This window comes from Saccostrea cucullata, unplaced genomic scaffold (assembly GCF_032062105.1).
Source record: "Saccostrea cucullata isolate Sc308-1 unplaced genomic scaffold, CSIRO_AGI_Scuc_v1 ctg2416, whole genome shotgun sequence".
Taxonomy (NCBI): domain Eukaryota; kingdom Metazoa; phylum Mollusca; class Bivalvia; order Ostreida; family Ostreidae; genus Saccostrea; species Saccostrea cuccullata.
In genome coordinates this window covers 1-127,474 of record NW_026941000.1, presented here as the reverse complement: position 1 = coordinate 127,474, position 127,474 = coordinate 1, and the positions used below count along the sequence as shown (strand labels likewise).

The following is a 127,474-nucleotide window of genomic DNA, read 5'->3' as shown; positions in this document are numbered from 1 at the left end:
TATTTTTACACCTTTTAATGTATCAATTATCAGCTCTTAATTTAATAATTATTCGGAACTGGTCAAAATTCGGAACCAGACAAATGAATGAAGTGATAAAAACTAAATCCTGGACAAATGTTCTGAATAAACCTTTTTCCCTACATTATTGCGAGTTATACTGTATAATTACAGCTTGTTTACTTATCTATCTGCCTTACACTTTGTCTATTCTAATGTGTAAGTTTGTGTGTCAATCTCTCTCTCTCTCTCTCTCTCTCTCTCTCTCTCTCTCACCCTCTCACAAACGTAATAAATAAACTCTTCAACACAAAAGGGTAAAGTTGTAAATAATTTTTGTCGCAGTTTTCTCAGCAACTTCTTATTACAGATGCTTGATATGTTAGCACACACTTTGTTGAGGCATGCCTTAATGGGATTCCTTTAATAAAATCAACTTTCTATTGATGCATCCACCTGTATTAACTGAACTTAATAGTATATATTAATATGATAGTGTATCCATATGTATACATATATTTACATCAGAGCGGGGATATACCGGGGGGGGGGGGTGGTATCTAGTGAGCATTGGGTCACAGACTTCTTGTTGGTGTTTGTGTTAACATTTTTTGCTCGACTGAGCTGAAAGCCCGTGGGCTTTTCAGATCGCATTTTGTCTGTCATCCTTCTGTAAATTTTTCACATTTTCAGCTTCTTCTTCTTATAAGTAGATCTATTCAATTTCAACCAAACTTGCCACAAATCATCAGTGGATTAAGGGCATCAAGATTGTTCAAATGAAGAGCCGTGCCTTCTTTCTAGGAAAGTAGTTATGAATTACTGAATATTTAGTGACATCTTTTACACATTTTTTGTCTCATGGAAAAAGGATGGGGCTACATTAGGTGATCAAAGTTTTTCATAGAATATATAAGAATTCTTTCAAAATCTATTGCAATTCTGAAATACGCATGGTTTTTTTTTTAAACTTTTATCTAATAACTTACTGTCCGACTATTAAATTTCACTTTCACAGATGTCATGACCCACAATCATATACATGTAGTGTTGTATATAATTCTGATGTCGGCTGCTAGTGAGTGTGAATTAATCGTGCATGCTGATTCGAAGGAAGAAATTCTGTGATTGTGATTTTCTTCGGCATTAGACATGTTAGACTGAACTGAATCGAAGTGCGTGCAATCAACGCTAATCTTTATATTACCCATGGGAGTGGTGCTAAGCAACTATCAATAGTGTCCGCAATTTTGAGGAAAGGGTGCAAAACTGTTTCAAATTACAAATTAAATCTTTAAAACTTTATTCTCAGAGAACAATTTGAGGACTTAATTAATTATTTTCAACATTGTGTGTGTGTGGGGGGGGGGGGGGGGGGGGATTTCAATATCCTATACGTGCTCAATAATACTGATGAGTAAAACTATAAAATGGACATATAGCAGGGAATAAATGAATAAATAATAAATTTATAAATTAAAGTGAATAATCTTTAAGGTGATAAACACAGAGTCTGCGCAGCGAACGTCTCTATAGTTTATAAAAAAAAATAATTAAAGAATGTTTTACTGGTGTCGGAGAAAGTGCTAGATTCTTTGACTATTTTAAGAATCCATATCTCTTTATTAAACATCCTCTTTGGAACAGCCCGATTACACGTTATAATTAAATTTCGATATAGCATTTTATTGCAGCTGCTTCCAGGGGGTAAATAAATGCCAAAATGCTTGAAAAATATTATTTGTCATTTAGTGAACATGCAATCTCATGAAATCTATATATTTGATTCTCGATTTGAATTCGATTTTCGTAGATACTCGCACGTATGATTGATATACACAGAGAAATTTGAATTAATGAAATACAGTAGCTCTACACAGTAGCTTATTAAACTTATTAAATATGCCTACTTAACAAGTTGAATTGCACGTTGATAATATAAACATTTTATTGTGTGTAAGTGTTTGAAAGACTGTGTGTATTTCAAGTTAAAACATTATCCAAAAGAATTATTGTTGAACACAACTAATTCCATATCAGATGTAGCTAGGTTATTTCGGGAGGGTTCAGGCTTCATCAAGAAGCTTCAATGGATAAATTCCCTCTCTGGGAGTATAATCTTTTGATGTGAACTTTGAAGCGACATTTCATATCAGCAAGAAGTCCTATAGAGCATACAGATAACCTAAACGTTTCTGAAGATATTTTTAGGTTTGGAAATCGGATGCACAAACACGATGTACATATTACATGTCAAGATGACAATTTTCTGAAGGTTGAAAATGAAAAACATTCAGTTGCTAATAAAACTAATCTTTAGATTGGAGAAATTCAGAATGTTTGACTGCTTTTGTTCCCAATGATTTGTAGGTAGATATCATTTATATTGATTTTATATGATATTATATAAGATTTATATCCCCAAGCCTAAGCAATTCTTCTTATCATATCTGGCAAAGAAAACACATCTTTAAATGTTATTATCTTGCTTGTAAAACAGCATGTATACCAAATTCTAGAAATTGTAAACCTTTGATATTCAACGAAGTTAAAAATATAACATGTAAATACTATAGTTTTGAAAAATACTTGCTTGCATTTAATATATGGAAGACACCCTGGTCAAGCCTAAGCAATTCTTCTTATCATATCTTTTTGAAATAACAATCAATATTTTACACTGTGTTTTATATTATGAATCCACACTATTTACTTCATCATTTTCATGCAACCCCCCCCCCATTCAACCTCGAGGGTTGTTGGACGTTTTTTTTCACAAATTATATTTATTATGCTTATTCATAATGCGTACCATAAGCAATAATCATGAAAAATCCCCAAATTTTCGTTCCACACACACAAACACTCCATCCATCACCCTAAAGGACCCCATTATAGTTTCCTTTAAAATGTGTAGTGGGGTATTTATTTGTGGTTGAAGATTATTTTGGATTTTTCACAATATTTTCCCTAAGATACACATGATGAATAAGTTTAATAAATATGATTAATGACAAAAATATCCAGCAAGCCCTGGGGTTGAATATCGAAGGGGGGGGGGGTTCTGTCAACATGTACCTGTGGGATAAAGGGGTAAACATGTGATAAAGATTGTTTACCATTTCATAAACAGGTATCCTTAACAATTGATATACGAGTACACAATCGTGACACTGTAAACTTTAGTTTAAATTAAAATGTGATTTGACATATCCAGTACCAAGTGGATTTAACGTACCCTTCTCAACCGCAAAACAAGGGCTGGCAATTGTTACCATACAATCAGTATTAGGGAAAATCTTAAGAAATGTGTTTCATAAAAACAAAACCAAACCGCACTATGCAATACTGGATTTTTTAAAATCTTCAGGCATGATGGGGCGAGGGGTGTGTTTTAGATTTCTCTAATTCTCTGACCTATAGCTATCTGCAGAACTGTAGTTCTCCGAAAAAAAATATATTGGCAGACCGGAGAGCTACAATGCCACCCGTTGAAAAAACTGTATATTTATTGCGCACAAAATATAATAATCATTGCGTATTTTCTATTAAGGATTCATTCACTGAGTCTTTCACCACGCTCATCCATTTCAGTATCACCTATACATGTAATATACAATAAAAGTTTTTTTTTCAATATACACACAAAAATATATATGTCAGGGGCGTAGCAACAGGGGGGGGGGGCAGGGGGGGCTGCCCCCCCCACTTTTTTCCCAACCTTACTTAAACTATAGGAAATGTTAATTGAAAGCCTGGTTGCCCCCCCCCCCATTTTATTTTATTTGCTTGTCAACTTTTTCAGGTAAGTAAATTTTTTTTTCTCTGACTGCCCCCCCCCCCCACTTTAAAAAACGATGCTACGCCACTGTATGTGTATACATATTACATTATGTTTACTATCACTACAAGAAAAAAGAGAAAAAAACAAACAAAAGTGAAAATTACAATGTTTCTTTATGAATGTTATAAAGCTGATTAATATTCAAATAGATTGTTTAACAATAGCCATCTCTTTTTGAACTGGGTGTCTTCCATATATTAAATGCAAGCAAGTATTTTTCAAAACTATAGTATTTACATGTTATATTTTTAACTTCGTTGAATATCAAAGGTTTACAATTTCTAGAATTTTGGTATACATGCTGTTTTACAAGCAAGATAATAACATTTAAAGATGTGTTTTCTTTGCCAGAAATACCTTACAGAACAGAAATATGATCTTAGTTAATATCTTTCCAGTTTTTTTGTAAAATCCATTCTTCTAAACAATTCCGTATTCCCTTTACAGAAAAAACAGTAATAAAAAAGATGTTTCAAAGTTTCCTGCTCTAGATTACAGACAGAGCACAGTGGCTTATCTATGATTTTAGATAAAAACAATAAGCTACAAGTTCTATGAATCCTATGTATGATTTTACAATTGAACTTGTTGAGATTTGAATCTTAACTTAAGTATTTTAAGTTTGAAAAAGGTTTTTTCAGTTAAAGTCATTCTGCAAACCTAAATCTAAGTCCATTTTGTTACTCATACAGGTTGGTTGTAACGCTTAGATAGAAAAAAAATTGTATTATGATTTACAGCCGGAATCATCACGACAGAGAACCTGAATATTTGTAGGAATGTGTATTCCAATTATTTAACTGAAGTTCTACATTGTTTAACTTCGGCCCATTTTTTTTTTCAAAATGGAAATTCTAAGCCCTTCATATTTAGTAAATGGGATTAAAACATCATAATAATTAATAGAAATACAATTAAAGGATAACAAATTACCTTCGGTATCCAATAGATCAGACACAATATGAAAACCATTTGCTTGTAATTGTTCGTAAAAACAGATTTACTTTGTACTCTGATACTACTGTTAAACAATTAAGGTTCTTTCATGACCTGAAGAATATTTTCAGGTTCAAATAAATTAATTGATTCTTTATAGTTAGAAAGAACTTATTTCCAAAACATATCATTTGTTGTTTTATTAAAAAATAAGCCATATTCTGATGCAAACTGTAAATGTTTTTTTTATATAGGTTCAATAAATGTTCTAGGTAGAGACCGTATATATCAACCTCCTGATTTAAGTGAGCTTAAGTGACTTAATAAATGTTGGCAAATGTGGCATTCTAAATCCATCATCATCATAATTTAAAACCATTATATTTCGAGCTATTTTATCATTTTTATTGTGCCATACTAACTTTAAAAAAAATTCGCATGGTTTTTCATTGTTTCATCACATGGTTTTGGCAAAGTTAACAATGAATGTGTAATTTTTTAAAGAAAAAGAGATTTTGTAAAGGTATTTTTACCCAGAGGTGTTATATGTATTTTCCTCAGTGACTCATTACTTTGTTTATATCAATAATTCTATTAATGAAATTTGTCTCTTCAATATTGTCAAGACTGGCATTTAATGTTATTCTCAATATTGTAAGGTTCTCAGATATCCACTCTAAATTATATTCATTGCACAATTTTTCATTACAGTTACTTTTTGAACCAATCCATATGGCTTTTGTCTTACAAAGTTAGGCTTTAAACCTGAAAAATTTAGCAAACTGGAAAAAATCTAGTGCACTCTTAAAACTTCTTTTCAAACCCATCCAAAAATATTACTGTATTATCTGCATATTGCAATAAGCAGACTGTTTCTAAACAGATTTTTACACTCTTTATATTTTTATTTGGTCTAATAAGATGACCCATTATCTCGACACAAAGATTGAAAATGGTGAAAAATGGTGAGACAGGGTGTCATTGACGACACTCTCTACCTATGCAAAAGAATCTGGGAAAAATACCATTCTGCAAAACACATAATGTGGTATTTTTATATAAAACTTAAATCCATCTAATAATCACAGGCAAATTTAAGATATTCTTAAGTCTTGTACAATACATTTTCATATTTTTCAAGGCAAGTGATGCTTCTTCCTTGGTTAACAGACCCTCTAATTTGGAAGCCGACTCCAGTGAATGCCGTCCTTAATTTGTAAATTATTTAAATTTATATCCAGTAAAGTGTTATCACAAGAGTAGTATAGATTAAGATTAAAATTTTCAATTTCTTTAAGAAATTCTTGTTGCGAGTTTATTTTTAAACCGTTTCCATTAATAAATATTGTTACTGTTTTATCGATGTAATTTCTCTAGATCTTTTCTAAACTCAAGAAATAGTTTTTAGATTTCTCACCATATTCTACCCATTTAGCTTTTGTTCTTACAAACAGACCATTTATATGTTTTCTAACTTCTTCAAATTTTGATTTTGCAGTATAAAGTTTTTTCGTCAGTTTCGTAAGAACCACTGAAATTTCTGATGATTTCTAATTCTTGTATTTCTTCTGCTAAAAGATTTCCTTTTCATTTTCTTTCCTATTTCTTTCAATATTGATACTTTAGAGTGTTAATTCTTATCTCAAGAAGTAGCATTTCTAGGAACAATTGGTCATCAATTATAAAATTATTTTGAATTCTGTGTTTTCTATGTCCTTAACCATTACACGATTATATGGTGTTACTGCATACTGAAGTTTAATCCTTATTTATTGTGTCTTTAACTAAACTTATATAGCCTTTATCTTTTTAGAGAGAGCTATTAAACTTCCAGAACCCTTTACCAATCTTAAACTCTGAAAATAAAATATGAAGTCCAATAATTGAGTGATCAGTTCTGTACCTAGACTTTATATCAACCTTTTATCATATCTTTGTATGTTGTTAGATAACCAATATTAGTCCCCTACCAGTGTAATCGAAGGGGACTATAGGTTTCCTCTGCGTCTGTCTGTCCCCGTCTGTCTGTTTGTCAGTCTGTCCTCCTTGGTTTTCCGCACTTTTTTTCTAAACGCTTGCAGATATTGAGCTGAATTTTAGTATGTGAGTGTATCTTGATAAGTTACAGATCATGTTTTATTGAGGTTTTGCTTCATTGATTTTTGACAGAGTTATGGCATTTTTAATTTTTCATAATGGTTTAAAATCGGGTTTGTGCTGCGCTGAATTCCGATGGTCAACATGGTAAATACATGTATATGAAGCGAGAAAAAGACGTTGAAAAAATGATTTGAATTTTTGATTTTGTGTAGATTATTTTATAAGGTTTAAGGCATTCACAGCCTCAAAATTAAGCAGTTTTACCTTGGTCATAACTTTTGCATATTATAAAATGAAAACAACTATAGTTACTATACATGTGGGTAACTGTACATATGAATATACATGTATAATATATTTAAACAATAAAATGCTTTCTTTGTTTGTTATTACTGGAATTAACGGAAGCAGCTGTTGCAGAAAAAATACATAACCCGCGTAAGCAGGTTATGTAATTTTTTTCTGCAAAAGCTGCGACCATTAATTCCAGTAATAACAAACAAAGAAAGACATTTTATTGTTTATATTTATATCTGTTTAAATGATCACTTAAAGTTTGATTAAAAGATTGATTAATGTATTAATAATGCGAACGTCTTTATACGTTTCATTGATGTAACAACCACTCATCAAGAAATCTGTACAGGCGACATGCCGACTGTAGCTCACGCAGTAATTAACGCAATGGGTTTTCTTAAGAAATATAGGAGAAAATATTCAGCGGATGTAAATATTATGGGATAAATAAAGTGAGTTTACATACATACCACTCTGAGATACACTATATTCAAATGCGCATACCGTAGAAACCTATTGTTTGTGGGTCACTATATATATGTATATACTGACCTATGGGATATATATATATATATATATATATATAGTGTATTGCACAAGATTTTAACTAAATAAATTGTTGTTCACTATACATATATTTGTATACATGTACAAGAAATTGTATTATAAATATACTTCGTGTTATTTAAAGTGATTGTGGGTCACTGTATAATTATGCATATGAAGAATTGAAGGGGGTTGGGTTGATGTAGTGACTGTACCAGTTTGTGGGTCCCTGTATATATATGTATTTAATGGCTGTGGGATAAATATATTGTACGTGCTTTTCACTGACTGTTGGTCACTGTATATATGCATTTTATGATGTTTGGAATAATATATTGCACGTGAATAAAACTGGTTGTGAGTTAATGTTTATATATATAAAATGAATTGTGGGATAAATTATCGCACGTAATATATAACTGATTGTGGGTCAATGTTTATATGCTATAAAGAATTGTTGGATAAATAAGTAAGAAAATCGTTTATCATAGTGGCATGTGTTATCATACAATACAATCATATCATAAGCATTTAAAACAAATATTCAAACACTCGGCATTTAGGACCTGTATGTCACTTTTAACAAAAATAAAGGAAATATGTTATACCGCTACACAATAGTATTTTGCATAGCAGTTTTCTGTACAACAAAGCTTGCATTTGCATGTATGATTAATATAAATATTTTAAGATGTGCCTAGGAAAATGCGTTAAAAGTAAAATAAAAGTATTTAAATCAGACATACAAAATGTTAGTTAATAAATTTGATCATATGTATTTCGAGTTTTCTGTACAATTTCATGAAAATTGTTCTCTACTTCTAAATATACTGCACGTGATTATTACTGACTGTGGGTCACTGTTTGTATGTATATATAAAGAAGGGGGGTTAATGTAGTGATTATACCAGTTTGTGGGTCACTGTATACAAGTTTTTAACGGATTATGCGATAAATATATTGCACTTGATTAAAACTGATCGTGGATCACTGTATATATGTACATAATGAATTGTGCGATAAATATATTGCAGGTGGTTAAAATATGCATGTATATAAGAGATGGCAGTTTGTAACTGGTTAACCGATTAATCGGTCGGAACGATGGCAATAGAATAGAAAATATGTAATCGGTTAAGCCCGTGTCACACTGTCACGATATATAGCTACGATTCATTACGAATTCAAAAATCGCAGCAAATCGGGATTTATCGTAGAAGTACTCGTAGGATATCTTCATTAATCCTGTTGGATCGCAGCAAATCGCCAAGTTTGGCGATTGTTTTGAGCATGTTCAAAACAATCGTGGACACAGCACGATTTTTGATTATTCGTAAACAATCGCACAGCATTCGCACTGCACTCGTACTCATATTCGTAGTAAATCTTCGAAGTTGGTGCGACAATCGCGGAACTTCGTAGTACTTCCGACAGTACGAGAGTCCTACGAGTTATTTCGAGTTTCCTTCGAGTATGTGCGAGTGTCTCTCGAGTTACCGCGAGTGTCCTACGAGATACTGCGAGTGTTCTTCGAATTGATAAGAACATAGCACGACTTTCCCGCGAATATGATACGATAAGGGACGAGTGATGGCAAACGCTGTACGAAAACTGTGCGATTGAACTACGAATTAATACGATGTAGGCAGACGGTGTCTGATGTTAACAATGTCAAAATCAAAATACTGCCTAAAATATAAGGAAAGAAGCTTAGAAAAGTGAAATAAACTGAAAATACATGTGTAACAGATTCTATAAACACCGCATACAAAAAACATATGAAGAGATTAAACATAATAAAAAGTTCCACACTGTAGTTTTTACCATGATCAAATAACATAACTATGATGTTTAATAATTTCAGATAAATCTCCTTTACTCCATATATGCATTCCATTACATGTATATTCGTAAGAAATCGCCATTAGTCGTGGGCATATCGTGTATGTAACGTGGCATATCGTGGTCCTTCGTACGGGTATCGTATGTAACCTTCATAATCGTAGAAATATCGTAACCAGTTCGTAGCTGTCGCCTCAGTTCGTACTTAAATCGTACAAACCTCGTAGTCTGTCGCACAGATTTCGTAGACACACCACTCTAACAGCAAAATATTCCACACGCTGTAGAAAAATCGCAAGATAAACCTGGCGATGAATGGCGATTTTCAACTTTTATTAATTCGTGGGTAATCGTAGCATAAATCGTGACAGTGTGACACGACCTTAGTCGGAAAAAAACAAAATATAATGTAAAATTATACACTATTTTCTTAAAATGCAATTGAATTTTTCTGTTTCTGCGCATAGGGATTGCTAATTTAGCGTTTATCCAAATTATTTAAGCTAATTTGGAGGTAATTATGGATCTCCAAATTGAGACACTCTGAACAATTGGTCAGTTTCTGTAGTGTTAATCACTTCGGACTTATATGTCACTTTTAACAAAAATAAAGGAAATATATATATTATACAGCTACACAAAAATATTTTGCATAGCGGTTTTCTGTACAACAAAGCGTGCATTTGCATGTATGATTAATATAAATATTTTGAGGTGTGCCGAGGAAAATGCGTTAAAAGGAAAATAAAGTATTTAGATCCGACATAGGAAATATTATTGGGTTGCAATAAACGCTAGTTAGCGGTAATAAATCTGATCTGTATTTCAAGTATTCTGTACAATTCAATAAAAGTGGCACTCGTTCTCAACTTTATCTTTAGAAAAAAATACATAAATATACTGCACGTGATTATTACTGACTGTGGATAAGAAATGGGGGGGTTCATGTAGTGATTATACCCGTTTGTGGGGCACTGTATTCAAGTTTATAACGGATTGCACGTGATTAAAACCGATTGTGGGTCACTGTATATATGTTATTAATGAATTGTGGGACAAATATATTGCAAGTGGTTAAAACTATGGGTCACTGTATATATGTATATATAACGAATTGTGGGATAAATATACCGCATGAGATTATACATGATTGTGGGACACTCTATGTATAATAAATGTAATGATTATCGCTGTTTGTGGGTCACAATATACATGTATATATATATATATAACATCTTGGGGCATTTTATTGCATAAATAATATTGTGAGAGAGTATATCCCTAGAATATATAGTAAAGATTCTTATAAATAATGTATCGTGTGAATCATTATTTGATATGATCCGAAAGTATTTATAAAGTAATACTGAAAATTTTATGGAATAAATATATTGCATGTGATTAAAACTGGTTGTGAGTTACTGTTTATAAATATAAAATGAATTGTGGGATAAATTATCGCACGTGATTATAACTGACTGTGGGTCAATGTTTATATATTATAGAGAATTGTTGGATAAATAAGTACAGAAATTGTTTATCATAGCGGCATGTGTTATCATACAATACAATCATATCAGAAACATTTAAATTTTATACAAATATTCAAACACCCGACCCATCGGACATATATATCACATTAAACAAAAAATAAAGGAAATAAATAAACCGCCACACAAACATTTTGTGCATAGCGGTTTTCTGTACAACAAAGCTTGCATTTGCATGCATGATTAATATAAATATTTTGAGATGTGCCTTGGAAAATGCGTTAAAAGGACAATAAAAGTATTTAGATCCGACTTAGAAAATGTTGGGTTGCAATAAACGCTAGTTAATAAATCTGATCTCTATTTCGAGTATTCTGTACAATTTAATAAAAAGTGGCAACTCGTTCTCAACTTTATATTTAGAACAAAAAATTCATAAATATATTACTGATTGTGGATCATTGTATGTATGTATATACAAAATGGGGGGAGGGGTGTAATGTAGTGATTATACCAGTTTGTGGTTCACTGCATATATATGTATATACATTGTATGTTAATAATGCATTGTTGGATTAATATATTGCAGGTAGTTAAAACTGTGGGTCACTGTTTATATCATTATATGTATATAATGAATTGTGGGATGAATATACCGCATGTGATTATACATGATTGTGGGACACTCTTTGTATAATAAATGTAGTGATCATCGCTGTTTGTGGGTCACTATATATATAACATTGTTGGGCAGTTCATTGTATGAATTACATTGCGAGAGAGAATATCCATAGAATATCTTGTTAAGATTCTTATAAATAATGTATCGTAGTAAATCATTATTTAATATGAAAATTTTATATTGAAATCAGCGAAACTGTTCTTAATGGTTTATTCTACTTTGTACATAAGTAAATATACATACATGAATATATTTATTGATATTTTATAAAACATTAATTTTAATGTCTTTTCATTGTGAATTACAGCAAATAATATAATTATATAGCATAAAAAAATATTGCGGGTCATAGAATTAATATATGAAGTGCATTGTGCGATGTATATAGTTTATCCCACAATGCTCTATATATATCAATGTTTTGACCCACAATTATATACAATATTTATAATATTAACTCAAAAATTATATTATATATTATATAAGGACCATATATAACGCCTAAATCATGAATATGACATAGCTATGCAATGTAGAAATGCGAGATCCCATAAACCAGGTAAGAAGCCCGGTGCCCACAAACAACCTCATATACCTATATATATATATATATATATATATATATATATATATATATATATATATATATATATATATATATGTATTCACTTTCAGACCAAGGATGCTACAGATTATTGAAGAAGAAATCCTTTCTAGTTATTAATACTACTACAGAAGAGAACAGGATGTATAATGTTTAGTTATAGTGTATTTCAATATAATGCATATTATATTTATATTATAGTTTATAATTTATTTCCAGTAGTTAAATATGCTATATTTTTAACTATGAACGTTAACTCTGAGATACAATTCTTTGTATTATGATGTTGAGCATAGATATATCTGATGCATACCTATACTGATGTCATTTACAATTTATGAAACATGAATACACATGAATGTTTGTAAAGATGTTATTTCTGTTTAAATTGACAGCATAATTATCAAAAATACACAAAAAGAAATCTTAGCATCAGATCTCTTTATTAAAGTAATACTCATTTATGTATCATGGTTTATAAATTGCAGGACATTTGGATACAAGTTATTCACTTTGATATGCCTTTGTACAATTTTAGGTACGAGGATGACAGACCAAGCACAGTTTTAATAGCAATAACAATTTGTTATCTAGCTTGTCTGCTACTAGTACTTGCAGTATTGTATATAAGACGAAGTGGTATGTATTTATACAGAAGCTGAATCTCCTCTAATATTCTCAAAACTGCATTCTTAAATTTTAATTTCAGTTTTAAGAATTATTATAGAAATATATCTGTTTTAAAACCTTTTTTGAATAGAATTATGCATCGATAGAAAAATATATTTACTTTTCAGAAAAAAAAATCAAATGCACAAAGAACTATAAATGAGGAAATCCAAGATGATGAAAAGTGGGTTTATGAGCTACAGAATATATGACGTTTACCGTAGACCTTTTCCTTTGAATTTTTATAAATATTTTATTGTTTCAAACTTTGTTTTTCTTTTTTAAGATATGCGTTTCATAAGCGTTTCAAAAATAGTACATCTTTTATGATGTGAAATCGTTGAATAGATACATATAGATCTGACCAGCTGCTTTTGTACTGAAAATACATGAATTTGATTAAGATTGCTCATCATCTCTATAGACATGTATTACTTTTAATAAACATATTTTGGACATTCCTAAGAAGTTGATAAATAAAAACATTCAATTCGATGCTTTCAAACAAATATTTCAAACATATTAATTTACATTTAATTACGCTAATGATAATGTTTTTATATTTACAGGGGGGGGGTGTAATTTAAAATCTATTTGTCTATATTTTTAAAATCTTAATCTTCAATTTTATTTAAACAACGAAATTAAAATATAAGGAATATGAAAGTCGTCACTACCATTAATCAAAGTTTTGCCTTAGATGATCACAGTATTTTCCCCATGAGTTTCAGAGAGTTGTCTTTCATTTTATATCAAGATGTCTACAAACCATTTTTTTTTTATTTTAAGAATGAAATGCTTTTTGTATATTTACATTTTATTTCAAAATCTTACATAATTGGTATGATTTTATGAACTTAAAAGGCTCTAAAAAAGTTCTAGAGTAAAATTTTATCGGAAACGTTGGTTTTTTGTATACTTACATGTAAGGACAGATGATAAAAACAAACGTTTTCTTTTTAGGAGACTTATTATCATGAGTCAAAGTTTTAGAAAACTGGAATATTCTTTGATATTTTCCAAATATATTTGGGGGAAAGTAAACCAATAAAAGCAGGTGATCTTCCTGAGAAAAAGCAAAATGGTAAAGACGAGCCTAGATCAAATAGGCTTATTTTTACTATTTTGCTTTTAGCTGGCATGGTACATTGTTTAAGACCAAGATAACATTTTCGGAAATTTATTTTCATCTTTAAATCTTTACTAAGTGTGATTCGTCCATATTTGTAATTTTTTTTAAATATCAACTGATATTTTCAAAGCCTCATTTCTTTTATGCACGAAAATACAACAGGTTATTGATTCAAGTTCAAGTTCTTTATTGACTTTGAGCATTAAAGCTCATCAGTATGATTAAATGTGTTATGATTAAATGTAGTATTAGTTCACTCTGTGCTCCTTTAAAAAACTTTTTGAAGAGAAAAGAGGGTTAATTCATGAAAATTGAATGATTCTACTATGATTACTCTAGCTGTGTACCTTTGGGAATGGAAGGTATTTCATTCTCAAGTCTAAAGAGGAAAGAAATAAACAATTTTTTTTTCAAATGACACAATGTTAAGTCTCCTAACAAAGTTTGTGTCATCTGTTCTTAACTATTACGTACCTATTACGTGTTACACACATGTAAAAGAAACATAAAGTTGTGCTGACTGGTCAAATCTAAGACATCTCTTTTCTAGAGGCGCATTAATGAATGTGTTAAGACACTAACATATGTAGCCAGTGATAGATAAGAAGTAAAAATACTCAATAATTATTTTGATATTATAATTTTTATGTCGAAGTAAAGTAAGTTCCGGGGGTATTGAGCTTCTGTCCTGTTCTGTCTGTCTGTCTGTCTTTATGTCTGTCCGAAAAATCTTAAACCTTGATCAAAACTTGGACTAGGTAAGACTATGGCTTTCATATTTCACAGGTGTATTTCTTGTTACAACACTTCTCTCTGGTAACCATCGAATTTAATCTCATCTCTTTACCTTGGAGTTTGACACACTTTTACACCAATCCTAACATTTACTTTAGCAATAACTTTTTTACAGTTGGTGCTTTCATTCTTTAGATATGTATTTTCTGTGACAAAACCATCCATAGAATACATACACCTTTGACCTTTTGTCCTTGCGCATGGAGATAGATCTACTTTTCAAAAACTTTAACATTAGCCATAACTTTTAAATGGTAAGGGCGAGGGCTTTTATACTTCACATATGTGTTCCTTGTGACAAGACCTTACATTTGATACTTACATGTATCAAAAACTGTGATCTTTTGACTTTGCCATTAAAGTTTGTTCTATTTTATTTTTCAAAAGTTTAACATTGGCAAATACTTTTTAACGGTAAGGACTAGTGTTTTGATTCCCCTAATATGTTATCTTTCTTACAAAGCTTTTCCTTAGAGACCAGCAACCTTGACTCTTTGACATTGACCAAGGTGTCATACCTACCTTGAAAATAGTAATCTTGACCATACCCTTTAAACAGGTGGTACTATGGTTTCGTATTTCACATCTGTTTTTCTCGTGAAAAGGTTTATTTCGGAGATCAACATGTTTGAATTCCATTCGAGAAAATGTAACCTTTTCTATGTTACCATATGGGGCATCAGTGCTTAACAACTGCATCTTATTTTTTGCTTATTTTTTGAGAGGGCTTATATAGGCAATGTCTCCTGCCTATCCATTGTTCAATATCAGAAAATAAATAATTATTTAATGATTTTGATTTATTTCATTTGTGTGCCCTTGTATTTAGAGATTTGGAGTACATAGTTTTTTTCCCATATTCACTGTCGGTTTGTCTGTTAATCTGTGTGTCTGTTCAACTTTTGAATAGGTGGTGCTAAGGGCTGCACATATGTATTTCTTGTGACAAGATCTTTCATTCGATACCAACTACTTTGATCTTTGACTTTGACCTAGGAGTTTGAAATACTTTTAAAATAAACTTAACTTTGCATGGCCATGACATTTGAACAGTTAAGGCTAATGTTTTATTTTATACTTCACATATCTTATTCTTGTAACGAGATCATTTAGATATAAACAACTTTGACCCTTTGACCATGACCTTAAAATTTGACCTACTTAAAAAATGTAAACCTGGGCCATAACTTTTGAAAGGTTTTGACTCGGGCTTTTGTACTTTATATACGTTGTCCTTTTGATTGATTAATTGATTGTATATTGTTTAACCTCTCTCTCGAGAATTTTTCACTCATATGGAGATGTCACCGTATGCCGGTGAAGGACTTCAAATTTTGACCTTCACTCGGCACTCAGGGCCATTGAGCAGTAAGGGATCTTTATCGTGCCAACGCTTGCCGCTGACAAGGGGCCTAGGTTTTTTAGGTCTTGTCACAAGGACCAGCAACTTTCACTTCAAAGTGCCAAGCGCATGGCGAAGGAACAGTTGCTACCCATCTTTTATCGACTTAGATCAGTCGCGGCCGAGATTCGAACTCAAGACCTCCCAATCACGGAGCAAGCGCTCTACCGACTGAGCTACCGTGAACGGTTTGTCCTTGTGGAAAGACTTTTATGTTACCAACACTTTTACCTTAAGCTACTTTAAAAAAAATATATGAATAAACACTTTAAATTTGGCCATAACTTCTGAACAGGTTGTTTAAATCTTTGGTATATCACAAGTGTGTATGTATTTCTTGTGAGAAGACCTTATTTTATATATCAATATTTTTGATTTGCATTTGCAAAACTTTAACCTTCGCTATAAGTTGTCATATCGTGGTATCAGTGCCTTATTTTATGATCAAAAGGTTGCAAAACTATTATGATCTTCACATGTAATTTGTTTTTTATCGAAATTTGCCAATGTTAGATAATTTGCTAATGATAGATAGAAAGATAAGTGTTTTTTTTTTTTTTTTGCTAATATATGTTGTTTACATTAATATGCAGTTTTAATTTTCATGTACATTGTGATGATAGAGAATATTCTCCCCAATCATTTTTTCGATTATTAAAAGTTAAAACGTATGTTACGATATCAATTGTTGTTTTTATTTCCGTCTGTGCAAATACACATGCATCATTCTGCTGTCTACGACCAGAGAATAGGATCTCAATCGCATCATCTCTGTTCTTTCCGTCATAGGTTGTATATTAACAACCCTGAATGTATTAACATCACAGTATGTTAAAAAATTATACATTAATTGCCTGTTTATTCAAATATAGGATAGACTGAGTTAGAAGTTCCTACTTTAGTATATTTTAGGTTATAGCATCACATTTGATAAAGCTAAAGTCATATTTCACAGATAAAAGGTCTCCATGCATTTATTTCAAAGATCGTATAAAAGGAGGGTTGTCATGGCGTCTACCATATACATTCAAGGTCGTTTTTCCACCAATCGGAAAGGCCCGAAAAGTTGCGATTGCTTAGGGTCTATGCACCGCGAGCTTTATAAATCAATTTAATATAAGGCTGATAATTTGATCCAAAAATCTCACTTACACGTAGTTATACTAAAAAGGGTTTTTTTTTTTAAGAGGTAAATCACTCTCGTATAGAGATATTGCTTTTAAGAACTCTAAAAAATGAGAGAACGGTAGCAAAATCATAAAAAAAACTTGAAAACTAGGCGATTAATGGACTGTGTCTTATAAAACAAACATTTTATATATTTATCATACATTGTAAGTAACTATACATGTGTTCATGTACCTCTGCCTGAAAAGCGTGGGAAGTATAATGTTAAAGATCGATGCCAATTCTTCCTTTCTTCCTTATAACTTTGGTATACCCACATTTCATCTGCAATTTTTCTTATACAAGATCAATAGATTTACCTCAAAGAAAATAATAATTGACATTAAAATTCTTTCCATAACATGGGTGGTACCATATATCTCCACAAATCTACGTATACCATTGAATAAAATCTCAGAGAATTTTCAGAGAATCTTTCATACCCTCTTTTACCGTCACGTACGGAACCCCACTCAGTTGAACGTTCGCTTCGTGTTTGGAATAAAAATAAAATAATGGAATAAAATAAAAACTTTAAAAAGTACATTACTGCACTGGCAGCTTAAAATTATTCATAAACCCAAATAGGTAATCAACGCGCACGTACAAGAAGAGAGAAAGATTGTGGAACTGGAAGTTATTGAAGAAAGGGTACATTCTCTGAGAAGGGGTCTCAAATAAAATTGAACAGATATATCTCTGACTCCGGTAATAAGGTGTACATGTATGAAGGTTTCCACTGGACAAAGAGCTGCCAATCTCTGTGGTTCATTATTCTAGATGATGCTGAAAGCGCAACCTGAAAAAAAATGGTAGGAGAGTGCATTAAGATCCCTTTGTCAATTTTCAAAATGTAAAACAAGTTAATAATTTCATATACAGAAAAGTATAGAACAGTGTGATTGATATGTCAGGTGCGGTTAAAGGTATAAAATCTCCTTTTTTCTGATATCTCAGTTTTATAATTTTTAACACGTTTTTCTAAGTTTATAATAATTTAGATTTTTAATTCACCTGAACCGAAGCCTCAAGTAAGCTTTTCTGATCGAATTTTGTCCGTTTTTTGACGTTGTTGTCATTGTTGCCGTGGTTGTTGTTGTCGTTGTTGTTGTAAACTTTTCACATTTTTATCTTCTTCTCAAGAGCCACTAGGCCAATTCAACCAAACTTGCCACAAAGTGTCCTTGGGCCAAGTGAATTCAAGATCATTCAAATGAAGGGCCACGTCTTCTCCAAAGGGAGATAACTTTTAATTACTGATAATTTAAAGGTATCATTTAAAAGTCTTCTTTTCAAGAACAAGTGGGCCAGGAAAGATTAAATTTTGGTGGAATCATGGTCTGGTAGTGAAGAATTATATATATTCACATCATTACCCCCGGGGATAGGGTTGGGCCTCTATGAAGTATCAAAGTTTAACATAAGAAATACATGAGAAACTTTTTTGAAAATCTTCTCAAGACCCAGTGGGCCAGGAAAGATGAAATTGAAAGGTAATCGATATGGCCCCGGGCCTCTTATTTTAAAATGATTTTGGTAATTTCATTCTTCAGAGCCGAAAAATACAAAGATATTGTAAACTGCATCTGTGTTTGATGTTTTCATGGTTCAACTCACATTTATGGATCCGGACATGTTTTAGGTTTAAAATGAAGATTTGCTTAAAAATTGTACAGCTACAATTTGAACAGTTTGACATTCTTCCATCTTTAATTAAAAAAAACAAAACAAAGGAGTTCATCGTACGTTTCACAAATTTTTTAGAACATATTGTTTCAATAGAAATGAAAAAGTATTTTGCCACTACAGTGTAGTACCATGCGAATTTATATCAGCAGTTTCCTGTTGGTAAGTTCGGAAAAAGTGTTAATTATAGTTCTTTGTCAGTGGTGCACATTCAAAGATCAATTTAATGTGCAAGGTCATCATTGACCAAAATAAATGGCTTTATTGTCATTTATATCATTTCATCCTGCTCATATAAATTCTTAATTTTCAATTTTGCTGGACATCGTTATCTTTTACACGGAGAGTATTTAATTTTTTTTTTTTTTTGCCTCAAAAAGGTTTTTTTTTGCTTTATAACATTATATTTTCAACTTAAGTGCATAAAAGTCAAAATACAATGCTTATGGTTGGGATATTACCTCATTTATCTTTGAAGAGCCTTAAAAAAATCTTAATATTGTTTAGATAGTCATGATCTATGATTTAATTATTACTGAAAAAAAAAGAATTTATTTGAAGAGACTGGAAATTATGCAAGCAATTGGTACATAAAGATATTGTCATTTGTTCTTGAAAACATTCTTTGTGTGCAATATTATTTTTAAGGAAAATAAGCAATGTAATTTAAACATATAATTAAAATGAAAAAAAAAAAAAACACCAAATCTCAAGAGGGTCATTTTAACTTAACGATAAAAGATGGATTATAATTCTTAATATTATATAGGTAGATTATTTTGTAGTTTTCATTGGTTGAAAGCACGTCACGAGATATTCCTCCTTTTGTGATATCAATGCCAAAGCACGCCCGCAAAAAATAATATGGCACGACACGCCGTTCGGTTGCACTAAAGTTACGTAATATGTTTCCTCATAATATAAGAAGAGTAAATTTAACCATTGTGATGTAATGACGGTAAAGTCTGTTCAGTTATGGCTGTTTCGTAACTATTATGGACTTCAGTTAAGGGTCAATATTATACAATTAATTTTTTGAGGTCAACATGGTGAAGTGAGGACCCGAGACCTTGCCCACGAGGTGACCTGGCTTGACCGAGGCCCTGTAGCGGCCGAAGTCAGGGCAGCTCAACGAGTGGGCCAGGTCGACGGTCCTTATTTCACCATGTTGAACTCACAAGGGGTAATCATCTGTTTTATTACACCGATATTTATTAAAAAGTATAAATCTCTAACCGTAATCAATTCTTTCTTTGATCGGAATCGGGATTCGCTTCACTCCGTATAGTAAAGTTGTTTACATAAACTTTATCAAACGTCTGCAAGTCGTGTATGTTTTTGCATCTTGATTCACTGATTAAAACAATATTTGGTTGATAGCGACATATAGTGTTATAACTAGAGATTACTTTTCCTCTACACAGTCAAAATCTAACACAGAATTCAACTCTTTAAAGAGCCACTTCTACACGTTGAACTAAATTGTAACGGTATTTTGAAATGAGTAAACCGTTTAAGTTAACGAATAAATTAAAGCATATTCTGTATGGTAATGCAAAACAGACCAAGTAAAATTCTGAAATATGTTGTTTTTCTCGAATAATTACTATTTATGCATTAATTTCACTCAAAAAAGAATTTTTGATTAAGAGGTTATTATTTAGCGGTCATTAATTATAATGACCGGGTCATTATATCCCACGTGCAATGATTCCTGGGGTCATTATTCAGGTAAACAGTACCATTTGGAGTCATTGTTGTGTTTTAATTTTTTCTTTCCAGCCAATCAAATTCGAGTTTTATCAATAGAGGTATAATAAGTGGTTATAAAAACTCATAGCAATTGATATTTACCTCAGACACAGAAAATGATAGCGACCTCGAATTCTGTGTCTTTGGTCAATATCAATTTCCATGAGTCCTTATAAGCTCATATCGACCTACACTGAAGTCAATAATTGTATAACATATTTATGAAGTGTACATCCTGGAGTCATATTTACATGATAATTTTAAAATTACTAACATACTAGGATCTCTGCTTTCAGCATCAACGACTCCGATTCCACCGTTCTCAACATCACCGATAACATTATTTCTTTTAATTTCATTACTTTTCTTCCAAATAAAATTATTTAAAAGCTTTTAAACATTTTTGAAAAAGCCGACATTTAATTTGGTTATATTAAATTTGAAGGCATTATATACTAATTTAGAAATAGTTCATGTGTTAATGATGGTGCGTTTTCGGAACAATCTTAAATTTCGTCTTCTGCATACACCAAGTGTAACTTAAAACATTGTCAATTAAGGACACCGCTTGTGTCGCTGATGATAAAGCCGAGAATGATTAAAAAACGATTTGAATGAATTAGAGAAGATTTACAAGTACACAATGTGATAAAGTTGAATTGGATGAAACTGAGATGTCTGATGGATTTGGAATACTATGTATATATAGCAAGTGCAGACATTTAATATGCAGTGTTCTTTTATTGTTCTTGTTTTTTGTGCTTAATTATCTCTGCTGCCAATTTTACATAGTCCACATGGATACCATTTGCAGATGCAGTAGCTTTAATTAGTTTTTCAGTGCTGGATATACTATTTTGGTGCACTTCTTTTCTATTTGGAAGGCTGTTTTGATCTGGGCAGAGATATGACTCCTTTTTGTCCCAAAGTTAAAAGAGAAGGAATGTAGAACACATTAAGGTACTCAGATCCTCAGGTTATGAAAATAAGGCACTGAATAATTGAATATGTTCTCAAAAATGTCTCTGAATTCTCAAAGTAACGTGTTTTTACCCACAATAATTCTTCAAACTTCAGCTTTAAAGTTAATCATTTTAAATAAGGCAAATAAGTGAATCTCAGATAAAGTTTTCGGAAATTCGAATAAAAACACCTACTATGCATTTTTCAATTCAAAGTTGATCAATAAACACATATTTTAAAAATAAAAACCAAAGATTTTCAGGCTTTTGAAGAAATTGCACAATTTTTATACATATAAGGTACTTTAATGTCTGCTATTTACTTCGATGATATAACAATGCATAGTTTAAAAAATAGAGTTTACCTAATATTGCAAAACACCACAAATCATTTCTTATTTTATATCATGTTAATAAACATTGGTATATATGATTAGATTTAAATGAACCCCAATATCTTCAAATATATAATTCTTAAAATACTTTAATGGGGTAAAAATTTCGAATTTTATTGGCCTTTTCTGAGAAATTCAAAAAAAATAAAAAAAACCTTGAAGCGTCTTTAGAGGTTTCGAATGAAAGTTGAGCATGAAAAGATTTATACTAATTTTTTTTAAGCTTCATTTTTTGATTTTTTTTTTGGATAAAATTATGAATCAAAGAGTTATCCTTCCTGACTGAGGATCGGAGGTCGTAAAAACTACATGTATTTGCAGCTAATGTGTAAAATATATCGATTCTTGGATTTCATCTGACAGCCCCTGAAATAAATATTATTTAACTATTCCGTCCAACATAAACTAACTGGTTTACAAACTTCAAAAATTCAAAAATCCTAAATAATAGAAAGATAGCAATGGTAGGTACTTAACAATTAAATAATTTATACGTTGTTTTAGGGATGCAAGTATTGCAAACAAACAGAATTACGGATGCTATAATACGCCACCCGGAAGAGAAGATGTTCCCTACTTTCCATTTTCCAACGAAGATAGACTATAGACAAATTGTGATCAGACAGGCTCACTTGAGCCTTCGACTCAGGTGAGCTTAAAATATTTATTTATATCTCCTTGGCCTCTTCTTTAAAAGATATCAACATGCACTTATGTAGGGAAAATACTTTAGACAGATTTTTGAACTGAATGCCATGAAACTGTCTCATTTTCTACTTACTTTTCTTACCACTGTGAAGGACACAATAAATCAATTATGGCGTTTTAATAGAGCTATCACAAGTTAGAGAGCAATAAATAGATGTAGATCATAAAAAGAGATTGCGCTGCAAATCACTGCTTTAATTCGGAAAATAAATTTAAAAAAAAAACATGGTTGAAAATAGTTCAAAGTATTCATTCTACATGTGAAGGCCTAGGCTTCATGTCAAGTGTTTACGGTAATCTAAAAAAAGACCTGCGATATCGGGATAAAACAAGCATTCATTTAAATAGGTTCTTCTAACAAATTCTAAAGTGTAATAGCATTACATTGCTCGCCTTGCTGAACACGCTTCTTTGTTACCAAAAAAAAAAATTAAAACCTTTTTATTACTAAAAAGGATCGATTTTCTAACAGAGTGCATTTTGCAAAAAAGAAAAGTTACACAAGAAATTTTAGTTATATACTCAAGTCAATCATATCTTATCGTTTGACACTGGCTGCTTGTTTATAGATTGTGCTTCATTAATATATCAAAATTATATGTGGGTAGAACACATGTGGAATGTATTGTGTGTACACTGTGTCTGTTTCATTGTTATCGGCGTCGGAAGTCAGGTGTGATCTGAGTGGTCGAAACAAGAAAGATTAAGTCATTTCAGGCGTACGACTACCCGCGGAAACCCTATCTAGGTAAAAATAGCAGCTTATTTACTGGAATTGATAAAACGAAAGTTGTAAAGGTAGTGTTATTTTATTTTTTGACACTGTAAGAAACAGTTGATGACAATGGATGAGAAAAGGGATCTTATACGTATGTGTAAAATCTCTGCTGGATTTTTCGTGAAAAAAGGAAATTTAAAACAAAATGGAATTGATATACATTCATGTGGTATTAAAAGTTATATTGAATGTGCATTGTGCTTTGGGATGCCTTAGTTTTTTTTTTTTAACACTTCATCTGATATCTAAAACGAAATAACTTGTAAGGCCATATCCTGGATTGTCGACATAAATTTCATGTCTCTACAGGACCAGAAATTAAAGTATAATGATTATTTTGTATTCGATTGGGAATAACCTGTGTATACTGTATGACTTTTTATTATCAACTGCAAGACATAATTTTCCACTCAATGGTACAGTGTATGGAAAACCTTCAATCAAGGTAAGTTTATCATATTATATTGGGTAAAGATAAGAGTGCCATGTATCTATATAGCAATAAAAATACTAATCTCAACATAGGAAACTCGCTTGGGGTACAAATTCATTAGATCCAACGTTAGACCGTCGATCGCAACTTCTCGGGCCTTAATTTCCGACTAGGGGAAAAACGACCTCGAAGTTGTTTTTCCGACCTCTCACGGAAAGACCCGAGATGATGCGATTGGTTAAACCGTATGTGTAAAAAGTTATTTCCGGTTGGATATATTTTTTTGTACTTTTGGTTTCATAGTGCTGGAGAAAGATGTCGTTAAACATAAATGGTTTGATAATTTTTTGCCATAACTTTCTTTTTTCAAAGTAATTTAAAATAATTGCTGCTTTTGTCCCGGTTGGGTTGATTTTTTTAGGGGTGGGGGTAAATTGTTGCTCAATATTTTTTTTTTAATTAGTGTACATGTAGCTAGACTCACACAAAACTTGACATACATGTACATGTTTTCTTTTTTTCATATTTTTGTTATCGCTCTTCTCCCATTAGGCCCATACAGAGTAATTATATATTAGAGGTAAAGTGGGGGGGGGGGGGCACAACCAAACTTGCTAAATTTGATTGCGGCTATTCACTAAAACAATTCTTGATGAAGTCATCAAATGTTTTAATTTAGCACCCTTTTCAATGTCTTATTTCCGCCATACAATTACAATTAGCATTCCTCATAAAAAGCATCTTTACGGTTTCAATGTCATTCAGACAAGATAGATCATACATGTATTAAACAACATGTTTATTGCACTTTCATTGGTTTGAAATATTTTTATTACAATGATATTTTACATTTTGAAAATCTGGAAATTTTAGTTTAATTGCTCTGAATGAAAAGATGCACAATAGTAACTGTCAATTATTTCTACTTTGATTGATAATGTATTTTCTTACAAATTTCACATTTAAGAAAGTGTTAAAAAATAACATTTTCACAAATTTAATAAATTAAACTAGTACTAGTATTTTAGTTCTTCAAAAATCACCAAAGTCTCACACCGTCTTTCTCAAATGCCGAACAGTCTAAACTGATTAAAAATAATCAAGTCCTCAAAATGAGTGGGTTATGAATATGCGAACCCTGTTTTGTATGTTATCATATCATACGGGCCAAATCACATCACTAAATAGTTCTTATTTCTCATGCTTTTAGAAAATTTTGAAATGATTTGATTTTATTTACAGAATTTGTTATTTATGGATTGTTAGCAGTCTCGGTGTTGAGGAAAAAATGGATGCCATTTCTAGTAAGATTATACTGTTACAAATGAAAATGTATATTCACTTGAAGACGAATCTCTAATACATTATTATTGGAAGACTACACTACCTGCATTAAAAAGTTGTTCAATGATCATAGAACACATTTGTTTGATACTTTAGAGACTAGAATAGCATAAGAGTAATTTTGGTACAAAGTATATATAGGATCTCCTATGATCTGTGGTTGGATATGATTTTATCCAACGAGTTGTGTGATGTTTATCCGTATATAAACACACAACGAGTTGGATGAAAATCATATCCAACTACAAATCATGGGAGATTCTTTTTATCCCATGTTTAATGCTTCACAACCGATGTTATACACTGTTTTATACAGCACTCTACTTTATTTTACTTCATCATGCTAACGCAAAACCATTGTGACGTCATTACGGCAATTAACTGTGGGATATAAAAAATTTATCCAATGGGTCATATCCACGGGATAAAGGGGTAAACATGGGATAAAATTCATTATGTCATTTGTAAACCGTAAAGAAGTCTGTGTGGTTTGGTAAATGTAACATGTGGGCAGTACTGACACATCCTTACAGAAAGCGAACCCGGATTGCATCGCAAACCCAAAGCGGACCAGGAACAAAAGCTGAAAGCAAACCCAAAATTGAGCAGATTCCAATGCCCTGTTCACACGACGAGTTTAATTCGAAGTAAATTAATGCGAAGTAAACTAATGCGAATCAAAATAATGCGAATTAAATTGCGTTCACACGACAGGTAATGCGAAGTAAACTAATGCGAATTAAAATTTTACTTCTACAGTCAGGCGTCTGTAAGTCTATTATGACGTCATTTGTAAATCACGTCATGTGTGCAGAGCCATCCTTTGATACATCATGTGGTGGCTACAGGTATTCATTGATTTTAGTGATTAACATACTTTCCCTCAATTTTTGAACCAAATATAGCACAAATACATATATCTAACCACCAACATGTGTCCTGTGACTTAATTCTGGCCTTACGCATGCGTCAAAATTTAATTCGAATTAGCTTCGCTTAGCGTTCACACGGAGCTAATGCGAAGTAATTTAATGCGCAGTAAACTAATTCGAATTAAACTAATTCGCATTAAATTCTCCGTGTGAACGCTAAGCGAAGCTAATTCGCGTTAACTTTACGTTTAATTCGAATTAAACTCTCCGTGTGAACAGGGCACAAGAAAGAGTTTGCGGGTTTGGTATCACATAACAGAGCATTCAATCAAGATTAGCGATTAATCAATCTTCGCGTCGACCAATCAACATGACAAAAAATTGTTAATTGGGATTAAACATCAAATGCATTGACCAGTGGACTTGTTTGTGTTATTCAATGCAATGCTTAACATTGAATATATGCAAACAAAGAGTGTTAAAGTGAGTGTACGTGTAAATCAATTACATTGTACATGTATTAACATTATCTTAAAAAAATATGCATAACTGTAAACGAACTATATATGGTTGCGTTTTCTGTATAGCGAAAATAGAATTCAGTAAATCAAGTACATGTAAAAAGCTTAATGTCTTTTATATTTTACTGGCATATTATCAAATTCAGAAAGCGCTTAATCAAATCCACGCTACGCTTGTAACGTTCTGAGAAATGAATATCATACACGCCAAATATAATACATTTAGTACACAATATTTTAAATTGATATATAGTAATTCTCCGGGCTGCATGCTACATTTACCGTAAATCTGGAAATTTTTACGTCGATTTATTTTTGCGAATTTGGGTCAAAAAGCTGTTGATTAATTTTTACGCTTCAAATTTTTGCGAATTGTCACTGGTGCTAAAAATAAAAATCACTGAAGATTTTCATATCAGGTTATTTTTCAAATAATATGCCCAGTTAGAATTCCACCAATATACTCGCAACGTGGCAAGAAATTGCAAAATCAATCCAAAACAATTTTGATAAAAATACAAAAGGATTTGCACTGAAAATAATTTCTAAATCAATTATAACAAACATTTTAGAGGTTGTGTATGCCTTTATCTAAAGTATAATCCAAATGGAGAAAAAATATAACTAATTTTCTCAACGTTTGGTTTTTTCTCACCTAAAATTTATACGCCGCGTTAACATTTGGAACTTTCTAGTAAATGCACTGATTTTGAGTTATCGCCCGTGTTGATACACGGTTAGATAAAATTACAGTTCTCTCTTTATTGGCAAATTAAATGATGAAATAATTAAAAAGGGGATTAACGCCTCAATGCTTGTCAAATCATCGGACGATATTGCATATAATGAGGGCAATTTACACGCATGGGTAATTAACTTGTAGTTATATCGTAGACTTGTGTAAACAGGTTTCTTTTAAAAATGACCAGTGCTTACTGACGCCCATTCACTGAGTTAAAAAAAGACACGAGTTCTCAGAAAAAAATTCTTCACATGTTGATTTATTTTTAAGAAAAGTATTTTTGCGAATGCAATGCACGCGCAATTTTGCTAAAAATTTATCTACAGTAAAAATTTCCAGATTTACGGTATTTATTTTGTTATACCCGCACTTTGTAATGAAAGTTCGGATATATTGTTGTTACCCATGTTCGTCCGCCCGTCCGTCTGTCAAACAAATCCTCAAACTACTGTTACATTTTAAACAGTATCCTAATCATCGTTTGGGAGATGATTATTAACAAGTCTATTGATTGTGATGATTTTTCAACAGGTATAAATGGTTTTTTTTTTGCCATTCTTTTAAGAATGATTATGTTTTATGGCACAAAATAGCTGACATTATTTCTGCGAGTTTTATACTTTGCGAATCAAAATTGATCACAGAAAAAGCGAAAAATAGATCGTCGCAAAAATAGTCGTATATTTGACCCCCAGGGTGAAATTGAAAATTCCGAAACCTTACTTACTTATTTACTTATTAAAATAATATTATCAATATTATTAACACTTAACTTGTACCTCGTTTAAAAGTGCTTGCAGGGAAAAGGAAACGTCATATTTCTATTATGTGAACAAAAATATGACGTTCACGAAAATTAAGTGTATGTTGCCTTACAGTTCAGTAAGTTGTAGAGAGTTAATCTAACCATTTGCATATATTATAATAATATATATCGGCCTTTGGTGCATAGACATATCTAGCGGAGCCAAAACGAAAACAGAAAGCAAACTCATGATTCTGTTAGGGACGTACATGTATCTATAACATGTAGGTTGTGTATTGTATTGACTGTGTAATTTAGCTCTAGTCTCATTTCTATTGTAATAAATTGTATATATCTTTTTTTCTTGTGCCATTGGAGTAATTCTTAGAATACATATGCATCATATACAGCAACCATGTACTTAGATATCTTGAACTGGGCTTCTTATATTACAGTTTTTGCGAATTTTGGTTTCTGGAGAGAGCTGTGGATTCCCTGAAGCTTCGGAGGAAATTGTTAATTCTTGCCCCAAGAATATTGCAGAATGGAGAAAACAATCCCTTCTAAAGAACTGTACTTACTTGACCACACAACATAACTGTTCTGAACCAAAGCCTTACGTGTATCATTGTCTCTTAAACCATTTTCGTAATACCACGGTGGAAGTATGTGCTCAAGAAAGTAGAATTTTTTCTGGTATATGCCACATTTTACATTATTTATTTTTTTTTAATAATCTCTTTGTTTAACATATGTTCAGTTACATTTTGGTATTTACTAGGATATGGGGGATATTTTTTAAAGATTATAATTGTTTACTGCTAAAAGTTGCTTTTAGCTCTACTTTGCTTATTTTGACTCCATTTTATCATATCTTAAGGTAAGTTTCAAAATAGATTTTAACAAGAATGATAGCTCCAAATAAGATAAATATGCAGAACTCTGTTTTAATATATTTATATGAATCTGAACGTAATCTGTAATCTTCGACAGCTAGTGGTTTTTTTTTATTGTCAATTTTGAACTTATGAGAGATATGTGTTGATCAATGCATTTTAACAATTGCAAACTATGATTTAAAGAATACTCAGGGCGAAAAAAATATTTAATACGAGAATGCATCATTTGATTAAAAAAAAAATAAATTAAGTAAAAGATTGATTCTGGTTTTACTTTATCTAGCCCCATAGTCTTCTATTTCTTTGAATGAATTTCCAACATAGTAGTGTGTAGTATTACATGAAGTGAAGTTTTTTTTTCTTTTATGTGTGTTTAAGAGTTTAGTTGCATGTTCATCCGTTGTCAATGGATTTTGTCTCAGATAAAATATTCCCTTTTCTATTTAATCTTTCTGACTTTTTGCAGCTCCACAAACAATCCCTGAAAATTCGCAGAACACAGTACATGTATATAGTTCAGCTGACATCAAGTTACCGACACACATATACTACAAATGTAGTATAGTAGTCTGCGTGTTGCAGTAGTTAGAGTGTTTGCTCCTCTATGTTTCGAGGTCCTCTAGGGTTCGACCTCTATGTTTTCGTGAAAACTGGTCTTTCGAATGAGAACCTCTAAGACGAGGGTCCGTGTCGCAGTAGGTGCTGACAAGCAAAAAAAAAAACAACATCGCGACTCAATTGTCCTGAGTGTAAGTATAGATCCAAATGTGTGGCCCTTCGACAACAAGTGGTGAAATTTCAATATGGGGTAAAAATTCTCAAATATAAATGCAAACACAGTGTTCATGCAATATTTTTTTTTAATTAAAAAGAATAAATGTTCATGATCAAAAATTTCTTAAATTCATGGTTATGATGCATATTTCAGTTGCTTTTATTTCATGTAAGTATCTCGTCAGAATTTTAAGCAAACTGTCAAGGAAATGATGTACCCTCAAAATGAAAATTTTCATAAAAAAAACTCTTTTGGTAAGACCACCCTCGCTCTAATTACTGCAGGGCATCCGTTACTGTTGGATACCATGTACCCCCGCATAGGAGATTGACCCATCTCCCATCTGCTGCAACACCTACTGCCTACATTTTTCCAAACCGATAAAATTTTGACGAGGGGGGGGGGGGGCTTTTACATTGCTTATAAAAATCCGGGGATATGGCAGTGCATGATCACTCAAATACCTTTTGGTCAATATCCCTTGGGGTTTAGTAAGCAAAGTACAAATTTGTTGATTTTTAGCTCCGTCACGGAACATTGGTTTTCGACTGTAATATTTTAATTTCTTTCAACTATTGTTTGGAAGACTCATTTGTTGTAATAATTTGAAAATATCTACCATTCTATTAAGTAGATAAAGACATATTCATGGAAACGGCAGACTTATGAGTGTTTTTTTTTCAGTTCATAATTGCAAATATTTCTTAGTAGGTGCAGATTTGTTGAATTTGATTTGTTTTCATTTTATATAGGACACTGTGCTGAATACAACTTCCTTGGAAAAATAATCCAAACGAATCATGAAGCAAAGTGTAAGCAATGCCCAAAGATATATAATTCAGGCGATGTTTACAAATGTAAGTTAAAATAAGATGACTGATTTAATTTCTTGAACATCTACGCTATATGCTAAATATCAGACGGCAATCATTTTACATTTTAATCTAAAATGTTAATGAGTTGAGACATGAGTCTTTTAAGAATTTACTTCTAGTAGAAGATGGATGTTTTGTGTTTATAAGTATGCTTGTCAAACCTTGAGTCATATCTTTCTTTAATAGATCAAGAATGTTACAACTTTACCAGACAGCAGAGTGATGAAACAACTGAATCAGGGTGATGAAACATTTTTTTGCATTGTACATCTTCTATTTTACTTTTTCATCTGACACTTATTTTTGGTCTTTAAGAGCAAAACATGGACTTTACCACACGAGAGGCGGGGGTATCATTTAGTAAGCCTAGCGCTCACATTACCTCAATCTTTTTTTTCGCATACACACGAGTCACAGTGATTCAGATGTGATCCAATCTAATAGTATGTCGACTATTTTAGGTACGATATCAAACACAAACTAACATAAATAACGACAAAAAATGGAATCTTCAAATAATTCAAACACTAATAAAAAAGTATTGATACAATCAAATTATATTTACACTTTTAAAGCTATTAATCATCAACTCTTTATTTAACCTTTAATTAATTTTATTTAGAACTGATCAAAATTCGTAACTGGCTAAACGACTGTTTTATGCAATGTGCTAAAACAAAATATAAAATTACTGAACTATATGTACATCTATCTACATGATAGGCTGGTTGTCCTTTTGACTGGCTACGGAAAAAACGTCAAAATGTTCCTTTTGTGAATCATCAGAGCTTTCACATCTGTCACTGTAATTCCAAGATATTTTAAAATTCTTGAAACAAGTGCGCGGTTGAATGAATATTTGAAATATCGGCAGGAAATGACTCTTAACTGTGTTGCTTCAGACACTAGTGTAACGTGCCAATGTCATTTGAAAAATTGAAACATATGAGAGATGAATGTTAAGTTTATTTCGAGTTTATAAACTCATTCCCAAGGTAAGGGTGGGTTAACAATTTCTATGGGATAGCAAATTTAACCCTAACCTAACCCTAGCAGGCTAACCCTAGCCTTAACCCTCACCGTAATGCTAACCCTACATTGGGTTTGGTCTAAAAATGAATAACGATTTCTCACTCTAAAAATAGGAAGATTTTTTAACAGTGCTACTCAGATATTTCAAGATATGGCATGTTAAACTTTGTTCATATTGTTACCATTAAAAGAAGGGAAAAGGCATGACCGCCGAAACCTTGTTTTTTATACCCATTTTTCCAAATATATCAATAACTGTGCAAGAAAAGGGTTTCTTAACAGTCATGTATATTTTATTTACATATGAAAGCATTGCAGTGTTGTTTTTGTGATACCAAAATAATACACTTAACAAAACTTCTGAATTTTCACTTAAAAATGTATCTATTTTTAAACTACTACTAGTATATAGAATGGTATGATATTTTCAAATATTACAACAAACGAGACATCTCAACAATTGTTGAAAGAAAATCAAATATCACCAATAAAAACCAATGTTCCGTGACCAAGCTTAAGAAAATAAAACTGTACAATGTGTCATGAGTTTTGTTAGATTAACATCTTTTTGTAATCATTATCAAATTTTAAAAACTAGTCTCACAAAAAAAAAAAATTGGCAAAATGACAATGAGAAAGAAGGTAGGGGCGTAGGAATGTTGATATCTGCATCGTCCTTGCACCGCATTTTACTCACTTTTATTATGTCGCCCCGAACGAAGTCAGGCGACATATTGCGATTGTACGCATGTTTTTGTTATTTCTCGGAGATGGCTCGAACAATATTCCTTCGAAACTTTCTTCGAAGGGCGACCACCGGTTGTAGTTGTGTTGTGTGGTCATTCAGTTTAAAAATGGCTACCGTTGCCATGGAAACCTGCATAAAGCGACGAATTTTGTCAGCGAATGTTTTCTCTTGTTTCTTGAACATTCATCATGAAACTTTTTGTATAAAAGCCATTTAAACACATTTTTCTTTTTTCTATAGGCTATGCGTCATTTTTATCCCCAATTTATCGCAAATTGAAAGCTTTGGACACAATTTTAACACACCGGAAATGACCTTAATCTTTGCCTGAGACCGCAGCTTCGCGTCACACCAGGTTAAAAAAGTGCAAAATTGTTTTGACATAATCTTAGAAACACAAAAACAAACATTTCAATGGTATGAAAATGATGGTGCTCGTGGCGGTCTAATATCATCTCAAGCAGTCTAAATCATCCTTGAAGCGGTGTACTTACGTACTAAACGTCCAGAGATATTGACCAAAAACCTCTGAATGATGATACACTGTCAAAACCCCGTATCTGGATTCCATTGAACACGTTTTTGATATTCATAAAGATATCACCCCCACACATCCACACAATTTCAACCGTTTTGAAAGATATATGCAATAGGTGTTGCAGCAGATGTTTTAATTTCCTATTCGGGGATACATGGTATCCAACAGGAGAGGATATCTTGCAGTAATTAGGGGGAGTGGTTGTCTTATTCCATAGATCCATCAGGCAAGGCGTGGATCTGAGATTTTTCACAATTTACCAACCTAAATGTTTCCGGAAACCTCCAAACAAATTATTGCATTAAAGGTACTTGGACACAGATTTGATGTTAATATTTTCTCATTTTTTCTGTATAATTTTACGAATTATATATTTTAATAGCATTTCACACAAAAATTAATTAAAAATATTGTTTCATTTAAAAGTTATTAAAACTTTAAATTTTTTTGGCGGGTTTGATTGACACATCCTTGCACTTTCACAAATTTTATCTTTATTCTTAATCCTTAGGAAAAGTGGCAATTTTGATGTGTTTTAATGAGATATATTATAACAGATAAATATTATAACTTTTATCAAGAAAAAAAATTTTCTTCAGAGTAGAAATGTTAGAAAGCAAAACACCTTCACAAGTATCGTCATTCCGAACTAAGAGATGCGTACAGAGTTTAGCAAATCGAGAACACTCGTGTTATGTACACAGTTTTTGTAAACAGGGCTAGAGTTCTGTTATTGTTTATATTTAGAATTCACCGGGTGCGTTTAATCCTCACAGTCTGCTTACCACAACTGCACGGACTGACAATATATTATATGTTTGTTTTGCTTTCGAACGTGCCTACTCTGAATTTTCTGGATTATAGCATTAATATTTTTCATTTATACAAAACGAAATTGCCACTTTTCCTAAGGATTAAGAATAAAATTAAATTTGAACTTTCAGTATCTTTTAAACGAAGTAAGACTTTTAATTAATTTTTGTGTGTAATGCTATAAAAATATATAAGTCGTAATATTTTAGAGAAAATAATAACTTCCAATTTGTGTCCAAGTACCTTTAAATACATAAATACAAATATTATTCTAATAAATATTGTTCTGTAAATTTTCATTTAAGGGTACATAATTTCCATGACACCTTACTTGAAATTCTGACGAGATACTGACATGAAATTTACACAACATCGAACTGAAATATGCGTCATTAACCATGAATTAAAGAAATTATTTTTTGTATGCATTTGTTCTTTAACACTTAGAAAATGTTAGGTGAACACTTAGAAGTTAGGTTCAGTGTACATCTTAAAAGATATACTTGGTAGCGCGGATTCCTCAAATAATGCTACAAATAAGAGTAAGGGTGGATTGAAAATTGATTATATGTATAGATTTATTAAAACAATGCTAGTGAAGATGTGGAATGATTTTGATATGTAGGTAAAAATAAACCTATGGTTAATGTATATGATGAGATTACAAGGAGAAATATTTCACATATTAGGCAGTTGTATTTTTTCAGTCCACAATATTCTTGAGTTTTAATAGTAATGTTCTTGCCTATGTTTTTTTATTATTATAATTCGACTTCTTTTAGAAACAGCAAATGGAATATTACAGCCAACAATACAAAAATGAATTTTCAAGATGCATCACATCCTCAAGACAAATCCACCAATGCAGCAACGATTTTTGTGATTATCCTTGGTGTTTTGTTAGCCTTTTTTGTATTTTTGAGCTTGGCCTTTCTCATTTGGAAAAGAAAAAAGAGACAGAAAAGGAGATCACAAGAACTCAATCCTGGTATGCTTACTATACTGTGTTGTAATAGATATTTCAAATTAACTTTTCATAATGATATGATTGCTATCATAAATTGAAATTGGCTATGCCAAACAGATTGTGGTCTCCTGCTATAACTAGAGATGGGGTGTTAAATTGTGTTTTTTCGTTTGTTTATCTGTCATTCTGTTTTGTTGTAACCATTAAGTTTCCAGACAATATCTAAGATATGTGTTAATGTACAATAGCTTCTTTTGACTAAGACCAGACAACCAATGATTGTGAGTTCAAATTATCTGTTAGTTGCAAAAAATTGTTTCCATGTGATTTCTTTATATTTTTTCTAGCGTTTTACATTAAAATCATATCCTACTTTCCTAAAACACAGGAAATACACTTTGTGATTTTTAAAGGTGTAACAACAAGAAATATGAAATATTGAAATTATTCTTCAGATTACCTCTAGAAAAATGACGTAAATTTATTTTAATATGGTCCTTACTAATTTAAAGTCAAAAATCACAGTTGCTTATTCATAATAATGATTTCTCCTAGTTTGTAAATTTCGATTGTCATCTTCATCCACGAATTTACATTCCCGATTAATTTTTTATTCAACATAATAATTCAATGAATTTGAAACAAATGTTATTTACACACCAAATCATGTTCTTCTAACCTAAGCTTTTCCCATGCTTGTTATGGTAATCACTGTACTGAGTATTTGGCTGTTTGCCCTTCTAATTTTTCGGAATTTTTAGATAAGATCAGCTGAATGCTCAAGTAAGGTTTCAAATCAACCTTTATCAGTTTTATAGATGTACATGTGTATCTTTTCGTCCAAATGATTTGAAGTCTTTCAAATGAAGTAACATGCTATTTTCAGGAATAAATTTCAAATGAGTAAAATATCACGGTAACATCTTCAGCATCTTTTTTCTCAAAACAGCTTGGCCATCAAAGATTACTCCTTGCTGTTGAATATTTACATCCACTTAATATTTTCTCTTTAATTTCTTAAGAAACCCATTGCGTTAATCACTGCATGGACTACATTAGGCATGTCGCCTGTACAGATTTCTTGATCAGTGGCTGTTCCATCAATGAAACGTATAAAGACGTTCGCATCATTATTACAATAATTAATCTTTTCAATCCTACTTTAAATGATTGTTTAAACAGATATAAATATAAACAATAAAATGTCTTTCTTTGTTTGTTTATACTGGAATTAACGGTCGCAGCTATTGCAGAAAAATTTACATAACCCGCGTGTTGCTTTTTTATCTTGACCAGCGTATAAGATTTTGTCACACCATTAAATGTAACATATATATATATATTTTTATTGTTCGTGTCGTTGGTCATTTTTAGTGCTTTATATATATATATATATATATATATATATATATATATATATATATATATATATATATATATATATATATATATATATATATATATATATATATATTTAAAAGTAAAAATCCAAAAATATCACAAAACATTTACTGCAAGCGCTTTCGCCATGTTCGGCTATTCAGGCAGTTATACAAATGTCCAAAAGTTTAAAAGTCATAAGAACAAAGGAAAATGAGAAACAAAAACAACTAGCACTACTACTAAACTACTAAACACTAGATATTTACATACTTAATTACATGTTGAATTGGAAATTTTTAAGAACACCAATAAAGAAAGAAATCCGGACCGCTATGAAATGCGTCCGGTCTATCGGGTATACTCGGGTGAAGTGCGATTTACATAATTGAACGAATTAATTATGCTAATTAATTACAACAATCAGTAAATCGTACATTGTTTCATTCTCTCAAAATGGCGTAACTTTACTTAATAAAGAATAATCAAAGAAAAATAATATAGCAGGGATATTTAAACATAGGAATTATGATCAATTATTAATTTTGAAATATTTAAGGACTTATTACCGGGAAAAAATAATTAACAAAGGCGTAAGCAATACATAGTTATGTGGGTTGTTCGAGAGTTGGTGACGCAAATTAACTGTAGAGTTTACACTGGATTGAGAGAATAATCTTGTTTAGTATCATCAGGAATTGGGTCTAGTTAGACGTAGACGTAGACAGTAGACGTAACTCATTCGAAAAACGTATTCCTAGATACTACATCTACCCTGATTGATGGTGAAATCGAATTCAGTCTCCACACCAAACCCACAGACTCCCACCTATATCTTATGCCCTCTAGCTGTCATCCCCCACACACTTTTAAGAGAGTGCCTAAGGGTCTAGCCACCAGAATTCGACGCATCTGTTCGTCCCCTGCCTTATATCAGGAGCAAAGTGGTCTTCTTAAGTCCCACTTATGCAAAAGAGGATACAATGCCCGCACCGTACAAACAGCTATTGATGAGAAGGCGGGACATGACAGGCAAAACCTATTACGCTACAAGGAGAAGGACAATAGCGGCAGGGTCCCTCTGGTAACCACATACCACCCCGTCCTTAAGAACCTTAGCGGTATCCTTCAAAAGAACCTACCAATTCTCCATTCAAACAAACGAATGGCAGACGTCTTTAAGGACCCCCCATTGGCTGCATACAGACGCCCAAGGAACCTAAAGGACATGGTAGTAAGAACCAGACTTGACAACCCATTACCTAACGGGGGCTTTAAAACTTGCTCTGACAGAAGATGTCTTCTTTGTAAGCACAGCACATACACAGACAGTTTTAACAGCCCTGTTACAAGCCGCAGCTACAAAATACTAGGGAATTTGTCCTGTCATACTGACAACTGCATTTATCTCATCAGTTGCAAAGTTTGCTCCAAACAGTATATTGGTGAAACAGGAGATCTCCGCAGGAGAGTCAATAACCACCGTTCAACCATTAGGACCAAAAAACTCAATGAACTCGTTGGGGAACATTTCAACCTTGAGGGTCACAAATGGGAGGACATGACATTAGTGGTGATTGACCATAACCCAAGATGGACAGATGCTCAGAGAAAAAGCAAAGAAAAGTTCTGGATGCACAGATTGAAGTCATTCCGCCCTAATGGTATTAACAAACTGAATGACTTCACCAGAATGAACGTAAACTAGACCCAATTCCTGATGATACTAAACAAGATTATTCTCTCAATCCAGTGTAAACTCTACAGTTAATTTGCGTCACCAACTCTCGAACAACCCACATAACTATGTATTGCTTACGCCTTTGTTAATTATTTTTTCCCGGTATTAAGTCCTTAAATATTTCAAAATTAATAATTGATCATAATTCCTATGTTTAAATATCCCTGCTATATTATTTTTCTTTGATTATTCTTTATTAAGTAAAGTTACGCCATTTTGAGAGAATGAAACAATGTACGATTTACTGATTGTTGTAATTAATTAGCATAATTAATTCGTTCAATTATGCAAATCGCACTTCACCCGAGTATACCCGATAGACCGGACGCATTTCATAGCGGTCCGGATTTCTTTCTTTATTGGTGTTCTTAAAAATTTCCAATTCAACATGTAATTAAGTATGTAAATATCTAGTGTTTAGTAGTTTAGTAGTAATGCTAGTTGTTTTTGTTTCTCATTTTCCTTTGTTCTTATGACTTTTAAACTTTTTTCTTTGTCCTGAGGAAGGGACAGGGCGTCCCGAAAATTTGACAATTTTTATTGTTCGTGCCTTTGGTCAATTTTAGTGCTTTTTATAAATTTCCATCCGTGACCATTTAATGTATATATATATATATATATATATATATATATATATATATATATATATATATATATATATATATATATATATATATATATATATATATATATATATATATATATATATATATATTGAGGGATCTTTATCGTGCCAACACTTGTCTTTGTACGAAATGAGATCAGTGTAATTGGAAACAAATACAATGTATGCTGCAGAACAGTAGGGCTTTAGATATTCAGATGTGCAATGATTCAAATAAATTTCTTTTTTCTGTTTTGAGCCATTTCAAAAGCTATTTTTTTTGTGCGTATTTGTTCATTTCTTTGCTTTTCTCAGATTTACCTAATACATCAGACCCAGGATGTGATATTGAACTTATTCCAAAAGATGATGGATCCTCTAACTCAAGAGAGGTAAAGATATTTGTAATATTTTTATGATGATTATATTCTTTATTAGCTAATCCGATCCGAAGGCTCAAGTGAGCTTTACTAATCAAAATCTGTCTGTTTTCTGTAGCCCTTGTTGTCGCCATAAATTTTTAACATTTTCGACTTGAACCAATTTTAACCAAACTTGACAAAGATTATCTAAAGATAAAGGGCATTTAAGTTTGCTCAAACGGTGGGTAACAACCCCTTCCAAGGAGATAACTAAGGAATACCGAAAATTTGTTGGGTATATAAAAGAATATAAACTAAGTAGGCTATAAGTGATGAAACCTTTAGGAAAGCCTTATGAAATAATGTAGGTTAAAGTTTGTTCAAATCAGGACCACGCGTATGGGAATAGGTAGAGGCAAATTAGGTTATCAAAGTTTAACCCAGAAATATATATCAGATAAATATCTAATTGGTAATTTTAATATTGACGCATCTTGGGATGATGTATATTTAAGTTTGTTTATGCATGCATCATGAACCCTGCGGATAGGGTGAAACTATAACGGGAAATCAAAGATTTAAGGACATACGCAACGTAGTTTAGACATTTTTGTCTTTTTCTATGGAGTTGAAGAATTCCAATTCTTGAAGGAACTGTGCACTTTTTTTAATGCCTATATATGGTGTTGTAAACTTCTTCTTATACAAATTTAGATAAAAAAAAAAAAACATCTAGAATATATATTTTTAGTAATTTTTGATGTATTTTTCTTTGAATCATCAAAGAACTTTCATCAATGAATATCTTTCAAAAACCCCTGGTAATGCATGCTGACTTTTTGTCTACATGTATGAACATCTGATGACGCTTTAATCTTAATTTAGGAATATCATGAAAAATTATAAGTATTTTAGGTACATTGCCTTTGTCCTTAAAAAGAAAATATTTTGAAAATTCTTTTTTTTTAATCAAAACCATAACTTGTGACATTTATATAGAAGCACTCATAGGAATGGTAGATTCAGGTTAATTCATATCATGATCCCCGGGGGTATATGGGACGGGGCCAAAATGGTTTAACAATAGAAATGTATTCACATTAGAAATTATATTTGAATTTTAGAAATACATAGTAAAATAAAATCTTAATAATTTTTTTTTCACAAGATCTGACACAAGAATATATATTTATAAAGGAAAATCTCTTAAAGAACAGAAACATTATGCTATGTAATATTGACAAAGAAGCATTCTCATGAAGTGAAGATTTAGTTTTGTTCAAATCATGGATCCTTGGATGGGGTGGCGGCGGGAAAGGTCACGATGAGTTGTCAATAATTTTTCGAAGTACAAGTTTTATTTTTCAAGAACAGATTTATATGCTAACAGTTATATGCTACAACAAGAAGGCATCCTTAAGTAGTATAAACAATGCTAAAATGATTTTTTTTCTAGCTCACGTGAGCAATGTGACCCATGGGCCACTTGTAGAGTCAATGTCTATAATTTACATCAATTTATGCATATAAAAAAGTTATTAATTTATTTAGTTAATTAATCCTTTTTAGCTCTACTGGTCAGAGACCAGAAGAGCTTATGCGATAGTAATGCGTCCGGCGTCCGTCCGTCTGTCTGTCTGTCTGTCTGTCTGTCCGTCTGTCTGTAAACAATTTTTAAAAACGCTACTCCTCCTACAATTTTAGTCTGATTTCAATATTACTTGGCACACAAGTAGACAACACTAAGATACATAGAATGATGCATCGGTTTTTAATTTCGATGAACGGTGTTGCCATGGTTACTAAAAATAGAATTTTCTGTGAAATTCCTTTAATACGCTACTCCTTCTACAGTTTTGGTCTGATTTCAATATAACTTGGCATACAAGTAGACTACACTAAGATACATAGAATAGTGCATCGGTTTTTAATTTCGATGAACGGTGTTGCCATGGTTACTAAAAATAGAATTTTCTGTGAAATTCCTTTAAAACGCTACTCCTTCTACAATTTTGGTCTGATTTCAATATAACTTGGCACACAAGTAGACTACACTAAGATACATAGAATAGTGCATCGGTTTTTGATTCGATGAACGGTGTTGCCATGGTGACTAAAAATAGAATTTTCTGTGAAATTCCTTTAAAACACTACTCCTTCCTCAATTTTGGTCTGATTTCAATATAACTTGGCACACAAGTAGACTACACTAACATACATAGAATAGTGTATCGGTTTTTGATTTTGATGAAAGGTGTTACCATAGTTACTAAAAATAGAGTTTTCTGTGAAATTCCTTTAAAACGCTACTCCTTCTACAGTTTTAGTTTGATTTCAAAATAAGTTGGCACACAAGTAGACTACACAAAGATACATAAAATAGTGCAATGGTTTTTGATAAGTACAAACCAGTAGAGCTACAGTCTCGACAGAGACTTCTGGTTTATTTATGATATTTGTTTTAATTTTATATTCTTTTTCCATTATGATAATAACTAAAAACATGCTTTTGTAAGGATTGCATTTGATATGATGGATGACTGTTTTATTAATACTCAAAGAATTGAATATAATTTTAGGAGAATTTGGATGACAGCAAATCATGTAAACAAACTCGCTGCGTCTTAGAAGATTCTGTGATGAAATGTGTTAAATGCTGTGTTTCTTTCGAGACGAGAGATGACAATAAATTCCGTGAGGAAAATAATGATGAAGATGATATAATACACAAAAAACAGTATCTTAAGCCAATGTATACAATATCGGCATCTGAAATCAATTGAATTTTATGGAAGTTATCTGGTTTTCCTTGAATTAGTGTCTAAGAGGAACGTAGGAACGTCACGCCTGGAATGACAAAGAAAATTTATTTGTGTGATAAGTCTCACCGAAAACCATCATTTGTGATTATTTAGTTTTATAATAATTCAAAAGGAAAAAAAAGTGATGTGCGATCTGACTGCTAGGTTGATTAATCTTTTTATAGCTTTTCTCCTTTTCCAGAATCTTTCACTTATTTTGTTACATGTAAACGCCAAGGTCGTGCGAGAATGAGTATTGAACTCAAGTCCGCTAAATACAAGTTATTTTCACAAGTGCGGAAAATAACAAAATCCTATCTCACGATTGAAATAAATTCCTCATTCAATTACAAAGTATTGGTTTTTAAAATACCTAGTAGACAAGTGTATAAGCCCTGAAATACAAGTTTTGGCATAGGCCTGACAGAATCTAGGAAGTATATATAATATAAGGCTGTTTCGCCCTCAGGGGTGAGATATCTCTGTTTCAACCCGTTGTCAAGAAGTCAATTTGCACTCTTATTTCTAAAAATTATTTCTACTAATTTCATAATATTTAATTCCTTTTCTCAGTCACAAATTCTTTATGAAATGCAAGGAGAAAATAAAACATTTTTTACAATTCTCTGTGGTTCTTATGTTATCAGTTCATTATCAGCTGCTTTGATGAATTATATAAGGAGATCCGCCATTCTCTCGTTTGGCATCACATGTCAAGGTATATACAAGTAAATGTGGATGGACCAAGACTTTCTAGCTATAAACTTTATAAAACTTTAAAAGCTCGGATAGAGTCGGACTCTCTACATAAAGAACACCCACTCATACAAGTAACTGTGGCGTCACAAAAGGAATGAGGTAACAATGCCCTGAGCGTTGATCTACTGTACATTTATAACATAAATGTTTTATATTTCAAGCATACATTTTGACAAAAAAATCATAGAAAAAATTTACCAATTTTTTTACACTTCCTTAATTATAATGTATTAATTCAGTATAAACGGTACACAATGTCATGAAAACAATTAAGTTTTGATTATTAGATTCTATGCACCCAACGAGACACTTTTTTATTATTAAAATTTAACCTGTACTGTTACTATATTTATACATAGTATAACAAATATAGTATTTCATGCCCTAAATCCATAGATATATCGACCTCAAAGAATGATATTTTGACTTTGCACTTTGTGCTCGTACATTATTCTTTCCTGTGAAGTTTATATAACTATGAATCGACATCCTGAAATGGCTATATTTGTATGATACAAGTTTCAGCTTTTAAAAAACCTTGCCTGACTAAATAAATCAATATTTACATGAGAAGTGATAAAATTTTTTAGCAATACTTTTGTAGGTTTAAAGTTTGTCCTTTCTTTAAATTTTGAGAACCCTGTATAAATGAAATCTCATGATTTTATTATTTTGTTATGTAGAAGAATCATCTCTACACTGCATACTAAGGAACTGTTATTTTGTGGGGGTTTTCTGCAAGTGGAGTGATCTGCCCTTGGATCTAAATTGAAAGCTTCATTGTACACATACAATGTTTGATAAAATTTGTTATAAAATTAAGGAATAACTGTCTTATTTTTCGATTTCATGATGTGATCAATCGATTAGCTTGCGTGATAATTTGCATAAACGCCGAAGCATAAAATTATCACACAAGCCAATCGATTGATCATCTTCATGAAATTGAAAAATCTGACAGTTATTCCTTATATTTACGTGCTGTGATTCCACCAATCCACGTGCTCCTAGTCCTGCTTCTGACTAGCTGTTCGTCCCGCCCTGCACGTGGGTTTTTTTTTTGGAACCACGCCAATACATTGATGGGGAAATAAATTACATTTACAATTTGTAATTTTATCTCGAACAAAGACACACCGGGAACAAAGACACACCGGTCACGGTAGCCTAGCGGTAGAGCGTTCGCTTCTTGATCGGGAGGCCCGGGTTCGATTCTCGTTCGCGGCGCCGCGTCATACCTAAGACGTAAACAAAGGTAGTGACTGTTCCTTCGCCAAGAGCTCGGCACTAAAAGTGAAAGTCACGGGTCTTTCGGATATGACCTTAAAAACGTAGGTCCCTTGTCACGGTAGGCGCTGGCACGATACAGAACCCTCACTGCTCAATGGCCCTCAGTGCCGAGTAAAGGTCTAAATTTGAAGCCCTTCACCGGCATACGGTGACGTCTCCATATGAGTGAAAAATTCTCAAGAGGGACGTTAAACAATATACAATCAATCAATCAATCGAACAAAGACATTGGAAATGTAAATATTCATGTATGTAAATATTTTTTTAACATGGATATAATTCAACACACATTTGGGGTCTATTTTCTCCACTGCAGTACACACTAGGAACGTGTGTTCATTTCTGTTTTTTTACTTAAAGGGGGGAGGGGCGTAGTGCCACTATCGTAGATTGAGAGTGGAATAAGTAAAATTAAATATAAGGTCTTTTTTGAGAAAACAAGTCCAATTTTTTGCATTAGTTTCTTATTATTGTATGGATCTGAACAGAAACATATAATCGATCATGAATATGAAGACTGAAGACCATGACTTGTTGAAATGCCTATTTTATTATTATTGTACGAGTTCATTTGTTGAATAAATCAATGGTAGGATAGAGAAACAAATTAAAAAAAAACATTTTATTACTTTTGCCTGTCTTTTTACTGATATATTAATAAGTTGTTTTAAAAAATGACATAAATCTTGTAGAAAACTTTTTGAAGCATTAGAAAGAGGTTAAAAGGACAAACTCTATTTAATTCCCTGGAAGTTAGCACAACATTTTAAACAATAGAACAAGAATAAGGATGAAAGAGCGATTCGCCCTTTTTGTAGAATATAGATTGACTGATCCAGTAGTATAAAAATCTAGAAAGAAAGGATACACAACCACGTTAAAGGAATAATTTGTTCCCATGCAAAATAAGTAAAGGAAGAAAACACTGCAATATTTTGCATCAGAACTACATTTTTTTCTTTAAACTGTGTCTTATAATATGCAGCTAAAGAGTTCCAATACAAATCAGCACAAAATATATCTTTCTATCGCACAGTTTATAATTCGGTTTAGTTTCCATGATGCTCTCAGATCGGAAATCAAAGAGCTCGGTTCACTTTATGCATACATGTAAATCATCCCTGTAGATATACCAATTTATTAACAAACTCTTTTTGTTCCATTCTAAACTTTGTAAATTAATTCCTTTCCTATTATTCTTCTTTCCTTTAACTCAAGATCTTGAAACACAGATTAGTTTAAGGCAAGAAAAATTATAGGGAATAATAATAATGTAATCACTAAAGGTCATAATAATATTTAATGTATGTTAATCAAAATAGAGCAGTTTCAGTTTTTCAAATATTCACTGAGCCAAAATAAGCCAAAAATGAACTTTTTTCTTTTATTGTTTTCTTTTATTCGCAAAAAATCTATTACACATGTGTTTTATACATGTAGTAATTTTCTTGGAATATTTCTTATGTAGACGCTTTACCTAGCTGCGTTTCAATTGCTTTCTCTAAATTATTGGCCTAGCTTATTTTGTTTGAGGTTCTCTTAATGGAATGCAAGTGTATATTTCTATTTGATACTTGTCAAATGTAGAGGTTTTCCGATTAAAGACGGAAATATGTTTCATCTTTAAACAAATCAACTCCGCTTTAGCTATGTTCATTTCCAATAAGTGCATTCACTTTACAGTAAATATTGAAACATGAGGCTGTTTACGTTGCGGTTTTTCGTGTTTGTGATCAGAGTCGGACATTCAAACACTATTCGTAAATGTAATGGCCAAGGGTGAGTGTCTAAAATTTTTGCTGAAAATTTTTGTTATCTTTCAAGGAATTAAATTTTCGAGGTTAAAATTTGAAAAAGATTCATGGAAATATGTAAGCACTAGCTAATTTTGAAAGAAATGTATATATCTATTTTGTTAAAAAAAATTCTGATTGAACATAAAACACTCTTAAGTTGAAATCAACAAGATGCTTCCTTTTCTGATTTACAATATTGATGTGGCTTCTGGAATTCAGGTATTGCAATAATCTATTGCATTCCCCATGGGTACCAATTGAAAAGACGAAAATGGTAATTTATCTATGATAAACTTGATAATTAAAAAACTTTACAATTGTCAACTTTCCTTACTTATGCAGCAATATACCTTCATCACCTGCATACGGAGTTTATAAATATCAGATGATCCGGTGTGCAAGAGCATACTCTACGTATGAAACATTTCTAAATTGAGGTAAATTATTGACGAACAAGTTGATGAAACAAGAATATCAGCAGTCTTGTTTAAAGTCTAGTAAGTTCAAATGTCGATGCAGTGACCTTGTAAGAAAATACAATCTATTTTTGAATCAAATGCTGATTGGCATTTTCTGTACTAATTTATAGTCCTCTATACACTGAATTGAGCATGATTTTCCGTTATTTCCCGATCATGACAAGAAACACATGCGGGTGTGAATAGTCGGCAAGTAATGGTTATTCCTTCATTGCACTTGATCCCACTACTGATCTTTTGAGATACAGTTTATTCTGGGTTCCATTTAAATTATTCTGTTCTTTATTTGTGAAAATAAATTGAATTAAACGTTTCTTAAAGAAAATAAAATATACGAGGGCTGTCCATGAATAAGGTGGTCAAAAAAATGAAAAAAAAAAGTCTTTAGAGGATTAAGTCTTAGTGATTTCAATGAAATATTCTTTTTCAATAAAAACACATGTCCGTAAATTTTTTATTCAATTTCTAATTGTTTTTATGTACATATATGTATTTATACTTCAAAATATGAATATCATTTAATTTAATTGTAAAATAAAGTTTAAATTAATGCGATATCTTTTAACCAGATATTAATATGCTTCATAAATACTGATTGTCCTTAAAGTCGTATTTGTTAATACGCTTTTGTTTTCTATCCTTCGTACCGACTGTGGTTTGTTTTTACTAACTGATCAAACATAGTATGTAGTTATACGTGTTGGTAATTTCTTTTTTTAGTCAGTGAAAAGGTAGTTGCTATCATTATCGTGGAGAGATTTTTAAAAAAATAATTACCTTGCCTTTGAAAACAGCTTCGTCCTTTCTATATTTTCATAAGGTGTTTGAATCTTCCGATTCATTGGATTGTAAAAAAAAAGACAGTGCATACATAGATTGTATTGCGATTTTATCCAGGAAGAGAGCTCTAGGTATATTTGGATCAATATTTATATCTGAATCACTTGTATTACATGAATATAAATGCGTGTTCAAACAATGCACCTTTTACCTGAAATCAAATTCAAGTTCACATGGGCTTTTCTGATGAATATTTTAGTAAGTTTTAATAGAACAACAACAAAATCACGCTCTGAAATTTTGCGATGATGATGAGCGCTGACCTGTCATTAGAATGATAAGAAATGAATTAAGTATAAAGAGGGTGTGGCGAACACTTAAAAATCTATCATTCTGTAGTTTGAACAAATGTTAAAGATAAAACAACCATAAACGGGAAGCGTTTTGATTCAATCCGGTGTCACTCTTATCCGCACATTGCATGGTTTTATGTAAGACCAATCTAAATCATTTTTATAAAAGTATTTCCTTAATTCATTCCATTATTTCCTGAAAAGGATTCACACTAGACTCGGTTTCAGACACCAAAAGAGTAATATTAACAGAATTTTAAAATTATTTTATGCTAGTTATTGAAAATATGATTGATGAGTTTTATTTTACGCCTACTTGCGATGGTCACTTGATATCAGATTAGCTTGACTTTTCATAAAATGGCTTTCTATTGGTTATTTTTATATTTGCAATGTGGGCAAACCAGCCTTTTTTGCCCAATAACTTGGCTAGATTTATCTCTGTTTAGGAGGGAAATTGGATAATAGTGATTAATCTTTTGGTACATGTCAAATAAAGAATTTTTTAATTAAAGACGGATATCATTTTGACCTGTAAATATGTACAACAGAGTTTCAGCAATATGTTCAATCCAATATATGATATCATTTCCAAGAAAGTTTCAACCAGGAGACTGTGTGTAATATATTGTTTAATTTTTGCAACTGAAAATTGTCATTCAAATACGTTTCGTAGATGCAATGGCCAAGGGTGAGTCTCTCAGATGTTCAAAGGACTTCTTTTGTTTCGCAAATATATCTTTATTTCTAATTTTTAATTATTGCAGTTTTTGTGTGATGATCAAAGTTTTAGCAGATAGATTTTGAGAGAAAAAATTAGAGAAATATGATATATGCACTAAATTAATATTTTTGATAGGTCTTTACTTATTATTATGTCGCCCCGAACAAAGTCGGGGGCGATATATTGCGATTGTACGTATATTGCGATTGTACGCATGTTTTTGTTTACGGGCTGTTTCTCCGACATGGCTTGGACTATCTTCTTGAAACTTTCCTCAAAGGACGATCACTGGTTGTAGTTGTGTTGTGTGGTCATTCAGTTTCAAAATTGCTACCGTTGGCATGGAAACCTGCAAAAAAGTGACGGCTTTTGTCCGAGAGTCTTCTCTCTTGTCCCTTGGACGTTCGTCATCAAACTTTATTGTTTTAATGATTAGTATCTGTAATTGTGCGTGTTGTTGCATTTAAAAGTTGCATATTGTCCATAGTTGCTATGGAAACAGGGGAAAAGTGAAAATTCTTTAACTTTGATTTTTGAATTAAAGTACTGAAAGGACTGATACGAGTTGATGGTTGCCCAAGCTTAGCTAATGGGTATTGTTTTAGCAATGAAAAAATTAAAGTTTTGTCCAGTTCGGGGCGACATACGCTATTGCTTGCAAACTTTCTAGTTTTTAATCACTTTTAATTCTTCCTTATTACCTTTTCCACTTTATACAGTTTATATACCCTCTCAACTATTCAAACTTTGTGATTTTGAGCAGTTTTCAAGACTCATTCGAAAGACCCAACACCTTCAGTTAAAATTTCTAAGTTCAAAGGAAGCTGTCCTTTGTTGCTTTTATCGATTTGGTCAGCCGCAGCCTGGGTTTGAACAAATGACCTTCTTTTTACAAAGCGAAATCACTACTAATTGAGCTACTATGACGGTCACAGCTGTTGTATAATCAACAAGTTTAAAATTCCACTTCTTCTCAATAACTTTCTCTGCTTTTTTAGTGTAATTCGATTCTGTGAATTATTGTATTTGACAGCTCAATACACATTTTTATGTTTTAATCAACAGATTTTCATTGGGATTATCTTATGATAATTGTTCCAATCTTGGCCCTACGTTATGTCACCTCATCAATTATTTAGTTTGCAGAACAACTATTGTGTCATTGTTGCAACTGCTATTACTTGGTCAACATACTAATACCAACTTTAATAATCCTTTTCAGCAACGGTATACGAAACACTGGGCAACTGTTCCCCCAACGTAATGCTCCTAAATAATCTATATGCGTATTCAACAATGCATTTCTAGGGTCTATTTATTGCCAATATACTTCCTTCCTTCCACTTAGATAAAGAATGCACATGCCAGCCTTTGGTCCATGTATAGGTACCAGATTAATCAAATATTCTTTTTACGGATGCTTTACAAGCACTGGGCAAAGATTGGCCAACAGCAGAAACTTTTCAAAGGAATATTTTGAATAGAAGTTGGCTAATGTTGGACTAACGTTTGGCCAAGTTCGAATCCTAATATGGTCATGTACTAAATAGAAGATTGACCACGTAATTTTTGTTTAATCTTAGACGAAGTTTGTCTACTCAACACCGACCATTCGCCAAGCACAACCATTTACTAACGTTGACCCAACATAGTCTTTCTGTTTTGGATATCTTCTAAGTTTATGCAGGAATAATTTAGCTTTATGATACAGTTTCATGTTTGTATGTACATTGTATAGAGGCTGTTGTGACGGGTACCAGTTCTCTGCAGAGATCAATGATTGCATAAGTACGTATATTTTGACTATATAGTTTTTAAAATTAGTTTCAAAGTAAGTGCAAGTGTTGCATTCATTTATTTCAATTTCATCAGTTCTAGTGTTCAAATCTAAGCAAAATATATTGTGTTGTGTTAACCAAGCATTTTTTTCATCACAGAGTGTGCTGACGGTTATATAGGACCTAATTGCGTGGTTCCTTGTCCATTCCCTGCATACGGATTCCTTTGTCAAAAGGAATGTGAATGTACTGAATATTACTGCAATGTGACAACTGGATGTCCTTTAGATTGTACAAAGTTCAGAGACTGTTCATTTTTTACAACAGGTAAATGGTTGAAAGTCTTTGGACAACCTACATTTCAATGTTATCCAAGTGGTATACAGTACTGAGAATTCATTTTGATACAAAAATCGGCATTAGCCTATATTAATTAAATCAGTGTCCAGCAAGCACAAAAGAAATGGATTGTCAGATTCAGCATTACCATTGAATGCTGAATTTTAATAACTTTTTTCGATTTCTGCTAGCTTGTTGATAATTCCGGTTGCACAACTTTCATTGATCTTGTTTTGAAAAAGCAATGATTTAGCATCAGAATAAAGATAGGATTATTAGTATCAAATCAACAAGGACATCACGCATTTAAATCAGGAAATAAGATTTAATTTCAATACGATTAGCTGTATAAAAAATTGTTCTCTGTTCAGTATCTACTCCTGAATGTATGTTGAGGACAGATTATACTGTAAACCAACTTTTATTCGCGTGCGAGAAATTTTCGCGAGGTTCGCGAGAGCTTCGTCATCGCGAATTTTTCTCGCCGCGAACGGGTCCTTAAAGTCTCTTTTTCTATTAAAACAATTTCAAAAAAGGCTTGGTCGCGAAAATTAATCGTCGCGAACTACTTAACTCCCGGTAAATCGCGAAATAAAGTCGTCGCGAATAAAAGTTGGTTTACAGTACAAACAAAAATGGATGACTGGATTGTTATATATTTTGGTTATAAATGATGCAAATAATAGATCTAATCTGTTTTTCCCACTTAATTATTAGATCATGCTTTAGATTGAATTAATTCTCTTTATATCGTCAATAATAGAAATTAATGATATAAATAAAGATCTACATAATAATATTTGTTTTTAACATACTTTCCTTTATAATTAATCGTGTAACACCAAGGGAGAGATGGGATTGTTTACAAGTTTGACCACTCAGGGAACCTTTACCTTTCTTTATAATTTGTAGTATGTTGATTATGATAATTTTGAGATTATGAACTTAAGATGTAAATCTTTTAGGTAAGGCTAGTTCATCTCCAAACGACTCAAGTAGAACATACATTTTTCGATCACTGGGGCAGGAAACAGAGATGGACAAGAAAGTTTTTGAATCAGGAAAGGATGGATTTTATTTGCCATATTATGGATTCATCATCATGCTTGCTCTGATACCATTAATTGGACTATTACTATTTCTTTTAAAACGACTTTGCAATCAACTGAAAGAAAGATCACCTGATTACTTAGATATCCAGGTTCCATTTTCGACAGAACATTATCAAGGAATAACTATTATAAGCGGGTTACAAAACGAAGTAGAAATGAATGCAGAAATAAATCAATATGATGACTTGTCCAATCCACAGGCGATGACCTAAACGCTTAATTGTGAAATAAGACTTTAAATAGTGAGAGTCACAGTAAATGTACATGTAGAGCGATTTTGTACTTTGCAGATTTTCTGTTTTAAATCTTCAAGAAGATTATGAAAATTAAGCTAGTCCAATAAAGTTCTACGAAAACTTAAAAAATGGAAAATACTTCTGGGTACTGTGGAACTATTGAAACACGTACATGTACTTGTAAAATCACTGAATTATTAAAACAATTATTTTTGAAATGTTATGCTATTGCTTATTGACATGCATAAAGTGTGGACAAATATTATACATTTAGAGTTTATATAAGTTTTTTTTTTTTAGAAATTTTGAATAACACAAAACAAGTATGGGTTTTTACTTTCGTTCTTCCTCGATTCTTATATATGAGTATGACTGATAAAGTTACAAAGGCACACACAGAGAGGTCCAGCATTTGAGTATATACTATTTATGGAAATCATTGCTCGGTTCCCTCGTGATTGACAAGAGGAATTGGAATATACATGTACACATCTCCGAATAAGACAAATAAAAACACCTATGCATTTAAGCCATTACATTGTGTGTGATATGAGGAGCAACAAAGAAGTAGTACATGCATTATGTGCGTCACGAATAAAAGGGAACACTTTCCAGTCCTAATATATTTAAAGTAGAATATCAACGAATATCTCTAGTTAGAGTACTTTAACAAAACATATGCTGGGAAGCTCCAAGTGTAGATGTTTGTAACGATAAAGGAATATCTTTAAAGCATAAAAATGAGAAGGCACTTCAATTATCAATACATTCTTGTTTTTTTATAAGTTTCTTGTCGAAAACGAGGAAGAATACTTTAAAGAGCTGAATACTAGTACATCAAAATAATAATTTCAGAAAACAGCTAATTTATATTTATCTAAGATATTTGAGGGAATTTTTTAAATATTTGCTTATGGTATCACATCAAAGTCATCTGATAACAGCTATATATATATGATGCAATATTTCATTCGGAAGGAAAGATCTATTATATCAAATCTTATTAAATCATTTGAAAGTGATATAATTGTAATGTAAATGGTATCTTCCTGCTTTTATATATTAATTTTTTCAATCGCATTAAAAAAATATTCCTAAAAGAGTTTTGTACTTTTTAAAATCTTTACTCAAAATAGAAGGATTCGAGGACGTGAGTGAGGTAAACATACATGTAATTACTTATTTTAGAATAAATGGTACTAGACTCAGCGATTAAATATAGTGAATGTAGTACTTAATCAATGCATAATACCCTTAAAATCCTGATTATTCTGCTTTCTTCCTGTATAGTAACAATCGTTTCTTCGAATTTTATAGTAATGAGTAATATTGAAAAAAATCATCATTTTTTTTTCCAACAAATGTAATTCAATGAAAACATTTTTGAAGTATGACTATTAATGATAATATATTATAAATAATACTTTTTTTTTACAAAGTAAGTATCATAAAAACATTCTTTTCATAGAATGAAATATATGGAGATAACAAACAGAAAACGAAGAGTATTCAAACTCAAAAGTACATTAAACAATACAAAAAAGAAGCAGCACAAACACATACTCCCGAAAAATCAGGAGTGGGATCAAGTACCATGGAGAAATGAGCATCCCCTGCTGACCCGTGACTCCGCCGTGGTAACGGGAAAATCTATCATCTATTTGGCAGTGTGTTATTTTTGACGACATAGCGGATTTCTTCTTTAGATCAGCAACAGTGTTAGAGCGTCTTATCTCTTACGACAACCTTACTTCCTGTTAAAATGTTTAGATTAGATTATATACAGATCGTTTTCTCACCAATTGTCTTCTTCTGCAGCTGATACAGTCTCAATCCTTCAAAATCCATCAGTGCTAAGTACACACATATTCTTGGCTAGTTTTTGACATACCTTCTTAATCCATCACCTATACATTTACTCTTTTTATTGAGATTTAATGGAGTTCAACAAAATTTTGTCTTTCACTGCTTTTACTTGACGTTCTACGACGTCTTTCTGCCATTTTTCAATTACTGTTTTCATTCTACATTGATTTTTTTTCATGGAAACAATACATGGAACGATAAATCAATTCTTAAACTGAATGCCTATGATTTTTTTTCCGTTTACGGAAGATATGTTCGCAGAATTAATTTAGATAACTGATTTAAATTAAAAAAAACATCTTTGCGATCCATTTTTCATTCATATAAAACCCTGAATACAGTGTAAGTTTTAAATGAATTTCGACTTTTTTAAAACATTTTTCATATGCGCATATATTTGAGTTTATTTTTGAAACATTTTTTGTCAAATAATGCTATGATATGAAGCTAAATAAAGAAAATGTTGAAAGGTTTTTTTCTAATTATAATGCTGTCATGTGATGATTATTTGGTTGATGCAAATGACGTTGTTTTGGCTGAACTCGTAACACATTTTCTTTTCATCCAGCAAGGAACATGTTTAAAAAATATTTATATCTGAAAACATAACCCTCCAATATTGTAATAAACATTGCATTAGCATACTTATTTTGTATTCATATTAAGCAGAATATGTTGAAAATCATTAACATGAAAGGAAGAGAATATTTGCTGTGTCCTTCAACTCGACATTAGGATATATTGACAATATGATGTGAACGTCATTTTTATGTCGACATGATACGAGGGGCGTTCAATAAATAATGTCATCAGCTCCATGACATGCAACATAGAAATCATATGACATTAAACTTGTCTTTTTCTAATTATTGAATCTTTAATGAATTGATAACAGTTGATGTGACCACTTTTCATCGCATAATTTTATTGTGGGAAGCTGGAAAACAAGGGCAACTCAAGACACTGCGTTAGAAATGAATGGTCAAGAAACAGTAAATTAGAGTAAAATTGAACGCGTCATTAGAGTTGCTGTAAAACTTGTTAATTTCCCAACAATATATTAACTGAAATATGTGAAATTTACAGCAACTTATGTCCGTTTCATACACACATGAACAGGTGAATTTCAATTAACAAAAATTATATAATGGTCATCAAAAATGGGTATCCTCCTTGTCAAAAAGGACTTACAACAACCAATGTATATTAGCGATAATTCAACGAATTATCACAGATTTATGTTTTATTGACTTTAAGTTACATAGCAAATTTGATAGACATCATATCGGGGGTAGTTTACACTGTTTTAAAGAAACATTTGATTGTACAAAATTTAAATGCTCAAGTGTCACCCTATATATATTTATAAATATGAGTGAAAACGAGAGCGTGTAGAAAATCTAAACCATTAGTTTTAAAAAAATCAAAAATTGTTCTTATCCACGTTTTTCTGAAATTCAAACAGATCATGAAACTTGAATCCATTTTGCGTTGAACCCTCAGACCAAATTTAGAATAAGAAGTCCTTGACAAAACGGCAAAGGCCTAAGAAGAACAAAAATTTGCAAGAACACAAAAAAAGTTTTGTACGCTATTTTCTTAAATATTAGCGGTCTTGTTGTTCAAATACATATATAGGGAGGTAGTCCAATTTCTGGAGGAGTCTAGTAAGCAAAATATTTGCCAAAAAATTGAAAGGTTTATGAGAGAAAGGAAACAGAATGAAGAATTCACTACATTAAATGTCTTCCTGACAGCGTCCAAACCCCCAGGCCATGAAGAGTAAAGGAGTTTTGGGGTAAACAGAGAGTTAATGTTTTGTCACATCAACAATATTCACCAGATCTTTCAATCTTTGACTTGTTTCATTTCCCAAACTTAGGAAAACACCTTTCAGAAATAAAAAAAAAAAAAAACAAGCACAGTAAATCATAGGATCTGCCATTTCCAGTATACGAGGGGTCATACTCAAAACTGTGTTCTAAAAACAATTAGAAATTGATTAAAAATGTTACGGACATGTCTTTCAATTAAAAGAGAATATTTTAGTTAAATCATTAAGACAAAATCATGGAAAAGCGATTTTTGTTTCTCTCCGAGCCCTGATGACATTATTTATTGAACGCCCCTCGTATATCCTGTTGAGCTTAAGATAAAAGACACTACAGAGTCTGACAAATATTTTAAAATTGGGTTATTTTATAAGAAAAAGGCGTCTAATCTAACAGCAATCTTTATGATAAACTTGATCACTCTAACTTCTTAGTCGTCATCTTTCCTTACTTATGCAGGAATACACCCTAAGGCTTATAATCTGTATACGGTGCTTATATTTCTCAGTTGATTTGACACGCAAGAGCATGATCTATATATAGACAAATTCTAAAAGGAAGTGTGTTATTGACCAACAAATTGTTGAAACAAGAATACCATAAGTTTCGTTTAAAGTCATCATTTCATAAGTTCCATTGTCGATACAATGAATTTGTTAGCGAATATACAATATTACAATATGTCAAATACTGACTGCCCTTTTCCTACTAATTGTTAGGCTTTTATATATACATTGAGTTGTTTATTTCCACATATTTCATACTTCCATGAGCAGATAATGCATTAAGAACTAAAGATAAAATAGCATGTGTCATTTAGATCTTTTATTATTGATGAACAGTTATCTAAATGTGTGTCTTTTGCTCTATTTAATCGTTTTCCCTTTAATTTGCTTATCTCCGTTTCATAATCAACAGGCTGTTCTTATCTTTAAATCGTTAATTGTATTGTGCTGTACTTACATGTACTTTGAAGAAGTGCTTTTATATATAGTTTTTTTAGAACACTCTTGAAACTTATTGATTGATTGATTGTATACTGTTTAACGCAGAGTCGGCAATTTTCCAGCCATGTTTCGGCTGTGAAACTTAATTATTGAGGTTTTGAACACAACGCTAATCTCTACCCATACCTTAATACTGAATACAGTTTACATGTATATACCATATTTAAGGACAGATGATAAAAACTTTTTTAAAAAATTTTGAAAATAGCAACTTGGGTCATGTTTTAATGAATGAAATAAATAGGTTTCACCGTATAGTTTTTAATTTTTTATTCAAAACTGTACAAAAATAGAATTTGATGTGAAAAATATTTGTATAGAATAATAAGGATGGTTTCAGAAGGGTAGGATTTAGAACGTCACAGAAAGTTTACATATTTTTTTCTATTCTAGAAATTTATTATTTTCATCATTTGCAATGAAATAAAGTCAAAAAAATATATACCAATTCAGGCATCCATTTTTATTTTTATCATCTGTCCTTAATTACTGCTTGTAAGTACTTATGCTTAAATACATGCCCCGTCAGCATTTAGTTTACAGAAATCAAAAGAGAAAAAGTAACCTTTAGTGAGCGCTCCGATTAAAGTTCATTTATGTCTTCATAATGAGTTTTATACCTTTCCTCGTGGCTCTTTTTGGCAATACTCTCTTTTTGAGTAAATGAACACAGCAAACAAAATAACAAAAATAACCAATACGCTTGATAACACCCCTATTCCCGTTTGCCTAGATATATTTTTATCTTTGTTTTCATGATTACCATGTGTTAATAAATCAGTGCTATGAAAGCTATTCTGTTGTACTGGATGAAGAGTTGAAAGAGCATCCACACCAATATGATCCGTTATTACTAGCACTTCCGTCTCAGTTTCAGTTCTTCGTCCTAAAGAAAAGATAAACCCGGGTACATTATCTAAATTCTTGGAGTAATTATAGATATTTGTCGTGAGTCCTCATCAAATTAACAATTCTTGAAAGATTTAAGGGGGCGACTGGGTTTTATTGTGTGAAAACTTTAAAAGCAAAACTCTTCATTTTCATACAATATATAACTTACATTAACTTCAGTGTTTATGCAAAGTTTGAGGGAAATCTACAGTCAAGGTATTTTTGAGATACCGTCTCAAAATACAGGTAATTTTACCGTAGGAATGTATAGGAAAATGTCTATTTTAGCACTTTAAAGCTTATATACAAATACTACAATAGACTTTTTGTTGAAACTACATGTATAATATTTGATGCGTAATACTATATTAAACAATATATGTACATTGTAAGATACATAGTTTTAAAATCATATCGCCATGTTCATTGTTGTTACCAGAGGGGACATCTCAAAATGCCAAACAGTTAAGAAAGTTTCCTGTTTTTATAGAGTACTACAAAATATAACGGCCACAAAGGATTCATATGAAGACGTAATGGAGATATTCTGATTTTTTTTATGTTTTAAAGTTCAAGAGAGATTGCTTATTACTTTTTCTTTAATGACATATTACCACATTTTTTAATAACCTCAGTTTATCATAACGTCAAAAAAAAAAAACACACTGTAACGACGTCAACCTACCTATCAATTGCAAAATTGGTAAAAAAAAAAATCAGTAATATAAATTTGTAATTATATTTCTATACCTTTTATTTCTTATTTTTTTTAAATTCTAATATCTAAGGAGAAAAGTTGCTTTAAAACAGTAAATAAGCTTCATTGCACTATAATGCGCGAAATATTGCGCAATTGAAACCACAGTCAGTCCCCGTAAATAAATAATAAATATACTCTTAAGCTGACTGCAAATCCGGAAAACATAGAAGAAAAAAGTACAGAATACAATATAATGAAACTGAAACTGAATTGTCACTATCATAAAAAATTGAACAAAACTGTTGTTGTACTGTATATACATCCGGTAGCAGCATCACATTCCTCTTCAGCACAGCTACAAGTGAGCTGACAAACTTTACCATATCCAGGGAACGGGCAACGTACAGAACAATTCGGTCCAGAGTATCCTTCCGCACAATCTAACATATAGAAGAAGAAGGTCGTATACATATTAATCATAAGGCTTTAATTCTTGCACTTCCTCTTTCTCTTTAACATACCATGCTTTTACGGTTTAAGTACTAGCGGTATTGTCGGCTTTCAATTAGTATTCAACATGTATTAACTTTTAGGTCATATTTGATCAGAACTGGTATTTTCTATTAACCTGAGGGTATTGTAGGAAATTCCAGTTAGTATTTTATTTTCAGATCTCATAATTTTATGCACTCTTTAATGTGTATTTGCTTTAGAAAGAAATTTTCCTTTCTGTTTTCATACAGCATCTTTGAGAGAACCCATATGATTGTGTTTAAATTATATAAAGCTAAAGAAAGTTAGAGTAATGTCTAATATGTGTGTCTTACCTACACAAGTATTGGTTACCATATCATAAATTTCCCCGAATAAACATTGAGAAACTCTGAAAGATGAAAAACATACAATGTAGGAATACACAGAGACATTAAACAATATAATGTATCAAAATTATTTCTGACTTCAACTTACAAAAAGCTTGTTATGCAAGACACACTAAAGAAAAACATAAATGATAAAGCATTCCATCTTCTCATTATATTGTTTGCAAATACTGACAACGTAATTAATTACAAAAGAATCAATAAAATCTGCAGCATGTTAGTATGATTACATTTGAATGTCAAGCGTTTATTCAGATCGCGTGACTGCAATCCATTATTTCCTTCTTCGCTCAAAAATATAAACAATTACAGTTAAAACAAAATTAAGCATGTTTTGTTTACAATTTATAAGTTAGCGTACTTATGATTTTGTTAAATATCCTGCTAGATGTGCATATTTCTTTAAATCTGAATTAGTTTTTATTTGAGAAAAAGTCACAAATAAACAGATCTTTTTTAAGAATTTTTTTTTCTGGGTTAAGAACGAAAGTTATTCTTCAAACAAATTGACTGCAACATTTAAATGGGTTTATCAGTGTGCCTATTTTGGTAGCCGCGTAGTATCAGAGGAGATAGGCCACTTTTTTTCAGGGATAACTTTTTCCTATAAGGAAAGTTATTGAAAGCCTCATTCTCCCCAACCACACACTTTCTGAGTCACTCAGGTGAACTACATGTATTGTTATCCGTTTTCATACGTTGTCGTGGATCGTGTGTCATGTGTCAACATTTGAACTTTTTCAGTTTTTTCTCTGAAACAACTGAACCAATTTCAACCAAATTTGGTACATAGCATCTATAGGTGAAGGGGAAGAAACTTTTGCATCTTATGGTCTCCGCCCCCTTGGGCCTCAGGGGTGCGACCGAAACGAACAAATTTAATTAAATCTTTGAAAATCTTTTTCTTTACTCCTGGACATCAAGCAGCCAAACTGTTGGCATGAATGTAATAATTATTGAGTCCTCTCATTTACTCTACCAAAATTGTGAAATTCATAGCCCCGGGTCAGGGGTTCTAGTGCTAGGTCGGAGCTACATAGATTATATAGTAAAAATGCATTATTTCTTTAGAGTCGTCTTCTCTGCTCCTGGGTATTTTTAAAATAACCTAACTTAGTAAATAGTTATGAAGAGCAAGAGTGCCTCTTCCAAAATTGTGCATTTTATTGCCTCAGGGCCATGGGTTCTAGTGCTTGGACGGAGCTCTATTGACTATATATTGAAACTGCATTATTTCTTTGAATATCCTCTTTACCGTTCCAATATATCAAATAAACAAACTAAGTACATATTTGTAATGAGCAATTGTGTCTCTTCCAAAATTATGAATTTTATGGCCCCAGGGTCAGGGATTCTGGTGTTAGAACGGGGTCTATTGATGATCTAGTGAAAATGCGTTAAATCTTTGAAAATCTTCTCTGCTTTTGGAAATTAAATTAACAAACTACATGTAAGCGCATAGTTATTTTGAGCAAGAGAGCCTTTCTTCAAAATTTTGAATTTCATTGCCCCAGGGTTAGGATTGTTGTGTAAGGAATGGGCTCTATTGATTATAAAGTGAAAATGCATTAAATCTTTGAAAATCTTCTTCTCTGCACTGGGTATTAAATAAACTGACGTAGTTTATGGTTATAATGAGTGTCTCAACCAAAATTGTAAATTTCATGACCCCTGGGTCACGGGTTTTGCCATTTGGTGTTAGGGTGGGGCTCTATTGATTATATAGTTAATGTACATTAATTCTTTGAAAGTTTTTCCTTTGCTCCTTGGTATTATTCCAAAGGATCTAGGTTTATATATTGATGACGATGAAAGGTGCATATAGCCAAATAGTTAATTCCATGCCCCCTGAGTCATGGGTATTAGGTGGGGGTACATAGTCTGAAAATGAATTAATGCTTTTGAAATCTGCTCCTTGGTATTAATCAACCATTTGTGATAATTTTTTTTATTTTGAAAAATGTGGCCCCAGGGTCAGTGGTTCCTGTGGCGTGGGGTGCACTACTGTTTATAAAGTAGAAGTGCATTTTCTCTTTGTTACTCTGATTTACCTCTGGGTATTAAGTAACTAGAGTAAGCATGCTATAATTATGATAAGTAATGATGCCTCTTTCAAAATTGTGAATTGCATGGCCTCTGGTTTAATACACGAACTAAATTCAATTATTGGAAAGTTGTTACATGATGCCCATGGGCCTCTTGTTTATTGAGATAATATCAAAAGCTATTTTTTTCCTATTTTCGGAAGTATTTCAAAGGGTTTTGTATGGTAAAAAGTTCTAGGTCAATATAAGGTTGTCTACAACAATTTGTTTGTACATATTTTTTCAAGCAAAATACCAATCCTCTATGCTCTCTAATTAAGTACATTAATTGACGAAAAGTATGATTTTCTGGAATATATTACCTCATATGACGTTAATCATTGAGACCTGTAGGAGGATCTAAGGACGGATAATACAAACGTTTTAAGAGACTTAATAACATCTTACAGGCTTAAAAAGTTTGATAATTCTTTGAAATTTTTCTTCTAGTCTTGGAAAATGAAATAGATTTGAAAAATATAAGTTAATACTTCAATAAAATAGTAAATATGAAGAAAAAAAATCATATTGATGTAAGGTTTACAGATGAAAGGGAATTTCAGAATATGTTAGCTTTGTGCTAAAAGTGTAATATAAACTTTACAAAAATATACCAAGCCAGTAAATTTTATGAAGAAACGCAAAATTAAAAAAAAAATAACATAGGCTAATTTTTTTTATACCATTTTTGCTTTCCTCATAAAATTTACCTGACTTGGTGAATTTTTTAAAGGATTATATTACATTTTCATCGCAAGCTTTCACATTCTGAAATTTATTTTTATGTGTAAACCTTACTCAGTGTAATTTATCAATATTTTTTATTTCATTGAAGAGCGTGAGATTTTTTTTATATTGTATGACCCTTTTAGATAGGAGATAGGACAGCGCCCTAAATGATCTTAGTTGTTGTAGGTTTGTTATAGGGTTCAACAAAAACGTGTGTTGTTAACAGCTGGTCTGTGACGTTCTTCGGCATCTTTATTTTCTGTTGCAATGAAAAATGTTCCTTTTCTTAATTGATTTCTTTTCAAGCAACAAAGTTTTAAGTAATGAATTGGAATGTGGAACATTTAAACAATTTCTAAAATGAATTTAACTGAAATTCTCTAGAAATTGTAACTCTTTGGATACATCTGGATGCGGAAAATGTTATCATTAAATGGGTCTCCTTTATACATGATATTTTTCAACTGTTTTAAAAATAGCAATTCCTAGTTCATTGAAATTTATAATAACTATGATTAGAGAACATGTAATTATCATACATCTCATTATGATAACTGATTTAGAACACACCATCTCTTTTAAAAATGGCACACGTTTAATGTAAATTACTAGAATGACAAGATTTCCAAAAATCAACAAAGATCAAGCATATGCACTTCATCAGATAATCAAATAATATATAGCATGTATTTATACTTTCTTAAAAGTACTGAAGTTGGTAGTGCATGTTACCTTAATTATATCATAACATATATTATATATTACTTACATAATTTTAATGTTTAATTAGTCTATTTCGGTAGTACGAATAAAAACAGCAGAATCGCACATATGTTTACTGCAAAGAATACACTTTGAAGTTCTCTTCAGAATCTATGTGTTCGTCTTGTCGAAAATAGTTTGTATTCAATAGCAAAGAAGTCATTCTTATATCCAGTATATATGGCCTTAAATGAGTGATAATTGCATTTTTACACTCTATATACAGTTTTATGGTGCTCTACTGCATGTATTTAGTTTTATTAGAACACTTATTAAACTTATTGAGGTTTTGAACACAAAACAACACAATCTAGCTGTCAAAAATAAGAAATCTCTTTTCATTCGTAAATACGGAATGGAGTATATTTACCACATTTAAATACTGCTTGTAAGTACTAATGCTTAAGTGCATACCCTGTCAGGCGTCAGCTTACAGAAACTAAGCAAGAAAAAGTTACTAGTAACCCTATCAAGCGCTCTGATTAAGAATTAAAGTTCATTTATGTCTTCATAATGAGTTTCATACCCTTCCTCGTGGCTCTTTTGGCAATACTTTCTTTTTGAAAAAATGAACACACCAAACAAAATAGCAAGAATAACCAGTACACTTGATAACACCCCTATTCCTATTTCCCTAGATATATTTTTATGTTCGTTTTCTTGATTACCATTTGTTAATAAATCAGTGCTTTGAAAACTATTCAGCTGTGATGGATGAAGAGTTGAAAGAACATCCACACCAATATGATCCGTTATTTCATATATTTTCGTCTCAGTTTCGGTTTTTCGTCCTAGAGAAAAAATTAACCCAGACACAATATCTTAATCCTAGGAGTTTTTACATATATATATTTCGTGAATCCCCATAAAATTAACAATTCTTGATAGATTTAAATAAATAATAGATATACTCTTAAGCTGACTGAAAATCCGGAAACATTGAAAATCCACAAAAAAGTCTAAAATACCATACACAGATAATGAACTGTCATTGTCATGCTAGAAAATAAACAAAACCAATCGTACTTATACCCATTGTACTGTATATGCATCCGGTAGTAGCATCACATTCCTCTTCAGCACAGCTACAAGTAAGTTGACAAGCTTTACCATATCCAGGGAACGGGCAACGGATAGAACAATTTGGTCCAGAATATCCTTCTGCACATACTAACATATACAAGAATGAGTACGCATGCATAATAATCATTATGAGTCTTTTCTTTCCTCTTTCTTGTTAACATTTTACTTTTACTGTGTTTAAGTATTAGTGGTGTTGTTGACTTTAGTATTCAATTACATGTATTTGATTTTAGGTCTTTTTTTTTTTAGAAGTTCTGTTATTTCTAAAATAACCCGAAGGTATTGTAGCAAATTCCAGTAAGTATTTTTTTTTTCAGAATTCATTATTTGATGCTCTTTTTAATGTGCGATTACTTTTATACGGCATCTTTATAATAACTCATATAATTGTTTTTAGATTATTTAAAGATTAAAACAGGTGGGAGTAATGTCTCATACAAATGACTTACCTACACAAGAATTGGTTGCCATATCATAAATTTCCCCAAATAAACATTGGGAAACTCTGAAAGATGAAAAACATACAATGTAGGCATACATATAGTCATTAAACACCTTTATGTATCATAATACTTTTTTTTAGAATTCTACTTACAAAGAGCTTGTTATGTAAGGCAAACAAAAGACAAACATAAATGATGAAACATTCCACCTTCTCATTATAATGCTTGAAATATTGACAATAAAGATAATGGCAAATAAATCAATAAAACCTGCAGCATGTTATTATGAATAAATTGAACAACAAACGCATATTCCGATCACGTGACTGCAATCTATTATTTCCTGCTAAGCTCAAAATATATAGAAAAAATCACAGTCGTTTAAGCATATTTTGCTTTTTATTTTTAAGTCAGTGTAGTTAATGTATCCTGCTAGATGTACATATGTCTTTAAATTCGTACTGTTATTTTTTTCTACTTGAAATAAAATCACAAAAAGCAGATCTTTTTTTCGGAAGTCATCATTCATATTTAAGAACGATAGTTATACTTTATAAAAATTGCAACATTTTAATAGGTTTATTTGTCTGCCTTAATTTTGATAGGACACTTTTTCAGGCATGACATTTTATTTTAATGACATAGGTACTGAATGCACCCCCAACACACATTTCCTTTTACAACATAATGATATAATGGGACAAAAGTACGTTTGAGAAAGAAGATTTGATCATGAGAAAAAAATGCAATGATAGAATCCTACCATAACAACCAACCTCTCCTTCAAACAAAATCCTCCAAATCCCAAGAAAAAGACATTTTCGAGTTTGTGTAATATTATTTAGTAAGTCTACACTTCTAAATTATCCTCATACCTATGACTTTTCTGACAAACATATCACAGATCAGCGTATTCAAGGGGGATTTCCAAGGTCATATATATTTAACAACTTCGCCCTTCCCCCTTAGATATGCGCATTTTTAAGCTTGAATATACATGGACGATCCATTACAGGTAATTATGACTTGCGAATTGATACTACATTTGCTGATTGATTTTTCATCATTATTTTGATAAACCCTTATATCGGAAAAACACTTTGTTTCTTTTATTGAGGAAATATGAAATTTAATGTTTTCACAGTAACGGAAGTATTTCAATGAGTTTTGTATGGTAAATAATTGAAGGTCAAGTAAAGGTCGTCTAGTAGAATTTGTTTGTACAAGCTATTTTTCATAAACGCAAAATACCAATCCTCGATACCCTCTAATTAAGGACATGCTTATCACATGAAGCAAAGTGAGATATTCTGAAATCTAAATCTTCATATGACGTTCATCATCGAGACATCTAGGAGGTTTAAAGGACAAATGATGCAAACAATTCTTTTTTTTGGGGGGGGGGGGGGGTAACAAGCTTAGAAATTGTGGATATAAATAAGCCTTGAAAATGAAATGGATTTGGAAAATATTACATGTACAGTTGTAGTAAATATTTTAATAAAATAGCGAGTATCGACAAATCATACTCAGTAAAATTTACAGATGAAAACAAATTTCAGAATACATTAGCTCAATGCTAGAAGTGTACTTTATAAACAAAAGTCTACAAAGCCAGTTAAATTTTGTAAGGAAACACAAAATGCAGAAAAAATCATGTAGACTGGTTTTTACCATTTTGCTTTTCCTTAATATAAAATTCAACCGAATTGGTATATTTCTATACTTCAGTCCATTTTATTTTCCAAGACGGGGGAGAAAATATTCAAAGAATTATCTATACTTTTCTAATTAAGTCTCTTCCTAGAAAAAAAAAACATTTGTTTCACTTGTCCTTAAATTAATATATTTTTAACATGGTTTATTTATGGAATATTGATCATATTGAATGTCATTATTTGGACGAACTGCAAGATATACATTAAGAACATAAAATAGATTTTGGAAAACATAAAAAAAGAAAGAAAAAAAAATTAAGCAGATTAAAAAAGTATGCTGAACGGTTAAAGCATAATACCTCGAAAAATATCTTACAACACTGCATTAATGCCAATTTTCTGCTTATATTTTTACTGAAGATGTCATGAAAATGATCTGTTATGTCATGTGTATTTTTTTTTAAAGTTTCATCATCTGAGTTTAGAAAACATCAAATACAATAGAAGAAATAAAGTCATGTCCCTATATGAAAGATTTACGTGCAAGAGAAAAAGGGCATATATCTAATCTAAAGGACAAATAAAAAAATGCAAATGTGATTCTTATTATACAAATTTCCTAACTGGAACGAAACAACAGGCTTTTTTGGTAAAAACAAAAACCGATTCCGGCCTTACAGGTCAGATTGATATTTCTTAATGTACCTGGTATAGAAGTGTGTTTTATATTTTTGGATCCTGAAGACTTCAAATAGCAAATTGAGCTACCAAAATCAATTTTTGGATTATTTATTAGTTTTATTCACATGCAGATATACGTGAACTTCAAAGCTATGTATCGTATCGAAGACAACTCATGGACATACGCAATATACATGTACACGAATTCCACAATGCACCTTTCTCACTGATAATTGTCTCAGACAATCTCAATTTTTAATGATATAACTATCACCTTTTCTTACACAAAGAATCAGCAGTCATTACCAGAAATTTTGAAGTGATATAAAATAATGGAAATGTTTTTTTAATGAACATAAATAAATACTAAGGTACCATTTCCAAAATATGATTCAGAAAAGGTGTGCAGTTTTATTAGGCATCATAAAATTCCAAAAGTTCCTTCAATCATTGAAACTTTTCGATTCAAGTTCAAACTTATAAGTGCATTAATGTCAGCAAAAATAATTACAGCTGTTAATTTGTATTGATTCCTTTCGTCAGAAATTAAACATCGTAATAAAAGAAAACAACAACATCTCTCGATTTATAGGTTGATGTTGATTTCAGTATAATGATAATGGAAAATATTTTTCTGTTTGTTAAGAAAAGTAAGAAAGGTAGACTTGTTTTGGATGTGTAATGAGGTTATCTTTCTTGGCATGGAATTGTGGTGAAGTAGGTCACTTTAATGTGTAGTTCCTTTAATTTCAATAAATACGCGTGATTTAATTTATGTGTTTGTATTTTTTTCAGTAAGTGTATATGAAAAAAACTATACATTAAGAAAACAGACTTATACTAATAACATAATTATTCTTTAATTATATATTGAAGTTTTTTTTTATTCTACAAATTTATTTAACTTATTTTATTTAGTAATTAGTACTGCAAAATAATCTTAAATATCAAAAAATAAAATAAAATAAAAAAATAATTACCTTACATTTTCAATGTAAAACAATGTGTTGATACTTAAGACTATTTTGTCTAAATCGAAACTGTTGACGTATGCTTATCGTTATACACTTTGATGACCGGGGAAAAAAGGAAACTCGTATTTTGACCTGATATTTGGCGGCACATATTAGAATTGTGTTTCTTATTTCTCTTATATTTAAGACACAACGATAATTTAACATTTCTGTTTGTTTTTTTACCTCCTTATTAGGTCCACACTTTGTATCTATAACGCATTGATTAATCAATTAAAACAGACTTAGAAGGGAGTTTACTCAAGCATTTCATGTTTGTGACGTAGCAATCAACAAAGCAAATCATGAATCTTTTTTTTTTACATTGCTCAATATGTACTTTCGTTTTACAGTGTAGTATTGGATGGGGTGCCACAAAATAACAACGATGTTGTGCTCTTCGTAAGTTAATTCTTAATTGCGCAAATAATTATACATGTATTAGTCTGTAAAATTCCATCCTCTCGCCATGCATTACAATTTATAATTTTTTAATTATTAAAAATAAAAAAAAAAGGCGTATAATGATAACAAAAAATGTTCATTCAGGCATATCAATTTAAAAAACCTTTTTTTTTCAAAAATTAGATAATAAGGGTAAATTTGATTTAAAAAAAAATAACAGCTGAATTAAAAAAAAAAAAGAAAATAAGTTTCTTTCAAGACTTCGGCTCGTCACTATATCAATAAATATATAGGCACATGGATACCTGAGTCGACACGTGTACAAAAAGGATTGGTAAGAACTATTTAAAGAAAATAATTTTAGAACAGTTTGATAATAATTACAAGTTTACGATTATAAATTCTCTTTTTCAGGCATTGTTTTTCTTTTGAAAAAGTGTATCAAATAATTTCTACTTAAATATTTTGTACTTCGATATCCTTTGTTCCTTTGTCAATATTTTTGAAAAGCTACTCAGAGGCCCATGGGTCACATCGATCACCTAAGTACATTGGCTAGGTAAAAGCAGAACTCAGGTTAAAATTGAAAAGATGATACTAAGTTAGGGTCAGCCTCCATACAAATATTACTAATGATTGACAGCTGCTCTTAAGCAGAAGAATTTTAGAGATTTGTTATTTTTAATAGTGGATTTCTTTATACAACATTTATTGCATATTGTGCCCCAACCCTACCCACAGAAAACTTTAAAATAAAATAAATATATACTTCATATAAAAGAGATTCAAAATGGCTTAGTTGTTCTTTAGAAGAGAATTTTCTTATAAGATATTTCCTACATTAGATTCTTACAAGGATATATAGTTTTTCTTTTACTCTGACTTAGTTAATGTAATTAATGATTGAAATGATTATTAATGCCAGACGACACGTTCCTCCAAAATATATATTCTTTCCCTAAGAATTTGTTTTAAATTCTGCATACATGTACATGTGTATTTGGTTAAATTTGCAGGGTATATTTGTTTGGTTTATTCCCACTTAGCCAAAATTCTGAAATTCTTATTCCCATCAGGCCAAAATTGGGATTTTCACACCTGAGTGGTCACCTTTGTATAGTCTGTTTTATTACTAATGTCCTGTGGTGAATAAGTTCAATATTAAAATACATATCATAAATACTTGATTTTTATTAGAGCATAATTACTAATTAATTAGGATGTACATAATAATTATTAATAATTCTAAAATACATTCCGGTACATTCATATCAATATCATTTTTAAAAGGAAAAACTAGGATCATATTTTATGTAAAGAGAATTAAAAAAAAATGATTCTCTTAGGAAAAAGTTAAAAAAAAAATTAATCCATCCATTTACAGAGAAATTTTTTTGACATTAATCTAAAATTATTGAATGTATTGGATCATTAGTTAATTTTTTCCGATAAAGAGGATACTCAGGATGAAAAGAAAAAGAATTAAGTTTAAGTTATTTTGCAGAAATATTTGTACTAAATAGGAATTACATATATATCTGTACAAAAAAAAAATAATAAATATTGATCGCAAAAATATATTTATAAAATCTGATTTATATAGTTTACTAGAATTACAAAAAAATGTCCATGCTAAACTTATATGTAATTCTTATATCAATAGGTTTTTTCCCTTTTTCTTCCTATGTTTTGACAGTTGTAGCATTTTATGATGAGAACCTAGTAAGTTGTTAGAACTTGTTTTCAAACCATTTGTATTGTATTTATTCAATAAAATAGGTTCAAACTAATTCATGATGCACAAAAAATGTTTGATTGATGAAATAGAATATCTTTTAGAGAATATCTTGCTTTAACATATTATTCAAACAAAAACAGTTTAATATAAGCATTTTTATTTCTAAAAAGTATATTTAAAAATAACCACTTTTACATAATAATTTATCAGTCATCTTATTCATGTTTTTCCATTAATGTGACATTTTATTTTAATAAATTATTTACTAATTAGAATTATTCGCATTTAGTTTATTGATAAACACATGATTACATTACATAGATTCAAGATTTCAAAGACATTCATATAGTACCGTATCTTTCATTCACATGTATTTTTAAAATTTTTAATAAAATAAATAGTAAAAATGGCATTTATTTATTGAAAATTAAAAAAATCAAATATATTAATAATTTCATATATTAATTTCAGTTACCATTTATTGCAATATCATAATTTAATAAGTAAGTTTTACCCTATTTCTTGTGGTTAATCTTAAACAGACTATAGGTCACCTGTAATAAATTTCTTTTGTTCTCTCCCTCCCTTTACCTGTACACCATTCACACCTAGCCAAAACCAGTCACCTGCAACATTTTTTAGAATTTTGGCTACGTGGGAGGACACCATTTGTTTTTTGTCGTATATTTGATAGGTCTTTTTTTTAAACTGATAAAATTGTTCTTTCCTATTTTTAGGGATTCATCATATGATTGCCAGGAGCCAAAGGAGACAGCAAGAAAATTGCCTTGCTTTAGCTGTTTTACTGCTGTGTTTTCTTTCTTACATGGTATATTTTGGTTATGTGATTATGTGATTTATCTACTTGTAGGTTCTTTTTTCAATAAATATTTATTTCGAAATATCGATATTAATCTTAATTATTTCAGCAGTACAAAAATTGCAACTTGAACAATTCCTTAAAAAATTGTATAATTGCTACATATAAGGAAGGTTTTTTCTTTCTTTTTTTATTAATATCTAATTTGTGTTTATAAATCAAAACGTTTTTATGCTACACTAAATAAAAGTTACAAAAAGAATATACTTTTAAATTTGAAATAAGAACATTTCATTTTCAAATTCAAAGTAAAGAATTAATTCTTATTCATTTCTTTATTAATAATATTTTTTCATTAAAATAACTCCCTCCAAAATAATATAAAATTAGAATACATATCTATTCAAATTTGTTTATGGAAGAATATAAATCGCAAAAATATATATATATATTTTGTGGTTTTAGTCATAGGTTCTTTATAAAACGGTCACAGGTCAAGCCTGAAACAGTTATGACTCTTATATGTTTTATAGGGTGAAAGTAGCAGAAATTGCCCACAGTCAAAAATGACGGTCCAATACGTAAAACGTTGTCCAGGAACACGGAATGAGTGGATGGATGCAGCCGTGAGAAAGAATTGCACAAGCATTTCTCAAGATTGCGTTTAACCAGAACACTTTCAATACCATTGTGTGATTAATTCACTCATGAATGCAACAATGGAAGTGTGTATACCAATTTGGTTTTGTATAGGTATGACCTCATATATTTACAATAACCTACTGAATTATTTCATTTTAAGGGGGATTTCTATAAATTTATTTATATTCTATGTAAGTTTGGTCTTTGGACAGGATTTTGTGCAGAATACAACCTACAAGGAGAAAGAATTCAGGACAATTTCAATGCACCATGTACAACATTCTCAAAACCATGCCCTCCAAGATATCTGTCTTCTGATGCATATTTATGTAAGCTATTGGACGCATGTGTTTATGCGCCCGGGTTGATAGATCAGATGCGTAAATTGTTTTTGTCCTGTCTGTCTGTTCGTCTGTTTATATGTATGTCTGTTTGTTGTCAATTTTAATCTTCGCTATGACTTTTGAACCGTGCGAGAAAGAAACTTCATATTTGTTATGCATACCCACTAGTAAAACCCTTTCAAACGACACTAAGTCACAATGACTTAGTGACCTTGACTGTGACCTTTGTCCTAAAATAACTTTTTTTTAAACTTTGTTGCCACTGGGCGCATTGTGTTTCACAAACACATCTTGTTATTACTCAGAACAGACTAGCATAACTTTCTTATAGTTTTGGTGCTTAAAATGTTAATAAAATGTGAGCCATTGGCATTTTGTACTGTTCAAAAACGTTTGTTAAAGATTAATGTTTTTTTTCGTCAAGAAATCATTCCTACTATTGTTAAATGCTATTTACATGAATGAATCCCCTATACTTATTCATGAAATGAAATGAAAGCAGTCCTTAAACGTTTTATATGACCAAATAGAGTCCCTGAAACGTTCTACTTTCCCATTTTTCCGTTCGCTCACCGTTCGTTCACCGTTCGTTCAGCGTTCGTTCACCGTTCGTTCAGCGTGCGTTCACCGTTCGCTCTTCGTTCACAGTATTGCGTTCACCGTTCACCGTGCGCTCGCGTTCACCGTTCACAAAACGTTCACCGTTCGCTCTTCGTTCCGTTTACTTTGCGTTCACCTTGCGTTCACCGTTCACTTATCGTTCAGTCTTCATTGTCATTCGGAACTCCGAAGTGAAAGGACTTATCTTTTTGATGGTAAGGATTTACATTTTTTTTAATTAAATAACTTAGATAATCGTGTTTAAAGAATAATTATTTCATTGCAAAAATTATCCATGATATTTATATTTCTATAATTATAACTCAGCTGTTACTTATTTCATGAATTTTCTCTGGAAAATAATTAATACATTAAGTACCTACGTGTACATGTATGTAGAACGATGCTAAAATATAAACTTCAAAAAGGGCAATGTACAAATGCTTCACGCACGGCATCAATTTGATGTAATTTTAAGAGGACAAATTATATTTATGGATGTATAATAATTAATCCAAGTCTTTTACAGGACAAGAATACATTAAAAAAATTATTTCTATAGTAACACATATTTAAACAACATGTAGATTTGAGAATCATGAACAGTACTGCAAATATTCAGTTAATTAAATATATTTAGAGCTAATTAAGTTGATGGTGTGGTTTTAAATTTTAGAAATGCCCAACTGTTTAAAATAGTCTATTATTAGAGAAGAAAAATTCCTTCCTTCTCCGTACCTAAACATGATTAAAAAATATCTTTTTGCTATTCAGTATAATTACCCCCCCCCCCCCCCCCCCCGGTGCCTTTTCTCCCAAAATAAAATTCTTATTGAGTTTTTTCAGTATATTTTAATTAATATTTAATTTTTATTGTAACACAAGAAAATCAGTCCTAAAACCAACATCAAACAGTCATTAAACAATAGTATTTTAGTATAAACTTGTGCCGACGGTAGTATTTTAAATTGGCAGGAATATGTTTCACATTCAATTTAAAACTTAATCCTTACAGTATATATTCGAATTATTTTTTTTCTGCAGGAATGCAAAAATCAGATCTAGAAATGATAGGGAAAAATATTAAAATTTCTCGGAATACTAAGTGACTCCTTGCCTTCGGCATGTTCGGTGAAACGCGATTTCCACACCTCCACTGTGTCGAATTATTTTGATTGACAGCACAAGCACGCTACTACAAATATAGCACGGACTTCCTGTGAACTGCTTGAACTTGAAGATGGAAAGTAAAAGCCAATGATTACTGTCAAATGGATTTGTTAATCTAAAAAAAAAAGATTACCTTTATTACCTTTATTGCTTGGAATGTTTAGGAAAAATAATTAGAATTTTTAGTTGATACAACATATATCTGAAAATCTAGGGGGTAATCTCTCTCTCTTTCTTTCTCTCTCTCTCTCTCTCTCTCTCTCTCTCTCTCTCTCTCTCTCGTACATTTCTCTGTTCAATAAAAACTATGACAACACATTACTTATTTAGTTTTGAAAATTTAATCTACACATGTATTACAAATAATTTGAAGGCCTCTTTCCAACATCTTGACCGAGTATAATCACGGCCGGGAAATGTCTACAGATACATGAAGAAGTTAGCTAAAATAATCGTCATAAAAGAATAAAAAGGCACATAAATATAGAATTTTTGCTGTAGAATTTAAATAAAACGAGAATTTTTATGCAGTACGATAAAAGTCAATGTCAACAGATAATTGTGAATTTTAAAAAAAATCCGTTATTTTACTCAGAATCGCTTTGGCACGGAAATACATGTACGGTTGTTTCAACCCCGTACAATGTAATTAATTCATTCTTTAAGTAGCAGTTTTATCTTCAGAAGTCCACATTATTTTATTAGTGAAAAGAATAAGCATAATTATTTACTATATAAGTAGATTAATTTATTTTTTAAGTACACGCGGTAACAAATACACGTTTGACGGCGATTAAAATCATGTTATTAAAATATCGATTTAAACATAGGTATGTGCAGAAAAAAATGTTATTATTAATTAATTTATTTATTTATTTATTTATTGTTTATCTCAGTAGCAGTTTTATCTTCTAAAGTCCACATTATTTTATTAGTTCAAAGAATAAGCATAATTATTTACTATACAAGATTAATTTATTTTTTAAGTACACGCGGTAACAAATACACGTTTGACGGCGATTAAAATCATGTTATTAAAATATCGATTTAAGCATACGTATGTGTAGAATTTTTTTTAATTATTTATTTATTTGTTTATCTATTTATTTCTCTTTTGTTTATCTATTGTGTATTTCTATTTATTTTTGACATTTGAATTATAGAATAAAAGAATAATTTTAATAGAAGGAAAAGACCGAAGGCATTTCGAATAAATCGTTCATCTTGCGTTCACCGTTCGTTCACCGTTCACTTTGCGCTCGCGTTCGCGCTCCGTTCGCGTTCTGCGTTCACTCACCGTTCACCGTTCACACATCGTTCACCAAGTTGCGTTCACCGTTCGCACATCGTTCACTCACCGTTCGCTCTGCGTTCGTTCAGCGTTCGTTCACCGTTCGTTCAGCGTTCGTTCACCGTTCAGGTGGGAAAGTAGAACGTTTCAGGGACTGTACTCGTCTACAGACAAATTCGTATATTTTTCAAGTGAGAGGGAATCGTCATTCATGGGCTTTTTAACACGTCCCAAAATATAGATATATATTGATAGAATTATTACAGGAATTTTTTTTTTATACTTTTGGTATATTTTATTTGTCTTACAATACCTAACTTTCAGATCAAGAATGTTACAGATTAGTAGAGATTCAGAAGAAGAAATCGGTTTTTGTTGTTACTACAGAAGATAATGGGTATGATATTTATTATTCCAACATCGCATTTGCTTTGTTAGTTAAACTGATTTGTTTATTGGTAATTTTAGAATGTGTAAATGATGTCCAAGAGGAGTAATTAAAAACGCAAATGAAATGAATACATTTATTTCGATTCCAGGTTGAAATTGACAACCGTAAAAATAAAAAAAAAAACACTATCGAAGATAGTGAAAACAATAACCACTAACGATATATATCTTTTGTTTAAGAATCTTTCTCGACAATATTTGCTTAAATCTGTATTATTGATTTCTTTTTCAGCATCAGACAGGATGTACCAAACAATGGAACAGAAACCATCATTATTGTGTCAATACTTTGCACTATTGCTGCTCTGTTATCAATGCTTGCGGTGATATTGTACAGAAGACAACGTGGTATGTATTCACTTAAAAGCTGCAATTGCTTTCATTTTTCCACTTATTGATTTCAAATTGTTTTGATGCCAGTTGCAACATGTATTTTATAAAAATATTTTACTTTTTTTATTTGATATATTCGTTGGTCACAAATTAAAATAAAGAAAGTATATTTTAGAAAGAAGATCAAACAATGTGAGGACTCATGATGAGGAAATTGAAGATGATGACCTGATGATATCTGAAACAAATAATATATGATATTTACTTTAGATCTCTCTCTCTCTTTCATATTTATGTGATATTTGCTTCCAAATATTTCCCTACTTTTAATGACACGTTTTTTCTGTATAAAACTATTGTTCATCAATCTACAATACAATATTCCAAATGTATATTTTCATGCTGTTATTCAAATTAATTATGAATGTAAAAAAATATTTCAAAAGAATTATCAGCATGCAGTATCAGCAAAAAACTCTAAACACAGAAAAAGATAAATATTAACATAAAATATTTCTAAACAATAAAAAGTTGATTGATGAGTTCTTATAAACGCATAGTCAATTGAATGATCACTTGATATTAGATTTGTTCGACTTTTCATCAAATGGTTTTTGATTGGTTATTTTTATTTTTGCTGTTTGGACAAATTAGCTTTTTTCCCTGATAGTTTGATTAGGTTATTTGCAATTTTAGGAGGGGGTTGGGTAATAGTGTTTAATTTCTTGGTACATGTCAAATATAGTGTTTTTCAATTAAAGACGGAAATCATTTCTTCCTTAAAAATGTACAAAAGTGTTTTAGCCATACGAGTATGTTTATATCAACAAATGATATTATTTCCAAGTAAAGTTTAAAATATGATACTGTGTATTATATATTGTTTAATTTTTGCAATCGAAATTCGGCATGCAAACACGTTTCGTAGATGTAATGGCCAAGGGAGAGTATCGTAAATGTTAAAAGACTATTTTTTGCATATAAATTTTGAAAAAAAACATATGGAAGTGGATACGCGGAGCACGAAATAAATATTATTTTTTAATTTCTTAGTTTTAATTACCTTAAATTTTGTATTATGGTTAAAGAAAGAGTTTTTCGAAGTAAAATTCTTGACAAAAAAAAATAAGGAAGGAAGTATATACAGTCAAACCTGTTTTAAGAGGCCACCTTTGGGAAGTCTGGAAACTGACCACTTAAGACAGGTGGCCTCTTATTCCAGTTTGCCCTCGAAATAGCGAGTCGGTCAATAATCATCATTAAGCACTACACTTAAATTAATTAATCAGAAAATTAAACAGGTAAATATTTTGAGGTGTATATATCTTAATTTATGCTAAAAAAAATGAATTAAATAATTCCAAATTGTTACTTGGTTCGTGCATGTTTCTGTTCCTACATATCAGTTAAACGTCATGATTTTTTACACTCTTTTAATAAGAATTTGAAGATTGAAATACATGTGCTTTACTATTATCTCTTTTTTTTGTTTAAAAAAATAACACACATTTAAATAAAAAGACAGTTTCGTTGTAAATAAAATAAAGTCTAGAAATCCATTTAAGTTAGTTCAAGTAATGTTCAGCAGCGTAACCCCCTCCATTCAATTAATTGGCGATTACCTTACTTGCTGGAGTTTTTAAAGTCTGGTCTTTGTTTTTATATAAAGCTGTCAGAATTTTTATGTAATATAGATAGACACACAAATAAGATTAACCAGTTGACCACAGAGGTGTATTTACGCAGTTGAAAATCATTCTACAGCACAGGTGTCCTGTGCAGTAGAGCGTAACTAATCCCTATCCATCGTCTCTTGATAGTGAAATTCACGAGATAATCATGCACCTTGTTTTCACAAGAATAGCAATTAGGGTTTCTACATGGAATCAAAATTTAAAAGGTGTGAAAATATCGATAGCCCTTTATTAGGTCACATACTCTCAGAAAATATTTAAGGTAATGATGAATTAATATTGAAAAGTACAAAATCTAGTAGAAGTATTAGCTTTAAGATTGAATTTCTTTAGCTCTGGAAAAATATTAATTGTAATTCAATTCTTTTGAACTTTCATCTTAAATTTTTCATTAACACAAACAAAGTTCAGCGTATCTAGAAGTTATTTGTTTAATTGCTTTAATAGGTCAAATTGACTATCGAGCATATAATTACCCAAGCGAATGTGTTAAAAAGACGTGATAGAATTGCAACAAGTGACGAAAATGCCGCTTGTTTCAATGTCCATAAGGCTGTGGGTAATGATTTCAGTGGCCGCTGGCCGCGTTACACAGGTGGCCGTTTATTCCAGTTAAAATATATAGTAAAAGTCGTCGAGGGGAACTGAAAGTGGCCGCTGACCGCGAGTGGCCTTTGATTACGGATGGCCGCTAAGACAAGTTCGACTGTATATAGGTACACCAAATTCATATTCTTCAATTACTAATTTTTTATTACTGCAGTTTTTGTACGACGATGAAAGGACTTGTTTTTGGTAAATAGATTTCAAGAAAATTTTGAAGGAGTTATAAATGCAATAAATTAATATTTTTAATTACTTTAATATTTATCATGTTTAATTATTATTTTGATTTCTTCCTTGTTACCTTTTTTTCAATTTTATAAAGTTTCTCCTTTCAAAATTCATTTTGTAATTTTGAGCAGTTTTTAAAGTTATCCTCATTCGAAAGTCTTTAAACACGTTAAATTAAAAAAAAAAGAGGACATAAAAGGGGTGGACAATCTCCTGCTCTGAGACAATATGTTTTTCTAAAATCATGTCCTCAGTAATGTCATCTTCAAAACATTTTATTATTTTATTTTACTGAACAACTTATCATTTGAATGAATGGGTCAAGTCTGGGGCTGGGTATTGGACTGAGATTTCGTATTGCGATATATTGCGATATTTTTAACTGTATTGCGATATGTATTGCAATATTTTATATGTAATTTAAATGGCATTTTCTTACTATATTTACTTTAATTTACATGCAGAATGTACATAACTATGATAAGTAACCAACACGGAAAAAATCGTTGATTTTATTTAAGTTATGCTCTGAAATGTTCCCACAAACAACTTCTGACTTACAGTTTGGTTTAATAACAAACTTTTTTAAGTCCATTTTCATATTTAATGACAAAATTCCTTAATCTAAGCATATTGCCAATATATCGATATTACAAAATCGTATTGCGATACGATATTTTTTGTCATTGTATTGCAATATATTGAAATATCGATATTATTGCCCAGCCCTAGTCAAGTCTTCTTTCTTCGTTAACGCTTAAATGATGGAAACGTAAATGTGAAATCTATTTCATTTGTCCTAAAAATGACATTTATATGAAAAACGAACATTTCTAAAAAAAAAAAAAATACTCTTCAACAAACCAATTCATTTAAATCACACTGACAGACGTCGATAATGCATATACTTCGTAACGTAGTGGTAAACACGGTGGGTCTTGCGCCAAACCCTGCGCTATGGAGCGTTCGAATCAAAAAAGAAGCTTTTTCTTTTGTTTTTGTTTTTGTTTTTTTTTTTCAAGTATATTAAAAGCATCAGTGAAAAATAAATTTAGTAAAATATTAAGGTAATTAAACACAGAATTAAATGTTTAAAAGATGATATAAATCATATACTTTTGAGAAATATAGCTTTCATGAACCTTTAGAATTGAATATTGTCTTTTCTCAGAGCGGAGGATTGTCCTCACCATGTACACATCCATTCTTTCTGAGTTCCCAGCAAAGGTCATTCAGGTTCAAAAAGCTACCGTTACCGTGGAAACCTGCAAAAAGCGACGAATTTTTTCCGCGAGTGTTCTCTCTGGTCCCTTGAGCATTCGTCATGAAACTTTTTTTTATTTTAGTGATAAGTAATTGTAGTTGTGCGATTCGCATTTAAAATTTTCAAATAATCCATTATTGCCATGGAAACCAGGGGAAAGTGAAAACTTTAACTTTGATTTTTAAATCAAAGTACTGAAAGGACTGATACGAAGTGATGGTTGTCCAAGCTTAGCTAATGGGTATTGTATTAGTGATACAAAAAATGAAAGTCTTGTCCAATTCGGCACGACATACGCTATTGCTTGCAATAGCAGACTTTCTAGTTATGATTAAACTTCTACTGAGACACATGCTGGGGTTCAAATTTTGCATCTCAGAATTTAAAACTGATAACCTTCGTAGAGTAGAATAAAAAACAATCATGTGCTATTTCCTTTACTTTAAGGCAGCAAAAGTTGTTAATTTGTCGATGCTATTATTATTGAATTGAACTGTCTCACTATGTTTAAGAAAATGACCTAATTCAGCATCCATAATATACTAAAGAAGTAAATATCATGAAATCGAAAAATTTTTACTAAACAGGGTTTTTGCATCCATAGTAAACAGAGTCTAAGGAAGATTTTCAATGAGATTATCTTACGATCATATTGTTCCAATCTTATCCTTACGTAATGTAACATCATCAATAATTTAGTTTCCAGAACAACTATTGTGTCATTTTTGCAAATGATATTACTGGACCAGAATACTTATACTAACTTTAATAATCCTTTTCAGAAACGGTATAAGAAACACTAGGTAACTGTTCACCCAACATTATGCCCCTAACGTATATGCGTATTCTACAATGCATCTCTTGGTTCAATATATTGCCAATTTACTCCCTTCCTTCCACTTACCGATAAATAAAGAACTCACTCGCCAGCGCTGGTCCAATGTATAGTTTCCGGCTTAATCAAAAACTCTCTTTATGGATGCTTTACAAACATTCGACAAAAGATGGGACAACAACACAAACTTTACAAAGGAATATTTTGAAGAAAAGTTGGCTAATGTTCGACTAACGTTTGGACAAGTTAGAATACTAATGTTGTCGTGTATTAAATAGAGGATTGACCTGGTAATTTTTGTCTGAGACAGAGGTCGTCTACTCGACTACAACAATTCGCCAAGCACAACCATTTACTTACGTTGACCCAACATAGTCTTTCTTTCTTGGATATGTTCTTAGTATATGTAGGAATAATTGAGCTTTATGATACATTTTTCATGTTTATATGTTCATTGTATAGAGGCTGTTGCGACGGGTACCAGTTCTCTGCAGAGATCAATGATTGTATAAGTAAGTATTTTTTTTTACTCTAATGTATTAAAAATTAGTTTCAAAGTAAGTGCAAGTGCACATTAATGTACTTCAATTTCATCACTTTTAGTATTTAAATCTTAGCAAAATATTTTGTGTTGTGTTATCCGAGGACTTTGTTTTCATCACAGAGTGTGCTGACGGTTATATAGGACCTAATTGTGTGGTTCCTTGTCCATTCCCTGCATACGGATTCCTTTGTCAGAAGGAATGTGAATGTAATGAATATTACTGCAATGTGACAAGTGGGTACCCTTTAGATTGTACAGACTTCAGAGACTGTTCATTTTTTACAATAGGTAAATGGTTGAAAGTCTTTGGCCAACCTACATTTCGATGTTTTGCAAGTGGTATACAGTACAGAGAATTCATTTTGATAAAAAAGGCATCAGCCCATAAAAAATATCAGTGTCCAGCAAGCATAAAAGAAATGGATTAACAGATTCAGCATTACCATTGAATGCTAAATTTTAATAACTATTTCGATTTCTTCTGCAAGCTTGTTGATAATTCCCATTGCACAACTTGCATTGATCTAGGTTTGAAAAAGCAATGATTTAGCATCAGAATAATATTTATAACAGATAGGATTATTAGTATTTAATCAACAAGCACATAGCGCATTTAAATCAGGAAACAAGTGTTAATTTCAATACGATTTGCTGTATTAAAAAAAATGTTCGGTATCTATTCCTGAATGTATGTTGAGGACAGATTATACAAACATAAATGAATGACTAGGTTGATATATATTTCTGAACATTTTGGTTATAAATGGTGCAAATAATAGATCTAATCTGTTTTTCCCACTTAACTATAAGATCATGCTTTAAACTTGAATTAATTCTCTCTTTATCGTCAATAATATAAATCAATTAGATAAATAAAGATCTATATAATAATATTTGATTTTGACAAACTTTCCTGTATAATTAATCGTGTAACACAAAGGGGGGTGGGTGGGATTGGTTACAAGTTTGACCACTAAGGAAACCTTTACCTTTCTTTATAATTTGTAGTATGTTGATTATTATAATTTTGAGATTATGAACTTAAATCAAGATGTAAATCTTTTAGATAAGGCTAGTTCATCTCCAAACGACTCAAGTAGAACATACATTTTCCGTTTCCGCAGGAAATAGAGATGGATAAGAAAGTTTTTGAATCAGGAAAAGATGGATTTTATTTGCCAAATTATGGATTTATCGTCATGCTTGTTAAGATGCCATTAATTGGACTATTACCATTTTTTTGATACGTTTTTGCAATCAAATGAAAGAAAGATCACCTGATTACTTAGATATCCAGGTTCCATTTTCGACAGAACATTACCAAGGAATAAATATAATAAGCGGGTTACAAAACGAAGTAGAAATGAATGCAGAGATAAATCAATATGATGACTTGCCCAATCCACGAGCGATGACCTAAATGCTTAATCGTGAAATAAGACATTAAATAGTGAGAATCACAGTCAATGTACATGAAGAGCGATTTTGTTCTTTGCAGAACAGCATTTTTAATTGTCTGTTTTAAAACTTCAAGAAGATTATGAAAATTAAGCTACTCCAATAAAGTTCGACAGAAAACTTAAAAGTAGAAAATACTTCTGGGTACTGTGGAACTATTGAAAACCGTACATGTATTTGTGAAATTACTGAATTATTGAAGCAGTTATTTTTATATTTTTTTAGGGTCATGTAATGCTATTGAGTATTGACATGCATAAACTGTTGAAAAATATTATATAATTAGGGTTTATAAATGTACATCTTTTTTATTAAAAAGTGTTAAATAACACATTACAAGTATGGGTTTTAATTTCTTGCTTTACAGATTCTTATACATAATTATCATTGATAAAGTTACAATGAAAAACACACAAAGAGGTCCAGCATTAGAGTACGAAGTAAATACTATTTATGGAAAATATTAACATATGCTGGGAAGCTCCAAGTGTAGATGTTTGTAACGATAAAGAAATATCTTTAAAGCTTCATAAATGAGAAGGCACTTAAATTATCAATACATTCTTCTTCTTTTTTTTATTTAAGTTTCTTGTCGAAAAAGAGGAAGAATACTTGAAAAGAGTTGAATACATAAAAAAAAAAATTCCGAAAACAGATAATTTATATATATCTCAGATATTTGAGGGATTTTTTTTTAAATATTTGCTTATGGTATCACATCACAGTCATCTGATAACTACTATATCAATATGATGCAATATTTCATTCGGAAGGAAAGATCTATTATATCAAATCTTATTAAATCATTTGAAAGTGACATAATTTGTAATGAAGATGTTATCTTCGTGTTTTTATATATTTATTTTTTCAATCGCATAAAAAAATATTTCTAAAAGAGTTCTGTACCTCTTATAATTTTTACTCAAAATAGAAGGATTCGAGAACGTGAGTGAGGTAAATATATATGTTATTACATATTTCAAAATAAATGGTTTACCGTAATAGACTCAGCGATAAAACATAGTGTATATAGTACTTAATCAATGCATAATACCCTTGAAATCCTGATTATTCTGCTTTCTTCCTGTAGAGTAACAATCGTTTTTTCAAATTTTATAGTATTGAGTAATATTGAGATAAATCATCATTTTTTTTCAAACAAATGTAATTCAATGAAAGCATTTTTGAAGTATGACTATTAATGATAATATATTATAAATAATACTTTTTACAAAGTAAGTATCATAAAAACATTTTTTTTCAGAGAATGAAATATATGGAGATAACAAACAGAAAACGAAGAGTATTCAAACTCAAAAGTACATTAAACAATACAAAAAAGAACCAGCACAAACACATACACCCTAAAGATCAGGAGTGGGATCAAGTACCATGGAGAAGTGAGCATCTCCTGCTGACCCGTGACATCCGTGTGCTCCTTGTCATTATCTGGAGATAACGGGAAAATCTATCGTTTATTTGGCAGTGTGTTATTTTTGATGACATAACGGATTTTTCTCGAGATCAGCAACAGTGTTTAGCAGCGGCATATTTCTTACGACAACCTTACATTCTGTTAAAATGTGTTGATAAGATTATTATTTTACAGATCCGTTTTTTTTTTCACAAATTGTCTTTTTCTGCAGCTGATACAGTCTCCATCCTTCAAAATCCATCAGTGCTTAGTACACACATATTCTTCGCTAGTTTTTTACATACTTTTTTTATCCATTACATATACATCTTCTCTTTTTATTGAGATTTAATGAACTTCAACAAAAAATTTGTTGTTAATTATAACTGCTGTTACTTGACGTTCTACGACTTCTTCCATTTTTCAATTAAAACCGTTTTCATTCTACATTGATTTTTTGTTCATTGAAACAAAACATTAAGTTGTGATTTGGAAAATGAAACAATAAATAATTCTTTAACTGAATGCCTAGGATTTTTTTGTTCCATTTTACGGAGGATATGGTAACAGACTTTATTTAGATAATTGATTTTAAATTAAAAAAAAAAACAGCTTTGCGATCCATTTTTCATTCATATAAAACCCTGAATAGTGTAAGTTTGAAAAGAATTTCGATTTTTAATTCTTTGCAACTTACTAAACTGTTATGCATTATTATATAAATGGTGCCTGTTTTGGAGGGTAACATTTGAAATTGACACCCCAAGGAAAACCATCGTCAGCGGAAACATAGAAATTTAACATTTCCCCGCAAGCACATTATCGTATGATACACGTTTCTTTAAAGTTTAGCGTATATAATATCATGACGTAATATTTTACTACAAATACAACTTTTCTTATGTTATGAGATTTTTGCAAGTATAAAATAGAAGGATATTGGCATTAAATATAATATTAAATGAACTTTTTAAAGTGCGTGAAAATGCGTGATTGCTGGGAAACGGTATATGCGTGATTTTGCGTTAGAAATAGGAAATGACATATGCGTTAAAATAAGTGACTGCGGGGAAGGGGGTTAAAACGTTTTTCAGATGCGCATTTGGGTTTATTTTTGAAACATTTTTGTCAAATATTGCTATGATATGAAGGTAAATCAAAAAAATTGGAAAGGGTTTGCTATCCTTTTTTTACAATACTAAATATATACGGTGAATGTTTTGATATTCCAATACTATACTATATGTCTAAAAATATTTTTATACTTAGAACACTTATGGTTAATTAACAGCTTGAAACGATAACTTAAATCGGTCCAGTTAAATTCTAGCAATAGTTATTTATTCTTAAATTACAAAGAAAATAAACCTTTTTGAAAAGTAATCGAAGCTGACTGTGCACATTATGTTTATTCTATGAATCACATCATTTTATGTGTACTAAATTAATTTCAGTAGTATTAAGAAAAGCAGGAGAATCTCACATATGTATACATAAAAGACACTTTATCTTTTCACTCTTTACTTTTGTCCTGAAATATATGAAAAAATATGATTGCGCCCATGACAAAAGGGTCCTTATGGCATTTTTGCTAAAACAGAGAAATAACGTCATAAAGATGTGACGTTGCAGACTGACGGTGAACTTCGACGCAGATTTTTTTTTTACCACATGTTTTGACGTTTGACGCATCCAGAGTTTTTATCGCTTTATACAGGGTGTTTTCTGATAGCATATTGAACCTTTATACTCTAGATAAATTTTATTTACATATTCATACCATTTTTAGAATACATCTTAGACAGGGTATATCGTAAAAAAATATTGCATAGGAAAATTGTCTTCCTACTTCTTTGAGATCCGCTCCACCTCTCTCAAATACACATCACGATCGCGTCGATCACTTGTAAACATTGATTCATCGGCGTAAACTGCTTAAACTTTTGTTAAATTGTTTGTACAAATGTTGAAACTAAACATACATCTTCCACGGTTTTTACAAATCTAGCAAGAATGTGTAAGAACGATAGTCAAGATTATTTGTATTTTCTATAAATAAAAATAGGAGAGATAACTCTGATGTCAGCAATCGATGTAACAGGGGTACCAGACAGGGACATTCATTATTTAATTGCGTACTTTTTCACATTTCAGCTGCATGTTCGCATGAATTTTCTCTCGGATTATAAAAGACACATTTTATAACCAAATAAAAAAAACTTTTAATCGTCATCATAATTATGAATTTTTAAATAAAAAAAAATATTGTTGTACTTTGGGAATAAAGTTAATGTAGAAAAAGGAAAAACAAAGAAGGAAAAAAAGGAAAACTGCAAAATTGAACAGACTTTAATTTTTTTTTTTTTCAAATCTCTTATCTACAGCTTTTTTTGCATGAAATAATTTCATGACAAATTGCATTTTTTAAAAAAATAATAAACATGTAAAGTGTCTACCTTATAATCATGATTAAATAAATTAAAATTTAAAAATGTTGTTTTGTCTTATATTCTTCACTAAGACACTTCAATTAAGAGAAATTAAAACAAGCAAAAAACATCCGACTGAAAAAAAAAGTTCTTTATGTTCTAACTTTAATAGAGCTGGTCAAGCAAATCTGATGAGAGAGAGAGAGAGAGAGAGAGAGAGAGAGAGAGAGAGAGAGAGATAGAGAGAGGGAGAGAGAGGATGTAGGGTAGATAAAAATATTTATATTAAATCTATTTAACTAATATTGAGAAGTGTGAAACTCTATTGAAAAAGATGAGTTTTCAAAACAAATGAAATAATAAATGAAAGAAATAATCATTTTTGTTCTCTAAACTATATATATATGTATATAGCTATTTATTTTCAAGATCTCCAAGTTTAATATACAAGTAACTCTTTGGTACTTACGTGTTTTTTTTTTCATACGGAGTTCAAATATTTTAAGCATTATCTGCAAATTAATTCTTTAAGCCATGCCGAACTTTGTCTTTCATAAAAGCTCGACCGGCATTGAATGTCTCTTAACAGATCAATTATCATGCTAAAAACTCAATCATCACTAAAATTATAATCTCATTGCAGTTATCAGTGTGGAATAATTATTGTTTAACCTGCCATCAAATTATGGATAAATATTATTAAAAATCCTCAAAAAATTATTTGTTTTGGTTGATAAAAAATCTTTATAAATTCAGGGTCGGGTTTTATTTCTACATGTAAATGCTAACAGAAAATAAAATTCAATGCTGAAAATACATGACATAAAACCGCAACAATATGCTTGCATTTTGTTTTTGTTTTTTGTTTTTTGGCTGCAGTGCAGGGGATGAGGGTGGGGGTGTCCTATATATCCGTAACATGTAGGCTTTACAAAGCTTAGCATATCCAAGCTTCTGGCACCAGGTAGGTGGCATTGTTTTTGAAAGTTGGGGGGGGGGGGCAGGCAGAGAATTTTTTTTTTAATTCCCCGAAAAAGTTGACAAGCAAAAAAAAAAAGGTTAATGTTGCACAAAGTCGAAAATCCTATTTCGTGGGGAAGGGGGGGGGGGGGGTTAGAGGCCAAATTTTTTCAGTACCAATATTTATGATACGTTTTCTGTACATCACTAATAGTGGCGGGGGGGGGGGGGCAACCAGACTTTCAATTATCAATTCCTATATTATAAGTAAGGTTGGGGAAAAAAGTGAAGGACCCGGCCCCCTTGCCCCCCCCCCCCACCCCTGTTGCTACGTCCCTGGGCACAGGACCGGAATGGAATTCATACTCTCTAAAACTCACATTATAGAATAAAATTAGAAAACAACATTAGAATGAAGGGGGTTTTGTTTAATTAGGTCATAAATAATATGATGATTTTCTATGACGTTTACATCCCTACAAAAATCCGACATTTCAAAGCTCAGCCAGTTCACAGACAATTGTCAGGAAATATATTATACAAAACAGTCATATTCAACTGACTGTATATTTAGGCATAAACAATTACATGTTATTAATCTTTAACCCACCCCTACCCCAACAAAAGCTATATATATACACCGTAAATGGCATCTTTAACTTAATTCTATGGGTGTGCTTCTAAAACCCTCCATTTCATAAAATAAAACCAGATTTTTTAATTTTAGGGTATCATTATATACATGATTAACAATACTGAATCGTGTTCACAAGAATTGTTAGTTTCTGCCATTTAAATCCCCCCCCCTTCACCAACATACACATAATCCTACAAATGTTAATTCTGGGTTTATCTATTGTGTAAATGATTGCGGATTATAACTCATTCATTTGTTTGTAAAATGTCCATCTTTTGATTGGTTAATATTAAAATATTTTTACTACTAGACTGAAAAATATTTCGTGTATCCTTTATATTTTCAAAAAAGCAGTGTCATTATTGACCTAATGCAGACAGACAACCTTATAGATGCAGTGAATCAACCGAATTTCCTTTTTGTCCCCCGCTTTCGCGAAAGCGAGGGGACATTAAATCTCATTTGTCTGTCCGTCTGTCCGTCTGTCAGTCTGTCCGTCACAAAAACTTTAAGCTTGCCCATAACTTTTGATTAAGTGGAGCTATGACTTTCATATTTCACATGTATATTCCTTGTGAAAAGACCTTTCCTTGGGTACCACCAAATTTGACCTTTTGACCTTGACCTTGGAGTTTGACCCACTTTAACACAAAAATTCCAAACATTTACTTTTGCCATAACTTTTGAATGGTAGGTACTAGGACTTTCCTATTTCACATATATATTGTTTGTGGCAAGACCTTTCATTGGATACCAACAACCTTGACCTTTTGACCTTGACCATGGAGATTTATGTACTTATGAAAAAACTTTAACCTTGACCATAACTTTTGAACAGTGAGGACTAAGGCTTTCGTACTTCACATATGTAACCCTTGTGAAAAGACCTTTCATTGGATACCAAGAACTTTGACACTTTGACCTTGACCTTGGAGTTTTAACTACTTTTTAAAAAACTTTATCCTTGGTCACAACTTTTAAACAGTAGATTCTACAACTTTTATAATTCACACATGTATTCTCTGTGAAAAGACCTTTCATTGGATACCAACAACCTTGACATTTTGACCTTGACCTTTGAGATTTACGTACTTATAAAAAAACTGTAACCTTGACCATAACTTTTGAACGGTGAGGGCTAAGGCTTTCATACTTCATAAATATAATCTTTATGAGAAGACCTTTCATTGGATATTAACAACTTTTACCCTTTGACCTTGACATTGGAGTTTTAACTACTTTAAAAAAAATTAACTTTGGTCACAACTTTCGAACTGTAGATACTAAGACTTTTATATTTCACAAATATATTCTTTGTGGCAAGATCTTTAATTGGATATCAACAACCTTGACCTTTTGACCTTGACCTTAAAGATTTACGTAGGGACTTATGAAAAAAACTTTAACCTTGACCATAACTTTTGAACGGTAAGGGCTAGGGCTTTCAGACTTCACATATGTTATCCTTGTGAGAAGACTTTTCATTGGATATCAACAACTTTGACCGTTTGATCTTGACCTTGGAGTTGACCTACTTTTAAAAAACTTCAACTTTTTATAGCATAATTTTTTAACGGTAGGGATTAGGGTTTTCATCCTTCAAAAAATCAACTTCTGTGATAATTTCTAAATAAATGACATATGATAGGGTGTTCATATTAGACACAATACGTCACAAAAAATAACATCTCACCAACAATGACACCGAAAGCGGGGGACCACAATTCTTTGAATTTGCTTGTTATTTTTACTGTCTATATTGTGTATCGTAATTACATGTTACATGTACCACACTTCACAATTTTTCTCTCTTTATATAGAATTTAGAAAGAAAGAAAAATCAAATAAATTTTCACTTTGCAGTAGCATTTAGGTAGCGTAATGATGTAATTAAAAAAATAATTTTCACATATATGGTAACTAAAGATATATCGTTAATGCTGAAATCTTGACCTATCGAGAGCAACGTTTAAATTAAAATAATTTTCAAATGAATTCTACAGGCTTATCAAATGACTCTTGCATGGATAACCTGTAAATATTTTGTTTGAGAAAATAATTGTTCCAAAAACAAAAAAAATGAATGGATGTTGCCCGGTATTCAGGTTTCCCCCTGGTGTCATAGAAAAATGAAATGTAAAACAAACACTCACCTATAATACTATACACCACTGATGAATCCATAATATATATAACTATTAAATAATTATTGACAATTAAAAGAGACAATGAGATAAAAATAATGTGCATGGAAAAATATCAAATATTATAAAACTATTGGTCACCGTTGTAAAATTACAAAGAAAATCATTTAACGTTCACTCTGAAAACGTTTGACGTTGTTGAAAAACATGACGTCATTATTAACCTGTTAAAGTATATTGGATAAAAATGAAGAAAAAACCTACTTAGAGTAGACGTAGGACCATAAAAATTCATATTTGACAACTTCTAACCTTATTCTATCAGAATCCGTGAAAAACCCAAAATGCATAAAAATTGCCATAAGGACCCTTTTCACATGGGCGCAATCATATGAATTTGATATAAAAAAAAACATTCTTATATTGTTAACAAGATTTGAACTTGTATGAATATATTCTAATTATAATGCTGTCATGTGATAATATTTCAGTTGATGCAAATGACGTTGTCTTGCCTGAATTCATAACACATTTTCCATTCATCCAGATAAGTACATGTTTAAAACATATTCATATCTGAAAACATTTCCCTTTAACATTGTAATAAAAGTGCTTTAATAGTTAGTTTTATTAGAAAATCTTGAAACCTATTGAAGTTTTGAACACAACACTATATAGCTGTCACAGACGAGGAATCTATACCCATACCTTAATACTGAATAGAGTTTATGTACCATATTTAATCACCGTTTGGAAGTAACTATGTTTAAATGCATACCCTGTCAGTAATTAGCTTACAGAAATCACAAGAGTAAAAGTAAACTTTAGTGAGCACTTTGATTAAAGTTCTTTTATGTCCTCATAATGAGTTTCATAACTTTCCTCATGGCTCTTTTGGCAATACTTTCTTTTTGAATAAATGAACACACCAAACAAAATAACACGGACAATCAGTGCACTTGATAAAACCCCTATTCCCGTTTCCCTAGATACATTCTTTTGTTTGTTTTCATAATACCAATGTGTAAATCAGTGCTTTGAAAGTTATTCAGCTGTGATGGATGATGAGATGAAAGAACATCCACACCAATATCATCCGTTATTACATACATTTTCGTCTCAGTTTCGGTTCTTCGTCCAAAACAAAAGATACTTGGAGTCGTTCTAGATATTTGCCGTGGGTCCTCATCAAATTAACAATTCTTGATAGATTTAAATAAATATACCCTTAAACTGACTTCAATTCTGGAAAACATTAAAAATAAAAAAAAGTCTAGAGTACAACACAATGTAACTGACTTGTCATTATCATACTAAAAATAAACAAAATCAATCGTATTTATACCCATTGTACTGTATTTGCATCCGGTAGCAGCATCACATTCATCCTCGGCACAGCTACAAATATGCAGACAATTTCTACCATATCCAGGGAACGGGCAACGGATAGAACAATTTGGTCCAGAATATCCTTCTGCACAATCTTACATATACAAGAAGAAGTACGTTTACGTATTAATCATTATAAATCTTGCTTTTACTCTTTCTTCTTAACATTACTTGTTTTAAGGTGTTTAAGTATTATTGGTGTTGTCGGCTTATAGTATTCAATTACGTGTATTTGATTTAAGGTCTTATTTGAGAAGTTGTATGATTTTAAAATGTTCAAGTATTGTAGGAAATTCCAGTGAGTATTTTATTTTCAGATCTCATCATTTGGCGCTCTTTTTAACATGCATTTACTTTAGAAAGACATTTTCTTTTTCTTTTATCATACATCTTTAAAAGAACCCATGTAATAATGTTTAAACTATATAAAGGCTAAAATGGTTCGAGTCATATCTCATATATACAACTGTACGTGCGTATTACCTACACATGAATTGGTTTCTAGATCATAAATTTCTCCGACAAAACATTGAGGAACTCTGAAAGATAAAAAACGTACAATGAAAGCATACATATAGACATTAAACTCCATTATGCATCAAATATTATTTTGAATTCTACTTATAAAAAGCTTGTAATGCAAGGCAAATAAACGATAAAAATAAATGATGAAGCATTCCACCTTCTCATTATATCGCTTGCAAATACTGACAACGCAATTAATGGTCACAGACAATGTTATTATGATTTCATTTGAGTGTGAAACGTATATTCTGACCGCGTGCCTGTAATGTATCATTTCCTTCTAAAGTAAAAAAAAATAAGGACAATTAAAATTAAAGTTTTTTAAGGATGTTTTGTTTTTAATATTTAAGTCACTGTAGTAATAATTTTGTACATATATGTAATGTATCCTACTAGGTGTGCATATTTCTTGAAATCCACACCTTTAATAGTTTCTACTTGAGAAAAGGTTAAAAAAAATAAGCAGATTTTTTTTTTAAGAAATCTCATTCTGGTTTAAGAACGAAAGTTATACTTTACAAAAATTTACTGCAACATTTAAATGGCTTTATTCGTGTGCATATTTTGGTAGGCACTTGGTAACAAGGGAGCCAGGCCCCATTTTTTCAGGCATAACCTTTTACTGTAGGAAATAATTACCCTCCCCCCTTTTCACCGAAGACACACTTTCTGCTGCAACATTTTCAAATAAGGGGACAGAAATACGTTTGAGAAAGAAGATTTAGTCAAGAAAAAATGGAAAGATGGAACCCTACCGTAACAACCAACCTCCCCTTCCAACACCACCCTCTAAATCCCACAAAAAAAATTTCATGTTTGTATAATATTACATGTGTATTTTGGTAGTTCTCCATATCACACATGTACCTATGACTTTTCAGACGAACTTATAACAGATCTGCGTTGTCAAGGGGAGTCCAAGGTAACTTTCAGTTGGATTGATATATGCATTTAACAACACTGCAAATTCAAAGGGGGAGGAAGGTGTCAACCCCCCTCTAGACTCGCGCATCTTAAATTTTGAGTATGCATGAAAGTTTCATGACATGTATTTTTGACCAACGAAATTGATATTTCATTTGTTCTTTGATTCTTTCTCAATATTTTGATAAACCCTCATATCGGAAAAAATATCTTTTTTAATGAGATAATATCAAAAGCTATTTTTCCTATTTACGGAAGTATTTTTTGTATGGTAAAAAAATGTAGGTCAACATAAGGTTGTCAAGAACAATTGTTTGTACATAAAATATTTTTAATAAATGTAAAACACCAATCCTCAATACTCTCTAATTAAGTATTTTAATTGACTCAAAGCATGGTATTTTGGAATGTATTTCCTTATATGACGTTAATCATTGAGACATATAGGAGAATCTAAGGACAGTTAATACAAACATTTTAGGAGTCTTAATATCACCTTACAGGTTTAGAAAGGTTGATAATTCTTTGAAGTTTTTCTTCTTAGTATTGGAAAATGAAACAAATTTGCAAAATATTGTTTAATACTTGAATAAAGGTTTACCGATGAAAAGAAATTTCAGAATATGTAAGCTTAGTGCTAAAAGTGTAATATAAACTTTACAAAAATATACCAAACCAAGTAAATATTTATGAGGAAATGCAGAATTCGTGATTGTGAAAAATCACATAGGCTGATTTTTTTACCATTTTTCTTTTCCTCATACAATTTACCTGACTTAGTATATTTTTTTAAGGTTTATATTACACTTGAAGCACAAGCTACATGTAGCATATTTTTTTCATATGTAAAGTTTTATGATTTTGAATTAGAAAATTGTCGTCTGCTTTTCGATCCGTTTTTCAATTTAAAAAAAAATCTTTAAATAAGAAATGAATCGCGACTTTTTTTTTTACATATGCACATGTGAAGGTTTTGTTAACAACTTCTGTCAAATATGGTTATGATTTGAAGTTTAATAAAATGTTATGAATGTATTTGCCATCTTTTTTCGAATAACACTGTTATGATATTTGAATACTTGAGTATACATCTATGAAAGTATTTTAAAAGTTATCAGATTTAAGTTAAATCTGGTAAAAGAATGGTGCCTTTTTCAATATTTAAGAATCGAGTTTTTTAATGATCATTTACAAATGTAGCTTGGTTAAATAAGAAGCTTCCCGACATAATTGTTTGATGAATTAGATGAAAAAACAAAGAAATTTTAATGAAAACCATAGAAAGTCAGGTATAAATTTCGGAGTTTTTTTTCATCTGAGTTAGAAGAAAAGTAATAAAAAAATTGTCTACAGTCTCTCAGGAAAGGGATTTTCAATAATTTTTTTTCTAAATCTCTACTTCAAAACAATACGAAGTTGAATACAAATATTGGGGTTACTTTTGACATGATTTCAAATTGAATTCCATTGAAAATGTTTCATTTTCTACACAATCTCTACAAAACTGTACTGTACGGGAAAAATTCAGCCTTTAATAAGTATGACGTCATAATGATCTAGGACAAAAAAGACAGCCTAAAGTCATTTACTGGATATTGACATAAAGGTTGAATAAAAGCTTAAAATATCTTCAATTGGAACAGTTAATTTGAGAAATATTATTATCATTCTGTATCAAAAAGGCTTAATTTTTGCATTTAGTTTTGACAATCTAAGCATTTTGGGTGCACAAAAGGAAATATTTGTTCAATCCATCATGTTTGTCTTTTATCAGAAGATTCATCAGTACATGTCGTATTTAAATTTCCTAATACATACATGAAATTCTCTAGAAATTGTAGTTCATTGGGTACATTTCGAATGCATTCATAATTACATTCACATGTCCCCTTTTCAAAATAATTTATTTCATAACAATTTTTTAACAAGGGATATAATTCCTCAGTACTCAAGATTATGCAACATGTTTTTATTATACAGCTTATTACGATTAATAATTAAGAAAACACAATCCCCTTTTTAAAACGTACACGTGTTATGTAACTTATTAGAATTCAAAAAAAAAAAGATTTCCAAAAAACTCTCCAAAGATCTGGCATATGCACTTCATAAGAAAAATTAAATGATGTAAAGCTTTTATTTAAACTTTTCTGAAAAGTACTTGAAGCTCGCTGAGCATGTTACCTTATTTACGTTACATACATAAATTTTATGTGTACTTGGTCTCTTTCGGTAAACGAATAGAAACAGAAGAATCTTACATATATCTACCGCATATAAAATAATTTGATTTTTTTCAGAATCTTCATGTTCGTCTCATAGAAAAAAAATTATGAACTTGATAGCAAAGAAGTCATTTTTATATCCTGTATATAGCCATAAAAGAGTCATAATTGCATTTTAACACTCTAAATACATTTTTATTGTGTTCTTCTGCATGTATGTAGCTTTAATAGATAACTCTTAAAACTTATTGAGGATTTGAACACAGCACTATCAAGCTGTCAAAGATAAGAAATTCTATCTATTTGTTAATACTGAATGTAGTATATTTACCACATTTAAATACTGCTTGTAAGTACTTATGCTTAAATACATGCCCTGTCAGGTTTTAGATTTCAGAAATCAAAAAAGAAAAAGTAAACTCCAGCAAGCGCTCAGATCGAAAATTAAATTTCATTTATCTCTTCATAATGAGTGTCATACCCATTCTCATGGTTCTTTTGGCAATACCTTCTTTTTGAATAAATGAACACACCAAACAAAATGACAAAAATAACCAGAACACTTGATAAAACCCCTATTCCTGTTTGCCTAGTTATATTTTTATGTTCGTTTTCTTGATTACCATGTGGATATAAATCAGTGCTTTGAAAGGTATTCTGCTGTGATGGATGAAGAGAAGAATGAGCATCCACACCAATATGATCCGTCATTACATACATTTTCATCTCATTTTCAGTTCTTCGTCCTAAAGAAAAGATAAACCCAGACACAATATCTTACAACTTGGAGTCGTTATAGATATGTGTCGTGCGTCTCCATTAAATTAGCAATTCTTAATAGATTTAATTAAATAAATAATAATTAAGTGTATACACCTAACCTGACTACATATCCGGAAACATTGAAAATCCACAAAAAGGTCTTAAATACCATACAAAGAAATTGATCTGTCATTATCATAAAAAATTGAACAAAACCAATCGTACTTATACCCATTGTATTGTATATGCATCCTGTAGCAGCATCACATTCCTCTTCAGCACAACTACAAGTAAGCTGACAAACTTTACCATATCCAGGGTACGGACAACGTATAGAACAATTTGGTCCAGAATATCCTTCTGCACAATCTTGCATAGACAAGAAGACGTACATATACCCACTAATCATTATATGTCTTGCATTTCCTCTTTCTTGTTAACATTACAGCATTACATTACATTACTTTTACAGTGTTTAGGTATTAGTGGTGTTGTTGACCTTAATATTCAATTTATACCTGTTTTTAATTTTAGGTCATATTGGAGAAGTTATGTTATTTTTAAATTAACCTGAAGGTATTGTAGGAATTTCCAGTAATTATTTTATTTCCAGCTCTCATTATTTTATGCTCTTTTTAATGTGCAATTGCTTTTATACGGCATCTTTATTATAACTCATATGATTTTGTTTAGATTATTTCAAGACTAAAACGGTTGGAGTTAGTCTCATACATATGACTTACCTACACAAGAATTTGTTGCCATATCATAAATTTCCCCGAATAAACATGGAGGAAATCTGAAAGATGAAAAACGATGTAGACATATATATAGACAATAAACACCTTTGTGTATCATTATATTTTTTTTAATTCTACTAACAAAAAGCTTGTTAAGTAAGGCAAACAAAAGACAAGCATAAATGATGAAGCATTCCACCTTCTCATTCTATTGCTTTCAAATACTGACAATGCAATTAATAGCAAATGATCAATGCAACCTGTAGCATTTTATCATAATTAAATTTGAAAATCACACGTATATACCGAACGCGTAACTGCAATATATTATTTCCTTCTAACCTCAAAATATATGTAAAAAAAATCACAGTTGTTTATTAAGCGTGTATTTTTTTTTTTATTTTCAAGTCGGTGTAGTTAATGTAACATGCTAGATGTACGTATTTCTTTAAATTCGTACTTTTATTATTTTCTTCTTGAAAGAGAGTCACAAATAAGCAGATATTTTTTTTTCTGAAGTCATCATTCATGTTTCAGAACGATAGCTATATTTCACAAAAATTGAATGCAACATTTAAATAAGTTTATTCGTGTGACTACTTTGGTAGGCGCGTAGTAACAAGGGAGACAACCCTTTTTTCAGGCGTTACATTTTACTATATGAAGTAGTTATTGAAATTACCACCAACATACACTTCCTGTTACAACACAGTGATATAATGGGACAAAAGCACGTTTGAGAAAAAAGATTTGGTCATGAAAAAATGCAAAGATAGAATCCTACCAAAACCACCAACCTCTCCTTCAAAAAACACCCTCCAAATACCACGTAAACCATTTTTCGAGTTTGTATATTATTATTTTGGTTAGTCTGTACTTCTAAATCATCTTCATACCTGTGATATTTCTGACATACATATCACAGATCAGCGTTTTCAAGGGAGGATTGTCCAAGGTCAATTTTAGTTGGATTAGTATATACATTTAAGAGTCAAAATCAGCAAGCATCGAGCATTGAATGGAAAGTCAAAATTATTTTTTCAGAAGCTTTTGGTACATAACAGATTTTGTCCTACCTAATGCTAAAACACGATTAAATTTTTTTTAACGTATTATGGGACTGGTATCCAAGAAATTTCATTTCCTTAGCAACGGGTTCATAATTCCTTATGAAAATCAATGATTTTTAGACAACTTTCTATGAATATGTTTTGTGAACGTGATAAGATAAGGTATTTTGGTTTCCTTATTTGTTGAAAGATGGAATTACTTTATTCTCCAAAAATAGGAAAAACAAAATATCTGTAGTGATACTGTTGCCATGACAACGGGAAAAGATCATGGCGTCAATGCTTATTCATTTAAAAAAGTACACATGTTTATCACTCTATACGCAAAATCTACAACCACTGCTGATAAATGAATGCTGTCATCTTGTTAGGGGTTATCTATATGTCATATCTATACAATAAAATTTGCAGGCAACTTTAGTAGAAAAGAGTTACAAATGGCTAAAATGTGTGACAATCTGGCACTTATAAGCTTTTTTGAAGGGCTGGGGGTAAATTAAATACATGTACAGTGTCCATTATATTGGTCATATTGGTTCCGATCAAAGCGTACTCATATTTTTTTATTGTTGAAAAATAAATGCATATTCAATTTCAAAAGGAATTTTATATTCCTCAAAAACGAAACTTGGAAAAGGGGGGTGTAGGAATCACCTTGTTCACCCATCCATATGTATGTAAAATTTTGACTTGTCCATAACATTTCAATGAAGTGCCACTGAAAGTTCATAGTTACTTGATATTACGATTGCTTATGATCTAGAGATGTGTCAAATGAAGGTCATTTGAACAAGTTCAAGTTCATTGGTAATGAAAAGACATGAAGTTTCATCTCGGGATTATTTTTGTCATGACCTTGACCAGAGTTCATTTGGACATGTTTGACCTTGACTCAAGGACATAGCTTTTTCAAGGTCACTGCAGTAAAAGTGTACTATATAATGAGTTTGGCACATTTACATATTTAACTTCGAATGAAGAGAAATTGGAAGTTTGTGCTCAACACAACAGTTTTACTACCTATGATTAGCGTATATGTATGTCATAGTCATATGGGTATGTATAGCTACACTAACAAATTTTTAAAAAGGTTTAAAATTAATATTTTTTTTGTAATAAAAACATTTAATGCAATAGCAGGAGGGTGGGTATCATTTTATTAGCTTACTCACAATAATTCTAGTTTATGAAAGAGAGTTAGGTTGGGTAGGGGGGATGATATCCCCCATCCAACTCGTTTCTCAACATAACCTGATGTTACCCCCATCCCCCCATCCTCCCACCCCCGAGTTTGGAGATTTTCCCCACTTTTTTCGTGCAGTTCTTTTATGCCTACCCCACGCCATGCAATTTAATAAACGATTCCATGTCTGTCAAGAACGAATGAGTGCAACCTTTGGTACTGAACCGATAATATACTGAAGGGAAAAAGAAACGCAGAGTAAACTATTGAGGTGAATTGAATTTGTTTCTCTTAAAATACTTTTTAGTTTTCCTATCTTACTTTTAAAATCATCTTTCAAAAAGATATAACCAAATTTTCGTATGATTTTGTGTAATTATTCATGAGTTTTTGAAGCTCAAATGACGATACCCCCCAAAAGGGAAAATTGAAAACTCTCATTATCTTCAAAGTCCATCTCGTGCATTTGTCAGAGTCTTATTTCTATTTTGCATGGAATTTCATCAGAGTGTTTATCTTTAAAACCCTGGCTATATTTAGCATGGGTAACCACGCAAAAAAAAATAAGTCAAACGACGCGCGCATGCACCAGTGAGAGGAATACAACAGTAAGTTGACTGGCTCAAAGAACCAAATTGCGGAATTGTTTTCTTTTAAATTTCGTATGAATGTAATGATTATAATCGTGTACACTATAAATGGATGTTTTTGTGGTAGTAAGGTAGCGATTTAAGAGATGGCAGGATGAATGACCCGCTCGTAACATGGCTCTGTTTCGCGTTAACGTCAGCGTCACGGTTGATTGAAATTCACTCCAGACCCTCTCTGACAACGGCTAAAAAGTTTTATGGGGGAAAATTTACAAGATACTACTTAGTAAACCGTTGTTGCCTTTTTCATAAATTAGGCAATTCAAAAACAAGACCCCATTGAACTTCCGTAAATTGTGCCAAGAATGCAATAAATTCATAATGTCTCTTAATATTGAAAAACGATGTGCATACTTCATCTGCATCAAATAATGCAACAAGATTTGTGAACAAACACGTCGTTATCAAATTGCACGTGTTTTGGGCTTTTTAGCGTTTTCCCTACGTGACGTCATAAATTTTACGGTTGAGTAATTCTAAAAACTTCTGATTTCGATGCACAGTAACTAAATTTCCCATCTGATCAATTTTCGTAATTTTCCGGCATGTGGTCAAATTTTTATCGACAATTATGCTACCCTGCATTTCTTTTTCCTTTCAGTATATATTCTCCTGCTGCCCTAATTAAGAAACAATATTGCAAGACAGCTAACACCTCAGTAGCTACTGGTACCTACAAAAAATCTGGAAGGGCTATATATCTATGAATGTCTAAACTTGAACTGACCCTAAAAGATATTTCATAATAACCCTAATGGGTAATCTTTTGAATGACATTTATCGAAATTTTTGTTGTACTTATATTCAAAAACATTTTGAAAACAATGTAGAAATCACAAGAGAATGACAAATATGAATATTTTTTTATATTATACCTAGAGATACAAAACATAAATTTGAGGAACGTGTCGCCTGACTTTAAACTAGCCCTCTTTCTTTTTTCGCACAAAGCATTTTGTCAGTTATGAAATTTATTGATTGATCATATAATATTGACCTTGTTTTAATTATGATACTTCAAAATGCAGAATATAAAGATATGTTTCAGATTCTTCTACTATCTAATTACATGTATGAATCTGCATGCAAAAATTTTAAAAAGTTAACGTTTTTACTAAATGTTTTATTTACATGTTTTTCCTGTCTAATTCTATATCAGCTCGTCCAATTCTGTATCTGCTTCTTTCCGAGTTTGGCTTCAAAGTGCCGAATTTCATTCTATTAACAGAAGTACATGTATGCAACACAAAGTTGAAACCGTATTGATTTTAGATATTCTTTAAATCTAAAAACTTGCAATAAAAAGGTCAACTGGTTTTAGGTTTTGTCAAAACTCTAAATTATGTTTTTCATTTCTTCCAATACCCCCAAGAAAAAATGGAGTATAGAAATTCATTTCATAAATTTAGCGCGGGTTTGCTGAAGTCACAATAGGATTTGACGTAAAAAGCTTACCGAGTTCAAATTAGCAAGCAAAAAATATCTTCAGCAGTGTTAAAAGTGAAATATACATGTATATTCAAGATTTTTGGTGTACATGTATTTAAATATTTTTTTTTTGTATGTAATTGAGAATTAATGAGGTTTTGATCAAGGTTTTCTTTTACATTATAAATAGTTTTCAACGCTGATATCACACCATTCTATTACATATCGCCTTTCGGCTCTGCAAAGGGTATCATATAGCAATTTCCTTCGAGCCAGGGAAGCGAATCTCATTTTTAAAGAAGTTAAAAATATCTGTATGACGTATCCTGGCGTATTGTATTTTCGACCTATTTAGATTTTATTTATTAAGTTATCGCAAACTTTATAGAATCTGAAAAAATATGAGCTTAAAATGCTAGCATATGTGTCTATAAATAAAATTATATGACCTAAATTGCAGTTTTGTGTTTATTTTATTTATATGCCATAATATGGAGAGGGTACAGTTTTCCTTACAAAAATATAAGCGTCTTGTGTTTTCGACCTAAATATAGTATCAACGCCCAATCAGTATTGGCTGTAAATATCCACTGGATATTCCAAACAATAAAAATACGATTGTCAGTCTTTAAAAAAAACGTTGAACAAGTTGCATATTTTGGTTGCAAATACATTTATTTGTTTGTTGAACCCATCTGTCAGGAGCTGTGCATTTTCCCCCAAAATCAATGAAATAACGTTGTATTTTTCTGTAAAAATCTGTAAGAAAGTGCTCATATTCAAGGACGAAAAAAAAACTGTTTGATCAACCCATTCATTTCAATTTTCATGCGTCTCTTTGAGAGAGATCTTAATTTTCTTTCGGACAAATGTCATAAAAAATCTTTGTAATTAAGCGATTACCGCTTTAATTTAATCAACAGATAAAATGTGCATAAGTAAAAATATTAAAATTTCTGACAAGGGAAGAAAACGATCGAGGGAATTACGTTGAATTCATTATTTTGGATATTTTCACAACAGTTGTGCTTCAAGATATTTTTTTCAAGAGTAGCAATCGAAAATAATTGTTCTACCGCGCGGAATCTGCACGGGAAGCAGATGTGGAAAAAAGCACGAAAATGCAATACGGTCGAAAACAGGATACAAGACGATATGTATTACCTGAATACCTGTAGTATAAAAGGCACAACTACACGTGCCAAACCCCTTTTTTTTGGCGAGCCACAAGTAGTCACCTGTAACACAGGTGTGGTGTTCGATTATCAAAAATCTGTTTAACTAAGAACGTTGTTCAAGTTTATTTGGGGGGTTTATGCTGTAAAACAGCAATATTTACTTATTTTACACCGCTGTTTTGGTAAGTCAGGTAAGTTTTGGTTTGTTAAATTATACTAATTTTTTGCCGTGTTCTCGGAAATGGCTTCCGATGATAATGAGGACATGTTGTCTCTAAGAGACAGCGATACTGAGAAATTCTCAGATATTGAAGAAGTTTTTGGCAATAAAGTTGCCACTAGAAATTCGGCTAGTAATGCCACAGATGACAGGAAAACTACGAGGGGAGTGAAGCGTAAAATGCCGACCCCAGGTACGGTAGATAAAACACGTGCAAAAACAATGAAATCTAAGAAACAGGTAAGCACAGATACAAACCCTCAAGTAGTTCATGACATTAATTTCAATGATTTGAAAACTCAGTTGGGGATTGATAAAATACTTGAGTCGATTTCATTATTGTCAAGTTAAATGGCCAAAAATACGACGCGCAGTTCTGGTCATAATAATTTTTCAGAATCTATGGAACTCAATGTCAGCAACAATAAACAAATTCCATCTTGCACTGTAACACAGGCAGATGTATACAATAAAAGTAACAAACCTGTAAAACAGTTTGTGTATGTTCCAGATTATGATCAAAACAGTGTAGATTATAATGTTAATGATGGGCAAAATGGGTTTGATTTTGATCTGAGTTATTTAGATAACCCAGAGCCCTCACCTTCAATCCCGGGTATTAATCAAAATGATGCCTTCAAAGATGTGTTTGATAGTAAAGCTTTGCAAATTACAATAGATAATGATCTGAAAGAGGACAATGATTTGTGGGATATTCCCCGATTAAATGCTACAGAAAAACAGGTCCTAAAGTTAATGATGGGTTGGCAAAAGCTGTAAAATCAGCAATATCTGTTAAGTCCGACAAAGAGCTATGACTGAGTTGCAAAAACAATATGCACGTCCAGAGAACTGCAATCTCAAAGTCCCTCGTGTTAATAAAGAAATATGGGATGTTATGGGAAAAAATGCCCATGCAGTTGATTTAAACTTACAGATAATTCAGAAATCTATTGCAACAGGGTTTATTTCTCTTGTTCAGATGGCAGAATCTATGATTAGTAAACAAGACACAGAATCAGTTAAAAACAAAAAGATGCTTGGCGATGCCATTAGCATGCTATGAAACACTTTGTACAATTTATCTATGAAACGCAGAAATGAAATCAAATCATGTCTGAATCCAAGGTACAAAAAAATTGTTTCCGCTGAAATTCCAGTGACCGATCAACTTTTTGGGGACAATTGTATGTCAAAACTGAAAGAAATGGGGGACGCAAATAAACATCCCATTGGTATTAAATCCCCATTCTGGGATTCAAAACCCAAAAATAGCTTGCCGTTTACAAAAAACTACAGCAATCAAAATTACTCCAATCAAATGCAAAGGTACAACAATGCATACCGAGGCAGATGCAGGTCAAGATTAATGACCTTGAACAGTACCCAGAGAGGTCGAAGTCAGAAACAGTACATGAACACGACAAAGAAGTACTACAAGTAAAGGTAAGAAAACTTAATATGAATATTGGACAAATTTTACAGATGATCAATGGATTTTAGATATAATTTATGCTGGATATAAAATTGAATTTATGGAAATTCTTTTACAAACATCTATGCCAAAACAAATTAAATTCAATAAGGAAGAAGAAGATCTGGTTTCTTCCGAAGTAGAAAAACTTATAGAAAAAGGTGCTATTGAGGAAATGTTTGATATAGGAGATGCGTATTTCTCTAATATTTTCCTGGTACCAAAAAAGGAAGGAAGTTTACGACCAATCATTAATCTGAGAAATTTAAATGAATACATTGAGTATCATCATTTTAAGCAAGAAAATTTGTCCTTTGCTTTAAAATTGATCAAAAAAGATGATTTTTTGACTTCTGTTGAACTACAAGATGCACATTTTAGTATAAGTATACATTCAGATTACAGAAAGTTTTTGACATTTGAATGGAAAGAAAAATTTTACAGATTTGTAGTACTACCATTTGGACTATCATCATGTCCACGAATATTTACCAAGGTTCTTATACCCATATATGCTGTATTCAGAGAGAATGGAATTAGATGCTGTTATTTTATTGATGATTCCCTGATCATGCATCAAAATTATTCTCATTGTTTAAACCAAACAGATTTGGTAACTTCAGAGTTACATAATCTTGGATTTTCTGTGAATTTCAAGAAATCGGTTACTATTCCAACACAAAGAATTGTTTTCTTTGGAATTATAAATGATACTGTTGAGTATAAAATTTATTTAACAGAGGAAAAGATACAAAAAATCTTAAATTGCTGTGAAGAAATAAAATCAACAAAACATTGTAAGATTCGCAAATTTTCATCCTTGGTTGGTCTGTTAGTACATGCTTGTAATGCTATTATACAAGGTCCCTTGCATTACAGAAATTTAGAAAGGGATAAGGATAAGAATTTAAAACTGAACAATGACAATTATGATTCTTATATGGTTTGTTCTGATTTTAGTCTTCACGAAATAGATTGGTGGCATACAAATCTTAGGAGTTCGAATGGTAAACCGATTAAACCCATTTCTGTTGATTTTTGGGTTGAAACAGATGCATCATTAAAAGGATGGGGTGCGAGATTTCAAAAATAAAATGACAAGAGGTAGATGGACATGTGAAGAAGCGAAATTCCATATTAATGTTTTGGAACTTCTTGCAATATTTTTTGCATTAAAATCTTTTTTTCAAGAAGTTTTTTTCAAAACATATCTGTTTCAAAACTGATAATACAACAGTTTTTTCGTATATCTATGCAATGGGTGGTATGCAATCTAATCAACTCGACAAATTAACAGTTGAAGTGTGGAATTGGTGTTTTGAAAGAAATTTATTAATTTCTGCACAATATATTCCAGACATTGAAAATGTTTAGGCCGATTTATTATCTAGAAAATTTTTAGATTCAACGCGGGTATGTTAAAGAAGCATATAAGTCATTTTTCGGGAAATTCAGACTTTTTAAAGAAAATTTAGTTTGATAATTTACCAAAATCGCTGATAAGCGTAAACTATTATTATCTATTGCATAAAGATAAAAGAGTGTCTAACGAAACGACGTGCAGCACCACCACGGCATCACGTGACTTCTATTTATAGCCAAATTTTCCTTAATAAAAAAGCGACCAGAAAACAATACCCCGGAGTTTAATAATTTCTTTGAATAAATAATGTAGTTGAAAAACATCTATTTTGCCTAAAAAGTGCTGCTAGAATCCCACTGTCCCGTCAGTAAAATAATTATTCAACACATTCGCAAGAAACCTTACCCGATGTTTTGAGTTTTTTTACCTATGAAACGAGATTTTTCGTGAAACCATGCTTAACTCGAGATTGTAGCAGCACTTTCAAGTATTTTAGGATGCAAAGTTTCCATCTGTACAAATTTTATGTTTTGAAATATACAGCTTATTGTTGTTCTGTTGCATTATTTTTGTCACAATTGACAGAGGAAAGGCCGACCGGGATACGTATATAGCTGACTGTCTTCGAAAGAGAATATAATCAATAAATATAAATTAGCATACCTGTTTTATCAACTTAACTCCATATGAATTTCACAAAATATTCCCGATATTTGCTTCTAAACGCCATTTTACGTATCTTTGTTCGTGCCGTCATAGCCAAATCTTCTTTACACGACATGATCAATTCCCGATCAATTCCCAAGTTACTTGATGTACACATATGACGTCATCGGTGGCAGATTTTAATCAAAATGACAAAATACATCATAACGAATTAAGAACATTTTATTTTTGTTAATGTTTACACGTATCTATTCATTTTCTAGAATTTAATTACATCTCTAAATACAAATATTACAAAAAACTTGTGTTCTAAAATTGACGTCATCTTGCCTACTATGACGTCATAATGTAGCACTGATTTAGTCGAGGTAGAATATTTTGTATGTTTTCTTATTCCCCATGCGAACTGAATGGATGCTAAAATCAGAAATCTTTAAAAGAATTTGTGATCAGTTTTTTTAAACCAGATATCGTTTTATTTGCTTTAAGGTTTAATAAACAATTGAATATATTTGAATCATGGAATTTTGATCTGGAAGCATATCATGTTGATGCCTTTACAATGTCATTGTTCAGTTTTCGTCCTTATATTTTTCCACCTTTCAAACTGATCGGTAGAATTATAAATAAAATTTTGGATGACTGTGTTAAAGAAGCCATTATCATAATTCCATTATGGAAAACACAGACATGGTTTCCATTAGTAATGTCTGCTCTTGTTTCTATTCCAATCAGGCTACCTCGGCACATTTAGGACTTGCTGACAATGACTCACACAGGCGAGGTACATCCCCTTCGGAAAATGAAATTGATCGCTTGTATTGTATCAGGCGAGCACTCCAGAATTCAGGACTTTCAAACTTGGATGCAAAAATCATCACAGCTTCTTTACGGGGAGCAACAAACAAACAATATCAGTGTTGTAGGAAAAAATGGATTTTTGGTGTTATAAATGGTGTATTAATCTCTATAAAACGTTTGAAGTGAATGTTATAGCATATTTGACATCGTTAATGAAGTTAAAACTTTCCTATTCTGTAATAAATACCCAAAAATCTATGCTAGTAAATACTTTGTCTTTTTTTTCGGTATTCAATGGATAAAAACCTCATTATTAATACCAAAACTAATGAAATGTTATTTCAACATTAATCCCTCGAGACCAAAAGTAAAACGTATTTGGGATGTTTCAAAAGTTTTAGGATTTTTACGTACTTTAATGCCTCTGAGTAAGGTAAATTTACATATGTTGACTCTTAAGTTAAAAGCCCTTATTGCACTCACTACAGCTTCGAGAGCACGAACATTATTGGCTTTAGATTTACAGATTATGGAAATGTTTAGTGATAAAGTTGTTTCTATTATTAACAAATTGCTAAAAACTTGTAAACCAGGTAGTCCTGCACATAAAGTGACATTGTGTAAATATTCTGACAAAAGTATTTGTGTTTATTCTACATTGAAAGAGTACTTGAGGAGGACAGAAGACTACAGGAAATCTTCAAATTTATTTGTTTCATATAAAACCTTTCTTCCTGTGACAACTTGTACGTTAGCTAGATGGCTCAGGACAGTTTTGGAACTCTCCGGCAATGAGAATTTTACAGCGCATTCTTTTCGTGGAGCTTCTGCTTCTGCCGCCTATCTCTCGGGAGTTTCCATGAAGGATCTGCTAGAAACTGCAAACTGGACATCTTCAAAGACTTTTTTCAGGTTTTATTTCAAAGAACCTAATGTGAATCAGTCAAGTGATGGACAATTTGCAACAGCGATATTAAATAGATAAATTTGACTGTGTGCGGAATAATGAACTTTGGTGTGAGAAGAATGATATTATGATTTGTCGATTTAATGTTTATATTTTCTAAATGATGTTTTGATTATTGCATTATGTAATCTATATGTGAGTTGATTTCTTTGTCTTCATTAAATTATAAAAAATGATCCTCTTTTTATTTCCAATGCTTTTGCATTTGACAATGACATGGTTGAGAATTTCAATTATAGTTTTATACGTATTACAGTACCAATACTGGAAGTCAACCAGAGTTAATTGTGAATTTTTATAATGTTAAATTTGGTATTATTGATTCTACCTACGGTAAATTGAATTTGGTTAAATTGATATAATAGTATGACTTCAATAGTTAATTTCAATGAAATTTTTTCATCATGTTCTTGAACTTAATAATATAATGGAACGATTTTAAAAGTTCAACCATGATGTATGATTTCACTGAAATATGTTTACATTACTGATCGCACTAAGAAGTCTTGATGTTTGTGATCAACACTTTAAATATGCTATATGATACCCTTTGTAGAGCCGAAAGGCGATATGTAATAGAATGAGCCCTCCTCCAAGCATCCTTTAGGATGTACAGGATGAGGGCCATTCTATGTAATGAGCCTGAGGCTCAAAAAGGGTATCATATACCCATTCCATAATACAGCATGGATACAAATTTCCCACCCAAGTTATATGTAGAGTTGTCACAAACATTTCTGTAAAAAAATGGTTTGGCACGTGGAGTTGTGCCTTATATACTACAGGTATTCAGGTAATACATACGTCATACAGATATTTTTAACTTCTTTAAAAATGAGATTCGCTTCGCTGGCTCGAAGGAAAATGCTATATGATACCCTTTTTGAACCTCAGGGACATTTTACTATATATTTCATTGAAAAAGCGTCATCTGTTCTCATCAACATTAGCGTATTTGAATTACGATTACAATCTAACCACTCATACGAATCTCAAAAAAAAAATTCAGAAAGAAAAATTGAAAAAGAGAGAAATTAGCTGAAAAATTTTTAGTCTATGTTTTCAGGCAGACAGTAAACCCGCGATCTACCTTATGTACAGAGGTTAATTTTATTTCTTTGCTCATATTATAGTTTAATATCGGCAATATTATTAGGGGGGGGTACCCCCTCTTCCTGGTTCCTCAGGCCATGCATAATTTTTTTTGTTTAGTTTATAAAATACTAGAAATATGCTAACATTATAATCAATCAGAATTAAATTGAAATGTACAAAAACACATGTCTTGAGTGTTACATATTTTACTGAACGGTTAACTTATGCTATACATTCTTCAGTTATTGTTGTACATGTACATGTAATGGTAAATTGTAGAAATTTCAATCACTCACCGTAACTAAGACCCATGAAAACGCCAAAACTGAGGCTCAGACTGCTCCAAGTTTGTAATTTTCTGCTAGTCTTCTGTATATATATTGTTATTGAAAACAATGTAAGCAAACTACCGTTTATTCCTCCTATGTTAGAGAGCTGTACAAATGGGAGGTAATTTGAAGCAAAAGTGACAGAAAATTAAGGATTTAAATCAGTTATCATATATAAATGCTTTAGCTGCCTGCAGATTTTTTTTCTTGATTCTTATAAAACTAATACTGTTTAATAAATATTTCATGTTGATAAGCTTTAATGTGGTTGTAGATTTCTTATCGAGTACTTCAAATTTACTGTTTTTTTAAAGCAAAATAAACCTCCAAAAACTAGTTATATTTATCAAAAGGTGAAGAGAATTTCAATTATCAACTGTTGTTAAAATAGAGTATATTTATATAAATAAAATAATAATTTAAAAAGCTTTTTTTAATGACTAGTAATAAAAAAGTATTTGTTTAACCATAAATTCAAGTGTCATAATAAAGTACAAAACACGCTATCTGAAAGGCGCGTGGTTTCCATAGCAACAATGCAAAAAATTATTTTTTGCTTGCTTTTTTCTTTCATATCCTTTCTTCTGAAAATTTATATATGAGTATCAATCAAATCTGTTTCTATGCCACTTTCCACATTTTTAACTAAATACTCGATGCTTGCTGATTTTGACTCTTAATTACTGTATACTCTGTACAACAGGCAGTCCACTGAAAATTAGGCAATGAGTGGAACATCACATGTCATGGATTTTTATTATTTTTTGCATGTAGACTTATTAAAGCAAGTGTTTACACATGACAACATAAAAAAAATTTAGTGCTCCACTAGTCCTATTTTTGGTAAGTGCTCAAATTTTAGTGCAGAAAGGTCAACATGGGAGTAAAAAACTTACTACGTTTTTATTTAAGAAATAGATAATAAGTTTATAAACTTTAATGGGAATTGAAGTGGGTCGGTCACGTGATCAAATCCTGTGAAGGCCGAAGGCCTTCTCAGAAGATTTGATCACGTACCGACCCACTTCAATTCCCATTGAAGTTTATAAACTTGTTATTTATTACTTAATTATACATTTGAGACAGACAATTGAATATTTTCGAATTTAAATTATTGCACTTACCGTCCGTCGTAGAGTTTGAAAAATTAGGCAAGGTGTAAATCGGCTTGCATGGCGGTTACGCTTCGAATTCATTAGGCTAAGGAATGTATTTCGAAGGGAATATTTTGTGAAAGGCTACTTGTGATCAGTAATAGTGAACAGATTGTTGTCTGGGAATATTTTTATTCGTGAAAATTGATAATCGATGCTGAAAAGCCACAAGAAACACTTCCGAAGTTTGATGATAAAAAGTTGGAGGAATTTCGGTCGCCGGAAAGGGATGGATTGATCCGATCGATATTGAGACACTTGTCCGAGCCAGTTGATTTGCAATTCGATCAAAAACATTCTACGGTTTCAGTAAATGAGAATACTTATCGTAAAACACTGATAAACACGGAGACACCGGCGACAGCTTTACATTGAACAACAGTGAAGTCAACAATTCCAGGTCACGTCTGGGTGTTTCTCTGATATTTTGCAAATCTGTTCCATATATATTTTATGCAATATATGTATTGAAAGAACAAATAGTGAGTCATCCAAACACATTTTCGTTTGGAAAGTAGCTGCACGCGGGAACAATATTTACAGGGGTATTTCAGCAAGGCCTAGCTTCCCCAGTTACGAATCATTTTCTCCATTTCCTGGTCATGTGACTTTACGGTCGTGTAATATTCATAAATATTTCGGACACGATTTTTATGATGTTGAAAAATAAAACAATTCATGCAGCTTGGAAAAAAATTAATGCAACCACAGAAATTTGTTTAAATTATTTTTAAAACAATTACAAAACATTTTGAATTAAAAAATGTATAAGAATTAAAATTAATACAATAAAATTTTTTTATCAAAAAATGCATTGGAAGGGTTAACTCGATTTTAATTTTTAGAAAAAACATTTTCCAGTCAGAATACTTTTGATAATCGAGGTAAATACATGGTTGTCGAGTGATTTTGTACATAGAAGTTTGACATGTTCATGCCACGAGATTGCGTGACCCGCAATTGGAGAAACTACTACAGTTTGATTTAATAATCATTATACTTTTGTTTGAGCAGCGATCCTTATGATTGATTTCTGAGTTGAAACTAAATGCATTTACCATACTATTTATCTAGAACTTTTATATCATCCTTTCTGCAGCGAACAAAAACGAAAGTATCCAGTCACTGCAGCAAAAATATCAAAGTATTTAATGCGTGCGTACCAGAATTTCGATTGTCGAATGCTCTCTCTTCAAGTTTATATTCATTTTTTTTTAATTAATTACATATAGAAAGATCCGTTCTTCATGACAAGCGTATTCATTAAGTTTTTTGCGCTTGAATTATAACACTACTGGGCATAAAATACTCGCGAGTGACCCGGAATCAACACATTCGCAAGAAACCTTACCCGATGTTTTGAGTTTTTTACCTGTGAAACGAGATTTTTAGCAAAACCATGCTTAACTCGAGATTGTAGCAGCACTTTCAAGTATTTTAGGATGCAAAGTTTCCATCTGTACAAATTTTATGTTTTGAAATATACAGCTTATTGTTGTTCTGTTGCATTATTTTTGTCACAATTGACAGAGGAAAGGCCGAACGGGATACGTATATAGCTGACTGTCTTCGAAAGAGAATATAATCAATAAACATAAATTAGCATACCTGTTTTATCAACTTAACTCCATATGAATTTCACAAAATATTCCCGATATTTGCTTCTAAACGCCATTTTACGTATCTTTGTTCGTGCTGTCATAGCCAAATTTTCTTTACACGACATGATCAATTCCCGATCAATTCCCAAGTTACTTGATGTACACATATGACGTCATCGGTGGCAGATTTTAATCAAAATGACAAAATACATCATAACGAATAAAGAACATTTTATTTTTGTTAATGTTTACACGTATCTATTCATTTTCTAGAATTTAATTACATCTCTAAATACCAATATTACAAAAAACTTGTGTTCTTAAATTGACGTCATCTTGCCTACTATGACGTCATAATGTAGCACTGATTTAGTCGAGGTAGAATATTTTGTATGTTTTCTTATTCCCCATGCGAACTGAATGGATGCTAAAATCAGAAATCTTTAAAAGAATTTGTGATCAGTTTTTTTAAACCAGATATCATTTTATTTGCTTTAAGGTTTAATAAACAATTGAATATATTTGTATCATGGAATTTTGATCCGGAAGCATATCATGTTGATGCCTTTACAATGTCATGGTCCATTTTTCGTCCTTATATTTTTCCACCTTTCAAACTGATCGGTAGAATTATAAATAAAATTTTGGATGACTGTGTCAAAGAAGCCATTATCATAATTCCATTATGGAAAACAGAGACATGGTTTCCATTAGTAATGTCTGCTCTTGTTTCTATTCCAATCAGGCTACCTCGGCACATTTAGGACTTGCTGACAATGACTCACACAGGCGAGGTACATCCCCTTCGGAAAATGAAATTGATCGCTTGTATTGTATCAGGCGAGCACTCCAGAATTCAGGACTTTCAAACTTGGATGCAAAAATCATCACAGCTTCTTTACGGGGAGCAACAATCAAACAATATCAGTGTTGTTGGAAAAAATGGATTTTTGGTGTAACAGTTATAAATGGTGTATTAATCCCTATAAACCGTCTGAAGTGAATGTTATAGCATATTTGACATCGTTAATGAAGTTAAAACTTTCCTATTCTGTAATAAATACCTAAAAATCTATGCTAGTAAATACTTTGTCTTTTTTTTCGGTATTCAATGGATAAAAACCTCATTATTAATACCAAAACTAATGAAATGTTATTTCAACATTAACCCCTCAAGACCAAAAGTAAAACGTATTTGGGATGTTTCAAAAGTTTTAGGATTTTTACGTACTTTAATGCCTCTGAGTAAGGAAAATTTACATATGTTGACTCTTAAGTTAAAAGCCCTTATTGCACTCACTACAGCTTCGACAGCACAAACATTATTGGCTTTAGATTTACAGATTATGGAAATGTTTAGTGATAAAGTTGTTTCTATTATTAACAAATTGCTAAAAACTTGTGAACCAGGTAGTCCTGCACATAAAGTGACATTGTGTAAATATTCTGACAAAAGTATTTGTGTTTATTCTACATTGAAAGAGTACTTGAGGAGGACAGAAGACTACAGGAAATCTTCAAATTTATTTGTTTCATATAAAACCTTTCTTCCTGTGACAACTTGTACGTTAGCTAGATGGCTCAGGACAGTTTTGGAACTCTCCGGCAATGAGAATTTTACAGTGCATTCTTTTCGTGGAGCTTCTGCTTCTGCCGCCTATCTCTCGAGAGTTTCCATGAAGGATCTGCTAGAAACTGCAAACTGGACATCTTCAAAGACTTTTTTCAGATTTTATTTCAAAGAACCTAATGTGAATCAGTCAAGTGATGGACAATTTGCAACAGCGATATTAAATAGATAAATTTGACTGTGTGCGGAATAATGAACTTTGGTGTGAGAAGAATGATATTATGATTTGTCGATTTAATGTTTATATTTTCTAAATGATGTTTTGATTATTGCATTATGTAATCTATATGTGAGTTGATTTCTTTTTCTTTATTAAATTATAAAAAATGATTCTCTTTTTATTTCCAATGCTTTTGCATTTGACAATGACATGGTTGAGAATTTCAATTATAGTTTTATACGTGTTACAGTACCAATACTGGAAGTCAACCAGAGTTAATTGTGAATTTTTATAATGTTAAATTTGGTATTATTGATTCTACCTACGGTAAATTGAATTTGGTTAAATTGATATAATAGTATGACTTCAATAGTTAATTTCAATGAATTTTTTTCATCATGTTCTTGAACTTAATAATATAATGGAACGATTTTAAAAGTTCAACCATGATGTATGATTTCACTGAAATATGTTTACATTACTGATCGCACTAAGAAGTCTTGATGTTTGTGATCAACACTTTAAATATGCTATATGATACCCTTTGTAGAGCCGAAAGGCGATATGTAATAGAATGAGCCCTCCTCCAAGCATCCTTTAGGATGTACAGGATGAGGGCCATTCTATGTAATGAGCCTGAGGCTCAAAAAGGGTATCATATACCCATTCCATAATACAGCATGGATACAAATTTCCCACCCAAGTTATATGTAGAGTTGTCACAAACATTTCTGTAAAAAAATGGTTTGGCACGTGGAGTTGTGCCTTATATACAACAGGTATTCAGGTAATACATACGTCATACAGATATTTTTAACTTTTTTAAAAATGAGATTCGCTTCGCTGGCTCGAAGGAAAATGCTATATGATACCCTTTTTGAACCTCAGGCTCATTACATAGAATGGCCCTCATCCTGTACATCCTAAAGGATGCTTGGAGGAGGGCTCATTCTAAAATATCATTGCCAAATTGTTTTAAAGACAATACAAAGATAGATCCACCACCGGTGTGTCTGACGCCTGCCCTGCGGTTTATTATTAATTTTTTTTTTGTTCACTTTTATGAATTTTGTTTCGTTTGTTTAATTTAGTGTCCATACTAATCTACTTTTATTTTTATTTGTTTTACAACCATCTCTAACTCATTATTATATACTGAACAAAAAAAGAAACGCATAATCAGATTAGTATGAAATTTTAATTTTTCAGTTTAAACCTTGTATTATTTAAGCGATTTTAGAGTGTGTTGTGATAAAAATCAATGTTGCAAATGGAAAAGTCAAGTTGAGGTCATTTTCATTGCCCCCAAATTCAAGGGGCATAACACTATGTACTGTGCAAAGTCTCAATGCTAGTGGGTTTCCAATGTACGGATATCGTGGATGAATACCATCTCATTTCAGTCTATTGCGAACAATTTATGCATTTTTGTGCGGATTTTTTCATCCAGCAATTGTAGCAGCAGTTTTTAGAGCAAGTTCTGAATCGCATGAGATGATGAAGGGGAGGGGGGTGTCTGACAGTCCTGCCTGGTTGTGGTTACCGGCGGATGGTCAGATAGTGGTCTTCAGACGTTAGTTTTAAGGTTGCAAAGCCCATTGATTTATTTCAAATACAGTTGCAACTTCCTGTTGCGTTGCTCCATCTAGTAACATCGTTGGCCTGGTTGTATTCATCTTTGTTTGGGCGTGGCATTGCAGTATTAACACTGCAATCAAATCTTAAATATGGGTTTAATAGAAGTGTTAAAAGTTTCTCTAAATCCAAAATATCAATGAAAATAGACATCTGATTTAGAAGAAATCATGAAAAACACTACTTTCATAAACATATTTAATCAAGGGAGATAATTCAACACGTGGGTTTTAAAACCACATGTTGTCCTTTAAGTAGGACACAGGTATCCAGTGACATAAAAAAGAGTTGTTTCATGTACATTTTAAAAATTTCTTTGACGAGTAAAACAATATGCGTTTCTTTTTTTGTTGAGTATACAAGGTACATGTATCCATTTTCTTCGTGATGACGTACGCCTAGATTGGTAATACCCGGTATTTTTATGCGCAACAATATTGTCTGTGTCAAGTACAGGTAAAAGATTTTCAAAACAAGAATGACATGGACAGTAAATGACGTCAATATGCTTAATGAACTATCATTTATACATGAGTTTCTCTCATTGATGATTTCTTTTCGGGGGGAGACTTTAATTTAAATTAAATATTAATCAAAAGGAGAGACGTTTATGATTTAGGTAACATCATCAAATGAAATATCAACAATTAAGATATGTACGTCCTATAAATTCGGCTTAAAACTGCAATTGGTGTTTCGTGGGGAGGGGGGGGGGGGTGTCAAGACAAGAGTTGCAGGTCCTCGTATATATTTTCAGTTGGGGGTACTACATGTATCAACAACCACAAATTCCTTGACTATCATAAAAAAGGAGGGGTGTCAGGCGTTTTAATTGAGGCGACAATAGCATATAGTAGTAATGTTTTCTATAGTAACAATACCTGTTTTCTATAGTATTGTAAGTATAATGTACATGTATCTTTTCTATAGTATTCTATAATGGTAAAGTAATGATAAGAAATGGCCTTTCTGACATTTTGAAGGGAAAACTGAGGTCTGTTGATGGAGGGATATAGATAAAATCAATTCATTCTATGAAGTATGAATCATAAAGGTCATAAAGCTACTGTAATTCAACTGCAATATTTCCGATATAAAATCGGATACATTTTATTAATAGATAAAAATGATGCAAAATGTATATGTTTGAAAATGTTCTCAAATCCGGTAAGATGTTTTTTTTTTCGTTACAACCATGTACATTTGTTATAATTTCCTGCACCCATACTAGCCTTGTACGTTTATTGCGAGAAAAAAGAAAACACATGACATTGAAATAGTGCCACGCTGTTGGTAAACTATGGCAATGATTCTATCGGGAAATTGAATTCATGGATTGCATGTTTTCTTCGAGTCATGCAGGCATACGGAAATAATGACGTCGCACCAATTGCAACGTAATATAACGTCGTGATGAAAATTTAATACTTCTGGTGAAAAATGTAAAATTTTTAAGTTTTTTTGCAAGAAATTGAGCGAACATACTATTTTTTTTTAATAAATCGATTCTAAATTTACTTCACATTCATTGTATCGAGTAATATAAAATTCGTCTGCTTGGTTTTAATTTTATGATTATGGTTTTGAAATGCGTATACCGGCAGAAAAGGGACATTTTACTATATATTTCATTGAAAAAGCGTCATCTGTTCTCATCAACATTAGCGTATTTGAATTACGATTACAATCTAACCACTCATGCAGATGAATCTCAAAAAAAATTCAGAAAGAAAAATTGAAATAGAGAGAAATTAGCTGACAAATTTTTAGTCTATGTTTTCAGGCAGACAGTAAACCCGCGATCTACCTTATGTACAGAGGTTAATTTTATTTCTTTGCTCATATTATAGTTTAATATCGGCTATATTATTAGGGGGGGGGGGTACCCCCTCTTCCTGGTTCCTCAGGCCATGCATAATTTTTTTTGTTTAGTTATAAAATACTAGAATTATGCTAACATTATAATCAATCAGAATTAAATTTAAATGTACAAAAACACATGCCTTGAGTGTTACATATTTTACTGAACGGTTTACTTATGCTATACATTCTTCAGTTATTGTTGTACATGTACATGTAATGGTAAATTGTAGAAATTTCAATCACTCACCGTAACTAAGACCCATGAAAACGCCAAAACTGAGGCTCAGACTGCTCCAAGTTTGTAATTTTCTGCTAGTCTTCTGTATATATATTGTTATTGAAAACAATGTAAGCAAACTACCGTTTATTCCTCCTATGTTAGAGAGCTGTACAAATGGGAGGTAATTTGAAGCAAAAGTGACAGAAAATTATGGATTTAAATCAGTTATCATATATAAATGCTTTAGTTGCCTGCAGATTTTTTTCTTGATTCTTATAAAACAAATACTGTTTAATAAATATTTCATGTTGATAAGCTTTAATGTGGTTGTAGATTTCTTATCGAGTACTTCAAATTTACTGTTTTTTTAAAGCAAAATAAACCTCCAAAAACTAGTTATATTTATCAAAAGGTGAAGAGAATTTCAATTATCAACTGTTGTTAAAATAGAGTATATTTATATAAATAAAATAATAATTTAAAAAGCTTTTTTTAATGACTAGTAATAAAAAAGTATTTGTTTAACCATAAATTCAAGTGTCATAATAAAGTACAAAACACGCTATCTGAAAGGCGCGTGGTTTCCATAGCAACAATGCAAAAAATTATTTTTTGCTTGCTTTTTTCTTTCATATCCTTTCTTCTGAAAATTTATATATGAGTTTCAATCAAATCTGTTTCTATGCCACTTTCCACATTTTTAACTAAATGCTCGATGCTTGCTGATTTTGACTCTTAATTACTGTATACTCTGTACAACAGGCAGTCCACTGAAAATCAGGCAATGAGTGGAACATCACATGTCATGGATTTTTATTATTTTTTGCATGTAGACTTATTAAAGCAAGTGTTTACACATGACAGCATAAAAAAATTTAGTGCTCCACTAGTCCTATTTTTGGTAAGTGCTCAAATTTAAGTGCAGAAAGGTCAACATGGGAGTAAAAACTTACTACGTTTTTATTTAAGAAATAGATAATAAGTTTATAAACTTTAATGGGAATTGAAGTGGGTCGGTCACGTGATCAAATCCTGTGAAGGCCGAAGGCCTTCTCAGAAGATTTGATCACGTACCGACCCACTTCAATTCCCATTGAAGTTTATAAACTTGTTATTTATTACTTATATATACATTTGAGACAGACAATTGAATATTTTCGAATTTAAATTATTGCACTTACCGTCCGTCGTAGATTGTGAAAAATGACGTAGGTGTAAATCGGCTTGCATGGCGGTTACGCTTCGAATTTATTAGGCTAAGGAATGTATTTCGAAGGGAATATTTTGTGAAAGGCTACTTGTGATCAATAATAGTGAACAGATTGTTGTCTGGGAATATTTTTATGTGTGAAAATTGATAATCGATGCTGAAAAGCCACAAGAAACACTTCCGAAGTTTGATGATAAAAAGTTGGAGGAATTTCGGTCACCGGAAAGGGATGGATTGATCCGATCGATATTGAGACACTTGTCCGAGCCAGTTGATTTGCAATTCGATCAAAAACATTCTACGGTTTCAGTAAATAAGAATACTTATCGTAAAACACTGATAAACACGGAGACACCGGCGACAGATTTACATTGAACTACAGTGAAGTCAACAATTCCGGGTCACGTCTGGGTGTTTCTTTGATATTTTGCAAATCTGTTCAATTTATATTTTATGCAATATATGTATTGAAAGAACAAATAGTGAGTCATCCAAACACCTTTTCCTTTTTAAAGTAGCTGCACGGGAACAATATTTACAGGGGTATTTCAGCAGGGCCTTGAGTCCCCAGTTACAAATCATTTTCTCCATTTCCTGGTCATGTGACTTCACGGTCATGTAAATTCATGGAACGATTCCGATCAAGATTTTATGATGTTGAAAAATAAAACAATTCATGCAGCTTGGAAAAAAAGGAAAAACAACAACAGAAATATGTTTAAATTATTTTTAAAACAATTACAACAAAACATTTTGAATTAAAAAATGTATAGGAATTAAAATTAATACAATAAAATTTTTTTATCAAAAAAATGCATTGGAAGGGTTAACTCGATTTTAATTTTTAGAAAAAACATTTTCCAGTCAGAATACTTTTGATAATCGAGGTAAATACATGGTTGTCGAGTGATTTTGTACATAGAAGTTTGACATGTTCATGCCACGAGATTGCGTGACCCGCAATTGGAGAAACTACTACAGTTTGATTTAATAATCATTATACTTTTGTTTGAGCAGCGATCCTTATGATTGATTTCTGAGTTGAAACTAAATGCATTTACCATACTATTTATCTAGAACTTTTATATCATCCTTTCTGCAGCGAACAAAAACGAAAGTATCCAGTCACTGCAGCAAAAATATCAAAGTCTTTAATGCGTGCGTACCAGAATTTCGATTGTCGAATGCTCTCTCTTCAAGTTTATATTCAATTTTTTTTTAATTAATTACATATAGAAAGACCAGTTCTTCATGACAAGCGTATTCATTAAGTTTTTTGCGCTTGAATTATAACACTACTGGGCATAAAATACTCGCGAGTGACCCGGAATTGGAGAAGACCCGGAATGGGCGACTCCACTGTACGAAAACGCCGAGGTGTTTGGGAGCTGTTCATGGCATGATTGCAATGATATTTTCCAACAGATTTACAAATTTATCGTGAGTAAAATTTAAAGATTAAATAAGAGATTATCATTAAAATTTAACCAAAGGCAAAGGTCTATATAAAAAAAAATAAGGATGAACGTTAGAGGCTGTGCAGCTGAAGTGAAGAAAAATGTAAACAAACGCTAGGCTCCTAGTTTTCTCTATGTACTCAGGTTGAATTTATAGCCCAAAAACTGTATGAAATACTTGTTTACATTTTAAATAAAATTATTATTATCTGAATTGCTTATTTTGTTCATTTTTATACATGAAAAGCAAGTAAAGCAGGTCATGTAATTTATGTACCGGTAGATATTATTGTGCCGTGTGATTAGGTCACGTATTGACTTCTGACCTCTGACAAACTTCATACTGAATTGACATGATATTTTCTCTCTGTATGTTTATATAATGGAGAGATACCACAAATGTATATATTTTGTTTTTATGTACCAGGTACGCCCCAGATAGCAAGCTGACGTTGGGCCGATGTTGGCATGTGGTTGGTAGATCGGCTACACATCGCGGTTGGCAGAACAATATTGGGCCAACATCGGTCCGACATTGTCATTACAACAGTCGGTGTATTGACATTGTTCCAACATCGGTCCGATATTGTAATTACAACAGTTGGTGCATTGACATTGTACCAATATCGGTCCGACATTGTAATTACAACAGTTGGTGCACTGACATTGTTCCAACGTCGGGCCAACATCAGGCACATAGCGTCGTTCTCAAAAGTGTGGGGGGGGGGGCATAGAATTTTTTTTACTTACCTGAAAAAGTTGACAAGCAAAAGGATGGGGGGGGGGGGGGTGGCCAACTTTTTTCAAGGCCAACTTCCTTTCACTTCCAATTTTTTGTTGCTATTTTTCCTTGATTTCACTATAGGCAAAGCCCCCCCTCCCCCTGTTGCTACGTGTCTGAACATTGTTATTTTTAATGTTGAAGTATGGACATCTTTGTAATGTTGGGCCGACATTGTTGAACCAATGTTGCTATGTAAACTTATGTTCAAACGTTTAAAAAAATATTTATTTAAATAAATATATTTTTTATATTCTTTGTTTATTTATTCATTTCTAGTTATTTAACCCTTACGTAGATTTTCAAAACTATGGAATATAACTTAGATTTTTCTCTAAAACTGTCGACTAATTGTACAATTACGTCGGGATCAAAGTCGGGCTCGATAAGCAATTAATTTAAACAACACACCGCGCCGAAATTTAAATTTTTGGTGGGTTACACGCAGCCATGTTGATGTTGTACAGAAGGAAAGTTCGGAAGAGAGTGTTGCGAAAGGAGAATTATGACTACCTTTGGATGGAATTTCTGTTTTAACAGAAGATGAAGACATTTTACGACCGGCGGAACTGCGGTAGGTACAATGTCAAAATATTTTAACATTTGCTTTTGCTACTGTTCCTTAGTCAGGACACTACACATAAAACGCCTTGCAGAGAAATCATTTGAGCAAGCGCTATTTCATAATAATTTAACACTGCTAAACATCTCTCATAAAGATGGATTTCATCCCGAATTTCCTCGTTTGGGATCGATTCAGGAATTTTAGTGAATCCTCTCTTCAACATTTACAGAGTATGTTGTACAATGTAATAATATATATTTATTTTTAAATGCATGTACAAGATAATTTTCAGCACTTATTTTGATTATTTAATAGTTGCATGCTGTGGACTGTGCCCGAGACGATTCCCTAAGCGCCGGCGAGTTGTCAGCTTGTAAAAATGGTGAGAACCAGCTCAATTTTTTTTTATTTTAAAGTAACACAAATAACCTAACATTGTTTTTATTAACTTGTATCTTTTAGCATAAAACTATAAAAGTTAGCGTAAATCACAGTTTCGTCTAGAAAATGTAAATATGTCTAATTGGTAGACCTCATTTTTACCCTACAAAATCTCTAGAATCCAGGAGCTTCCGGGGGCTTCACCCCCTGGTCCCCACTAGGCGGCCCCCAGACCCCTTGCCTAATTTTGCCTAAATAAAAACAGTGCAAGATAGTGAATTTCTATTCTACACTATACTGAACTGTCAGGTTGAAATAACCAATTGTCTTTACAGTCTTGTAAATCCTTACTTTATTATTTGTCATATATTTTTGTTTATATATGCGATAGATATATATTGATTATAATACATCCTAATGGTCATCTTTTCTTTCAGAAATTGTGCTTGCAAAGTTTGAAGTGACTATGGAAATGATCAATATTGAACTTTCTGAACCTTCCTACTTAAAGTAAAGCCGTTCGTGACTGATCATGACCATTTATTTGGCTACCCTCTAACATAACGCCATATTTTATTTGTTTATTATTGTGAATTTCATGGGATATCAGTGAGGAAGTGATTCAAGCAGCTACTTGAGAAATTTCGGATCTAACTTAATTAGGATCTTTCGCATATTCAGTGAAAATAGCATGTGTTGATTTTATGGGATCTTTTTTATTAATGTAGTTGTGTAGTTGATATTTTGTTTTTGCCTCTCAACTGTTTTTGAGGCCCCCCTTCTTATATATGTAGCTACGGACTTGAAGTGACCATGGTGTGATTCTATGCATGAGTGCTGGGGACACCGACTTGAACCCCCCCCTTTTCAACGATTGCTGGATCTGCCCCTGTATATACTAGTTTATAGGTCCCTAACTTTATACTGGTAAAATGACTACGATTAGTTCCTTCAAATTGTTTATTTGGTGTGTAGGTTTTGAGACAATTATATCAGTATATTTTGCGCTAGATGCATTATTGTAGTTCTCCGAAAAAAAATATTTTGACAGACTGGACTCACCGGAGAGCTACAGTCAGAATCCCCCCTCCATCTGCACTCTACACTAGTCAGGAACATTTTGAACTTAATACATGTGTTTGTCACTCAAGTCTATTCATTAACTTTGTACGGTAAATGTACATGGGCAACTGGAAGTTCTTTGTAACTGCAATGACCTCTCCGAATGTCATTAAGTCAAATGCCATATTTTAAAATAAGAAATACTTTGTTTTATTACAAAGAATGTCGATCAGTGAGAATACTTTGAAAAAATGTGCTTACATTGTACATCTATAAGTGTATATGTAATAATATATATTTGTTTCAAAACACATTGTAAAAAAACGAATTTTTAATTTTGAAATATAGATTTGATCTATGATAAATTTTGATGTTATCATTATTTCAGTTTTCATTGTATATTCCTGGGATTTCTTATATTTCCATGGAATTCCATAGATTTCTTAATATCCTTGTACAAAAATATGTTGGGACAACATTGGGCCAACATCAGAATTGTAGATTTTGTATGACATTTGGCCAACGTAGCGCCAACATGTCGGTGCAACGTTGCGTCGAAGAGCAAAATTACATTGGCCCAATATAAATTTTCTTACATTGGGCCAACATAACTGACAACAGTGGCCCAACGTTGGACCAACGTCAGAATTATCGTTCTATGACATTGGGCCAACGTTGCGCCAACATGTCGGCGCAACGTTGCGTCGAAGAGCAAAATTACATTGGCCCAATATGAATTTTCCGACATTGGGCCAACATAACTGACAACAGTGGCCCAACGTTGGACCAACGTCAGAATTATCGTTCTATGACATTGGGCCAACGTTGCGCCAACATGTCGGCGCAACGTTGCGCCGATGAGCAAAATTACATTGGCCCAACATCATTTTCCGACATTGGACCAACGTAACTTACAACGTTGGCCCAACAATGGGCCAACGTAAGCTTGCTATCTGGGGCAAAACCTGGATGTGTCTATTATTTATACCATAGACTCTTATCTTTAATTTCAGTAATGAATAGGACTCCAATTTATATTTCTTTAGAAAAAATTATGTGGTCAAAAATTGAGTTTAGCAAGTAACTTTTTGAATTCATTATCAAATTTTCATAACGTTATAAAACTATTTTTTTTTATTCTCTCGTGAATAAAAGAGTTAATAGGCAGTTCACCTAAAAATCAGGCAATAGGTGGCACATCGCATGTCATGGATTTTAATTATTTTTTGCATGTAGACTTAGTATAGTAATTGTTTACACATGGCAACATCAAAAAATGTTTTAGTGGTCCTCTAGTCCTATTTTTGGTAAATGCATAATTTTAAGTGAAAAGAAGGTCAACATGAGGGTAAAATAAATTACTACGCTTTTTTTTTTGTTTTATATGAAACAGATACTTAAAAGTTGGATGTGTCAATCAATATTATTTGTAACATAGACTCTTATCTTTTATTTTTTAATGAATAAGACTCCAAATTATTTTTAACTTTAGAAAAAAATATGTGGTCCAAAATTGAGTTTAACAAATTACTTTTTGAATTCAGTATCCAATTTTCGATACGTTATAAAATCCAATACATGTACATTATTATGACAGTATTTTTTCCTCATGTTATTATGAATACAAAGTACAAACTTTTGAGTCATTTAATAAAATTGGTGGGAACAGGTATATTGAGAGAAATAAAAGGATTCAAATTTACCTATTATTTATGATTTTCCCCTTATTATACCAATCCCGATCGGAATTATATAAAGAAGAAAATACTCTAATTGTTTCGTTAAATTTGGCTCTTTTGTTGCAATATTGTGTAAGAATTACTTTATTTGTTTTACATATTATTTAGGTGGCAGGTACCTTTAGTATGATAAATTTATTTATTTTGCATTTATTTCAATCGGGGTCGGTTTTTACCGTAAAATTAGAAATATTTCCTCTATTTGTTTCTTCATTAAGATTTATCAGAAAAATATGCTTTTCTTTTATTTCGTTTCAATCAGTTTTCTGTTTTAATTGACTGTAACCATAGATTCAATGTATATATTATTTAAATTACTGATGTCTTTTACGTACATGAAGAAAACATGTTTGATTACTTGATATACTCGGTATTTCAAAAATGAATTTGTACATGCATTATGCAACAACTGAGAGCAGACAGCTTTCTACGTATAATTTTTCATTAGGGTCTTCCGCTTCCTTCGGAAGACCCTACTGTTATTCTATTGTTTCTTATTAAGGTCTTCCGTCTTCACGGAAGACCTTATAGTTATTGCTCTGTTTCTTATTATTAGGGTCTTCCTTCGGAAGACCCTACTGTTATTCTACTGTTTCTTATTATTATTTTATTTTTTTTTCCCGCTCGATTTTTGACAGGCGATTTCTCAAAGACCTTTGGACTAATTTTTATGAAACTTTCAGGTTAGATACCTTGTAATTAAACCTATTTAAACCTGTTTTCAATTTTTTGATGCATGCCTTTAATTGTGAGTTATTGCCCTTTAATTGATAATTTTGATGTCTCGTTTCCACTAAAAATCTCAAGAACGACGTAAGATATTAACACGAAAGTTGGAGAACTTGTAGCCAATACATTGTAGATGTGCAGAACGATAAAATTATAAGCTGATTTCCTAAAGTTTGGAAGCTATAAAACGGCAAATTTTAGTAATTTTTTTTCTTGAATTTTTGCTACTTTTTGTGTAATAACTTTTGAAACGAGAATAATTTGGTAAGAAATATGTAACAAAAGTTGTGTGTAATAACGAGAGCTTTCATATTAGATTAATGAAAAGGGGCTGGCCCCTATAATTAGGGGTTAATAGCTCATACACGTTTTTTCTGATAGCTAAAAATATTGGTATATTATGAAAAAGTTTGACTGAAATAATTTCGAACTTATAAAATCTTGTCATTTGATATAAAAAGAAATAAACTTCCAGCTATATTTAATTGTTTTTTATATAAAACAAGTACATGTATGTGAGAAACCTTTCAGGAACAAGTTGTCTACTATAGCCAGCCAAGCCTTTACTGCATACATGTGCACATTTTTAGTTGATGCATCTAAAAGATATAGTTTTGATTCGGTGTTTCTTTGTTTTTTTTTATTCAAATAATCTTAAAATGTGATGATGTACACAACAATAATTAGTACCTAGTTTAGAGGATTTTTTCGCGCTTGTTTGTAAACAACGCGCGGCATTGTGGGAAATAGGAAGGTACTAAAGACGCGATGTACTAAACACTTATTTGACCTGATTCAAATTTGTCTGTAAATGTTCCAAACAATTGAATTTTTGTATAGCATATGCCTCGAAGTCATAAAGTCTGTACATAAGTAATTTTAAATACTCAATATTACCATTTAATTAAAAATTAAAACGTCAGGTAAATATCAGGTCTCTAGTATATCCCGTTTTTAGAGTGCCCTTTCGAGTCGACGTCGGACACATGTTTGTCATGGTTTACAAACTGAAAATAGAATGATTTGTGAAGTTGAACATTTTCTCACAAAGAATCCGTTTGTAGACATGCACACTCATTTAATCTGGAGCTACGAAGTACTTTGTCACTTCTCTTGAACATTATTCTGCAGAATTATCCCGATTCATATATTCTAAGAATCTTGTATGAATTGTTTACGAGGAAATTCTGACTGTCACATTAACAAGGATGAACACTCTTGACTCTGCTTCGGATTCCCCAGTGATAATTGTATCGAGTGATGAAAGAGCTGACGGCGACATTTTAATGTATGATTGGCTTAGACCATTGGAATGAAGGTTAGAATATTTTTATTACTTAAAGTTTACATAACTGATTACATGACAGTGACGTACATTGATGTTATTAGAAATACACAGACACACCGATATATTATCTGTTTTACAGTTCAGACGCTCTCTGTTTGCCTTGTAAATCCCCACAGCTTTACATTTTATTTTTTTTAAATTTGAGGATTTAATTTCAACAGTCCTACTATCTATCATAGTGATCATAATCTATAATTCAAACTGCACTTAATGTTACAGAATATATTTAACTAATTATATATTGACAGTGTGACTGTAAGGGTGAGGGCAGATACTTATTTAGTTTTAATTTAGATTGTGCTTGTCAAGCCGCATTTGACATTTGGTGCATCCATGCTCAATGTTCACACTGAGAGTTTATTCAAATGTTTAATTCGAATGAATTCACTGCTCGTTAAATTACTTCCCATTAGCTCCATGTGAACATGAGTAAGGATAGCTAATTCAAATTAAATAGAAATGAATTTTGAATGTAGCTTAAACATGTTAAAGAAGCTAAGCACTGTGTGTCCAAAGTATACTGCGGAAAAATTGTGTGGAGCAATGTGCAAGTCACAATCTTCTTTTGCCAAGATGTTATCATAAGAGCTCGCATTATGGGCAGGGATTTGTGCTGCTGTCTGGACTCGCTATAAATAGATGTTCTCAAAAAGTCTTAATTATTTCATATCATACTTTACTGACAAAAAAGGACAAATATTGCTCAGTTAAATTGCAAAAGAAATTTGTTTAAAAAAATTGTAGTAATAGAAAGTTAGTTTTTTTTTGTTTGATAAGACTGCTGTAATGGTTTAATGTTTGTTTATTTGCCTTAATCATACATTTTTCAGTCATTTCATGGTGCCACCACTTGGGATGGTATTAGCTGCAAATATAGACTTGTACTCAGCACTTATTGCCTTTAAGAAGTATGAGATCCATTTTGTGCTAACACCTACCGTGACACAGAATCTTGGTTTATGCAGTCTCTATAGGAGTAACCTGTCTAAAGCATTTAGCAATGGGATTGGAACCTGCGACGTCAGCTTATTGATACTTTGATTTATAATATACTGACACGCAAAAGAAACGCAACACCCTACTTTAGGGGAAAATAATTATGTAAAGTAAAGAATTTTGTATCTTAAAATTATGGATATCTTCAATTTGGTAAATATCGGTAATTTAACGGTTGAACGATTTTCGTACCATAACCGGAAGTCAAGTGTCAGTCTGCTTAACAAAAATCAAAAATTGCATGTTTAACAAAAACATCTGGCAATATCATGGAGTTTTCAGGGTTTGTACAGTTCATCTTAAGTAATGCAGCAATATTTCAATAAATAAAATCTCCTTTCGTTTCCCGTAACGATGCTAAGGCTTCTCGAAAATGGCTTAAGTGAGCATTTTCATTGCTCGACTGGAAAATCCCAAGGTAAAGGTGATGGAGAGTTGATGATGCAAAAATACACTGCATCACGTCTAAACGGGGTCTTATGTATCATTTGCATAAATGATAGTCCTTGGACCGGAAGTCCAAGAGTTACTACAATGTGCTAAGTTAGAGAAATTCGACCTAATCATCTGAAAAACAGGCATTTAAAAATGGCAAAGAATAATTCCTTCGCTCAAATCTCGATATTGATTAACCTATTGTATCGTAAAAATTCAGTTGCAATTGTTGTTTAGGGCAGTCTTGCACGTTGTAAT

The 127,474-nt window shown here is 31.6% G+C and overlaps 2 protein-coding genes, 3 long non-coding RNA genes and 1 pseudogene across 8 annotated transcripts; 5 read left to right on the top strand and 1 right to left on the bottom strand.

Annotated features, from left to right (window-relative positions):
• The first annotated feature begins 12,414 nt into the window (after positions 1–12,414).
• LOC134256905 (uncharacterized) lies at positions 12,415–13,915 on the top strand. The gene is made up of 3 exons (XR_009989812.1): positions 12,415–12,485; positions 12,880–12,980; positions 13,139–13,915. It is a non-coding gene; the product is annotated as an uncharacterized LOC134256905 (long non-coding RNA).
• A 9,848-nt stretch (positions 13,916–23,763) lies between these two features.
• Positions 23,764–42,903, top strand: LOC134256900 (uncharacterized). 2 transcript variants are annotated; one of them, XM_062739578.1, is made up of 8 exons: positions 23,764–24,232; positions 25,463–25,524; positions 28,900–29,140; positions 30,871–30,975; positions 31,180–31,234; positions 34,907–35,112; positions 39,132–39,208; positions 41,758–42,903. In XM_062739578.1, exons 2-8 carry the CDS (start codon positions 25,513–25,515, stop codon positions 41,959–41,961), a joined length of 900 nt encoding a protein of 299 aa, XP_062595562.1. In that variant the 5' UTR covers positions 23,764–24,232; positions 25,463–25,512; the 3' UTR covers positions 41,962–42,903. The 2 variants fall into 2 exon arrangements, with proteins under 2 accessions (XP_062595562.1, XP_062595564.1); XM_062739580.1 differs by lacking the exons at positions 23,764–24,232; positions 28,900–29,140 and having other exon boundaries at positions 25,467–25,524.
• Positions 42,904–50,114: 7,211 nt separating this feature from the next.
• On the top strand, positions 50,115–51,839 carry LOC134256906 (uncharacterized). Its single transcript, XR_009989813.1, has 2 exons — positions 50,115–50,265; positions 51,243–51,839. It is a non-coding gene; the product is annotated as an uncharacterized LOC134256906 (long non-coding RNA).
• A 6,164-nt stretch (positions 51,840–58,003) lies between these two features.
• On the bottom strand, positions 58,004–91,370 carry LOC134256901 (multiple epidermal growth factor-like domains protein 10). 3 transcript variants are annotated; one of them, XM_062739583.1, is made up of 7 exons: positions 91,333–91,370; positions 64,056–64,112; positions 63,910–63,965; positions 63,404–63,547; positions 63,046–63,168; positions 58,749–58,804; positions 58,004–58,361 (listed from the first exon to the last, which is right to left on the bottom strand). In XM_062739583.1, the coding sequence occupies exons 1-6, from the start codon at positions 91,338–91,340 to the stop codon at positions 58,764–58,766; spliced, it is 429 nt and encodes a 142-aa protein (XP_062595567.1). In that variant the 5' UTR covers positions 91,341–91,370; the 3' UTR covers positions 58,004–58,361; positions 58,749–58,763. The 3 variants fall into 3 exon arrangements, with proteins under 3 accessions (XP_062595567.1, XP_062595565.1, XP_062595566.1); XM_062739581.1 differs by lacking the exons at positions 58,004–58,361; positions 58,749–58,804 and having other exon boundaries at positions 62,215–63,168; XM_062739582.1 differs by lacking the exons at positions 58,004–58,361; positions 58,749–58,804 and having other exon boundaries at positions 62,215–63,168; positions 63,410–63,547.
• Positions 70,956–75,890, top strand: LOC134256903 (uncharacterized). The gene is made up of 5 exons (XR_009989811.1): positions 70,956–70,971; positions 71,073–71,189; positions 74,590–74,662; positions 74,948–75,063; positions 75,224–75,890. It is a non-coding gene; the product is annotated as an uncharacterized LOC134256903 (long non-coding RNA).
• A 10,206-nt stretch (positions 91,371–101,576) lies between the features above and the next one.
• Positions 101,577–102,999, top strand: LOC134256904 (uncharacterized; annotated as a pseudogene).
• The last annotated feature ends 24,475 nt before the right edge of the window (positions 103,000–127,474 follow it).

Coding starts and splice junctions, on each gene's coding strand:
- LOC134256901 (XM_062739581.1), bottom strand. Junction 63,548..63,909: donor GGCAACCAATTCTTGTGTAG/GTAAGTCATTTG, acceptor TGTATATGTTAG/TATGTGCAGAAGGATATTCT. Junction 63,169..63,403: donor ATACAGTACAATGGGTATAA/GTACGATTGGTT, acceptor TTTTTTCTCTAG/GACGAAAAACCGAAACTGAG.
- LOC134256900 (XM_062739578.1), top strand. Junction 30,976..31,179: donor TTCAGGCGATGTTTACAAAT/GTAAGTTAAAAT, acceptor TTTCTTTAATAG/ATCAAGAATGTTACAACTTT. Junction 39,209..41,757: donor GATCCTCTAACTCAAGAGAG/GTAAAGATATTT, acceptor ATATAATTTTAG/GAGAATTTGGATGACAGCAA.